The 144,179-nt window shown below is 38.3% G+C and overlaps 1 protein-coding gene across 3 annotated transcripts; it reads right to left on the bottom strand.

Annotated features, from left to right (window-relative positions):
* Positions 1–31,448: 31,448 nt before the first annotated feature.
* AHR (aryl hydrocarbon receptor) lies at positions 31,449–98,399 on the bottom strand. Of its 3 annotated transcripts, XM_065627473.1 has the most exons (11): positions 97,952–98,399; positions 89,942–90,129; positions 57,394–57,509; positions 54,109–54,198; positions 50,656–50,779; positions 45,471–45,601; positions 44,383–44,585; positions 42,566–42,675; positions 40,920–41,061; positions 38,845–40,111; positions 31,449–34,829 (listed from the first exon to the last, which is right to left on the bottom strand). In XM_065627473.1, the coding sequence occupies exons 1-11, from the start codon at positions 98,005–98,007 to the stop codon at positions 34,674–34,676; spliced, it is 2,583 nt and encodes an 860-aa protein (XP_065483545.1). In that variant the 5' UTR covers positions 98,008–98,399; the 3' UTR covers positions 31,449–34,673. The 3 variants fall into 3 exon arrangements, with proteins under 3 accessions (XP_065483545.1, XP_065483546.1, XP_065483547.1); XM_065627474.1 differs by lacking the exons at positions 89,942–90,129; positions 97,952–98,399 and adding an exon at positions 85,824–85,857; XM_065627475.1 differs by lacking the exons at positions 89,942–90,129; positions 97,952–98,399 and adding an exon at positions 84,480–84,549.
* Between the last annotated feature and the right edge of the window lie 45,780 nt (positions 98,400–144,179).

The raw sequence follows: 144,179 nt of genomic DNA, 5'->3' as shown, positions 1-144,179 counted from the left end.
CCTGGAACTTAAAAAGTTGATAACTGTACATCATCAGTGAATAAATCTAACGATGATTAATTCTCCTTAAATAAATTGTGTTTCTCTTCTATAGACAGATTTAACAATTTTGTTCATATAACCAAAAGATTAAGAGAGATTATTTATGCAAAAAAAGAGTAGTGTTTCATAAAGTACCAAACACAAATTAAACTAATGAACTTATAGAAGAACATGTGAAGAAAAAAACCCACAACACAAAAACAAAAAAACAAACCAAAAACCAATAAACATAACAACGCGAACCCCACACAAACCAACCAACTAAAAAACCCGCAAAAAAAAATCACAGATAAAACCTCAAAATCTGTTAAAATTTAAATACCTTGTTCAGGCCAAAATATATTTCCCACCCTATTCTGTAACAGCCTTGAAAAGGTATTGTCAACATTAAGCTTTCAGCTAGTGCACCTGAAATGCAGTAAATACATAGTGCTATTATCTGTACCTGTCTAAACTTGCTGTACTACTCCAGGGCTGCTCTGCACACTAGTATGCCTGATGTCTTTGCTTTGAAACAACTGGCCTGTATTGTGGGAAATAAACAAGTCTGTGGCACACCTACTTAATATTTTTTGTTATGCTTGTGTTATCAGAGAAGGAATGTACACATTGCAACCTCTCCTGTTTTCTGTTAATGTAGAGTGACTATAGAATTCTTTCTGGATTACTCTGCAATCTGCAAGAGCAAGTGAGTACAGTAGGTAAAAGGTATTACCTATCAAACCCAGTGTACTTACCATGTAAGCAGTGAGTGCTTACACTATAGCCATGCTCTGTAACTTAGTTATCTAAAACCCTGCTAAATGTTTTAAAGAGTCTCACAGTGTTCCCCACCAGTATAAAAAAAAAAATACAAAACAAAACCAGAAGCAAGCAAACAAACAAAACCAAAACCAAACCAAACAAAAAACAAAGCAAAAATCAAAAGAAAAACAAAAAAAAGATCAGCAGATGATATGTAGCAGCTGTATTCTTAGGTTCTTAGCAGGTCTGGGCACTGAAAAGCAACAAAGATAAAGGTTTATGAGACCAAACCGAATTCTTCAGTTAAAAGCAGTGTGGGCATTCTGTTACTCAGTGCAATTAAAATGAAAAATCTTACTTCAATAACATAATTGAAAACATCAGAAAAAATAAACAAGTTAGTCATCTAAAATCAGTGCAAGCCATTTTTGATGCTCAGTTTGACAGTTCCAGGAGTATGTTTCATTCTGGTCTAAATTACACTGCGCCATCTACGTTTTTACACTGTCGTGTTTTCTTCAGCTCATTAAAAATGGACATTAATAACCACTTCCCATGTTGAAAGCTGAAGCTATTTCTTCTTGCTTTCTAGCCAAATACTTACCCAGGATAGAACATTACCATATATGTTGCTGCCTCTTGGTTGAATTATTATTACCTCATTACCTTAATAATAAGAGTGTTTCTCAAAGGGCATTTAATTCATTGTAGGCTGTTCAAGGATTTCTATCAGCCACTTATTCAGCTGTCATATTTTTGCACATACACTGAGATAATTCTGATAAATTGAGCTTAATTTTCCATGTGTGGAAGACAGAAAAGAGTAGTTTAACCACAGTGGACAGACATCAGGTGTGCATGAGGGTTTGAGCTCTTGTAAAATTACTTTTTCGCTCTCCTAGGAGTTGTCAGAGCCTGTGCACTCACATTTGTAACCCTTTAGAGCCAGGACTAAATTCCTTTAGTAGTACTCAATTTCTCCATGTAAGCCAGCCTACAATTCCCCTGTGCCTGTGCAACGGTGTGCAATGAGTTCCCCCCAGGCCACCCTTTGCCCACAGAGTTCCCTGAAACATCCTTTCTTACCCTCTGTCAACCAGACAAGAAGACTTGCTCTCCCCTCTCCTAACTCCTACAGATGTGCTCTGGGACTGGCAGAAGGTTGTGTACAGGGAGCTGAAAGATGTTCAGAGAGAGGAAAAAAGAGAAAGGTTTATTATGTTGCTGGAAGCTGAAGGAGAGTTTGTTCTTTCCCAAGAAATTCCCTGTAAAGCACAGACATATTACTGAATATAATGAAAACATATATGTGTACCTTTGCAATGACATATGATGCACAAACCACCTACTATTGAACCTCCATTACAAAGAGTCTTAAGCTCAGCATCTTCCCTGAGATAACATCTGTCCTTCATTATCTTCACATTCAGGCTTCTTTCTGATGTGTTTGTGAATAGTTCTTTTTTTCTGCGATAAGCCTGACATTACAGGACTCTCACTTACATTAGAAAACAAGAGTTCTTTTTGTTGAATTACTAGGACTGAGTCTTTCAGAGTTATGTTTTTAATGAAAGTTTCCATACATAGTGGAATTTATTTGGATGGAATTATACTTCCATAAAAAACAGTAGGTCTTTATTGTTTCCATATATACCTCTTATAGTTGTTTTTTGAGCTGGTCACAGGAAAGCTGATGTCATGTAAAATTTCTATGAAGGGACCCTTCCAGATTTTTTTGGATCATTATCACAGAAACAGAAGAAAGAAAAGTGTCTGAAAGACCAGAGAAATTTTTACTAACCCACTTTTCTCATATTGAGGTACAAGGCCTAGATTAGCTGCTCCTGGCCATGCTTAGGCTCACATAAGCCACACAAAAAAATGTGAGTGTGGAGCTGTCTCTAGCCATGGTTAATTTTAGTGCTAGATTTTAATTTCACCTGTAATCTTTGCAGATGTCTACACATAAAACTTCCAGACACCTACATACTTTGAGTTCTAGGACAGTGTATAGCACTAGCAAAACAGTTACAAGTCCTATCGGCTTCCTATTCCCTTGATTAAACCAAGGATGAATTGTATCTGTAGTTTCAGTTCAGCAGTGTCAGGTACGTAGGAACACAAACTCCATGTATCTGGAGAAGATGTGAAGGTGTTAGTGTTTTTGTGATTTTCCAATGATATGAAAATAGCCGCATGAAATAATTTTGATGCTATTAAGCAAGAGTAAGAATTGTCCATAGTAACTTAGGGAGAGGGGCTGGATTAATCTCATATTACTTTAGGCATGTAATAGTTGCTGTGCATAAGCTGGCTGCCTAGGCTTCTACGTAGCTGCCACACTTCTGGGAATAAAATTGTCACAGGCACCCTTAAAAATGTACCCATACCAACTATGTTGCCACAAAGAAAGGGCGTCTGTGCTTAGGTGTATTTGAAAATCCATCCTTCCTATTGGCATCAGTGGATAGACAGCATGATTCACAACATGATGGAATAAGCGACATGAATAAGATAAGAACTGAAAGAAATTTTAAGCATCTCTTCCTCCCTATCCTTGAAACTATGCTACATATACTTCAGCAGGAGTGTGCATGGTACTTTAAAGGTATAAGAGAGCTCCCAGGGAATTTACCATCTAAGGTTATTTGTCAGTGCTGTACATGAAACCACTAAACTTGGCAGGATCCATATTCTTTTCTAATACCACAAGGGATAAAATAAGCAGCCAGGGATCCCACAGAGTGAGTAATGCTGAAGGAAGGTGTTTTATACTGTAAATCTGGCACCCTCCACTTCTGTATCTTGAAAGTCGAGATGCATCTGGGCTCAAGATGGCCTGGAGTGGAAGTGGACATCATGGTCATGTGTAAAATTCCTCTATCTCAGCTTGAGAACTTGGCTGCTCCTGAGCCGCAGGTGGTCCTCTGCTGGGGACACCCCCTCTTGCCAGGACCCCTCAGCCGAGATGGGAGAAAGGAAAGCTCCAGAATTTCCTGCTTTTTGAACTGAAGTGTCAATGACCATTATTTATTAACTGACAAAGGGGCCTTTTTTTCCCCTGTCTTTTAATTAGAAACTACAACAACTTGCTTTTCAAAGCTGAAAATACTTGAAACGATCCCAAGTAATATTCCAAAACCACTAGCCTAAAGCTGGCAGTTAGAAACCTAATGAAATCTGATTGACTGTCTGAGCCCTCCTTTCCCTACACACATACTCAGATGCACACACACGCTCCCCTTGCCCCAGCACCACAAAAGAAAAGACCCCAGACAAGGCGACCACATTCCTTTTGAACAGCCATCTACATTTGTTACGCAGCAGACAACTTGGGATCCATCCATGAGAGATTACACATACTGCTTTGAGAAGCAAAACCTCCTTCGTGAAACCTCCCAAAGCCGACTAAGAAAAGCACATTCGTTTCCCTGACTATTTTTAGTTTCATTCCAGGCTCATCACAGGGCTTTATAATTCTCTTCTGTGGGGAATATCTTCATGGTTTGAACCCCTCTTTAGCAGGGTAGATTTGCTGTGGGAAGGGGGGAAAAGCTAAACGAAGCTGGGCTGAGTTGCACCAGCTGCTCCATCACAGGCTCCCTCCTTCCCCATTTAGCATGATTGCTATTCTAGCACAGGCCTCTGCAGCACACACACACCAGCTCACAAGATGTGAGGGGGGTTTTTTTTAACGGCAGAGTTTGACAGACGGCTTGCTCCTGACGTTCAGCCAGATACAGCTGGTCAAAGCAAAGCTGCTCATTTACATCTGCCTCCCATGCACTGAATTCTGTCAGGTTTTATTTGTCATGGACAGAGTTAATTGTGAAATGCTTGATACTGAGAGAATGTGGAAGATACAACATAAAACAAGCATCTGTTCTATGAGAAAAATGAAATGCTGACACAATGCTGGCCTAAAGTTCAAGCAGTTTAAATGGCTGCACGAGCCCCATGTGTTTGAGTGCTCCAGGATTATTTAGTCTATCCGACCCAGTCATCCTCCTAGAGAGTTCCTCTGCCATAGTCCACCTACGGAAACAGCTCCTGAGCCTGTTCTTGCACCATGGTTTTGCAAGAGATGCTTGAAGATTGTGGTAGGACACAGATAAGTAAGACTATGCCAGAGGGGTATAAACAGTGATAAGGTTAGAGCTCGTGTATGGCTGAAAGGGTTTGAGGAAGAGGGACTTTTGGGTCTGGGGAGTGGACAAAAGTTGGGGATGCTGAAAATTAATCAGCTGCAAGATGGCATAGAAAAATACTTCCTAAATGTGAAGCAGAGACTTCTTGAATCTTGCTTAAGGCACGTCCCCATCACCTCAAGCCTATCTGGTATGGATGGCCTATGCTCCTTTTGCACAGGGATGCCTGTCTGCAATGTGCTTCCTTAAACCGGGATCAGATCATCTGTATGTCTTCCGGTTGTTCCTCTTCAGCAACAGCAGAATCACCGTCAACTGGTCACAGAGCCTTCCTGATATATTTGCCACCAAGCGGAATATATATATTTTAAGAGACTTTTCTGAAAGCCTTTATGGTGCTCAGAAGCCTTCACAAGGAAAATATTTCACCTCCAAAAGCAAGGAAAAAAATGTCTATAGACCTTCAGCCAATGACTGCCTCTAGGAAATGATGATTTGTAGGAATATACAAAACTGGCACTTCTCATACAGTATAAGGCCCTTTTCCAAAAGTACAATATTTATTAGAAATCATGTTTCATTTCCATTTGCACAGAGTGTTGTTATACATATGCTTTGTTATATTATGTTTGATGTCTCTGTCCATGAAAGCAAATCTCAAATGAGAAAGTTTCAAGGATAGCCATACTCTGTACAGTTGAAGTATAGTTTTTCCTATGCTAGCCTTTCTATAGGCACAGAACCATCAACATTTGCAAAATATTCACAAGACACCACACAATGCATATGCCAAGACATACACTCAAATTCTATTGATTCAAGTGAGACTTCAGCACTGCAAGTTAAACACATCCTTAAACTCTTTGAAAATGGTGCCTCAAATACTTGTTAAAGCCTACCTCTTTCATACTGAAGGGCCATAACAATTTGGAGTTAGTGATGACACCTCTGAGTACTTTGATATAAGTAGCAAACTCCTCCTTGTTGTCTGCTGCACATCTGTTTATCTCCTCACCCCAGTTGCACACCACAAGAGGCTGTGGGCTCTCTGAAGTCCTACTCATTTAGGCGGGATGCAGCAGAAATGCAGTTCTGACCCATCAGAAAGGCTAAAATCATTACGCTCTCGAGGTGGGAATTAGAAACTCTACCAGATGTGAAGAGGAAAAAATCACAGCTAATTGCAGAAAACTGCCAGCAATCCACAGCAAGATGCAGAACTATTACAGGAAGTCCCACAAATGTCAGGAACAGAAAAAATTCCTCTAGCCCATGGTGTCTTTACAGTCTTTCTCTAAACCCAACCTCTAGTCCTTTTAATGTCAAGTTAGCTACCCCTTAGCTTCTTTTCTGTGTATCCTTCTTTGCTACTTCTTTTTTTCACAATCCTTTTCCCATCATCCTCCTTACCACCAAAAATATACAAGTAAATAAATAAGCAGTGACTGTGACCTCTCTCTGACTTTGTTGTACTTTCAATAGAAACATGGTGCAGGTTGATGCTTGACCAGAATTCATTATAATTTTAATCCTCTTGAAACAAATGTTTCCCTGGTTTTGTCACCTGGAGCCTTAGGATAAATTTAGGAACAAGAATATGCTGTCTATATTTGTTCACACTGTTTGCAATATCTTTATGTCTATCTGGTGTTATTTGTATGTAGTATATTGTCCACTACTAAAAAGAGAAGGTGGAGTTTCTATGGAGTTGTAGCTATCTGTGGTAAATCATTAATTGTTCTGTGCTTCAGAAATTTGGAATTCTCTTCCATGTTCACGGAGCAAAACCTCTTCAGCAGATCAGCTTCTCTGTCTTCCTGAACAGAAAAGGCAATATTAAACCTGCCCAAAACACTAACTGATTTTTCCTTTGTCTTTGAAGTGTCATCATATGGAAGACTGTACAAACAATAAATTTCCCCATCTTTTAATGTCAGCAATTCTCCATCCTTTCTGTTCATATCAGTTCTCTCACATCAGCAGTTCCAGAATAAGAAAATCTGCTTACTCTGCCAAAAATACGTGAAATTCTGCGACATCCACAGCAGGGCAGCTTTTTCACATCAGTAAAGCACTTGACACATAGGAGGTAGAGCATGTGAAAGGTGTCACACACCAAAACTGTGTGACTGAGCACAGGGTCATGAATATTTCTATTCCATGGCATTCAGAACTCCATTCTAAATGGAACAGGTAACTAGTTTTGGACATTTTGTCAGTGTTTTCCCAAGGAACTTATGGATTTGTCTGGAAGAAGTGAACTGGATTGCCAGACTACATCAATTAGCACTTTCTGAGATCCTGTGTTGGGCTCCACATTGTGAGCGTATGCTTGTGAGTTCCTCTGAAAGATAATGGAAGGCCAGGTCTCCACTTGTCCATCTGGAAAATGTCAATATTTACACTTCCTTGTCTACACTAGAAAATCATAACACATTAATTTAGAGCACGTTAATGTAGGTGCCCAATGTGTACTGATTTCTTTGGACCCATAAATACAATTTCTTGTTTTTAAGAAATCAGAAGAAGAATTAAATAAATAAAAATGATTTAGCGTACTTTGAATTTTACCATGCTTTAATAGTAGAAGAAAGAGCTTTAAATATGTAGTTATTTATAGGACTTGAAATACCAAGTCTGAGATCAAGCAATTTAAAAGAACATAAAATTTATTTGAACCATGTTTAGCTTGTTCTTAAAAACCGAGATTTTGGCTTACAAGCTCAGATCATTTTCATGGGAAATTAATGCCTACTGCTAATAGCTGGATTCAATTTCTAAGAGATTACTCCAGAAGCAATCTTCCGATAAACAGTTATAGATCACTCGTGAATTTGACACATGGCTAAGATTTAAATTTTATGGGGTTCCCTAGTGTCTTCATTTGCATTAGTGAGAGCTAATTCCAGAATTAAGGGGCTTTGTTAGTTGCAAATTTTTGTAGGACAGAGATGATGATGATTGTTGCGTGAACAAAGTCTAGGCTTTTTGAAGAACTTAGGTGAATTAAAGACCCAGCTTGAGGTGGAATACAGACACTTAAATCTCCCAAAGCTTCTTTACATTATGGCTAAAAGGTGTTTTGTTACAGAGTTACTTCCTTCCAGAAATGTCATGCTACTACTTAAGTTTTGACCAGAGACCTCTGCTGTAGGCAGGAACATGGGAAGTGCATGACCCATAAGCAGCACTTCTTTCTGGGATGTCTAGCTGCAAACCTTTAAGAAAAATGCCAGAGTGGCAATATGAAGCATTAACCTGTACTGGGGAAAAGCTCCTTGTTTCACAACATGCTGTCTTCATAGATCATGGATATAAGCAAAACAGGCACAGCTGAGAAGATGCAGACACAAGGTAATGGTCAGTGGGTGCACATCAGCTTCTGCCATTCTAGTAACGGTGTAATTGTCTCAAACCTCAGAATATCTTACTGATGTTCTTCCCATCCACCAAGAACTGCCTCAACAAAACCTCCAAAAGAGAAAAACAGTAGTTTAAACATGAGGGAGAGTATAATAGAAAGGCCTTCAATTTTCCTTTTTCATTTGACATGCCCTTGCTGAATCCTCAAGCTTTCAGTTAAAAACATGGCACTGTGCAATCCTATATTTTGGGTATAGAGAAAAAAAAACCAAAATGTGTTCCTCATTGCTAATTTTAGCCATTTTTTAAAAATCAAGCTGTGATGTTTCTATCTTGGATGTTACTGTCTGCAACAGAGTTCTGCAGGCTAGTTTGTGATACCATTCACAGCTCTAAAACACCAATCTCCTCCAACTCTGCTGCCCGGGGCACTGGGACCTGTAAAGCCAATTAGGTATCAGTAGTTGGACTTGGTGATGGCTGGCAGTGCTCCTGGATGAACAAGATTAAAAGTACACCCTGGGTACTCAAGAAGAGCAACTGCCTGAAGTTCAAGGTAAGGCAACATTTCAATCAAACATGGTGATCTAAAGAGGAAAAATGTCTTCAGTGGGAGAGTAAGTTTGGGGATGGGAGGCAAGAGTGTGAGATGAGTCTTCCCACTGCTGCATAGTAAAATGATAATTTTTGAGGTGGACAAGCTGTGCAATGCGTTGTTTATGGCATTAGTTTTATTACTGAGGTTTAATAGGATGCTATATGCAATCTTATGGGATTATTCAGCTCACACTCCCCCATCAAAAGGGAACTTTTTTAGCTGTAACTGACAATTACAGAGCATTAACTTGGTGCTCTGGTACAGGTCACAAAGAAATTATTAATATAACATCCACCAGATGAGGGCAAGCTGAGCGCCCATCTCCACTCAGTCACAGGAGATGGTCAGAAATCCTCTGTCACATCAGTGTCATTATGGCCAAGGTGCAGATGTAGAAGTGGGAATAAATGTGACTATGAAGTTGATTCTGGTTACTTTATTTCGGCTCAGACCAGATTGCTGTACCAACCATCACAGTGTATTTTCTCTCAACAGAGATTACTAGCAGTAGCATCTTACAAACTGGTCTGTTCTATGTTACTGATTGAAAGAACTAATAGGCACCACCAATGTTTTAGACACATTTTTAGATCATGCTTGGCAAAACCGAAAATGCTTAACATACACAGTCTCACTTCAGATTATGTTTCAAATTGAACTGACACCTCTCTCTTTCCATTTACTTTAAAAACAAGTAATAAATCATTGACATGCCCCAAATGAGCAGCTGGCTAGCCCTATTATTTTTCTTGAGATGAAAAAACCCACAAAACAAAACCTAACAGTTGAAACAGAACTAGTTTAGTTGCAATACAATCGACTAAGATTTTGGCTGTAAACCCTACTTGTGGTGTACTATAGTGTTAGTAATTCTTCAACCCTGTGGATAACACAAAAATGAATATGGTTGTTATAAAGCATATACACACACACACAAAAGCCCCAAACTTTATTCATTTTGGAAGTGTTTGTGCTTATCTAACCATAATGGTTAAAACTATTTTGGCAGTGTAACAATGCATTATATAGTTTATTGCTTTTTGTTTTGGAAAATGAAAGCTGCTAAGATATTGTGGTTTGGAAGCCGTCTGCAGAATGCGTACAGTGTTTCTCATGGGCATACACTTTCACTGTATTTTTGTTTTGTCAATGCATAACAGACATCTCATGTAGTTAGACTCTTATGTACCTTTTTAAAGCCCCTTAAAAAGTGTAGATAGACTCTCAGCTGGTTTAATTTGAGTCATTCCTATGATAACAGGAGAGTTATGTATTATACCATAATAAACTTAATAAGAATGCATTACACGACCCCAGGAGCTGTTGATTTTTATGCATTATTATTACAATTTTTGATTCCTTACTTCATAGCTAAATCTGTATTCCTCTTTCCTTAAAGAGGGTTTCCTATCTATAAAAGTACATCCCTTTCTGAGATTTACTGAATAGATAATAATGAAATTCCACAATCTTTTATTAGTGTGTGTGGTCTTTGTTGCAAAGACACATACAGAAGCAGTAAATGTGGAGAGGTGAATAAAGCAAAGGAATTCATGGGGAAATGATGTGAATGGTGTGTGGTGGGGAGTGATTCTGATAGGACCGCAACAGCAACAAAACCCCTAGATTTTATAGTAATGAAGGATCACAATGTCCATGGTGCATGGGCTAGATTATTTTTTCAGGACACTGAATACACAGAGAGATATGATGAGGGATAGTGTCAGGATGGGGCTGGACCTTAACATTTATTTGGGGTTGGGAAGGCTTTTGAGTAGCTTTACACATATGGACACTGAGGCCGTCAGAGTTGTACCACAGTCCTGCTCTTCCTGGAGACCTGGAAGGTGGCCTGGGGTTACCGATGGGGTGCTGATGGATCATACACATTGTTCTCGCCACTACTTTCAGCCCTTACAGTTGTGTTCTAATTAGCTCTCATGTCTTTAAATCAAGATTTATCTTGCACTCAGTGTGCTGGGTGGTCATATGGAGACTCTTTGCCTATTTTGCTCAAAATGAATTCAAGTGTGGTGAGATTCCAGGGATTACTAGGGGGAAAATAGTGTGTTTCAATCCAAAGGTTATAGCGGAGGTGTGAACATTGTCAGGTCTTCATGACCCAGACCTCCTAATTTCCCAGCATAGTCCCAGTGATAATCCCTAACTTGGGATACATAAATTTAGTTTGAGGAAAGTTTCACTGATCCCTGTGTTTTCTCCCCTTTACAAATAAAATGATGAGCTGCCATTTAAGCCCATCTCAGTGCTTTTTTTCATTTTATCTTCTTCCAACTTGTTTATCACTATCAGTGGAACAGTAGCTTGAGCAAGAAATAACTGACAGCTTTTAAAAGGGATAAAAAAGGTCTTTGTTTGTTCACTTTGATCTCAGAAAAGAGACTGGTGAAAGTACAAGGAAATAAATTGCTAACTTATTAAAACACTTGTCAAAGAGAAGGGGCTCCCATTCTGCATAGTCTTGTGTGTGAATTGTGAGGAAGTGAGGAAATATTTTTCTAGTGGAAAAATACTATCTCCGAGATAGTCATGAGAATGAGCAGAGGCTGAGCGGTGCCCAGGTGCCAGCCTCCTCCTGCCACAGCCCTGTCTCGCAGGCAGCTTGCCTGGCTGTGCCTGGCAGCACGCTCACCCCCAAACATGCATGGGCAGGCACCCTGGATTATGTGCTGCAGGTATGTCTGGGGTCACGTCTGCAAGCACACAGTGCATGGAGAAGAGACTGGCCGTGAAGAAAGCCTGGTCCAAGTGCGGCAGAGACATGGCCAGAAATTCAGAGCTGGAGGTATTGACATTTTGAGTGAGGATACAGGTTTAAAAGACTACGACACATGGGGAATGCAGACGGATTTCAATATGTGGTTAAGTAAAGCATGTACTTAACATAATCAAGCAGCTATCACGATGACTGTACACACAGTGGTTGTTATAACACTATTCCTTTGTTATTGTCTTCTGTTACTGTAGCCATGCACTGACGTATGACAAAGATATGTGGGTGTAATAAATGTTAGGGTGTTCTCATCTATGGTATGCCTCTGAGGGGAGTAAAACAAATAAAGAAGAGATAAAAAAGGAAATGAGTCTTAGAGGGTGAAGCTATAAATCATCGTAGTGTAAAATGCCAGTCAGGTTTCTTTGGTGCTTTGACTGCAAAAATAAATAGCAATAGGAATTGGCTTGTGTGGAACACAATAGCAGGTAGGGATCACAATCGCACCTTTGCCTTCGCTGCCAAGTCTGCTCTTGCCAACACAGCTGTGCTCTGACACTACTATGAGTCTCCTTTTTTATGTTAATATAGCTCCCAGCACCCTGGCATCTGCACTGGGGCTCCCTGGCAGTGCAGGAGGGCCAGCAGATTCTTGGTGATGGGACCCAGCATGGCCAGCAGCCTGGAGAGGCACTGCCCTCGCAGCGGCACTTTCAGGCTGGTTCACCTCCTCTTTCACAAGAATGTCCTCCTTCCTGTCTTCGTCATGGTGCAGCCATGTGATTCCCCCAGATTTATACCAGACGCTGGTCTGGTATGGGGCCCACATACTCTTACAAATGGGGTGCAAACTCATTTCCAACACCTCTTCCAGAGACCACAGCCTGCCGGTCTGACTAGGAAAGATAAGCGTAGGTCTAGGCTTGGTTCCCAGATCCCAGAGATAGCCCTGGGGAAACAAAGGTGCTGCTCTTCTGCAACCCAGGCAAGCACTTTAACCCCGCGAGTGTTGCAAAAGGGTCCCTTTGCTCGTGGTAATGTTTTAAAGGAAAGTGGAAGCCATGAGTGTGTTCAGCATGCTTTGCAAATGCCTCTCTGATCATGCTCCTTCAGGGATTTAGGAGAGGAATGCCTGGTTCCCCAGCTCCCAGCTGCTCAGCCCTGTCAGAAATGGGACTGTTCTGGGAACGTGCTTGAGATGTGAACCCCACCACTGGGGAAACATTGAGGCGAAAGAGGAAAGCCTCTCTGGTGTTTAGGTGCCTGCAGGCTTCTGTGGGAACTGTGCGGTGGTATTTGGTGTTTCAGTTTTGCATTCACCACCCAAATTCTGCTCAAGACCCCTAGCTTGACTCCAGGGTTTGGTTGCATCTGACTCACTTAGAGCGCTTCAAGTGTTGCACAGAATCATCCCTCCGCTTTCCAAAATGGTCTTCACCTCTCCATTGGCTTATATTCCTTTATTTCACATGTTGCTGACTCGATTCCTTTATCTAGCCCCTAAACCTCTTCTGACTTACAGGTCTGGATCCACTGTGGCAGGTCCCAGTCCTCCCCAGCAGAACCTTGTCCAAATCTCCCTTTCCTCCCCATCTGCCTCCACAGGGCCTTTCCTAGCTCAAGCCACACACCACACCTGTGGCCGATCTGCCTCAAATTATTGCCCAAAAATCTCCCAATTTTCTCTAAGGTTGCAATCAAGATCTCTCCATGATTTCCCATTCCTGGTGGCAACTGCTGCTCTTTCCCAGAGCTGTGGAGCAAGCGCTAGTTTCCTGAGGAAAGGGTTGTTTTTACATAGCAACTGCAGATTTTTTTGGATTTTTTAAAAATTTTTATTTTTCTTATCAAGTGGTTCTTGCCTGAAAGTCTTCTCTGTGAAGGGACCGCAGGTAATGTGCAACAGTGTATTGCGTAACCTGGTGCAATCATATGTTTGTTCTGGTAAACAGTGTGCAGAACCCAGCCAGTTCCCAGATTTCATGTTTTGTCCAAATGTTTTTACAGGAAAGAATTCACATTTCACTTCCTCTGTTGTTGCAAAGGTTCAAAGCATTCATACTTGGGATATGGTTTTATTTTATTTTGAGTTTTATTTATTCTTGTTTTCCCTGAATATAGAAGCCACCATAACTAAGCTGTACCATAGTTCAAATACATGCTTAACTACAGAGTAAAACAATGAAAAGCAAATTTAAACAAAAAGTAAATGAACTCAGCACTAAACCGCAGCATATTTCCAAATGAAACCATTATTTCTCCACAGAATCATTACATTGCCTGGTTGGTGGGATAACATGAAAATTACCTCTGTGAATATTTTCCAGTAAAATGACAATGAAGACCGTATAAATATATTCATATATGTATATATGCATAACATAACATTGGCTAATATCACTTGAACTTTACTCCTCTCTATAATATCCTTGATTACACAGCTGTTACCTTTGATTTATGTCAATACAAGTGAGAGAAGGACCATGCCCTAGCACTCACAGGCAATCGTTATTAAATGTAATCTCTGTAGCAAGCATGTTTTCCATGACTTCTTTTTCTTCTCATATTGAGAGCTGTTCTTCACATTTATCTCTGTTGTGATGTTTTTTCTTCTTAAAAATGATCTCGTTGTGGGAAGGCAGATCAAACTGATTTAAACAGCTGTTGAAATTGTCGGAAGTAGAAAAAAACTTTTTTTTCTATAATTTCTAGTGTAGGCTTATACTAAACAGATAATTTTGTCCAAAAGTCATATTTCGGAATTGTTTGGAAAAAACTGTAAGCGGCACAAAAAAACCTGTAAGCAGCACAAAAAAACCCTAAACACAATTGGATAGATTTTTGGAATGCATTTTATTGCACCTGAGATTCTAAATAAAAAAGGACAATTTTCCTTCTGCGAAGAAAGGAATTCCATATAAGATAATACTTTTCTGGCTAAAATAGCATTAGACATGGGATTTATTAGTGCAGACAGATGTCAGTCATTCATCCTATTTGTTATTATTATTTTGAAACCAAATGCTCAATATAGGTTAATAGAATTCTCACAAGTCACCAAAAAAAAAAAAAAATTGTTCCAACTGGAAAAGAAAATGTTGGCAAAACATGGGACAGCTGTAGTTAACCTCACGAAGAACAATGAGTTCTTCGACAAAAAGAGGGAGTTTCAGCACTGCAGTAATTTGATATCCCCATTTAAAATGAAATAATGATCAAATAATTTGCTGTGCAGATGCATTCTCACTGCACTAATTGTGGCAGGCTGAACAAGTTCTAACAATACAAAGATTAAAAATTATCATATTTCAAGCCACAGCTAAAAAAGACTGGAAGGTTTCAGGAGATAAGTACTACAAGACAGTGTCTTTCATCTTTTCTATAGCTGGCTCGAAGAAGGCAGGTCAGCAGTAACCAAAAGTTTTTATTGTCCTCGATAAAGATCTTCTGAAGTCTGTTTTCTATGTGAAAAGAAGAAGCAGTTTCAGTTCCACAGAGCAGTAAATCTCTCACTGTCATCATGAGCTTTGCAGGCTGTCTCAGCACACTGAGAGGGAGTTCAGCATTTGGGAGTGTGCATTTACTTCTCACCCTTAGAAATATTCCCCTGGAGGACAGGTTTGGGAAAGCTTGCTCTGGGAACATCTGAAGGACAGACATTCATGTCACCCATGCTAAATTAAAATGTAAAATGGACAAATCATTTCACATAATAATTCTTTTTTATTTGACCTGTTGAGACCTGCTACAGAACTGTTGAGTATCTGTAGAGGCTGCAAGAAAACTACTGTAAGTCACGTGCTGAATGATCTTAACATGAAACTAGAGAGTGTAGGAAGACTCTTTGCTTTATCTTCACCTTCTGCACTATTTCTGTTGGTTGGTCTTCAATAAGTGAATTATATTAACACTTAGTGAGAACATTATACTACTTCTTTCTGAATTTGAACCAGTCAGGAAAAAGTTTGCATTAAATTTAGAAAGAAAGCTTTGCCTTCTTTCTTTATTAGTGTAAATGATTTTACTTTGAGTCAATATAAACCTCAGAGCTGCAGGACTTATGGTAAATGATAGGTACGTTTCTGCTTCACACGTAGGAGAAAATGGCGGAAGGGAAACCCCCTCTGAGTTATTTGTATGAATGATAGTATTTCTCTTTTACCACATTGTACAATGCTTGAGGCAGTCATGTTGAGGAGCTGATGTTCTAGTTGTAGAAGTGGCACCCTGTGTGGAATCTAAGCAGACCTACAGAAATGGTGAGAAAGAGAGGAATGGCTGGTGGCACTGCACATCACCATGCACATAAGCACAGGACTCTTGCCTGAATAAAATATAGCCTTCAACATGGTAGACTGGCTGTCTGAAACAATTTTTTTAACCTTTCCTTGAATCACTCAGCACTTTCCAGATGTTGTTCCTCCTACTGAGAGCTTCTCTGTGAGACCAGTCAGGCAATAACAGAGTTATGAGCTAAGTTTGTAAAACTGGAGCATATAGCTGATGTTGCAGACATACCTCAGGTCAGGCTCCTCCTGCCTCTTTGAGTAGTCTAGACAAATATGTAAAAGCAACTTGGGGTAAGAGAGCATTATTTTCTAACTGTCATGGAACTAATCAGTTAAATTTTTGGATGGCAGAATGGACTCAATGACTGATACTTATTTATTCACTTCTAGGTTCAGATTTTGTAAATATCTTCCCAATCAAAACCAGCCCATATTCCCTGAGATATCAGGATGCTTTCAAAGAACCACTGAAAACCCCACTGGTGGCAAGGATTGCTTATGACCCTCTGCCCTCCAATTACAGTTTGAATACGATCCTGCAGGAATTTCCCATGTGCTGAGAAAACTGAAATGTTCTAGAGCAAACTGGCAACTTGCACTCTTGCTTTTATGTCCCTGTCACATCATGTGCACTGAGGATCAAAACGAGGTGAGCATATGAAGTTAACTCTGTAACTTATACATCTCTTGCAGGTATCATGGGCAGGAGCCTTAGAGACAGATTTTTGCTTTTGCCTATGAACAGGAGGAAAAGAATATGTTGGGCAAGAGAATCTCCTTGGCTATTTTCAAAGTACATAAGATGTTTTTGGAGAGTTGGGGAAAGAATAATAATAATAATAATTCCAGATTCAGGAAATTTAATTTTTTAGAGTATGAGCAAAGCCCTAAAAGTGTTGAAAAACAAAGAGTTTTAAGAAAATAAGCCAAATGGATATATAAACATTTTTTGAAAGTTGCTACTCGTGCTACCAACAAAGATGAGAAAATCAGAGTCACTTTGCACACATGACAATGTTACTTTCTAGCCAGAAGCTGCAACTCTATGAAGACTTTTCACTCTCAGGACAAGAGCCTGAAGATGTGTTTCTATAGTGCTCAAAACAAGCTTAAGCTTGAGCAAGAATGAATAGATTATAACAAAGCTGACTAGAAGGTAATCAGAGAAATTAAAAGGTCACACATTAGAAGTGTTCATTCTGCAAATGAGCATTTTGAACTTTAATGGATTCTATTTTGGCTATAGTGTTGTGTGCAAGCTTGATTTGTAATGTTTTATGTACATGTAATGGTAGGTTAAAGTTACGTGTTTATTAAAAGAAAAGCTACAGGGCTTAGCCAATATATGATCATCCTAGATAAAAGCTGATTCATTTTGGCCCAAGGGCAGAATCACTGGAATAAATCCTACTAAGCACTAAAATCAGAGAGAATCAAAGCTACAAATCTGGCATGCAAGAGCTTTAATCTAGAAGCACTACATACATTGTATTATAGTTTGGATTTTAATGTACTCATTGCTTGAGGAAAAACCATCTGCTTTATATTATGCCTACAGTGCAGAGTACATTGATTTCATCGCATCTCTGTACAGAATAACAAAAAAATGGACTGTGAACCATTCTTCAAATAACTTCTTTAAGAATATAACAACTAGTGTAATGTTTCAAGGTATGAAAACTTAAACAAAATGAAATAGAATAACTGTAAAAATGCATTCTAGAGCATGTTTCAGAACTGTCCCAGTCATCTTCCATTTATTTTATTCTCCATCTTGACAGCTGGCTATCTTCGGCAGTCACCGAATAAATTGATTCAAAACTTTTAATTTGTTCCTATTTTAGAGATATTGTATTATATTCGGAAGACATATTGATCTTCTGCAACGTGAAAGTTACAAGCCATGTCCTGCATGTTTGGTTTTTTGTTTTTTGTTTGGGTGGTTTTTTTGTGTGTGTGTGGGTTTTTTTGTTTGTTTGGTTGGTTGGGTTTTTTTTACAATAAAGTTATTACTTAGAACATTAAGTAAAAACATAGCAGAACTTTTAGATTTTCAAGAGTAGATTAAGGCACAAAATATTTACTAGGCTTTACAAACAGCTGGATACATAAAATGTGGATTTTAGGTTCCTTTCTGGAATTTCCAGAGCAAAATTAAAAAACCAAAAGCACAGTGCTTGCAAGTGTTTTGCAAAAAAAAAAAAAGTAGATAACATGTTTTGACACAGAAGCAAATCTAATTATCTAGAACTTTCAGAAAAGACAGACTAGATGTGATGATGGGCACAATGTTACAAAAGTTACATCATTGGGCAAACATGATCTACAGCATAGAGCGACATACGTGGTTATTATGGTCACTGGCCAGCATAAATAAATTTCAAAGGATGAGGTAAAGTAGTGAAAGTAAATACAGTCAACAACACAATTTTCCACTACTTTGATGAAGAATGTGCAGTTGCTCCATGCAGTGCAAGGCAATGGTATTACAGCAGGCAACTCATCCAGAAAAATATGTCAGATTAAAGCCTGAAACTACCCTAGTAGTCAAAACAGTACTGAGCTGGGCCTAAGTGACCAGAGAGTTGCATGACATGAAGGAAAAGCCTTGAAGTCCTGTTGTTCTGTCACTGTGTGTCTGGATGATAAATACTCATTGACTGACCATGGTTAGGCCAGTAATTAGAAAATTTTCCCTAGCCGTCAGAAAAATCCGATGGTGCTTGATAACTCCGTGTGTGAGATGATATGACCAGATTCCTTTAACACTGTAGGACAAACTCTGGTAATCCAGAAGTACTCCTCGAGTGGTATTGGAGAGCCATTCTGTTTACACTAGACCAGACTGCAACATCTGAATCATCCTCCAGACTTCACTGACTGTAGGTCAAGACCTTTGCTGATTATAACAGTTGCAGTACTGACATCAAGTTCACATATAGATTTCTAAAATTAGGCGTCTTCAACTGGTGCTGACTCCCCACCCTTTCACTCTGCTGTTGTTTCTGTTGCACTTTTTCAATCGTATGAGTCAAGACAGTACTATGTTATGACCATGCAGATTAGTTGGCACAGATCATACTGATTCATCCATGAATCTGTAAATCAAAAGAAGTTTCAAACGCTCTGGAAAACGGTCTCAGATGCTGAGGTCAGCATACAAGGAATATGAAAACATTTTTTTTTTACTCAACCTTAATTAAAATAAAAGGCCTCATATTTAAGTGGGGAACTAGAGAGTAGTTACATTTTATCATAGTTTAATCTCCTGTGCTTACGTGACTCAGTGCTTCACAAGAGAGCAGCCAGGACTGCAGGTTCCTCGTTTCCATCAAGATTTAGTCATCATTATGGGGAGAGGTGAATGGCTCACTTTGGAATGAAACCTTCTCCTGCAATGGCAGTAAAAGAAAAGCAAGCAACATTTTCTGTGGGAGCCTGCTCATTCCCCCTGCTCTCACCAGAAAGATCCATGTCTAGCAGTTGTGTGGGGTTGTTCAGTGCTCAGTTCAGGGGCCATTTTTAGGTCGGTAGTACCTGCCCCTTCTCTTGCTGGATTTCATGAGGTGGCATCAACAACGTGTGCTTATACAGACTTGAAGACCAGAAATTTTAGATATAAACTTGAGCAGTTCTGACTTTAGCAATGATATGTCAGAGCTGCTCTGTGCTTACTTCTCTGCAAGAGATAAAAGAAGACAGGGGTAAGCAGCAATGAGGTGACGCCAGCAAACCTGAACACAGATAGGGCTTTTTTTTTTCCCTTTTTCCCAGTCCCTCTCACCACAACTACTCAAAATCTCCTCTTGCTCAAGTACCACAGCACTCCTGACTCAGTCCTGCTGTGCATGTCTTCATAACCACCATCTCAGGTGCCTGGCAACTCAATTTCCAGCTGGTTTTGGAAGTCCTGCTGCTGCTCCATGTGCCCTGACATTGCATGTGCTGGCCCATGACTGACTGTCTCTGGCTGAGCCTGGTTCTGTCAGAGCCTCTTCAGTCAGGAGGACCAGAGTACTTCTTGGGGTACAATAGAACGAGCTGCATTTCTCTGAATCTTACTTTGGCATATTTGCGAAGAGTTAAAAAGCAGGAAATGTCTAATAAAAAATGAACTATAGGGAACAGAACCCAAAACTAGTCTACGTTTACTTTTGCTGCTTTACAATTTATTTTTAGCGTGTGACTGAAAATGGGTTTGATGCGAAAGATGTTATACCCTACTCCTTAATTTTTTCATTTTGTGGACAATGCACACTTCTTCCCCTGCAGTAGGCAGAGGAAGTGACCATACATTTCTAGTTCCCTTTTTGGTACCTAAAAGAAGACTGCAAAACTAAATTAAACTATGCTAACACTTTGCCTAGTGTGATATTCTATATATTATTTTCTTCCTCAGCGTAAGTCAGTGGCACTCAGCAGACAGAAGAATCAAAAAAAAATAATAAATCGTGATAAACAGATTTAAATAGGACAGGGGGCTTCTGCAAAACTAATACCTGTGATGAGGAAAGACTGCTACGGTGAGTTGAGGGAATGAAAGCAAAATATTCTGCTATCATTACACTAAATATAAAGGAGGAGTCTGAGGACCTGAACCTATCTGGCATCTGTTGGGACCCAGATGTCAGAATACATTAGTGATGCTGAGAGTCTGGCACATGTGGTCAATGGCTGCATGTTTTCAAAGGACCATCATTCTGTGTGTAGGACCCCAAGGAATATTTATTGTACAAAAAAACCCTAAGTAAATTACTTTTCTGGCAACAATCATGTTGATATTTCAGGTAAATCAGACTATGTTTTAAAAAAAACCAAACCAAAACAGTAAAACCTTAATGAATGCCTCTGCATTTGGCATAAATCCAAAGAAAAATGCTATACCACTGCTTTTCAGAGAAAGTCAAGGTATTATTGATGGGTGTGGAATAATTATTATGTACTTCTTTCAAGCAAAACTTTTTCAAAGGCAATTTAAAGCATCAGGTAAATTGCATGTATTTTAAAAATAAAATACCTCTTTTATTGACAATATACACATTTGGCCAGGAGGAAATCTATAAAAGGAGCATGTTTATTGGATGAAGTGACAGGAAAGTTTTCTAAAAATCAGGACTCTACAAAATATAATATTTTTTTCTTAGTGACTCATACTGCATCTATTCCAGCAAGCTGATTTCAGTGGGAATTTGGTTTCTGTGTTTGTGTGTGTATTTATCTATTTATCTACATATATAGAGAGATGTAAGTCCAGATGTTGGTGAGGGGTAGGACTTCTCAGCCTCATTCACTTCATGGGGAACATGCAGATTCTTTGTCCACCTTCTGGAAGCTCTCTGTTCATATTTTAATTTTATTTAGAGTACAATCTTCTCTTGGATAGATAGTCTGAATGATTTAATCACTTACAACAGCTAATATGAGGACTTATATTGTGCATATGTCCCAGGCGAGCCTTTCTGTATGGTTCTCTGAGTCTTTGAGTCAGATCTGCCAGTTTGTAAAACAGTGCAGAACTGTCCACAGAATTTTTGGCCTGGTCAGCAAGCTTGTCTTTAGCCCATTACCTCATCTGCAAGCAGAAAGACTCTTCAGAATGAGAAACAGGAGATAAGAGGGGAGCAGTTATGGCAGAGCTTCTATTGGAGAATTGGATACATCATCTATGAAAAATATCTAGCACTGTTCCAGCTAGCTGATGCTACCCAGATACATGCAAAGCATATGCTTGAGGGATCACAATCAGCTTTAAAGGTCTCTGCTTCAAAAATATCTCTTCAGAAATGTTCTTCCTTCCTCTCCAGGCCAGAGACCTGGAGGAAGAAGAATTAGCATAGAAAACTGAGCTGAGTGCCAGCAGTTCCAGCAGAGCCAAAGTGCTGTGCTCACTGTATCTGGCTTTCGTGTCTGCCTACAGCAGCCTGGACCGATCGCTGCAACGCCCAGTGGTACTGGCAAACAGCCTGCACCGTGTCCCTGTAAAAGCTTTGTGGTCAAACTCCTTATCCCCTGTCACAGAGAGGGGAACAGGCAAGACGCCACCAGCAAATGATTCCAGACGTCTTTTGCGCACAGAACGCTTATAAGTAGAATGCAACCTAGCTGAGTGTGTTGGATAGTTTTATATTGAAGTCCAGACACCAGAGGCCAGAATTGATGTGCTATCATGCAGTCACATTCGGACAGAAGCACTGCATTTTCTTTGGTGAGATGAGATTGGCAGTTTTTTGCACATAAAAATGTAAGTTGCTTCTGCATTCCAGATGCTTTGGTGATATAATTAACTTTTTAAAATTACGATGTTAACCAGTTATGAGCACAAAAGGACTATGACCTGGTGATGGATTAGAAAAATAAGACGTTAATAAATTCAGTTTTGCCCTCCTAATTTCTAGGTCTGTGAGATGGTAGGTAATTCAAACTGTTTGCCTATTGATATACTAAACAAATCCACATGTTAATCATGTCAAAATGTAAAAGAGACGTAATTATTAATTATTTTTCCTCCTAGGTGTTGCTCAACAATGTGAGGATGTCCCAATGTGGCAGTGATTCCTATGTCTGGCGTAGGCACCAATCTGTTCTGGTCTACGGTCTACCAGCTGTTGCTCTGAAAGGATGTGGGATTGCATATGTAGATGCTTAGGATAGCCTATAGCTAAAATGGCACTAGATGCCTGTGTTTAGGTCCCTGGATATCTTCCAGTGTGTCAGTCATTGATGTGGGTAGGAAATTGAATTTATGAGTTCAGAATTTCAAGATTTATTTGTGTAACCAATAGCTATGTATACCCTGAATAATTAAATGGCTGATCTCGATCTATACCTTAGTCATGTTCTTGATATTCTGTAAAATACAGAATAAAGCTACATCTAGCATTACATCTGGTAACAGATCCTTCCCCTTTGCAACAGGGAAGTATTTAAAATAGTTCCTCTTCATTCCTCAGAGTTAGGAGTAAAATGGATGATGACATTATTGCTGAGCGAGAAGGAAAAGATGCATACCAGTAAGACTGTGTCAGATTGCTAATACAGCAAAGGTTTCAACTTCTCAGTGAAGGGCAGGGATTCCATTCTTCGAAACTACACAGATGCTGATGAGAGGCCGAGTGGCTGAGGAAAAAAAAAAACACAGAAAAAAAGAAAAACACAAAAGCTGATTTCTCCACCTGTAGAAAAGGTAATTTTCCAAAGGTTTTCAGAAGATGAAGTACAAAATTCTTTCTCTTGCTGCAACCTCTTCAAATAGTATTTCATCATTTACAAAAAGTATCTGCCTAATGGGTTAAGTAGTGGCAGGAATGAAATGTGGAAAGAGCCCTGATTACATTCTAATGTCATATTTTCTGTCTTCTCTGCTTTGGTGCCAAAAGAGTTGTAGCACAGATCAGAAAAGTAAGGTTAAAAAAACCCCCAACAGTCAGTGTTTTCCAAGCTTGATCCATATTCATTTTTAAAATGGGCATAAGAGCTTTTCTGTGTTTTATATGAATGACAATTGTCTCCAGCTTCAGAGGCAGTAACCATTACTGCCAGAGTGGGAGAAAAATTAGGAGAGCCAGCAGTGAAATGCAGCATCAGAGACAGCCGGACCTGGTTTAGGTGTATGAAGAGAATACAGTTATTTTCACAAATATGGTCTGTATTTTTCTGCACGGATAAGCAGAAGTGATCTCTTTCCTGAGGCATATAGTTACTAAGTATGGTAGGTCACTTCTAAACTCACCTGTCAGCTTGAAACAAGTTAGTTTTTTTACTATGTGGACTGAACTAAATCCACTGTGACTGGGCCTCCAGGTGAGGAAGAACAGTCAGGGTAAGGACACAGGCAGGAATGGAGGGGAAGACAGAAATTCAGTGGGTAAATCTATACTGTATGTCGGTTTGTTTTTCCCATGGGCCAAAAGGATTCCACAAAACATTGCAGAAATATTTAGCAGCAGCAAAAGCAGGATTTACAGGCAATTTTTTAAAGCATCTCAGGTAACTTATACTGCACTTTGTCAAGTTCCATGAGATAAAACAATACCATGAGCAAAGGAAGAGGTATGTTCAGTTGCTATGAGAACATCTTGATGATAGCTGCGAACACCCACTGCACGTGGAAATATGACACAAAGAGTCTGTCAGCTAATTTTTCTGGGTGGATTTCGAGACGAGTCACTTCCAAGGGTTTTATATGATTTTCAAAAATACATGAAACCAAAACCAAAAAGCAATTTGGCAGGCAAGCAAGAGCCCTTTAAAAACACACAGGCAAGCACCCACTCTTCGGCTGTGCACATATGTTTTTCCCATAGAATGAAAGGCCCCAGTCATGGACTAGGCAGAGTCATGAATAAAAGATGGAAGAACTCCATTAAGTCATATAGATTGTTCCCAGAGTACAAGCTAGCTCAGTGTAGGTCTGACTGCCCTACACAATGGCACCTTTAACCAACCCCCAAGGGACCATCACGGGATTTCCTATTATTTCCCCAACCTTCCTTAATATTTTGGTCTATCTTTCTTTCACAATTTTATCTAACAGCTCCCTGCTGCATCCTCTTCTGTCAGAACAGTCCTCCCTTTTGTTTTTGTCTTTATTGTTTGGGAAATGCAGACTATTACCTCTTTCAAAGTATGAAGAAAACAAATAATTCTTAGTGATGGAGAAAGAGACATTGGATAGGACATTTGACATGACTTGGCAACATAATGTTCAGCAAAACCAAACCAATATAAATCTGGCACGCATAAGGAATTTCCTCATATAAAGAAGGAGGCAACAGATTTCCCCATGTATGTATGTCTCTAATACAATGAACAATTAATTAAACTAATGTATCTTTGTCCAGCACCAACATAATGGACTGTATTCAGTTTCAGAAAAAAAGCAAAAAGCAAAACCCCAAAAGGATACCAGCTTGCTAAAATGAAAGGATTTCAGAAACACAATAATACAAATGGATTTGTGTTACGAGAGAAAAGGTTGAGGATTTTTATTGAAGAACTTGCTTTCTTTTCAAGAAAAAACAGTAGCTGCTCACCTCTGACTTTTGCTGGATCGGTCTATTTCTTTTAACTTGTTTCTTCACACCAATTGTTTTATTGCATGTTGTGTGGAAATACTAGTCCCTGAATACATAGTGTTCAACTACAAAATTATTAACGGTAACAGTCAAGAAATATTTTGTTGTCTGTCTGGGTGACCGTATCTTGAGATAACTACATAAAGAGACCAGTAGGAAGAAATGAAGAGCAGGAAAAGATTGAATGAATGAAAGGAAATCTTTCTCCCAGGAAGAGCTTGTACAGACTGACCACCCTCTTGAGCGAACAGGATTATTCACCATAGTTGCCCTAGTCAGGCAAACAAAGCTTTTATATAATGAGGAATCTTATTCTGTCAGTGAGAGGAGAGATGATGTAAGAAGTCTTTGCATCATTCTGTAATCCACTAGTAATACTTGTTTACTGATGCAGCTGATTACAGCTAATCAGGTGATGCACTTCTTCTAAAGGCTTTGCTGTGAAATAGCAATTTTGAAGGTTCCTGACTGATAAGCAGAGATTAAACAATCTGATCACAAGCTATAGAAAGCCATAGATCACAGCTTGCTTATGCAGCTCCCCAGGAAATGCTCCAGCAGAACGATGACAAGACTTTACATGAGCAGGATAATGAGCACAATATAGCTGCCATTCACAGCGCTTGACTATTTTTAGTTTCTACTGTGCCTAAAAAGCAAGCTCTGAGACATGAAAAATCAGAAGAATCAGAACAGGATACAAGGCTAAAAATGTAAGCCTAAAGATCTCTTTAACGTGATCTTAACGGCGTTGTACTGATATTCATCTGATATGAATGATTTTATTTAGGCAGACTAACAAAAAGAATCTTGAAAGCCACAGAGCCTGCACTGTGGTTACACATGAGTATGATCCCAAAAGCAGATAAGTAGCTGATTTGCTCCCAAACATGCAGGATCTCAAAACACCTTCATGGTGGGTGAGACTTTTTTAATCTCCAGCCAAGAGTTACTATTTTTTCTCCTTCTGCTACTAGGCAAAATGTGCCTGGACATTTTACCGTGCATCATAAATTAAATAACACCAAAGGGACCTTTTCTCTTTATTATAACAATCTACACCAAACCCACAGTCTGATTTTATATTGTAAATAAAAAACCATATCTGGTTTCTAATTCCAGCAAGCTGAGCAGCTAGTTGTTAATGTGGCTCTGAAAAAGCATTTCATGCACTATTTAAGAAGCTGAGTGTAGGTAATTGTAGCTGAAATTATACTACTAAAAATATAGTATGGTAAATGAAAGGTCAAATACTTGAGGGATGGAAGGAGGTCCTTCATCATTTGTTGCATGCTATTTTTGAAGTCGTGTTTCTCAAATTTTGGGTTACAACTAGAAAGTTATAAGCGGCTTCAAAGAGGTAATGGGTGGAAGAAGTACGCAGAACTTCCATTCCTTTAACGTGGGAAGTGATGAGGGAACATGAGTGGGCTGTAATACCTGGCTGGGTATGTTTATCTTAGCCAGGGAATTGCTACCTACCTCTCGCTGCTGGCAGCAGCTGTGTTCCTCCCAGGCAGAAGAACTGACTCAGGGCTGCACAAAGACTGACAGGCCAAAAAGTTGAGAAAGACTGCTCTGAGGACAGACATGAGTCAGAAGCGACCAGCAATGAGAGCACTGAACTATCGTTTTGAGTCTGGCACTGGGGCGAGGTCCCTGTTCCCGGCACGCGGGGGGCAGAGGAGGAATGGTGGTGACAAGGGGTGGCAGAGTGAGGCATGGAGAACAGAGATAATTTGCAAAGAACAGTAGCAAAGAAGCGTGGCAAAGCTACAAAGAGTGGGTAACACAAGCAACTTAGCAGACCTTCAAACTGGCTTGTGTTACCCAACAGGTTTTATCAACTGGGGGCTGCTACTTAAGTGATACTGCAAAGTGGACAAGTCTTGACCCAACAGTTGCCACATCAGAGAAGAACAAACTCTAAAATAGTTTGGTATTTGCTTTAGGCATTAGGTGTCATAAATCATCTTGTTTACCCAACTTGTTGGAGTTTTCTCCCCTCCTCCGCCAAATAACAACTGTTAAGCCATCTGTGTTTGCAAGCAGGGGAGTCAGCTCATTTTGAGCATCAAGTAATTCAGATTAGTCGTTCCAAGTTCCTGGGTGGGAGCTCGACTGGTATGTTTGTTGCGATGCTTAGCATTTGAATGCAGTCATTCCTGCTGCCAGTCAAGCCCTGGCAGAAGGGCTGTACTGGAACCATGAGGCTATTGCAAACAAGGGAGTCACCCATTTCTCCACAATTGTCTCAGACGGGTCTGGTCTGGGAGCTCACAGTCAGCTCTGGGCCCTGCAGCGTGAGCAGCACACAGCAATACAGCTCTCTCTGCAGTACTTATGAAGAGGTGAAGAGCCTTGGCAGCAATTTTTCCTCTGCATGTCCGTATAGCAACTTCAGCTGCTCCTCAGCATTGCAGCAGGAGTCTGGCTACTTGGTTCCCTGAAGAGACAAGCAACTTCTCCAGCCATGGAGTCACCATTCTTGCTATGTAGACTCCCACAGGCTATCTGAACTCCTTGTCTGCCTTTGCTGTGTGGGAGCAACCTGCCCAAGTGATCTGAACAGACATTCATGCTATACTTTGGCCCTTTCTGCAGAAGATACCCAGCTGTCATTGTTGGAAAGCAGCAGAGGCTACAAACAACATTGATAGCATCTAAATGAGAAGCTTAAATATGCCTTATTCTGTTAGTATCTGTTGGAGCAGATTCTATACAAGGTTTACATGACTCCTGAGAGTAGGTATGGAAGTGCGCCCATTAATATACAAATACCCTACTTTTAAAAGTGAGTAAAAGCACTGAAAAATGTTCCAGTGGCTCATCCACACAGATTTGAATCTTCTGCCACATATTTCACTTCTGTCCGAATTGTATCATTAGAGAGCAACTGTCATGCTGACGTCAAAGCTCTTTGAACTTCCACAAGTTTGAAGTCACAGCTGAATCAGAAATACCTGTCTCAATCTCATAGCAAGAAACATTTTAAATGCTCATTTTAGATGTTTGCAAAACGAGGAGGGAATGAAACCAACTTAATGAATGTGACTTCACACAGCTATATATGAGGCAAAAAGCATGACTTTAGAAGCATGAGGTTTATCTACAATCTTCCGAAATTCTGCTAATTAACAATAACATTCTTGTTCTGAAGTTCCCATAATTGTTGTTTTACCTAGCAATATTAAAATTGAAGTATTAAGTTAGCAAAACTTTTCTTTGCCCAAGAATTTCCTTTTATTTATTTTGTTAAGTCCTATTGATGGACTGAAAATAGACTTGAGCCATAAAGCTAAATACATAGAAGTTTCCGTGCTGATTGTAAGTCTAGGTCTGAAGTTTAACGCAGATCCTTCTTTATATTGAATGAGGTGTCACAGGCTTTTATTGCCTTTTCAAGGTTTGATTAGATGCCAGTGTAATCAAACCATCATTTGGCACACGATCATGTGCTTTCATGATCACAGGCTGCTCTGTGTGCATGCAGGTGCATGTTACACAGCAACGCTACCACCACCCACCATGGACTCACAAATGCTACACCACTTTGTGCAGTAATTTTAGGGACTTCTGCAAGCAAAAGCGTATTCTATTTTTTATAATGGTTGGCACTACTATGGAGCCCTGGCTAGCTCTTAGAGCTGTATTTAAAACTCTACTGGTAAAAAGTCATTCTCCTCTTCACTACAGTTCCATTTATAACTTGAAAGAACAATTTGCAGCTTTTGTAAAGACACGTCTCAGAGAAGCTGATGATTGTAATGATTATGCAAACTTGGAAAACATGTGCTTTAAAAACCATATATGGCAGCATGGACAGCTAAAATCAAAGGGAATAACCTCTCTGATAAGACCATCTGTAGCATATTTCAGCTACAGAGATCCTCCATCTACTGCAGATGTAAAACCAAGTAGGAAGGTCGGGCCAGGTTTGATTTTGGGTTTTCACCTTTAAACCTCCATCCAGAACTGATGACGCTTCTCCCCTCAGGAGAATGAAAAAGATGCTGGTGAAGAGCAGTGTGAGTGCCCTCATTGGTGGGCCACAGACTACGCTGTGCACCCAGTACCTCCTACTGAAGAGTCCAATTGTCTTTAGTGTGTGTCCTAGCTCTTAGACTAAAGGATACATCCCTTGCATTCTCACTCTGTTATTCAAGAACTGTTTGTTCCAAGTGGAACAGTTTAAGAGGAGAGTTTGTTTCATTTCAGGATATCCTATGAACCACTTGAGCGACTTGATTTCATTCACATCAAACTCCAAAGAAGGTAGAACATGGAGCTAACTTGTGTGTTTTGCTTGCCCATTAGTTCATTTGGACAGAAGACTTTCTGGCTGCTTTCTGTTAGACAAATTTGTTCTGTGTGTTCTGAAACCACTTACTGGTTTGGGCCTCACAGCAATGCAGGAAACACCTGGTGTGCAACTTCTCGAGGGCTTGGTAGCCAAGTAGCTCAGCATTTCCAGGATCTAAGTGGTTATGGGAGAACGAAGATGCTTGGTAGTTGAGACTCTGAAGATTTAAATTTTGCTCTTTAAAAAACTATGGATGATGATTCAGAAACTATAAAAGAATATAAATACCCACAGACATCTTCTAAGTATATAAAGGATGAGACCATCCTTTCTCTTTCTGCAGTTCCGTCTCAAAACTTCACTGATCAGTGTCACAAAGTTAACTCAATAGTTTCTAATTTAGCTCTTACTTTTATTAGCAAGGAGCAAAGTTCCTCTGGCTCATACCACCTACCAACAGATGCCCACTATTCCATGTTGAAGTCTTCATATCCAGTCAGTAAAATGCAAAAAATTTGATCAAAATTTTTTCTCTTTTCCCTTGTCATTCTGTAAATACAGGAGGAATTGTTACATTGAATATTATTATGCAGTATGAAGGCTTAGAATCTGCTGAAGTGATTAATTTCTGAATACTGCTTATACTATTAATTGCAGCCAGGCTGGATTCAAGAGGAGAGAAGAGCCTGTTGGCTTCAGCATAAATTATAAAAAAAACCACTGTAACTTTCATGTTGAGAAACCTCTCCCTTTCCCAAAGCCTGGCTACTTTGGAAATGAAACTGTATATAGCTTTGCCTAATGCTAATAACATTGCCTGCTGGACCTTGACTAGAAAGGTTGGGTTTTAAAGAAGAAGCCTCATTACCCATAGACTGAACACATATTCGATTTCACATCTTTGGTTGAATCTTTTAAAATTATGCACTTAGCTGCTAATGCATTACTGTTATGGTCCTTTTTGTCAGGAAGATCAGCTTCAAGAGATAAGAGGATTTGTAAAATGTAGGTTCACCACAAAAATCAATGCACCAGCATTTGCTTGAGAGGAATAATGGATGTTTTTCTGGACACCTGGGTCAGATTCCCTGGTAAGCAAAGAATATTGTTCAGTGGAGGTAACAGAAACGAAAGGGGGAAAAGTGAACAGCGGCCCATGCTGGAAATTATTAAATGTTCAGATTATGCAGAGCATACAATGGGTGGAATTTAATTCTTAGTTTTAGATGTCAGCTTGTATTCCAGATATCTAAAGCTGTTTGGGTCTAGTGTTAACTTATTTAGCACTAGAAGTGTCAGCTGGCAGGGAAGGATGCATAGGCAGAGGTGGAATGCAGGAAGCTAATTTTTCAACTTAATCAATGGGCAGAATAAAAATGTTCAAAGTGGAATCAGGCTCTTATTCTCAATAGTAACTTTAATCTAACTTAATAAGCCAGTTCTCAGGTGAACAAACAGTTCTCAGTTTAAGTGTGTGAGTGGGAAATGAAGTTCCTCACTAGCAAAATGCATCTCCAAAAGAGCTATTTGGGAAAGCCTCCTTCTGACAGTGTTAGGTACCACCATGGCTGTTAACTGCCATGTTGAATTAGAAGTGGAATTCCATAAATCAAAGAAAATGGCTTAGTCCAGAAGAAAGTATCTCCCTCCTTCAAACAAAACTGGACAGTGAGGTCTTACTTTTCTGGGTATAGGTCGATACATGGCTTGAAGGTATTCTTTTAACAAATGCAACAGACTACAAAAAAGGATGCCCTATGTTGCTTGTATTATTGCCTGAATATTTCCAGATGTTACTTAACAGATTTGCAGTCTTGTTGAATTACTCTTGTACCTTAGCTTGTCTTTTTCTGCTATGCAAGAAAAGTAAACAAGAGGACCTATTATACATAAAGAGTTCACAGCCTAGTGCTGAGTCTGGATAAGATGTGTGTCTTAATACATTACAAGACAATAGCGTAGTTGAAACCAATTAATTTCTTGTCCAGCAACATCACTAAACCAAAGAACTATTGTAAGTTTGGTAAACTGCACAGGGGCTTACAGTGAAATATTTGATGTAGCAGTACAACTGATTTTAAAATATTATCATGCAAAACCAATACAGCACACAGGAATCAGTCATTAGAAATAAACTAAAAATTGTTTTCTTAACTTAAAATCACTACTTATGAAATAGCAACAAACAGTAAATAGGTTACCAATGGCCAGCTACAAATCTCAAAACAGAAAATGCTTATTTTTAGCAGAATCTATGCAGAAATCTATTCCTGCCTCAGTACTGTTGAACTGTGAATTTACTATCACTAAGCAATGAATACAGAAGCCTTCCAACTGCTACTTGGGGCTTACTATTTACAAAGTTTATAAATAAATGCAGTTTCATGCAAGTATAAAATACGAATTCCACGGACAAACACACACAATTTTTCACCATTCTACATTATATACATTGTATTTGCATCTAATATTCAGAGAAGTGCAAAGTCCATAGTGACGTAAATAACAATAATTTTGTAAACTATCAGATGACGAGCTCTCAAAAGATATTAGTAACTATATGATAACGTATCTTTTTGTATACTGCTGAAATCAAACATTTTTGCAGTAAAAGAATATACATTTTAGCTACATTCAAGTGATTATTTTATTACCATATATTATGTCTTACAAACTTTACTGGAGATGAGCAAGAGCGCTACAAAACCATACCTGAACACAAGAGGTGTATTGCATGGTATGTACAGGCATAGCAAAGGAGAGATAAGAACTGGAAAGAAAAACAAGCTAAGAAAACTTGTACAAAAATGGATAGTAATACTGACTAACACTGGATTATAATCTTAATTATAACAGACCTGAAGGGCTAACAGCGATCCAATTTAGAAACACCTGTGCACTGTAGGTACAGTTTGGTGCAGATCAAGAATGCACTAATACAGTCAAAGTTGTATGCGTAATATAATGCACAAAATACGCTGATATGCATATAAACAACTAACTTGTTTACAGTAAGTAGGGCAGTACAACTGTAGTACTGCATCCTTGGCACTTAGTGATAGGACAACATGTATTTGGTTTAACTAAATTCATAAACAGGATATATACTGGTTTGTAAGATGTAAAACATACATTATCCCTTTGAACCTTCTGGTTTTACAGCATTTTTCTGTTTTTCAAGTTCAAATGCAAATACGATACACTAGCTGGATATGGAAGACGTTTCAGATATTGGCTTAAAACAAGACTTCAATTAAAAAAAAAAAAGACAGAATCACAAATTAATTCAAATGAAACTAATTAAACCTGTTACCGATATCTTGTGGTGAAAACAAAATCTGAAACGTTAAAAAAAAAAAAAAAAAAAAGCAACATCGTAATACAACCCACAATGTCTTTATGGGCTTTTCCTGAATTATAATTTATTCCTTAATGTCCCTTTCATATATGGTAATTTCACTTAAAAGAACTGTCAAAGTTATTAACCTGAAAAGCTGTAACTGAATTAGAAGTTTGGCCTAGCATATCATATCACACAGAATAGAAGAAAATACGATCTTGAAAGAAAGGATGTTTCAGCAACGAAAGGATTTAAATTTTAAGTGATTGTCCTTGTATTAAACAATATTAACAACCATCTGGAGGGAGCCAATTTACTTTTGCCTGTTTTAAACAAACTGGCTAAATTGCCATTTTATATTATATATAACAAATGTAATAAAATTGTTCTTAACATGTAACGATGTAACACTATAAAATTAACTTGTTTAAAATATTTTACAAAGACATTTTATTATATATGAACTATACAACACACAAGAGTATGAAATACTTTGAACATATACACATTTCTGTATTTTTCATGTAGATTATTATTTTGCAGCAAATATTGGTGTCTGCAATTCTAACAATCCTCTCAGATAAAAACAAAACAAAACCCCAGAATGTTTTTGTGGATGTGGGTTGTTTTTTGGTGTTTTTTTTTTCTTTTTTTCTTTTTGTATGTTTGTTTGTCTTTAGTTTTTTTTTTTTTTCCTGAAAATAAAACCTATTACAAGGAGAATTCCTCTAAATGACTGTTTTCTTTCCCCAATTTCATATTTTGCACAAGGCTTTTCAAATGGATCAACATGCATAAAAAGAATAACCTCTCTGTACTTTGCAGTGCAATTTGCTAGGGATAAAGTTTGAACCACAACTGACCCTTTCCCCACTATGAACATTGAAAACTGCAGTCAAGGTAAATGCTAATACCAATTGCTATTGAGACTCCTTTCCCCCTTATTTAAAATGTAATCCTTTTCAATATCCATTTTAATGAAAGTACTTGCATAGAGCAGCCTTGTATTATTTCTAAAGAACATTATGACCATTTTAACACAAGATAAGGCACAGGTTTTTAAACATTAATAATCAAAAACTAATCCTGAGGATCTGCTCCTTTCCCTCAGCAAAATCTGCTTTTTTAATATACCCTGTATTACCTGAAGAAAGCAGAAAACCAGCATAGAATAAACCAGAACTCTAAAACTGAACTAAATTCAGAACATTAATAACTCCTGATAACAAATCCGCAGATAAAGAATTAAGTCATACTTTAAACAGATTATCTTCAGGTGAACAAAAAAAGATACAGCCGGTAGCACTGTAGATGTTAGATAAAAGTTCGCATAATATGGATGACATTTATATAGTGAGTTTTGCTAAAATAAGCTCCCATCAGAAACAAGGTAGCTAAATTGTGAGGCACTTAAGGTTGACAAGAAAAGGAGGAATGCAAGGGGTCTGTTTCATAGAAAACCTGAAGTTGCATATCATATCCTTGTATTAAGCTTTCTATTAAAGTGCTAGAAATGGAGACTTAAAACAAAAGGATTTAAATATAAAATAAGTGATTAAAGAGCTTAGTATGCATTAAAATTAAGTGCTTTTGATTCTCATGAATTCAGAGCTTTTTACTAGATTTTTTAAAAATAAAGTCTGGAAATAATCCACGTGTGAAAACATCTTCCTTGTGCCATTGATGCTATTTGTAAAGTGCCCAATTATTTTCTAAATAACAAAACCATTTGCCTTATCTTATGTTGTATAGCATGACATAGTCCGTAGTGCATATGTAATCCATACTGCAATGACAGAGTCAATCTGATGGAAAACACCACATGCACACACTTTTAGTCAGAAGTTTTAGTTCCACCTGTCACTCTAAAAAGCCAGGTCTTGGATTACATATCTACCAGTATATAGTGCAACCAACCTCATATTCTCAAAATGTAATTTAGCTGTTAAAGTCCGATGCTCAAAGACAGTCTTAGCAAGCTTTTCCTCAGAGCAGCCTGACGCCCAGACAAAATCACAGATGGAGCTCTAGATCTGAATCACATAAATCCACTAGATGCCAAATCTGAGAAGGATCTGGGTTCTGTCGGATGATGCAGAGGCTGAAGATGTGTAGCAGTCTGTGCATTACTGATCACATCTAACTGAGAGGGATATGCTTCATTTACGTTTCCTCCATTGAAACCATTTTGGAACTGGGAGGAAAAAAGATAATAGAAATGGTTAGTATATGAAAACAAGTTATTTATAAGTTTTAAAAAATCCTCCTAAAGACACAGATTGGAAGAAATCGTCTTCAAATATAATGAATAGCTTTAAAACTTTTTTTTTTTAAATGATGAATGATGAGAAGTTAATTTGTATTAAAGTAGGGCCTGAATCAATATCGAAACTTCCCCACGTTGAAGTCGGCAGGAGTGCTACTTCTGGCTAAGTAAAGACACATCGCTATTATCTGAGGCGTAATATAGTTTCCATTCATAGAAAGTACAGTCTGACTGAGGGCTCCTGATTTCCACATCCAGCTGTTACATTTTAAAAGCAACCTATTTACATATTTTCATGTCTGCAATGCAATCCAGAATGTACAGCTCTTCCAGGAATGCACATGCGGTTCTACTCGTAAGCTGAAGAATCCTGCAATCAGTCCACAGGCCAAGCTGTCACAGGGTGGGCTTTTTTAACAAATCGTCTTCATATTGACAATGCCAAGTAAGAGCAATGAATGGCTTTCATCAGTCTCGACATAATTGTTCATAGGATTATTTTAACCATCTGATGTAATGCTTCCTGTCATGCTATGGAAAAGTCACTTTATCTACAAAATACTCCATTCAGTCATGCAAAGAAAATACAACAAAATATTTTTAAACATTTCCATCATCTCTTTGGGAGTAGCTTATGTCATAAGTACTCGCTCATTCAAAGTTTGTCCTAGAAAACATGTATTATACATTCATTCATCTATCAAAATACGCTGGGTTTTGGAAACTTTTCTTTTCCTTCTATGCAAACATTGAAATTTGACTACCTGTGCACAGTTCTTCTAAGTTTTTAACAAGTCTACAGCCATGTGAGTTATGCCTTTAATCAAAGCTGCCATACTTTCAAAGACAGCTATAACAACATAAGCTAGGATTACTTCTGACAGAAGTAGATAATTTCAGTATTCTCCCTGAACAAGAACAGCAAGCTCATTAAAATTTCTAAGAAAGTTCCCAACACAGAATCTAGTAATTAGCAAGGTCTCTCCTTACCGACTTTAAACAAGCAATCAAATTACTTGAGGCCTTTCTGCCCTTCTCCATCACTGAAAGTGTTTTTAGACTGCATTGGTTATGGTCCTACTGCAATTACAAGTTAGGCAGAAGGTCAAAGTGGGTGAACACAATAGACTCTTCTGGCTTTCTAATCCCCTAGTCTATTCACATAGAAATCAACCGGAGTTAGAATGCTGAGGAAAGGATAGCAATCGCGGCTTGTGCAGCAACATCTGCCCTCTCTCCAGACTCCAGCCCCAGATAGAGATGTCCCTGTGCTAAATCCAGCCACAAAGACTGCCCTGCTTTGGTTTGGCTGTGTGAACATGGGCTCAGACAGTAGTGTCCTATCTAATTAGTTGCGTCATTACTAAAGTTCGCAATTAGCAATAAAATCCAACCTTAAGTTTATTATCATAAGCAGTGATACATTCTCCCTATTTATAACAAGGAAATGCATATTATTTGCCATCATGGCTTTGGTACAGGTGATATTTTACAAGATTACTTCAAGTGCAGCAGATATATTGCTGACTTACTAGTTCCAATGGGTTCACATATTTTAAAGTTCTTATTTCCTCTGATACAAGACCAAATACAATCTCTGTAATACAAGCATACATAAATATTGGATTATCTTTCTCTGGAGCAATGACATTCCTAGGTCAAAAAAAAAAAAAAGTTTCTACATCAAAACATTTCCCAATATAACAACTTTGGTTTATAGAGCCTCACTTCGCTGTCGATCTATGAAAATGTTAATTGGTAGATGTAACTAGAGGTCAAAACTGAGTACAGTCTGACAAAAGAGATGTTGGTTCGTTTCATGTGAACACTATATAGCAATACAGGCTGCAAAAGTCAATGCTATTTGGCTCACGAACAAGAAGTCTCTTCCCATCCCCGCTGCAGCCAGTTGGCATACATAGTTTTGGACCCGCAAGGACTTGGAAACAGCTACTGGCTATCTACGATCACTCTTTTACGAAAGGGGTTGGGGGAATAATCCTTCCTTATCTCATCAAGAAGCGTGCTCCTCTTTTAAGCTCATTTGGACAAATGTTCAGCAGATCTCTCCAGAGGTAAGCAGGAGCCAACATGCACAAGGGTAACATCAGTTCCAGACCAGGCTTCCGCTTAACCAAATGCAGTCCAGATCCACACAGCATCAGTACACCATGGCAAGAAGGGCTGAATTTGCCTCTCGATGACTTAAGGATAACTTTTAACCAAGTGGCCTTTGTTCATTTTTTATGACAAACAAGCTAAAGGCAATATTTTTATTGCAGCACAGTGTTCTAGTAAATATCGAGCAATAGACTTATTCATTTATTGCATTCAGAGATGCTTAGTCATTAGAATTTCACAGGTAGATAAGAAAAAGTGACCAAGAAAATAACAGAAAAGGGGCATAACAAAAATGACTAAGGCAGCATAACAACAAAATAATCTACAAAATAAATGTATTTGAAACCAATAATTCAAAAGGATGGGAATTGCTTATGCGCTAGGTTTTCAAAACTGATGTACCACACCAGTATAGCTTTTGTGAAAAGAACAATTTTATGTTGCTATAGGGATGAACTTGGATGACCCAGGAACTGTTTTGCAAACCTGTTATCAAGTACTACAAAGGACCCGTAACACTGAGCATAGCCAGGCAACATGCAGCCAAGCACTGTGCCAACTTGCACACTGCAGGTTGCCTAAGTCACTTCGTGCTACTTCGCCCCTTGGGCACTCGGGCAAAAGCTATTTATCTTGCTGGACTGGGCTATATTTTAGCTAAATTTCTGTAATTCTGCAATTATATTTTTTCCATTAGTGAAATAGTTTTAAAAATGATATGTTTTGTACTTGTATTAAGCATACTGAAAAACGGGGTATGTTCTACTTGCATTCCTCACCTCTGCCTTGTGTAGTTTAAATGCCAATTAATACTTTAATTCTGTAAATGCTTATGCATGTGCATAAGCATTTGTAGGATCAGTACTTTAGAGCATTGAGGTAAAAGAAAAATAAAAAGAATTGTGGCTCTGTACTTGAGCAGCATTAGCAGAAATAAATGTTACAATTTAAAGTATTTCAACAGAGGTTATTCAGAATCAGGAACTGCTGTAGTAGTTGAATTGCTTTATTTCTAAGTTAATTTTACCTAGGAAGAACTGTGCTTAAAACTGTAGTCTGTGCTACAACCAGGCTCCTCTCTTCTATGGTTTTTATTGTGCATTCTCCTTAGCACAATGTGAAAAAGGTTCACCTTATCTACTATTGATACATTTTTTCCTGCTCTTTTGTCTTCAGCAGTGTCCACGACAAGCAGACAATTTAGACATCAGCTTGAAGAGCAAGCTGTCTTTCTCTTATGGTAATATATAAAAATACTTTTGAAAGTATCATCATGTGTAGAAATGCAATAGTTCAAAAGATTTCATGCTATTTATGTGATATTATAATCTGACACTTTAAGTAATCCTAAAATCATTGACGAATCTGAGTAGCCAGAGAACACTAACGTTTTAAAAAGAAGATATTTTTCTGGATCCTTACAACATATTACATGAAAATGAACATGCCAGACAATATTACTGACATCATTCCACACCTCTAAAAAAGGTATATAGGCAAATTCCAAGCTTCTGACTGATCTCCTTCTCCTTTGCTCCTACTGGGAAAATTACTGGTTGGTACAACAGACTAGTTTCAGTCATTCATTCTTGCTTTATTACTACCAAAGAGAGCTACCAGGGTGTGGATACGTTTACATAAAAACTCGACCAAATGCAACTCTATTCTAACGAACAAAGAAAACAAGGACATTCACACTCTGCTAACCCATCAGTTCCAAACTCAGTGATTCAATTATGAAAAACTCTGCATCCCTGTAGCCATCCAAAACAATAAAAACATGGTTCAAAATGCAACAATACAACAATGCTGTTTACCTTACCTTGTTCAACAACGTTTGTTGACTTGCTGTCATAGGATCATACTGCATTTGATCCACGCAGCTGGGCTGTGCTTCTTGCATGCACTGGTACATAGAGACAGCGCCCGCGTAGCATGTTTGAGGGGTCAGCATAACTGACTCAGAGTTCATCTCACACTCATGATTTTCAGGGACTTGCTGCAAACAACTGAGAAAATCCTCCAAGTTGGAAGGAGCAGAATAGGTTGATCTGTCAAAACCTGCTACAGGGAAATCCATTTGAGCAAAATTAGAAAGCTGGGGCACCATCGCTGTGGGCTGCTTGTAAGGAAGAAACTCTTGCCTACACGCATAAGGGGAAGTGTTTACTTCTGATTTGTAAGAGAACTCGGAGGTAGTGCCATGCATGCCAGGGAATACATATTGCTGGGGCTGCTGCTGCGAGCAGCTAAGAGGCATGCTGGTGCCAGAGCTCCAGTTTGTGAACATCCCATTGACTTGCATGTGTTTCATCTTTTGGCAGAGCTGCTGCTGCTGTTGCTGTTGCTGCTCCACGAGGTGTTTCTGGTGCTGATGAAGTTGATGTGGATCCAACTCTTGCTGTACCAAGCAACCTTCATTCTGGACCAGGGGCTGCTGCTGGTTACAGCCTGAATATAGGAAGTCAGATTTATTTAAGGAATCCTGAACATAAGTCAGGATTTCATCAGTTATGTCAATGTCCCCAATATCATCCATACCAGACAATTCAGTTTTAAAAAACTCCTCATCCTGTTGAATACACTTTAGATCTTCAAAGTCAATGCCCAGACTTTTCATGATGCTGTACAAATCACTAGTTTTGTTATCTTGAAAGAGTGCTGCACTGTCTTCAGGAAGTGGAATAGTACTGTCCTGAGAACACTGCATTAGCTCCTGTTTGAGAACATTGTGATTTCCAGCAGGGAGGAGATTACCCGTCCAGCCGCTGCTGACACCACCACCCAGTTCATCCCTGCTGTCTGCAAAGAAATTCCGCTCAAATGAAAGTTTCTGTGATGCAGGAGGGCAGAGGTATACAGACTCGTCTTGCCTTAACATGGCACCTAGGAGGGAGTTTGGATCCACAGAATCATTGTGTAGCGTTGCTTTGGTTCCTTTTCCCGTCGTGCTTTTATTCTTCATCTGAGAGGGATCCGTAAGGCTTGACACAGGGAAAGACACCTCATACAACACAGCCTCACCAGTGGCAAACATGAAAGGCAACTTCATGTTACGCTTCCGTAGATGTTCTGCCCCTTCTTCATCTCTGAAAATAAACCAGATACATAGCATAACACTGCAGGGCGAAACAGTTTCTGCAATCTTTTGTTTCCCTGGAATTAATATTTTTAAAAAAAGAACTATTCCATTTGTAGGCATTTTTCAAATTCCTAGCTATTCTAGCTCAACTTGGCTGAGTTAAACCAAGAGGCAGATTATGAAATAAGGAGCTTATGACCATAATACCACCTTACATATTATATTTGTAATTAAATCTAGATAGCATACACCATTTTCTGTGCATTAGGAGCTAAAATGAAAATAAGTGGGCTTTGTTCCATGCATTATGTTTTTCTTGCCACAGCAAATAAATGAATACTTCAATAATGAAGTACCTCTTTTTCTCCATTTTACAGACTCTTTAGCAGAAATTATTTAATCAGTATAATAATGCTGAATTCCATATTACATAGCATTTGGTTCAGCACATTAAAGGACTTAATTTCTTTATGTTATCTGTTGTTTCTTCTGCACAACTGCAGTTGGATTTCTTATTTTTTTCTAACATGGATACTGAATTAAAAAGAAGTTGGGTGGAATAACTTGGTGCTTATACCACTGCTCTTAATTTTATAGGAAATCAAAATGTCTAAAGTTTTACACATAAAGGACTATGCCACGTAAGTATTGAAATATCAAAATTATTTTCAATGTTTGTTAGCAAATTGAAAGAGGTTTTCTTTTTGGAGTTCAGGATTTAAAGGGGGCTCATTTAAAGAATTCCTTTATGACTACAGACAAGGTCAAAAGTTTTTGGTTTTTGAAGTAGACTGCTTTATGCAATGATGACTTACGTAAGAGGTCTTTGTGTGGCAATGATGTAATCTGGTCTTCCATTTTTGTAGACAAGACGCGCGTTTGCCTGTACCCAGGCCCATCGATTTTCTTTGGTTAGAAGCCTAAATACAGTCATTCCACTCTCACCTGTCTTCATCACTAGAGTAAAAGCATAAGCATACCGTTTACTGTCCAGCGAGTAAAAATAGGAAAAATCTTGCATGTCATGAAAATAATCCCATTTGTAAAGCAATTTTATAAATCTCGTGTCCTCAGCCACTCATTTCTGTGTGGCACTAATGTATTCCTAGTGAAACAGGATGATCAATCACTTTAAGATGTCTGCTTTAATTTACTGGCAAAATAAAAGCCAAAGCTGCAAGCAATTGTAAGATATCCACTACAGATTTGCAACATCCTGTATGGATCTTCAACCATTATTTCTGCAATAATGGAAAATGGAAATTAATAAATACTAGAACATGAAAATGACAAAATCCTAAGTCCTTTTTACAAGTGAAAAGTGACTGTTATTTAAAAAAATCAGAAAACACATTAGCTCTGAATCCAATTCTTTCACAGTTTGACTGGCTAATGCAGAGGTACTTCAAAATCAACTAGTTTTCACTCCCACTATCACTTCACTAGCAATGCTTGTTAAACAAAATGCATTTTCATTGTACATTACTGAAAACACTGCATTACTAGACAGAAAAATTAAATTAAAAAAAAAAATTTTAGGAAAGTTTAAGAAATCTAACCAAAAATAATCTTTGCTAAAAGACTTATTTTTTTATCTTGGCATCAGAAATGGGACAAAACCAGTTTTAAGACTAAGTTCCAAACCACATTTCACCCATTCTATTCTGGAAATATTTTCTTTTTTATACCTTACCAAACAAACGAAACCACTGATAGGCAACAGTGACTGAGCTATACCTGAAACGGAAAATCTCTGTAATATAGGTTGAGAACTAACCTACCACGGGGCGTTATTTAACTGTACATAAGGGGACAAATGAAAAAAACCAGTTTTTCAGGAGAAGTCAGCAGAAAACAAGTGCCAAAATATCATGAAGATGTTCTTCTAACTTCCAAAGACAAGCACTATAGCTAACAAAAAATTAAAGTCATCCACTAAGTAGTTACATATCAGATAGCTGATACTTACTTCCATAGCTTTAAATGTTATGCTTCTCTCCTTAAGTTGTTACTTAAACCAAATCAAGCTGCCAAGAATTAAAACCAGAAATGTGTAGGACACTCACATCCTAAATCAGAGTTTAATTTCTGTTAAATATCTTACACTGATATCAAAAGAAATTGCTTTATTTAATTTCCTATCTTTGAAATAGTCCCTTAACCCAAAGGAAGTTGTTGAAATAGCAGAAGTTGGGTTGAGTACAGAAGGAAATGAAAAGAGCAAGAAGTGACAGAAATTGGAATATATAACCTAAAAGGGTCTAGATAGGAATATTAATTTTTCTTCATCCAGTATAAGTTCCTCTATGGAGGGAAAGATCACATGAAATTGTGTTATTTTTGTTAATGACCACCTTTTTTATTTAAAAATTTTAAAAAGAGTACTTCACAGTATTTTTTTTCAGTATTCTTATAATCCATGCTTTGATTTTACAGCCTTTCTTAGGGAAAAAAAGCTTACTTCGGACATGATTTTCGGCACAATAAAGCATATCAGCTGCATGAATGAACTGGTATCCTGTTCCTCTCATACACAGCTCTGCTTCAGTGTATCCCAGGACAATCTTTCCTCTGGAAGGTAAAACCAAAGAATTGCAACACTGCTGATGAATCAACTCACAGAACAAATGCCAAGCAAGTTAATTATGGCTAGAACATTTCAGACGTCAATGCTAACTATATTTCATTGCAATATCAATTGTATGCAGCAGCCTGACACACAGTTAATAAATCAAAGTTTTTACTAGTCCCCCAAGTTGCCTTCAGTGACTAGGAACAGGTTCACAAAATTATTAGATGGTTAAAACAAGAGTATGTCTACAGTTCAGCTGGACTCTTAATTCCATACTTTTGAACGTACCCACTTATAGCAGGCAGCTCCCGTTTGTTGCCATGAAAGACATTTTGCTTAGCCCTGTTTCACAGCATTTACCTATAGGTGCTTACATGTAAAATTCAGTAGGGGCTTAACTTTAGTTATCTAGAACTTCTTGCCCAAATTAGTATTTTTAGTAGCTTGAACTTCAAAACAGGGCGTATCTCAGAACTACATCACTTTTGCTGTTGAGTTGTTTGGGACAGCTGCGTTTGCATTTAAGCTTTCTAAGAAACACTTCAGAGGAGTACAGGCAACAGAGTCATGTTCAAGCCTGGAAGCTAACATTAGAGTACTTTACTAGAGGTCAGGTAGATTAAGAACTTAACACATTTGTGTAGGCACTCTGAGACACATGACAGAATGAAGCAGTCAAAAAAAGAGACTGAAAAATGGATTTGGAACAAAGAAATGGAGATCCAAAGATGAGGGGTAGGGGTGAGAGGGTAGGGGAAGAGGAAAAAGTAGGGATGGGGAACAATACATGCAAAAGTGTAAAATGTGACAAAAATTGAAGACTTCAAGTGAAGCACAATGAAAAAAATCACAGTGAGGAAAAAAAGCCTGCATTAACATTCTGTTAACTTTTAGTTCCATCAGTTCATAGCAAAACATTTTGATTTATCAGTAGGCAGAATACTAAGTAATTTGACTCTACATTATTCTGTAAGCAGGCATGGAAATCCATATGAGAGATTCTACTGAAAATTAGTCTGAAAGCTGAACGCATTATCAGTCAAAAATAGGATGGAGTAGAGAAGGAAAGAAGGAGGCCAAAAGCTTTTAATTTAATAAAGAAGCATCTTTATGGGCTTCTTGCCATGTTGATGCATAGTTATGTTATGTTGATATAGTAATGCAATAATGTTTCCAGTTTTTATATAGAAAAAAGAAGTTTGGAAATGGGTAAAAGTTATTCTATAAAAAAGGATCTCATTTGTTTATTTTGAAGTAAATAACATTTTGATTACATTTTATATCTACTTGAACTCAAGGAGAAAATAAGCATGTAGAACAAAATGAAACACTTGTTCTATCAGTTCAGAAACCAAATTCCAAACAGATTGAAATACCAAACTTTTCTTCTTCCCTAATTCATTAGTATTCTGTCTTCTGGAACTTCTGTTTTGTGTGATTCTGGTGAGTTTTGTTTGTTTGTGTTTTTAATGATTGAGACTCAGAAAGCAATATGCTCTTTCAAGGAAGTATTAATAATAAATACATTAATAATTATGACAATTTCATTTCTCTTTCCTTACTAGCAGGGCTGAAGAGAAAAATCTTAACAGTTTCTACACGATCATGGGTGTTGATTGAAATGACAACCAGCTTCATATTTCAAAGTCATACTTGAAACCTATCTCAACAGTAAATGAGTATTATGCAAAAGAATTTACACCTACTTTGCATCACAGCCAGTAGGTGTGAAATCCAGTTTGTGTTTAGTTCTGAAGATGAAGTTTTTGGTTCGTATCTCAAGGATAGATGGTGGCTGCAAGGGAGTTGCTACGGCAAATAGAGCGAGCTGAGGAGACAAAGTAGCACCATCCTTCCCTTTCTTGTTTTGTCCATGGAGAAACTTTAATCGTCCTTGAAAATTCATAGCCTTAGGATAAGGAAAAAAGGAAATGGTTTATGTTGGAAATATTTAAGAGTCACATACTTCTGTTAGGATGTAAAACATCTTTTAAACTTTAAGACCCATCAGACTCAAGCTTTGTACTATGGAATACATGGAAGTTAGCTAACAAGTACAGAATACTGTTACTGCACCCCCGAGCATGCCATTTAGAGCTCTACTAATAAACTCACTAGAAAAATAACTGGAAAGTTGTTTTGTCAAAAAAACCCCAAACATATAATAGCAAATGCCAACTGGATCTTCTAGTATTCCAATGAACATGGTATTCTACATACGAGTACAATAACATTATTTCTCTCGCATTTCTCTCAGTCATTTGTATAAAGTATGTAAATGTGTACCACTGCAAAATCTCTTATAAACAATTCTATTTGTGAGAAGTCAGAGAGCAATAAACTCATATTATTTCTTTTAAAATCTACAGTGTTGACAAACAAAACGTTTATTAAAAAGAACAAGTACAGACTTTCCCAAGTAAGGGAAAACCATAGTTCTGTTAGTTATTATAACTTATTGCATTTCAAGATATCCAACAGGAAATAATATTTGTACAGCTTTTTTATCTACAAATCACACAGTACTTTGCAAAAGCAGATGCTTATTCATATTTCACAGAGGAAACTAAGCCATGAGAAAGGAGGGAACTTGCACCTGGTTGTAACAACATGTTGTAGGGGAACCCAGCAATACAATCTTTACTCGTCATTTAGCATCACTAACTGAAACATGCTGGTTCAAGCAGCTCAAATATATACAGAGACTTGACAAATAAAGTAAATTGCTGTATGTATAATACAGATTTCCAATTTGCAAGCATGTGCGGAATTTTTCACATAACTCCATACTCACCAGGAACCCAGATGAATTATCCAGGAGGCATCGCAACCTGCAGACAAAATTCCTTTCCATAAAGGAAGAATTCTCTGGAGGAAGTTGGTCTGGGTTATAATAGGTATCTGGCTGTGAAAAGCCATTATCTCCTACAGGAAAAGATTATTTATAAGGATTATTTTTAGAAGAACACCTATTTGAAGGCTATCTATAACAAATCACCTTCCGTCTCATAAACAAAGCGTTAGGTCATGACCTGAGCAAGAACAATGTAAACTGGAAACATCCTCGGAACCTATACTGATTACAATGCGAGGTTAAGTATCAGTTCTTCTGATAGAATTTTGTCTTACAGGCTATGGTACTTGAAAACTGCATGCTTTTTTTTTTTTTGCTAAATTCATTCATTATGTTTGTCATCAACCTAAATTTTGAATCAGTTGCAGAGAACAGAGCTCTCAGCAGAGAGCACATCCACATTTCAGCAAGGGCAGGATCTGCAAAAGTGAAGTAGGCACTCAGGCAGAGTAACTATAGGAGCTGAGTATACAGAAGATCAGTTGATGGTCTCAAACTGTGAAACTTTTACTTTCCAGACAGCCAGGTGAAAGGTGTTGGTAGCAATAAATAAAACTAAGCATCTTTAGAGAACCACCACAATGCGAGCACTTTCTCTAACAGATGCAAAAAAAGCTACTCAATAGCAAAAGTATCCCCGTGCTGATCAAGAAAACACTATAGTTACCTCTTCAAAGGAACACAAAGCACTTATTTAAAATTGAAAAAAGACTCAAAACCATGGCTGACAACTAAGACAACAACATGATACTCTTCTCCCACTTCAGGACAAGCATTTGCTGCTAAGTGGCATTCAGAAAATAGACTTAATAGACTTAAACATTTGGAATATAAAGTAAAAACAGAGGGTAAATCAATAAACTTCTGATAGAATACATATGTTCTGCATGAGGCTACATATACAGACATACCAGAGCATGGCTACTCTCAACAAATTTAGCAAAGTGATCTTCTTTGTAATACATATAAAAAACCACAAACTGGTCATTCTCTAGGAATTCATACATGCAGAAAATTAAGAAAAACAATTAAAAATGCTATTTTGGAGTGCTAAATACTCTGTAATTTAAAAACCAGTCCATGTACTCCGAGAGAACTGATTGCCATGTATGGACAAAAGAAGAATACAGATTTTAAGAAAGAATCCATATTGACCTTCCAGGCTTGGAGATGAAGTCAGGGAGAGCATGTCACTTAATCACATACCACATTATATTCTCTGGAACATAATCCTGTCTCTTGGACAGCTGGAAAAACTTAGAGATAGCCTAGGTGGTTTGTACAATGGCGAATCAAACCCAAAGGAAAACAAATCATGACCAAAACTCAGCTCTGTTAATTCAAGAGACTGAACTGGAATCAAATAAGATTGCTGATGGCTCGCCAAGAGACCTTGTGACCTAAGGCCATACAAATGCAACAAGAATGCTGAATTATCCAGCTTTTCAGATAAAATCAGGAGACCCCCTTTTTTTTTTTTAAAAAAAAAAGAACTATGCAAGGTTAAATTTTGCTGAACAAACTTCAAGGTATAGAGAAAAAGGGCCCTATCTGACAGTATGTAATAAAAGGGATAATCTGAAATTACAGCCCTCTGCAGAACTGTGTATTGGCCCAACTTACCATTACAAGCTGATCTCACAGGTACAGAAACTCAGACACTTGTAGTCCAAGATAGCTACCACCTAACACTGATATTAGAAAATAACAAATTCCCACACTTGTCATGTGGATGGTTCTCAGACAAAAGCAAATTTACTTCCTTACTTCCTACTACTGCAGATTATTGGTTTTTAATTGCCTAGTTGCTGGTGAGAATTTTCAACACTTCTGAGGCAGTGCTTCTCCAAGAGGTGCTGAAACAGACTAGACACTCTCTGAAGAAGCAATGACTATGAAGAAAGAAACAGCTTATAAATCCCAACTCATCTTTCAAAAATGCCAACTCTGACATCCTTGAGAATCCCTGCAGACAAATTACTCGAGGTCTCCTCAAAATGGTTAATACACTACATATATCAACATCCATGTTTCACAAGCATCAGCACCAAGAAAGCCACTAAAATACTAGTTTTTTTCTCTCCGAGCAATTGCAATATTTATGTTCCTTTACTATTACTGCAGCTTCATTCCTGCAAGACCAACTACTACTGAGAAAGGTGCCAGCTAGTGAGGCTGAAAGAAAGTTGGTATCAACAGTCAGCTACTGTTAGAAGAGCTGACTGGAAGAGCTGCTGGCCAGGCAGGAGCATACTAAGAGCACTGAGTAGTTTAGGGTGTCTTGAAGGCCCTGTGTATGTTCAGCCAATTCTTTCATGGAGATAAATGAGATTATGGGCAATCTTCTTGGACAGGATGTAGGGAAAGACTTTAATCATCAGTAGCAGGCTCCTCGAAGGGCTCTGATTAAGTCCTCCAATTCAGATAAATATTCTGGCTGAGGAGCGTCTACTGAGTGTAGCTCTAGTATCCACTAAGGCAGGGGTGTCAAACTCGTTTTCATCCGGAGTAGTTACATTTATACAGTCCTAAAATTACATTCAGCCCTTCGATGGCAATCGCAAGGCTGATGTGTCCCGCAGTGAAAATGAGTTTGACACCCCTGCATTAAACAGTGCAAGACTTTCTGCTGGTATCCTTGGCACTGGCGGGCATGTCCTTCAACATTTCTGCCACAGGAGCACCTCAGTGTTATTTCCTTTGGTAAATACAGAGCTGTAATTTAAATGCAGGTATCTTACCTGGGTTCTCTCAAGTGTCTGACAACTTCCCTAGTAAAACGCGCAGTTCACAAGAGTGAACAGGGCTGTGGTGGAAGAAGCAACACAGTCTGTAGCTCATGAGACGAGCAGAATAGACCTCAGAACAAGAGGGAATAGGCTTCAAGCCCAAGCCTTCTACATTTGTGAAATGAATACTGTTGTACTTTCCCAGGCAGACAGGACGCAGAGAGGTTTTAGAGCCAGGATCTTGGAGGAGTGACTCACTGTGAGAAGGCAGAGTCTTACAGAGCATCTGCAATCCCTCGAGTAAAATCACCAGTTAACACTACAGGGGGTATAACACAAATCCCTGATGAAGTTCACGCTGGAGATCATCGACATCATGCAGTAATGTGCAGAACATGCTGTGCATTGTTTTTTTTCCTCTTTAAGCTCAAGACCATATATGGCTGTGTAGCAAGCAAACTTTAAAAGACAACCCAAAGTTGAGGGTGCAAAACAGACTGAAAAATCAGAATTTTGCCGATTTCTCTGGGAACATGGCAGGGCTGGGAGGAGTGTTGGGGATGCACAGTAAACAGCTGAGGAGACCAGTGGTCCAGAAGCATACCAGAGTATTGAGTTAGAAACAACCAGTCCAGGCAGAGGCAGAATTAGTTCCCAGATCAGGTTGGAATCTGTGCTTAAGCCTGAGAACAATTATAATATATCTATAAATATCTACATAATGCTAGCTGGATGTATTAAAAAGGAAATGGATTAAATTAGCAAAAATGTGGAGAATCCTTAGGATCATATCATTATCCTTTGTTATAAAGCTGAATTCAGTTTAAAAAGCCTCAACATCCAAACATTTTATGCTACTTGAGGCCCCAAAATAATTAGCAGTTTCTAGTAAGCTAGGAACACAAGGTACAAAAAAACCCCAAGTGTTAGTAATCCTGCTCAGTACTTCCATTACTCAGTCAAATCTGATGCCAAATCAACCTGGCATCGTACTTTTCAAACACAACCTTTTGTAAATTCAGATGCACTTGCTTGAGCACTACGGAATGCCATGTCACTCTGAAGCAAACACTAAGCCACCACATAAAAACCTGGTTTCTGAGTGCCAGCAGCTGTTTGCTATACCAAATTGTAATATTAACTAGTTCTGTAGCATGTTTTCAACTGGACTGTGTAGATCAGGGACGTCAAACTCATTTTCTCTGGGGGCCACATCAGCCTCACAGTTGCCTTCAAAGGGCTGAATGTAGTTTTAAGACTGTATAAATGTCAAAGTAGTTACAATTTGAGTTTTAAATCAAATTCCTTTATGAATGATAATTAAAAAATAATATGGACTTTTTCTGGGTTAAAAAATTATCTATAACCAAGTAACTTTGAGTAACATAGAGCTTTACCTACATATTTAAATTACTGTTGTGCAAAACGGAGCACTACAGTTGTCTCAACAGGTTTATCATTATTATCGGGCAGGCATTCACTTCCCATATTACACATAACTATCTGTACCAACATATCCCTCTTCCGATACGTAAGCAGTGTGTTTCTCAATATAGCAGGTCACTTGAATATCAGTCAGTAACATGTGACAATCTGATGCTCTAACAAGCATACCATTTGGTCTTAAAGGCTCGTCTATTTAATCTTTTATTCCTCTTCCCCTTTTATTCCCAAGAGAAGTACTGGTCTATGTGGAAGCTTTAACACAACAGTAACAGATGCGGAAGACATCATGGATCTCAACAGCCATAACATCTTCTACAACCAGGAATGCAACTGTAACTAACGTATTCTTAATCATCGAATGGATCTACCAGCCTGAAGAGTTTAAAGAAGCTGTCACACGCAATTACCTGCTGGCCCTCCTAAGCTAATAAATTTGGTGTCATGATTTGTAGCCAGGAGTAGCAGATGTAAAAGAGATCATTACTTCAGCAGAGAAATCACTTTCTCACTCAAACAGTGATTAAAGACAAGCTGTACAACTGAGGGCAAACACAGAAAAATCAAACTTCCTTGTTTCTTACGTCCCCAAAAGCAATTGTCTACTTTTCACTGCCCTGTTCACAACACAAACATGCAGGATTACCTGCTTTGCTACTTGCCGCAGGACTAGTTATCAGACATGCAAGACTCTACATTAAAATCTCACAATTTAAAGCAAAATTAGTATTTTAATGGTGCTGGGATATGAATATCAGCGCTTATTTAAAGTGAAGAAAACCCCAGTAATTCCCACTGTTAACCAAACATATCCATAAAATTCAATTAAGTTTAAGAGATATTATTCTTTCCTTTTTTTCATGCAAAATAATCTAAACTTTTTTACATACACAAATTAAAAAACCCCCTTAACTAATCAGACAGGCAAACACATAAATTGGCTGCATTCTCACCCTGTATGCTTGGTCCAGAATCTGCAGACTGGGCAGGATTTAATGCCCAGTGTAGCTGTCGTTGGAACTCAGGTCTGTCTTCGGTGTGAATCAATTCAAATACACTCTGGTGTATAATATCAGACTACGTACAAAAAGGAAAAAGGCAGGAAAGAAAGAGAATAAGAAACTTATATGATAATGTAAGTTATCTGGTTGACAACACTGCTACGGACATAGCAAAATCCGTTTTGCTCAAGGATAAAAACATACATTTGCATGCATGTGGGAAAGCTTCATGAAACAATTTTTAATAACACAGAGCAGAATTCAGACACACCCATGACTGCAAACATGAGAAATAATAATTAAAAAATATTACCTTAGAAAAAAAAAAATAACATTATGTCAAGTATTTCTTTACCTGCTTTTAGTTAAGCCACCTTTAAACTGTTATGCTTAGGTTTTGTTTAAATAATTCAATTTTACATACTGGTAAATTAAGTACTAGCCAGCTGGTACTTGGGCCTGACCCATTCTAGGTCTAGAGCTGAGCCTGACTACTGCTGTAAAAGGGAACAAAAATTGTTTCTATAAATATATCAGTGACAAAAGGAGGGCTAAGGAGAATCTCCACCCTCTGGTGGATGTTGGGGGAAACATAGTGACAAAGGATGAGAAAAAGGCTGAGGTACTAAATGCCTCTTTGCCTCAGTCTTTGACAGTAAGACCAGTTTTGCTTCAGGTACCCAGCCCCTTGAGCTGGAAGACAGGGATGGGGAGCAGAATGAAGCCCCAGTAATCCAAGGGGAAATGGTCAGCAACTTGCTACACCACTTACACACACCTAGGTCTTAGGGCCAGATGGGATCCACCCAGTGGTACTGAGGGAGCTGATGGAGGTGATCACCAAGCCACTTTCAATTATTTATCGGCAATCACGGCTAACCTGGGAGGTCCCAGCTGACTGATAGATGGGCATTACATTTGCCAACTACAAGAAGGGTTGGAAGGAGGATCCGGGGAACTACAGACCTGTCAGTCTGACTTTGGTGCCGGGGAACGTCATGGAACAGATCATCCTGAATGCCATCATGCAGCACATACAAGACAACCAAGCGATCAGTCCCAGTCAGCATGGCTTTATGAAAGGCAGGTCCTACTTGACCAACCTGATCTTCTTCTATGACAAGGTGACCCACTTAGTGGATGAGGGAAAGGCTGTGGATGTTATGTACTTGGACTTTAGTAGAGCCTTTGACACTGTTTTCGACAGCATTCTCCTGGAGAGGCTGGCAGCTCATGGCCTGACTCTGCGATAGATAAAAAACTGGCTGGATGGCTGAGCCCAAAGAGTTGTGGTGAATGAATAGAAATTCAGTTGGTGGCCAGACAAGAATGGTTTTCCCCAGGGCCTAGTATTGGGGCCAGTTCTGTTTAATCTCTTTATCAATGATCTGGACGAGGGGACCAAGTGCACTCTCAGTAGTTTTGCAAACGACACCAAGTCTAGTGGGAGTGTTGATCTGCTGGAGGGTAGGAAGGCTCTACAGAAGGATGTGGACTGGCTGGATTGATGGCTGAAGCCAACTGTATGAGGTTCAACAAGGCCAAGTGACAGGTCCTGCACTTGGGTCACAACAACCCCAGGCAGCGCTACAGGCTCAGGGAAGAGTGGCTGGAAAGCTGCCTGTCAGAAAAGGACCTGGGGGTTTTGGTTGACAGGTGACTGGACATGAGCCAGCAGTGTGCCCAGGTGGCCAAAAAAGCCAACAGCATCCTAGCGTGGCTCAATGATAGTGTGGCCAGCAGGACCAGGGAAGTAAGGGGACTGGGATTGTTTAGCCTGGAGAAAAGGAGGCTGAGGGGAGACCTTATCACTGTCTACAACTACCTGAAAGGAGGTTGTAGCATGGAGGGTGTTGGTCTCTTCTTCCAAGTAGTAAGTGATAGGACAAGAGGAAATGGCCTCAAGTTGTGCCAGAGAAGGTTTAGATTGGATATTAGGAAATATTCCTTCACGGAAAGGGTTGTGAAGCACTGGAACGGGCTGCTCAGGGAAGTGGTTGAGTCACCATCCCTGGAGATGTTTAAAAGATGTATAAATGAGGTTCTTAGGGACATGATTTAGTGCTAGATTTAAGCTACGGTTGGACTCGATGATCTTAAGGGTCTCTTTCAACCTAAATGATTCTATGATGATTCTCTTATATCACCACCAATTGCATGGCTAGGAATGTGATCTAAATCGCAAAGCTACAACAGCCAGGATCAGTGGCTGAAAGAAATTAAGGGGAAAAAGCCAACCCAAGATATTCAAGAAAAGCCCCAGTCAATGGAGAGGAAGTAAATTGTGTGTTTTCTACATGGATTGAAAACTCGGCCATTACAGAAATAGAAAATATTTGAAATAAAATATAGATCTACAGTAATTAAGAGGAGCTGGCAAGAGCAGAAGCCTGGCTCAGATTTTAGTTTGGTGAACTTCATAAAAGAATCAGTATTTTCCAAAATAAATTGTAGAAATGCTAATTTTTGGAACTTCAAGACTTTAAGTCACTATCATGCACTCAATTTATTGGTATTACTATACAAATTGTATGCCAAATTTGTTTTCCAATCTTTTTTTTTTTTTTTTTTTCCCCAACACTGAAAGAATCTGTGACCCCAGGAATAATTATATTTTGTTTGGAACATTTTCTTTTATGCGAACATTCCCCAATCTCTTATCAGTTAGCTAAAATTGCAGACCAAGCAGAGTTTCTCCGTGTTTTTAGACAGCAACTGAATCTATCATCGTCCAGTACACAAACATACAAACTGATAACAATCACTCAGCTTCTATCATCTTAACTAATCCCAGGAGTTCTCTAAGGAAGGGCAACATGTGCTCACTGGGTCTTGGTCTTTACTACCTTGGTACCTGGCTTGCAAGCCCAAGGAAGTTAGCCATACATGATCTGCTCCATAAACTGTAAATAGCAAATGCTGGTTTTGAAATAAATAAGTAAATAAAGTAAATACAAGCAAGAGAACAGTAAAATTCTAAAAATATTAAAATCATCCAGTTGATACTTAAAACTTCAAGGCATATGGAGTTAGTTTTGTATGAAAGGTTTCTATTAAAAGAATTACCTTCCCCTTGAATTATGTCTCACTCAGCATCATAAACTGGGTAACACCACAGTATAAATTTCAAACAGTTGTTCCAGTAAAGACTAATTAAGTGTGAAAATTTCCTATCTTGCCTAACTCAACTTTGGAAATTATATTCCTGTTGTGCTTGGCCTGAGGACCCGTTTCATCCATGTAAGCTGACAGAAAAAGTAACATGGTTTCAAAATAATCCAACCCAAAATACCCAACCGAGATTTTTATTTCACAAACTATCAGATTCTAAATATGTACACGGATGCCCTCCAAAATTAAGTAAAACCGCTGAAAGAAAAATAGAAGAAAAAAAAATAGACTTACTTGTTGGAACCCCAAGTAGTCTTGGATAGTGGAAGAGACGTAAAAAACCAGAGCATCGGCTGTAACAACTAATACAAAACCATTTAATGCCTGGGGAGGAAATACACCAATCTGTCAGCTTCAGAGACAAAATTCCAGATAATTATTGTGGCTGTAAGTCTACCTATACCCTATTTTCCCAATAAAATGTGAAGTATGCAAAAACATATTATCTAACAGCACAAACAGAAAGATTCTTCACTGCCTCTTTCTACAGTACACATGACGCAACAGAAAAAACTGCATCTAATGAAAAAAAAAGTTCTTTTTGAAAATTCAGGGGAGAAGACAAAGCCTACTGACGGCTTTTAATTACTCTTGATTGTAGGAGATGAGGGACAGCAGTATGAACAACTATAGTTTCATCTAAAATCAACCATAGTTCACAATGCTCATGTGGTTCGAGCCTTCGGTCCAGCCAGGTGCCCACAGCATGAATGGGAGCCATGTCACAAACCCATTCCCAAAATCTGTTCTATTCATAGTGCAGATGGGCCCAAGTGGACAGGAAATCAAGCGATCGAGATCCCCCACATAGTCCAAGAAAACATTTTATAGCTTACTTAAAATAGAAAACCTCTGCACAAGCAGACTGTTGCAAGTAAACAATGTTTTTGAAGAGATTTCCCCCTTCGTGAAGCAGCAGACTAAGCGGCTCCTTACTCCAAGTCACGCAAAGGGCATTTATCTGAACTCCAAATCAATATGGTTCACGGCAATTGTTGTGATAGCAAACAGTACATTTGTGACTTGGCAGCTCATCTGAAAGGTGCTGATTTACTTCTATGGATACCAGTCAAGATTTAACAAAAGGTTGTCTCAAGGGACTGGATTAAGTATATTGTGCCACTTAATTTCCTCAGCTGCATTCAAAGTCAAATTTGGCCAGCATACTCAAAACACATTTTTTAAAACTCTTTATTATGCAAAATTATTGTAACATAGAAAATGTAAAGTAAGTGAAGGATAACCTATATCTTACTGTATCAACATACGAATATATTTTTATTATAAACTAGCATAATTCTTCCACAAACATTAACTCCCATATCCCCACACTATGGTAACCACCATAACTGCTTTTCCATATTTTGCAGAGAAATGGTTTTACTATTTCTTGTTCTTTTACATGGTCTAATTAAATCAAGTTAAATATCTGATTAAATGGCTTGTCTTTAAATGGTGTGAACTACTCCTTTTGAATGCATAGACATTTAATCTGTTCTCACAAACAGTTGTGAGATCTGTAAAAATTCTTTATATAAGCTGAATACAGTATGAGCTGAAAAAAATGTAATAATAATCTGAAATTAAGTAGCTCAGGCTATCCAAGAGAGTAGTTACATAGAATCCTTGGTTTTGATGAAGTTCAAAGTAATTCCAAGCGAGCAGAACACCACAACAGCAGGTGCTTGTGTCCTCTGCTGACCTGTTCTGCAGGGCATTTCACCTCAAGTGGTTGATATAAAAAAATCTGCAAGCAGCACAGTATCTAATTCTGGCCCACACATTAAAATTGGTTATTCTGCTCTGTTTCATACAAAGCTATGTACAGCTCCTGTACCTGGAATTCAATCACATTTTACAGTGGCTGCAATATGTAGTTCATCTTGAAACAGGATTGTTACTGCTGATACCAGATGCCTTCTGTAAGCCAAAAATTCTGTAAAATGTAAGTTGTTTGCCCCAAAATCTAATGCAACGAATTACTAGAAGTTCCTTAAAACATGCAGGTATCCAGGATATATGAATAAATGGGAGATCGGTTCTGATGGGGGTTTCGGCAAAATGCAACCCTTATCTTTAAAAGCATAATGAAATTTCTCAGTGCGCTTATTATTCTGGTACATTGGAGATAATATTTGTCCCACAAAAATACTGTCAATACTCCTAATACAAGGCAATTACAAAACTGTTCATTACTGGTGAGAATGAAGATGTTTTAAAAATTTCTAAGACCTCATAATTTGACTTGCACTTTGTATCAAAGTCATAATAAAATCTATTTTGTTAAACTAATTAAAACAGTGGAATACTTATGTTAGTCATTCCTTGAGTTTAATGTGGACCTAGTATATCGTTATATTTCATATGCTTTGACACTCTGGGACATCAAAACAGACTATAAAAAAGACTATATGATTTTAAAAAGCTCTGTTTTTCATTACTTTCCTTTAGTTCACGTTGCTAAAATTATTGAAAGTATTTTAAAATTTTTTCTGAACCTACACTATGAACTCTGAGTTCTTTCAAACCACTGAGAAAGCAAGATATTCCAGAAAGCCCAAGGCCTTTTAAAGAGAATTTTTTTTTTTTAGGTGACTACTCACCAAATTTACAATTGATGACTAACCTATCTGACCTTTATGAAGATAATTTCTTTATATTAATTTCTTTATTAACACTAGATGCAAAGAGACAGGAAAAAAACAACTCTAAAAAATGACTCAGAAAAAGTGAAGAGGACCCTGTAGTCTAACACCTGCTCTTTCAAATCACTACCACCACTGGAGAAAATTGCAGGAGCTGTATAATATTAACCTAAAGCAAATAAGAACACAACTTGACAATAAGAAAACTTACTTTTTCAATCTCACCAGTGAATAACTGGTATGTTAAATACAATAGAATCCCTTTTTCTTTTTTAAATGTAAATCTTTGTATAATACATTGTCCTGGTTTCAGCTGGGATAAAGTTAATTTTATTTCTAGTAGCTAGTATAGTGCTGCATTATGGATTTAGTATGAGAATAATATTGATAACACACTGATGTTTTAGTGGTTGTTATGCAGTGCTTCCCATGCTCTGGCAGTGAGGAGGTGCACAAGAAGCTGGGAGGGGGCACAGCTGACCCAAACTGGCCAAAGGCATATTCCACACCATATGACATCATGCTCAGTATATAAAGCTGGGGGAAGAAGCAGCGACAGGGGGATGTTCAGAGCGATGGCGTTTGTCTTCTCAAGTAACCGTTACATGTGATGGAGCCCTGGTCTCCTGGAGGTGGCTGAACACCTGCCTGCCCATGGAATGTAGTGAAGGAATTCCTTGTTTTGCTTTGCTTGCATATGTGGCTTTTGCTTTACTTATTAAAATGCCTTTTTCTCAACATGTGAGTTTTCTCACTTTTACCCTTCCAGTTCTCTCCCCCATCCCACCAGGAGTCAAGGGGTGGGCAGGTGGCTGTGTGGTGCTTGGTTGCTGGCTGGGGTTAAACCACAACATATATCCACTGCAAAACACACCTGCAATAAGAGTTCTCCTTCCAGGATCTGCATCCCTTCTCCACATTTTGCTGTTCTACAGTTTTCCTGAACGCCGTTTCTTTCTGGTCTTGTCGAGTTAGAAGATTTTAATGCAACTAGAAAAAAAAAAAAAAAAAAAGAAAAAAGTTGAGTGATCTTTGAATCTTTGAAAGGATCACTAGAAATTTATGCGATGCACTATTTTTTGTGAGAAAAAAATATATTTTAAAAACGTTTATAAAGTCAATCTAACGAAAGATTTCTGTTTCAGTGTCGGACTTTTTCCTTACCTTTAGATATAACCCCTCAAACCTGTCATTCATCTCCTTTCTAAACTATAATACTTCAACAACAGAATAAGTATTATTGAAATCAATCCAAATCTCATTAGTTTATTGCTTTTTTTTTTCTTCTCTTTCTTTTTATTATAAGGCTCAATTTTAGTGAGGACTTAAAGGACTTTTTATTTTCTTTCATTCAATTACCTCCTTAACCTGATAACAACTCTGTTTTAAGGTATGACAACACTTGTACTTACTCTTATCCCATTTTATTTCAGGCATCAAACTATGGTACTTCAGATATAAGCCTGCTCTAGACCTAAAGTGCCCTTCAGAGAAAGGAAGGAAAGAAACAGGAACCCTAAACACATATTACGCATTAAAGAAAAACGAAAAAAAGCATTTCAAACAAAAAAGCTTTTCTTTCTGCCATAGTTAAATTTTAACCATTTCGACAATTAAGCAAACTTGCCAAATTCAGATAAAATACTATAACAATGAATCATCATTATTCAGTTCACAAATACATCCAATTGAAATTAAAAAAATACTCAGTGAAAAAGGGATGAAGAATCAGACCAAATTGCTACAAAGTACCTGAAAGACATACAACCTCCCATCTCTGCACCATGTCTTCCTATAAATAGGATGCTATCAAGTAAAACTAGATACTCAAAGATTGTCCATAACTCAGAATTTATCTACTTTCCACATAGTTCTAAAAAGAAAAAATCTCAAAATCTGAAATTAGTCCGAGTACATCTGTAGTGTCTAAATAGCCTAAAATTACTTGATTAATTTTACCTTAAACCTTTACAATAAAGCTAAACAACACTCCCACCCCCATCCAACCCCAAACTTTCTAAACTGCAAAGCAAGGGAAATTTATAAAAGCAACTGCACTTCTGTAAAATGCAAACAACAAAAGTTTATGTCATGAGATATTCACCCTAAATTCCCAAGGATTTTTCAACCTGCTGAAAACCTTCATTTCTCATCTGCTCAGAACTTTAGCCAGCAGTCCTGAAGAACTCCTGTTCACTTACTTTTCAACTACTTTAAATGATATTTTACACTAAGTGTATTAACTGAAAGATAAATCAGGCTTTTCAGGTTTTTTTAGGCTATCACTGTAGCTAACAACTTTCAAGCCAGACAGTTTTCATTAAAATATCCCCTCAAAGGCACCGCAGAGGAAAAACATGTTCTAGAAAGACACTAACTGGTTAATCAGTCAGGAATTTATCTGAGGGTTTGCTTTGAAATTAAAACCTTAATGCTCTTCTTCCTACCAGATAGCCAAAAAGTCCTGTTGTATTCCACACACAGTTGCAATAGCAAATTAATTTTAAATTCAAGTGAGTGGAAGATGTAGCAATATTTTTTTCCTCAGCATTATTTTAAAAGGAGAACTAGAATATTCACTAAAACCCTCTGAAGTCCACTGGCAGTAGAAGAAAACTTATTATCCTTTTAAATTATATTGTATGATTATTGAGAAAGTCCATAGTCAGCTTCAGAAGTTGCAAGTGAAGATACCTAATCACACTTTTTAAAAAAAATTTTCTTTTATAATGTGCAAATAATAAATGAGGGGGGGGAATTACAGGTGGTTGACTAGTAAATGATGTTCTGCTCTACATATTAACAGATTAACAGATCTCCAGAGCTCAAACACAGCCTATACACTGGTATGGTTATATTCCTCCTAACTTTCAAAGCGTGCGTATAGGTACATGTGAAGTTACATATTTTGCTGAGCCTACTCATTTCGCAGAAATCAGAACATGGATGAAATCAAGTTGTTGTAACCTGAGACAGATGGAAAACTGCAGACAATCTGGGGTAAAAAAAAATGGAAGATACACTGGAAATTATTGAGGGTGTAAAACTCCGGAGGGGTGTGTGTGGGGAACCACAACACACCACACACACAAAAAATAGATTTACCTTGTTCTGACAGACAAATTAGAGGCCTTCTACAAGCCACCCAGTCACTGGACTTTTTCCTTCACCACCCACAGGCAAGGCAAAGAGGTTGCAATACAGGAGACTTCACATTCTGAGAGTTTGGAGATGCATCACTAAGCGACAGCTCTAAAACACCCACGCACTTTTAAAGACTAAGTAAGAAAAAGGTTAACTGTTCCATCTACAGAAAGGAAATTTTTTATCATCCCTCTTTTCAGCTAATAAAGTGGCATCAAATCTGAAGTGCAGGATGTTGCTTAGGTAGGTGTGGTCTTCCCTTGATTTCATAAAATCTGAATTCCATGCATTAAATAAAAACTAGATTCTGTTTAACTGGTACTAGAAAAACACAATTTCGCAAAAATCAAAAGTCAAATCAGTTAGAAGCACATAAATGCAACAACAAAATGGGTTTCTTCTTAGGTGGAAGTGATAAAAATATAAATGATAATGTGGAAAAACAACAGGAAAGATGATCAAATATTTCTATTTAATACTTCTGAGAATAACAAGTGAAATATTCAAAGTTCACAATGAAGGTCTTTTCAGTACAACAGAGCTAAGCAGAAGTGACTGAATATGGATTGTTTAGATGAACAAGACTTGATAAATTTTAGTCAAGATTTTAAAAACATCTTGTTGAATTCCCTACTGGGGAAACAACAAAACTGATGAAAAAGAACTTTGAATATTAAATATTTAAAAGACGACAGTATTAAAAATAAAAATAAAAACCAGTATTCAAACTAGGTATAAACTTCTATTAAAAAAAATATAAATACAACTTGTAAAGTTTACGATGCTAATATAATTAAGGTATGGTAATTACCAGCCCTGTGTGATTAAACTTCTTTATCAATACTCTTCAAGCAAACTTTGATAAAAACATTGACAAAAATTGCTAGTAAGATTTTAGGTTGACACAAACACACTGAGAGTAACAAACAGAGACAACACAGGTCCCTGACACTGAGCAACCCCGGCTAGCTGGATGCAAACTTGCAACGTGTGATTCAGCACAGTCGAATTGAAAGGTACCAGATCCCAGAAAATGCTGGCCTTCCAGTATGGGAGGGCCTTCTTGTAAAGCAGTAATTCTGAAGAGACTTAGTCACAGTGCACAATGCCATAGCTTCAGAAATACCAGCTAGAGATATAGTAACAGATGATGATAAAGAGAACTAAAGCTCATAAGGGTAATTCATCCAAAGGTAATATTACAGTAAACTTAAAATCACAGAATCATTTTGGTTGAAAAGACCTTTAAGATCATAGAGTCCAACCATTAACCTAGCACTGCCAAGTCCATCTCTAAAACAGGAGCCTAAGCACCTCATCTACACGTCTTTTAAACACCTCCAGGGATGGTGACTCAACCACTTCCCTGGGCAGCCTGTTCCAATGCCTGACAACCACTTCGGTGAACAGATTTTTTCCTAATACCCAATCTAAACCTTCCCAGCACAACTTGAGGCCATTTCCTCTTGTCCTATCATTTGCTACTTGGCAGAAGAGACCAACACCCTCCATACAACAAACTCCTTTCAGGTAGTTGCAGACAGCGATCAGGTCTCCCCTCAGCCTCCTTTTCTCCAGGCTGAACAGCCCCAGTTCCCTCAACCGCTCCTCATCAGACTTGTGCTCCAGGCCCCTCGCCAGCTTCACCTAGTTTAAAATCAGCCAGGTATTCTGCTACATCTCATAGTCTGTGTTACGTATGTAGTCAGATCAAATAATCCCAATAGTCCATTGCTTTACAATCTTTGAATCTCTGAATTAAGTACGACATGTTTCATCCTAGCCTCTCTTAATTTTTAGCCACAGGAAATTGAAACATGAATACTACCGTAAAAAGAAAAAAGATCTCTATATTTACTCTAAAAGGCATGAAAGATACAATCAAAGTACTTCTCAGAATTTTCCATAATGTTAACCCAATAACAAATAAAGCACAATTGTTTATACCTGCAATAAAAAAAAAAAAAAAAATCTGCTACACAATTTTAGCAAGAGGGCTAAATTGTAAGCACATGCTTTCTAAGTAGGTTAATGATTGTCACTTAATCCTGTGTTCAGCAAGAAGCATCATTTCTATTTCCCAGACTTTCCTGATTTGAAGTAAAAGCTAAATCCCAAAGACAACAAAACTAGATAGTGACCTTTAATAGATTGTCTAAACACAGAACAACATTATATTTTCTCGTACATTTGTTTTACAGTTGTGAAATGCTTTAGCACCCAAACCAGGAAATGTAAAAGATAATCAGTTTTACATTACATCTACAAAGACAAATTAAATAACAACAGTAACATCAGAGTTTACCAGCTCCTCATCTCTGCTTCCAGCTGTTACAGTCAGGTGATGAGACATTCGCACAGAGATGCAGTGTACTTTATTAGACTAACAATATATCTGAGAAACAAAAAGTGTTTGACATAAAACTACTTCTTCAGGTTTGGAACAGAATTCAAACAACTGAGTTCTGCCAAAAGCCATCTTTTACTTCAAAACCACTTAAGTATTCATTGAAAAATTGTTTTCAATACCTAAGGAGAGCAGGTACTAAGCAGTCTTTCTTCTTTCCAGGGCATAGCATTCAGTATGAAAAAGTACTTAGGGATATATCCTAAACTGCATGAGTTATAAGCAGCATGCTGAATCAACTGACAATACATGACAGACGAATTTCGTGAACTATTTGTTGAGATATTCAGAAATCATTCTCTTTGTTATGGTGCAGAAAATTAGTATGCTTTGCAGTTGCTGGAGTTGTAGGAATAACAACTGGCCTCAATATTAGACCTATCACTTTCCACATTTAATGGGAGAAAATTCTCTGATTCTTCCTTTCTTCAAAGGAACTAAGACACATTCAACAACTATGATTACTCAGTGGATCCAGTCAGAAACAAAACCCTCAAGTCTCTCCCTCAGTACCTGTAAGCTTATAGATTTTATGTAATGCAATAATCTTAACTCCTAACAATAGGATCATAGCAAAGAATATGAGCAAAATTATTTCTTAAAAGTTAAAGATTCTATCCACCATCTCATTTAATCTCCATGTTGTCCTCCAAGAGAGGCCCTAGACCTGGATGGAAAAGGCCTCGCCCTCAAACACTTTCTATTTGGTAGATATGCTCCTCCAAACTGCAATCCACAACAACTGGTGTCCCCTTTCCTTCCAGGCTGTCACTCCTGTTCTCAGCAAGAACCTTTGCCATCGCTTCCTCACTTGAGAGCCAGCAGCTTTGAAGTCCCAGCCCCACTATTTCATTCAGTTCAGACTGCAAAATCAATGACCTGTAGCTACAGAGGACCTTCAGCAGAAGTCCTGTAAACAGTGATTCCTTACTCTGCTTACCAGAAGTTACAACACGAGAGAACAACAAAATTGTCACAGAGCAAGTGAAAATACCCTCTAGTGACATACTTGAGAGGGCACTACGTGTACTACATGTTGCAGAGTTAATAAAGTAACTGGAGATGCAGAGAATTCAGCATAAGGTGAATGTCAGAAAATGTTTAGCCAACTTTGTGATGGGCATTCATATAGAACCCTGATTTAACACACAAATACTTGTCTACTATTACTTTAAGAAAATAATATTGGCAATTAAACTTCTTAAAGTAATATAAAGAGGCATTCAAAAACCGTTCTAGTTCTCCTTTCCATGAAAGGAGTGACACACCTACAATGTTTGGACAAATCTTCAAAAGGAATATCAGTAAAAATGAAATATAATAAAACTGCCTTTAGTCTCTACGTGACTACCATCTTATGGAATATTTGGTTGCCTGGCCATAGAACAAGAGATGAGTATCCCTAACAGTGTATATCAGGACACTGACAATACTCAGCCGAACCAAGTTCTACTATAGCATTTTCTGCAAATCTAGGAACTACTTAATTTGAAAAAAGTGCATTTTTGCAAAGCATCAGAGTGAACAATATAAAGAAGAAGAAGAAAAAAAAAAGGGTAGTATTTTCTGTGTTGAGGGAACAAAGAACTCTTTCTAACACAGAAGAAGAAAATATACCATATTTGTTGGTGCTCAGCTGTGGAGGCTAGAGAGACTATTCTCAACTGAAACCTGAGCATTTCCACACCAAATGTCTCTTATTATTACTAAATGAGTGAAGAAATGTATGATTAAAGACTTTCCATATCAAAATTCACCTAAATCAGCCATATGTTATAAGAGTGCTGAACACAAACCGATGCAGTGATTGCTGGCTGAAAAGCTTCATGGAAACCACACCTAGATACTCTGCAGTTAAAACCTTTTCTCCTTCTTACCTTTTCTTCCCCAGATAAAAAGCATAGCAAAAAGTTTTTGAGAAGCCAGGATAGCCCACCACAGGGAGGTGCAGATAAAGGAATATCAAGATACTAAATTTTAACTGAGCCTTTTAAAATCATATTGAGATGCAACACAGTACTTAAATCAAGCTAGAGATAAATTCTGCTTTTAGGTGAATGATCTGTTCAAGTCTAAAACTGTATTGAAGTAAAACTTGTCTAATACCACAAGTTTATCATTAGCACATCAGTCATGCAGCCCTGGAATTTAATCTTAAAGAGCTTCCCAGAACTGCTTTATATCCAATTTTGGCACAGTTCCCACAATTCAGCCAAACAGGTCAAAGTTTGCAGTCAGAGCCAATTTAGACTGTTTCATAACCTCTTCAGTAGAATTGTAAATTCAACTAGTCTGTTCTAGATTACTTTAAAAAACAACTGTTCTCATGAGGGGGGTGGTCTTACTCACTTCAGCAACAAATGCCAACCTCCAACATGAGGTTTACCAGCCAAAACAAGACAAGAAGGGCATTACTGAAAAAACAGAGTTTAATATTAAACTCTTGCCTAAATCATTAACATACGCTAAACTGTTTACACTGGCAAAAGATCCACTTTAAGTGGGAGAAAATACTATATGTGTCCATGCACCTATGTGCAACTGTAGCTATCTCAATTACTTAAGAGCATATGGAAAATTTTTTATCCACTATCTCTTAGACTGTAAAGGGAAAAGTGTTTATGAAAGTTAAATAACACAAATAAAAAAATGCAATCAATTTTTTTAGAAAGAAAAAACATTCATCGATTGCATATTTTGTACATAGCCGCACTTCTACTAGATAGCAGAAACTGTACATTTCATTAATAAAACTAATCTAAGGATTGCTCTGTACTTAGAGCCACAGGAGAAAACAAATTGAGAATTATGATATTTATGTCACTAATGTTTTAGTTATGTTACACAAAGAGATAAGATAGACTTCCATGTATGCTGCATGTGCAAGTAAAATATGTTATATGCAGGGGAAAAGAGAGTTGTCGCTATATCTTGCATGCTTAAGTTTTGCATTTCCTATCCTTTCATTTATGAATTCTGAATATTTTTTGAGATAGCTTAATATTGTTTATTTATATCCTATAAACAGCTGAGAAGATGTTTACACCCAATTACTAAAACAAAGAAAAGGCAATGTAGGGGGGTCACAATTTAGCTTTGTTTACAGAAATTCTGATAACAGACAAATTTATAATTATTCCACTTATTCAGCAAAATTTTGTCATTTATTTGGTCAGCTGGCTCTTGCTCTCATGCACCGTTTCCACATTATCAGATTTTTGACACATACTTGGTTTTTAATATTCAAGAGTTATGCATTTTCATTTTCTAATGCCAGTATACTGACCTCCAATTTTTCTGCCACCTAGTGACAATTAAATCGGAAAGTTGTGATATGCATCGGCATTTTTATTTCTTACATGTCTGAAGAGGAAACGCTTTAAGGGCAGTCTTCCTTGTAAGCTGTATTACAATTCACAACACAGCTTGTAAATTACAGTAAACTTTGGATGGATGGATGCATAACAACATGCAATTTCCATTAGTATAAAAACACCAACGTAAAAAATATATCACTATTCTGATACAGTCCAGAGTAATATATGCAGAAAACAATTTACGAAGCCGGTCATGGAAGCTGAATAACTGAATTTTGTTATTATAAGCAGAGAGAGCACAAGATTGTCCAGCTGTGACATGTTTGAGGCACAAGAAATTTTCTTTATGAGAGGAAGAAACGTAGGATTTGCCCTCCAGTGCTTGGGCTAGAGAGAAAAATGAAAAAGGAAATTTTCAGCTCTAAAAGTGGATGATTCTGAGGATTAAAAGTGCCTGAACACAAAATGTTTTAATAGAAACCTATCTGGAACCTTTAGAGCCTGCCACCAAAGCAGCTACTAAAATAAAGCCATATTCATTTGCAAGACTAAAGAGAACCATTTGTACTTTTGACATAATCAAGCTAGAGAACTTCTAATGTTAAGAACCATCCTTGAATGTTTCACAGACCATGGATGAAAACAGACTTACAAACCAAAAATAAACCAGTAAATATTTTGTCAGCATTGGACTGAAATTACTCAAGGTACAGCTCCAGAGCCTCCCAAGGGCCCGCTGTACTTACACTTCAGACATGTCTTCATACATATTTTACACTCAACAACAGAAAAGCGCAGAAGCAGTACAGCTTACTTGAACTGCTGCAGGAGACTAAAATATTCTCTTCATTACAATCAATATATAACCAACACACATGAAGAATAAAAACAGTACACAACATTTTTTTCAGCGCCAAGTACCAGAGTTTTTGAATGTGTGGTATTTCAGATTCACCTAACAAAACCCATCTAATTTTAAAATGACCCTGGGTTTCCCCTACTATACAAAAAAGGTCGAAAGTGCAAAATATTATTTTCCATTTATCTATGATCAAATACTAAGCTTGAATAATTTAGCACAAAAGCTATTTTTGGCATAAGGAAGTCTGTTGCTTGCCCTTTCAAAACTGACACATCTGTGAGCTCAGACCAGTGCTACTTGGTTTCCAGCTCTATGGCAAGGATACATTTCCAATGTTCAGAGTTATAAATCATAAGATGGACAAAAACTTGGCAGGAGTACCACCTTTTCTTTCTCCTATCTAAACTTCAATCAAATTTCACTGTCCAAGGCTCAAAGGGAGCCATGAATTTTCCAGAAATTACATTTCTGGATCACAAGATTATTTACAAGAGAATAAATGAGCTTACTGTTCTACTGTTAAAAAAAAAAAAAAAAATCTAATATTGCTGCCTGGTAAAATTTATCAACACTAACAACAAACAAAATCAGAAAAACCTTTCAAAATGTTTCAAAACCCTTCTGTACACCTTTTGTTGATAAACCAGTTTAGCCTGGAATATTGTAACACATTTTCATTTCCCTTTCTTCAGTCTGGTTGTGATATGATATACTTTGACCCAGTATGCATTTGAATATGTATCTTCCATAGAAGATTTTTATTTAAATTTGTCATTTTTGTCATTTAAATATTTTTACTAAATGATGTATCTGCAAAAATTCACACAAATGCATATCAGGAACTTTTAAAAGTGTCTTAAAGTTAGACAAAGGTGAACCAACAAGTCAGTAATTTACTTGTTTTACTGCATGTGAAGTTATGTGTTTACTGAACTGCAATTTCAATAATAAAACTAGGAGATGTACTTTAATAGTTTGTCCTACTGACAATCCATTGTTCTGCTAAGTGCATAACTACATGGGTAAATACTAAACAGGACGAACAAAACCATAAACCCTTACTTTCTAGCACCTGAAATATGGGAAAGCCTCTATGAAAAAGCTCCAGCTCTCCCTGGAATTATTTTTATACCAGCAGAAAGCCTCTTAGAAGAAATGAACCTTAACCCCGCTCTCCTACGGAAAGCTGAATAGGTAACGGCAGGTAACCAGGACAGGAATTAGATCTTGCCTAATGAGTTTATTTATGATGGGCTAAATGTATAGCAACTTCCTGAGCCAGAATTTGGAGAAGACACTAGTTTTCCACTGTTACTTTGGAAAAATGTCATAACCATCAGAGTTAAATATCCTAAAAGAGTGATGGTTTAACTGCAACGGTCTCCAAAACTGACAGTTGTCTTTCTGCAGGGCTTCACTCATGGCAGCATTTTAAGACAGCAGAACTACGTATGCCAAAATGAGAAAGGCAACAGTACAGCACCTGTGGCCTAGGTATATCTTTCACATGGTAACAGACACTTATATTTTTTAAATGAATATAGGTTATAAACTACACTACAGCATATACTAGGGCAGCGTGTGGGAAGAAAGAGGCTGAAGACAAGGAGGAAATTAGCCAAAATATGCACAAAAGTTGAGAGGATGGATGGTTTTGTGGTTCTGACACCGTCTTCCTGTGCAATGCGGTGGAAATCATAGAGGCACCAAACACTTCATTTCCTTAACTGTGAAACCGGAATAGGAACCTTTAACTCCAGCAGCATGGCAAGGATAAACCCAGTAAAGGTTTTAAAAGGTCAGATACTCTAATTGGGAGATATTTTAGTGCCTTGTATGAAAATCATATTAGATAACACATAGTTTGAAGCTTTGCATGGTATTTCAATATCATCTTTCCTGACAACTTTGGGTTGTTACACTGAATCGGTACAGTTCGTGAATTAAAGATCTCAGAATTGTTATAGCCTAAATACAATAAAGTAAAAATGTCAGTAGCTTTCTACACAGAGTGTAGAAAAAGGAGGAAAAAGGTCAGACTGGACTTCATCCACATTGTGGTCAGGAGCTCGCGCAGGACAGAAGCCTGTCTTCTTCATCAAGCATCAGAAAGCAGAAGAATTAGATACCTTAGGTGGTTAGGGGTTAGACTGTGACACAGTGGAAAACTATTTTATTCATTACGATCCTATGGAGAAGGAAAGGAGAAAGAGGTCAGGAAGGCTGTGAAGAAGGGGAACTGCAGCAAACCTGCTAAACTCTGGAGGGAGAGAACTCCTGTCACCTGCTGCATTTTCACAGAAGGCCTGTCCATCCATGAGTTCTCATAGCAGCTTTTTGCCTTAAAAATATTTGAACACATTTTATGTTTTCAAGAGTCAAAATTTAATCTAGAATTTTGCATATTATTTAAATAATCAGTCTAGTTAAGGCTTTACTCCCAACAGTTCTAAACACAGAAATGACACATCCCTTTCATAGCATGTTTTTCAGTAAACAAAAATTACATACATTCTCTCAGTATTTTCAATACTTCCATTCCAAATGTAAACAATACTTAACTTCGTAACAACAAATTATTACTAATAAATTGACTCATGAATCAAGATAGAAATTACTGTTAATAAACTGCCTCAGAAATCAAGATAGGTAGTCAAACGGTATTCATTAAGCATCACCACTTAATTCACTCACTGATATGCATAAACAAAGCAAGCTCCTGCCTTGAGAAGATTGCCCTGGAGGGCAACCACACCAAAACAAAAGATAAGCAATAGTATCCCAGACTTCTAATACCAGATTTCAGTTTCTTGTTGTAGTTTCACTCTTCATAAGAACTATGTGACTTGTGTGGACATGCTGAGGTTTTGGTTTTTTTTTGGTTGGGGAGAGGAGAGGATAGAGTGTTTTGAGCGTTTGGGTTTGTTTGTTGTTTTGTTTTTATTGTGGGGTGTGTGTTTGTTTGTTTTCAAACTACTTAGAAATACGAGTTCTTGTGAGAATCTGACAAAGGGACCTCTTGAGTTGTGACACTGTTTGGCCATGGACCTGATAAGGTACCCAGTGATGTATTGCTACTGTATTTTTATCTCCAGAGCTGCAAATTCTATGTCACAATGTATGATAAAAGGGATTTGCATCTATTTCCACATAACTTTGTTCCACAGTTTTACAGAAAATACGAGACTTTGTTAGATGCACAGAAAGAACACACAGTTTCCCTGACTCTTCATTTCACACGCATTCCTTTCTTGTTTGGAAATTCCATATATTTTTATTTCTAAAGAAACTTCAACATTTCAAAGTGTGTACAAAATTAATTACCATTTTCTCCCAAAATTCTTTTTGAAGCATATTCAACCTTCACTGCCACTGAAATGCCATTAGAAAGTTAAGGTGGAAGGTGCAATGTCTTAAAGGAGACAAAGCAGCATTGTCAGCCAGTAACTGCTGTAGGAATTCCATACCATGAAGGACCTCCTAGCAATCATGTCTCCACAGTAAATATCAAGCTGAATCTTAAGAACACTTAGCCTCTCCTCTTTTTGTATGAGATTCTAATAGGGCTTATTTTGCTATTAGAAACCTTCAAATCTCCCATGTGCAATTTTTCATGTCCATTCCTACATGTTCCTGTGACAACACTGCCCATTAACTTCAGCAGCTCTTCTCCCTTCTCAGTGCTACCCTGTCTAATATATTCATAGACAGCAATCCTAACTCCTAGCCTTCATTTTTGCCACACTAAACATGACAAACACAGAGTCATCTGCTGTAACAGACACCCTCCAGGCCTTCTCTGTGCCTGCTCCAATTATATCCATAAGACTCTAACTTGATTTTACAAACTGAACATCTCTCCTTCTCAGATCTTCTAGAGAATCTCAGTTGTTTTAAACTGATTTTGATAAATGGAGTAACCATACGGTATGGGAAAAGACCATCCAGTACTGTCTCCAAGACTGCTTCAGGAGCCTCCACCTAAATCTTCAGAAGGAAGAAATAAAAAGACTAGTCCAACTCGATGAGCAATCCTCTCCCATCGCTGCACTTAAGCCCCACCAGAAAAGCTGAAACAAGAACAACTACAAGTTATAAAATTACTTTTCGTCCGTATTTATTAACTGTAACTACTGAAGTGAGAAAACATTTTAACATTTTAGTAGGCAGTTTGAAAATGGTTATTGTCTGGCTCTCAGACTCCTGAAAACAGTTACACAATAGGAAATACTGTTTTAACATGAACAATTGCAATAGAGGTTCATGTGACTATAGGTCAGAGTACTGTACAACTCCAGAGGACCAGATCCATATAAAGAACCTGATACCTGAAATTTGGATTTCTATACCCAATATACTATTTAGAAACTTCACAATCTAAGTAACAGTTACTTCAGTTTCCTGAGTTTCACTGTAAATGCCACCATGTATAGCCAACATACTTCCCTTGGGATGGGAAAGAATGGCTTGGTACCCATTTTTATGGCACCAGGGTATGATAAACCCAGGTTCCAACCCCTGTTCTGCTACAGGTGCTTCCCATCCATTCCTTTCACTGCAGAAGTCAGTTATAAAGCTAGAGTACAGGCAATACCCACTCATCCGCTTGAAAAGTTTCTATCACATAGAAAAGAATTTAAAAGTTCCCCAAACCTAGAAGTTAAAATCAGAAAGCAGTTTCCCAGCTGGGGCACTGACCACAGAGAACAAGGTATCAGTTCCTGATCCACTCCACACTAAAAGGGCCATTCAGCTCTTCCATGGGATGGCTGCTTCATGGGTGATGCACAACCTAGTCCAGAAAACTCAGTTTTGAAAGGACTTCAGATCAAGTAGGTTAATTAAGAGAAATCAGAAGTAATTTAAAAGGGAGCATACTGAATTAATCTTGACAGCACATTTAATACAATGTAAAAAGTTTTATTTATAGATAACACTACAACATCGGTAAGGATATCTGCCCACAGAGTGGACATTGTAATGGAGAATTGGCATTCACTGATTTTGGCCGCCACATAGAAAAGAAAAACAGAAACATAGAGCCAACATTTGATGGCAGCTTGCTTTATAATGAATGTAAAAACATGCCTCCATTTGCTTGTGAACACCTGCATGATATTAAACTTGTTTTTACAATTACATAGATTGTTCAGGATCTTACCAAGATAAACGTTCTTGGTTTCTTTACTTCAAAATTTCAGTTAGAAGTTTGTGCCATGCCTTTATCAAGTATATTCAGCCTCATATTAGAGTAAGCACAAATCAACTCATATTTTAATGGTGCCATCTGTCATATACTTTTTGTAATCTTCTGCCAATATAGCAGAAGATCAAATGAAATAAAAATCTAAACATGAGGTTTCACTTACCCTGCCACAAGAAATAATGTTCAAGGTGGCAAAGACAGATCTGTTTGATAATGATGTATTTTCTGCTAAATTGTTCCATATGCTTAGAATGTTTGGGATTTAGTCAGGGAGAAAAGCAAAAGCACTTCTGGTAGTTGCATAGTTCCTCCCCAAAATGTGTGTCAAGTCACCTTTGCACAACTGATTCTTAAGTAAAAAGACTTACATTAACTATGATTCTCAGGTAAAAAGATTTATATTAACTATTTCTGTTCACTATGTTCACAAAAAAAAAATCCAGAAATATAATTCCAGAAATACATGCACTTAGCTTAACTTAAAATATGAGAGAAACTTGTGCAAAAATGCTTTGAAGTACTCTATTACCAATCTCACTGAAATTACTCCATCCGCTTTGCTAGGCCTTTGGAATTAGTAACATTTATAAATATATTCCTTTGACAACTGTCATAAATGACAAGATATATTTACATAGAAAAAAAACCAGCACAGTTGCAACTATTCACCATCTGTGTTTATAGGTTTTGCTCCCATAGGCATAATTTAAGACATTTGCTTGAGTTCTAAAATTAATCCATCTAATTAAAGATTAGCTTTGATAAAACAGAGTAACTATGATTAGTTTTAATATGTTAGTGAGGGAAACACATAAAGGACAGATGAGACAACACTGAGCTCTCCCCAGGATTCAGACATTGACTTATTGGTAGGAATCCCCCTTCCTTCCCACAACCCAGGCCTTTGTGTGGGAGGATTCCGAACTCATCAAGGCTGTTTTAATCAGCAGTTTTAAGAGTTTGATAGCACTTACATACAAACAAATTTTGCATATAGTTTATTAATTCTGCAGTTCAGTTTCAGATATCTGCATTCCAAATCAGTTTTAAGTTTAATGATTCTTATTCTTATAGAAAAACACAAGTAATAACATAGAAACAAATGTGACGGCTAAAAGAATGGAAGGGTTTGATTTGTGAAGGTAAGACAGCCAAACAGCTCCCAGCTTGCTTTCCCACCTGGAAGTGGCCATTACTAGTTCTCCAACTTGGGTAGCTTTAGCAGGGGACATATTTGCCTTTAAGCTATGACAGTTCACAGTGCATGGTGATCAAGTAAAACAAAACCAACAGCACTTCCTCAAGATGGTGAGTAGTAGACCGCTATGACTTAACACTCACAGCCACCCAGCTTCAGCCATTGCTACAGAGCTCAACTGCTAATGCGAGCCAGAAGCCTGAATACAGTTAATAGAACATATTTAGTAACATCAGCTGCAGCTTCCCAATTTCGTAAGCCCCGTTTGCATGCATTTAATAATAGTTGCAAATGTGATGGCCAAATATTAAATGTCACTGAATCTAACATTACATTTATCAAAGAGAACAGAAGACAACCACCACTCTCTTCCCCTTACAAATGTTAATAGTCCATAAACAGCTCTTTTAACTCTCTCCAACCCAAACATACTCAATTAAAACAACTAGGCTGTTAGTAATTTATGTTATTTTACCAATTTAGGAAAAGGGAAGTGAGCTTTTACTGTCTCCAGTTTTGTGGCACATACGTCTATCAACTACTCAGAAAAAAAAAAAAAATAAAATCACTCTGCTAAAAGCATAACTTCTGACTGGTCTCACAGGTATGTTTATACACAAAAGTTCATGTGCAAAAGGGAATTAAAAAGGCACATTACTGGTGACGACTATACTAATGTGTGAGCAATTTGTACAAAGCTAAAGCAGCAGGTGGGAAGAACCCCCAAGATGGAACCAATCTTGGTCAGTCTCATAGAAGACAGGCATGAAATTGCCAGGCATTCCTTCTTCAGGACAGCCTGGCTTTCTAGGGCAGGCAAAAAGTTATATTGCTATGAACCTTCCTAGCCTACTTCTAGCTTTAGCAACAAAAGAAGTTATTAAAAAAGCAGTGCCTATAGTATCAGATTTGTTTTCCTCCTCTTCATGCATAGAAGGTTGTGAAAACTACCAATACTGCCCTCCTCAAACATGACTAGCATAATTTAAGGGTGAATTATAAATAAACTATATGGAGCTCAGCTAATTATTTCTTAAGAAAGGAACTATGGGTGTCTAGTCTAGTTAGTACTGTAGTAATTTACAACTTTCTACTTTTATGTACCAAATGGCATTTCCATTCTTAGATCCTAGTGCCAAAAAAAAAAAATCTACTATTTCATTCAAAACATTTAGCAGTATTACACTGACTAAGTATACATAAATATATAGCTGCCAGCTTTGCAGAATAAATTCAAGTGACAAAATACTTGACATCCAACCTGTTCCCTGGAAGCAACTTACTCTGCAAGCAAAACAGCAAACGATTCCACTATAAATGATTACTCCTGCTTAGAATACTAAAAAACAAATTTGGGTATCACAGCTGATCACAACTTTCACTGCTGCATGACATAAAAATACAAAAATAATCAGCTTTTATAAAATTATTTATTATTTGCATCTCTTAGCTCCTTTTATCTTATGTATGAATACAGAGCCTTTAAGTGGGGTGACAATTCATCTTTAAATTCAATCTGAGAAACACGTGGTCCATTACCACATTCAGAAATAACACAGCAACATTTATCTTCAGAGAAGTACATAGAAAAGATGAAGCTGTAGCAATGTTATATTCGAACTTACTGTATTTGCTAACAATATACCAGGTTGAGATTAGTTTTTGAGTTACCAGAAATTACACAAATGTAAATCTGTTAAGGCTATTATCAACGTCTTGAGAGGAAAAGAGTTCTGTTTGTGGTCTTAATATCAATCTATATTTAGTAAATAACCCATAATAACAGTTCATTATTTCCTTAGTTGATTTTTGACATAAAGTAGCTTTTAGTGATTATTTTTAGTGCTTTGGTTCCTACTGTTTGTAATGGTGCAATCACAAATAAAAATATAAAGATATTAAAATACAGAACTGATTCCTCACATTTCTCAGAGATGCTGCCAAATGAGCTACACCCTCTGTTAAGCATTAAGTTTCTAACTAAGGGAGATTTAATCCTCAGAAGTATGCCTATGAGCATTTAGTGGTATGATTTGCATTTTAAAAGTCCCTCGAATGTGGAGTTCAAATTCTTGATGCTAAGAAGGGTCCTAATAGCACCTACTACGTTCTTCCATCAGAAGAGGTGTAAAGTCAGATAAACACCTATATAAAGGCAAGAATTCCCTCCAGGGAAAGATCGTGAAGCCCTAGGAAGATGCCTGTAAGAATTATGTAGCTGTACAGACAGTGCCAACATGAAACCTTGAGTCAGAAAATCTGAAAGTCTCTGAAATATAGCTGTGCTGTACCTTCCTAAAAAAAAAAAAAAACACCAAAAACACCACCCCCCCTAAAAAAAAAAAAAAACAAACCAAAAAAACCACCCCCCCCAAAAAAAAAAACCACCAAACCAAAAAAAACCCAACCAACCAACAAAAATTCCTCCAAAAGTTTCTTATACCTTCCATTTAATTTAATATGGCTCTAATATGGCTGTGGGTATGGGGTTGGCTAATGCAGCCAAAGAATCTTCAGAATACTTGGAAGATACGTTAAGTATGGAAATATTTATATACAGCGTAAATTCCTAGGTTTTATTTTCATCCTGAAAGGAATGCAAACCACTTTACAAAAGAGGGCAACTGTAGGCTTGGGGGCCATTACCAAATGAGAAGGGAGACAGATATTTTCCCATCCAATTTCACACAGATAAGATCCCACAAAGTTTCAAGCAGCACATGACTTCGAACAGCACTGAAAGATTCTGCAAAGGCCATTTTCTCTGATGCAGGTTTGAAGCTGAAGTGTTTTCTCAACAGTTATAGCCATCTAGTAGCATATTATTTGAACCTGCCCCCTTCCACCTGATAACGCCTTCCCTGCTTGTTCATTTGTCTCTTAATCAGACAAGTCTTCTCCAAGAGATTATAACTTACATATTGGCTTCCTGGAAGAGAAGAGGCAAAAATGAACACGGCTATATTCCTTCCTAGGACACTTAGGAGCTTAACCTGGGAAAATAAGGTGAAGGGCTAAAAATGAGGGAGAGTCTTAGCTGCGTATCACCACGTTAGTCACTCACAGTCAGGTATAAGATCTCAGTCAGAGAAAGGCACAAAAAGACATCGGATCACCCCTCCCCACTCCTGCACTTCAGATAGCATCTCTCTCCATTAAATGACAGAATCAAAACTATATGTAAAATGGAATAGCCCTCCCAAAAACATGTCTTTGTATATAGAGGTAGCGACTTGTTTGAGCCATGCTGTTCCAGAGGTGAGATGCATTTCGCAATGCGAGCTGCTCCTCAGCACAGCTACTTGAACTGATGAACAGAAACGTAAGTACATGGTAGGACCAGAAACACATCTCCTTTGCACTAGACAAACAAACTGCAAGGGATGTTGCAGGTGACATAAAATGACAGCAAAGTAATTTGAAGTTAGGAAGTGTGGAATAGGAACACTTGCTAAGGTTCCTCTCAAACACAGCCATGTTTCCCCATTTTGAAACCATTCCCCAAGGTTTTTATCACATTCCTCTTAAGGTCCAATTCAGACAGTCAAATCCTGCAAGAAAAAAAGCTTATAATATTCATCCAGTGTTCTTGCACGCATAGCAGGTAGAGGCTGATATCACATTATTTTTAAATGTTTGCTTGCTCAGGCACGTCCGCTTCTGTCATTAGTACCTTCCAATACTTTCTCAAGTTAGAGGAGGCAGTGTAAGGCTCAGTACATTTGTTATATTATTAGTAATCCAACTTTTTGCTCAAATTATCGTTTCCTATACAGCTTATAATAGTTATTACAATATTCCACCATTTCAACTTTTTCCAGGCTTCCTTATTGCTTAGTGTAAAATGTTGTTCTTTATTAGTCTAACTATGCTTTTAAACTTCTCATTTGTATACACAGATTTTATAGCTTTCTCTCTTTTACCAGGTGTCTGTTTTATTTAATTATTTGGCCAAGCATCCTAATGATTTTGTAGAAGTGTCCCCTGCTTTTATCCAGTCTTGGCTCCATTTTTTTTTTTTTTCAGTATACATTTTACTAGAAAAGCATTTGCTGAAGAGGTCAGAAATTCAATAACTGATCCATTTCATGCATTCAACACTTCTTGAAATTTTGTCCTAACTTTTGATTCTGAGCATACCCTAAATGACATTCTGTGATCAGGCAGCTCAAATTCATTTGGTGAAGGGTGACCTGCTTGCACACACAGGCCCACTCTCACAAATATTAGTTTTTTTCTTTACAATCAAGGTCTTTTACTGTTTACAACAGTTAACCTTTATTTAGCCTGTACAGCAAAATGAGATCAGGGAGTCTTTTTAAGCCTATTTCCCACTACTGTGACCACTTTCAATTAAGCAAGCAGAAGTTATGTCTGAGCAGAAAACCACCTTGCACAACATAGTACTCAAAAGTCCAGCCAATTAGCTACATTTAAAAAAAAATCATTTTCTCAGTGTTTCTTTCTGCATCACTAATGCAAAAATATTACAACAACAACAGAAACACCATAACTTGTAATGAACTGAAACTGCATAGTAACCTTTTCTTCTGGTATGGCTTGATAGAAAAAAATGCCTATTTTGCTCTTGGATTCTGAAGTGAGTTAAATATTTAAGTGCTGGTTTAAAAACATTTTCAAAATATATGAATGCAGTCAGAAAGTCTGTTGATAGTGTTCTGCTGAACTTTATCTAATTCAGCTCAAATATACAAATCGCATAATGTCAGAGGCTTATCCTCAAAAATTTATTGATAGATTTTTGAGGTACCAGAAATGTTACGGGTCTGAAAAAATGAAAACATTCTAGTGCTAGATCCATTACAATGGATAGCTAGCATAAACATCAACAGTTTAATACGTGAGCTCTTACTGCCTATTTTCTCCTCCCACACCAACAAATCCACAAACTGTTGGCTAAATCCCGCTCCTGAAATCACAGCTGCTACCGTCTATAAAATTTACTGCTACCTAACAGTAAAGTTGTATTAGCAGCTAAAGAAAAATCATGACCAGAAGTTATTAATTTTTTTCCACATCTGTAGTACTAATTCCATTTTCAATACCTTGCATAATATTCTAGTCCTCCATGCAAGACGCCAGAACAGTTTATCACAGCAGATGATGTTAATCAACCCTGCTAGCTTATATCAAAAATGTCTGCTGCATGCTTAGAGCAAAATGCTTTGTGGAATGTAAGTTGCAGAGTAACTGAATTTTCTCTACAATATCAGACCCATGTAGAGCTATGACATGCTTAAACATGGCTTAAGTTATGACATTGGAAAAACACACTTCCTGATTTTAAAAGCAATTTAAAGAATAAATACATTATATTTTACAAGATTCACCTAACTTATATAAGAAAAATGTATTAAAACAGTTTTAAAACATTCACATAACCCAAGAACTTGAAGTTTAATCAGATTGTGTATGAAATTTTCCTCAACTTTCATAGGATACCTTCTTTTTACCCATTGCCAAAATGCAGCTCAGCAAGCCCTGAACTGTTTGTTGAAGCAGACTGGTGTTTCTCTTAAGACCGTTAAAAGACTAAAATAAATAAAATTTAAAAATCTCCTCTTAAAGATGTGGAAAGATGTTATACACCATCGAATCGCTTGCAACATGGATTAAAAACAACTTCTTCTACAAAGGACAGCTGAACTCTGTATTTTTATATGTTCTTATCCTTTTTAATGTTGCTTTTTAAATAAAAAAGAGTAACAGCATTATCAAGTGTTAAATGTTAAGTGTTTATGCAGTAGTCTCCCTTAAATGGGGGACATATCTTCAGTTGCCACAAAGTGGTACTTAACACAGTGCTATGTTTTCTTAAGTAGAAGGAAAAACCAACAAGCAAGTTGTATATTTTTTTCTTAAGTGACTGAGTGATGCTGAACTTGTTTCACAGCACGCTAATAAATCACTCCAGAAACACCATACTAAGTAAACATGTGCCTACCTCCAAAAATGAGAGTTCAGTCATTGTATTTGAAAGACTTAAATCTTTGTGTGAACAAAGACTTGCACTACCTAACATAGATATTCCCAAATTGTGCTATGTAGGACACTTCAAAGCTATTTTATGTGTAGGCTTCAGGAGCCACTGCTCCTGAGTTGAGGGGAAAAAGCAAAGAAGGAAGAGAGGAAGAAGAGGAAATAAAGAAAAAAAATTAAAGAATCAGAAGCTGTTGCAACCACTAAGCAATAAAAGCTCATTCCCTTAAACCCTACAAGCATCTCTGTGCTTCTTGCTCAGAATATCTCCATCAGTCTCTCAGAATGGAAGAACTTAAAAGGGAGATAGAACGAGAGTTATACAGGAGCTGAAAGGCAAGCAGCCATTTTTGAGGAGCAGGAAGAATACAGAAGTTTACAGTACCATGAAGTGCAGGATCAGGAAGAACTTATTATTCCTGGTCTGAGAAGGGTCAATGGTATCTATTAATATATGCTTTTTGGGAATTTCTGAGCTTCTAATACATCAGTGGTAATTCTCCTCAACTTAGAGAATCACAGAATTGTTGGGTTGGAAGGGACCTATGGAGATCATCTAGTCCAACTCCCCTGCTAAAGCACGTTCACCTAGAACAGGTTGCACAGGATCACAGCCTGGCAGGTTTTGAACGTCTCCAGAGAAGGAGACTCCACAATCTCTCTGTGCAGCCTGTTCCAGTGCTCTGTCACCCTCGAAGTAAAAAAGTTTCTCTTATATTCAGATGGAACTTTGTTTCAGTCTGTGCCCTTTAACCTGCTGTTGGGCACCACTGAAAAGGGTCTGGCCCCATCCTCTTGACACCTACCCTTAAGATGTTTATAAGCATTGATAAGATCCCCTCTCAATCTTCTCCATGTCCCCTTGTCATCTTTGTTGCTCTCCACTGGACTCTCACCAATTGTTCCTTGTCTTTACTGAACTGGAGAGCCCAGAACTGGACACAGTACTCCAGAAGTGGCCTCACCAAGGCAGAACAGAAGGTGAAGATAACCTCCTGGCTGGTCACACCCTTCCTAATGCACCCCAGGATACCATTGACCTTCTTGGCCACAAGGGCACAGTGCTGACTCATGGTTAACTCGTCCACCAGAACTCCCAAGTCCTCCTCTGCAGTGCTGCTTTCCAGCAGGTCAATCCCCAACCTGTACAGGTGCCTGGGGTTATTTCTCCCCAGGTGCAGGACCCTACACTTGCCTTTGTTGAACTTCATTAGGTTCCACTCCACCCAACTCTCCAGCCTGTCCAGGTCTCACTGGATGGCAGCACAGCCTTCTGGCATATCAGCCACTCCTCCCAGTTTTGTGTCATCAGCAAACTTGCTGGAGTTCAGAAAAAACAACCCTGAAGAATGACTGTACATGACATAACTATAACCCAGCAGAAGAGGAATTAGTGTACAGTGCTTTTATAGCTAGCCAGTTGTACCTAGTCACCTTATGCCAGAAGCTTAGTAATAGTTCAGGACTTCATTATTTGTTTTTTTAAAAACACACATACAGAATAAAACTTGACTTTTGCTTCTATTATTTACTTTAAAACAGAAAAGTAAATATCAGGAAACATGCAGTTGTTCAAATTTATCAACTCTCACTTGGGTTTTGAAGCTTAACAACCACATACCAAACCATATACTGCTTGTGGTTTCATTTCAAGGCTTAGAGGCAATGAACTCTTGTTCCATAACTATCACAGAGATGACAGTCACCTGCTGAACCACCAAAACCATACCCTGGCACACCCACCTCTCTTCCAAGGTATCTCCCATTCAGTTGCTTGTCTGGGTACCTCTTGTCTGCTTCTACAGAAAAAGTCAGCGAGAGGTGCACACTTGTAAGTTGTAACTTACCTATATCATACTGCTTCAGGCATAAAAAGGAGAGAAAAAAAGCATGCTACTTTTTTTGAGGTGAGAGATGAAAAGTCAAAAAAGAACATGAAGAGATTGACCTCCTTGCGGAATGAGGCCTATGGGAAGCTGAGTCTAGATGCACAGAGGCACTTACCTATCATATTTTTGGTTTTTTGAACCTTTGGTTCCTAAAACAGAGTTTTCTTTTCTTATAACTTATCAGAAATTACATATTGTTTAAAAATCATCATCCATTTGTTATGCTTTCAATTTGTAGAAACAACAAGTTAATATCAAGTACCACAGGAATTGAACCACTGATTAAGTGACAATGGAGCCTGATGGAGGAGCCAGAATATTTGACCAGCCAGGCCACAGACTTGCTCCAGTAAATTCATACTTTATGTAATCAGTCAGAATTTGTCTTGAGGGGCCAAATATATCTGTCTTTTGGTGCATTAGAACATTATATGATGCCATGCATAAAGTGTGCAGTACTAAGCAATTAAAAGGCACATGGGTTGAATTTCAAGAAGCACTTATTCAGTGGAAAAAAAATGAGCATCTCTTTGTTCAATTAAAAACAGAGTTTAGTACGCATCACTGAAGGCGACTAATTCCTATTTCTGTTTCCCCTTTAATGTTAACAGCTGGCAAACAGCAAACCTACATTTTCTTAAGGCAGTTTCAGATCGCTCTGTTCTGGCTCTTACAGTTCACTTCAATCAAGTTTCTAGAATAACCATGGTAAGTTTTATTATTAACGTAATGCCTTGTTAAAACATAGAGCTTGGACAGTCCATCACTGCACTGAGGTGAAGGAACATCTGGGAAGCTTTTCCCAGGAAGCATCAATACATAGAATCACAGAATCATTTAGGGTGGAAAAGACCTTTAAGATCATCAACTCCAACTGTCAACCTAGCACTGCCAGGTTCACCACTAAACCATGTCATCAAGCCCCACATCTACACATCTTTTAAACACCTCCAGGGATGGTGACTCAACCACTTCCCTGGGCAGCCTGTTCCAATGCCTGACAACCCTTTCAGTGAATAATTTTTTCCTAATATCCAACCTAAACCTCCCCTGGCACAACTTGAGGCCATTTCCTCTTGTCCTTGGAAGAAGAGACCAACAGCCTCCATGCTCTAACCTCCTTTCAGGTAGTTGTAGACAGCGATAAGGTCTCCCCTCAGCCTCCTTTTCTCCAGTTCCCTCAGCTGCTCCTCATAGAACTTGTCCTTTTTGCCAGGTAGTTTTCCCAGTCACTCTTTCTGAAGTCTGACGTGTTGCATGGGGTTGTCATGACTCAAGGGCAGGACCCGGCACTTGGCGTTGTTGAACCTCGTACGATTGGCCTCAGCCCATCAATCTAGCTGGTCTAGATGCTTTTGTATGGCCGTCCTACCCTCCAGCAGATCAACACTCCCACCCAACTTGGTCTCATCTACAAACTTGCTGAGGATGCACTCAATCCCCTCATCTACATCATTGATAAAGGTATTAACCAATTTCAGAAGTGCTCTTCAGAGTTTCACATGATGTTTATTTCTTTTACTTTTTTTCAGATTCTCTTAAAAAGAAATTATAAATTAATCCATTACAGCAACCGAGCTCTGGTAAGTAGAATTAACTTCTGGCTACCTAGCCAGTTTTCCAAATGATTCACAAAGCAATCATTCTTTAACTACTTAGTGCTCTACCAAAGCATGTATGGAGCAGAAACTGTTTTAACAGAGCTAAAAGTTTTTGTTTACTCAGTAAAAATAAACAGTGTTATAACCTAGAACTGTAAACATCTACGGAGCTTAGTCATACAGGCAAGTCTTACTTCCTTATCAGAAAACAGATAAAGTTAAACAGGAAAAGTCAAGGTATTTCTCCCATCAACAAGCACACACAGGAGGAAAACTGCTGAGTCATGAAGGCAGACACAGCATTAAAAGCTACTCCAGTATTAATACATTATTTGTACACATTTTTAAAGTATATTCATACTGAAGTCTTAAATTACCAGGACATTTTTAAGGTCATAGTCAAGCAAACTCTGGTTGTACAAATTCAAATGGATGAATCACAAAGCCCATGGAAGACAGATGTTAAGATCCTGGTGCTACCTCTAATTATATTTCTCCAGTCAAATCGTCTTTGGAGGAGGGATCAACAGTTGATGTGGTTTGTACAGCAAAAACAAAGTCCCAAATTTCATTATCTTTAGATGCTACAGTATAGTATGAAAAACTTAAACAAATACTACAAGATTCGGAACACACAGTGTCACAGAACCAGCAGTACTTTCCAAAGCCAGGCTTTTTATCTTGTTGCCTGTTGTGGGTTTGAATTTCATACTAACCCTAACAATGTAAAACTCTAGCACACTTACATGGTTAGCATACAATAAATTATATTTTAGGCTCTGTTTTTGCAAACAAGAGACTATTTACTACAACAGGTATCCAGAGCAAAGCCCAGAACAGTATGCTTAAAACTAATCTTGCTAGTAACAAGGGCTATAGAGCAAAGACAAATGCTCTGCATACTGGGACAGGGCTTTCAAGAAATTTTACAACAGCTTTGTGGAACATAAGAGGCTCCTACACTGACGTTCCATATGCCTTTGATTAAATAATACATATAGGGGAGACAAGAAGAGATAACCTTTTATTTCTCTTCCTTGCAAATGTAGTTCTAACAATGATTAACATTAATCACTGAAATATTAATACTAGTGCAACAGGAAAAGATAATATGAAGAATACATTAATTATCCATATTTGTACCTGGTTTCTCTTCTTTATCCTGCAAATATATTGACATATTAAGCTTTTACTTTGTGATATAAACAGAATTTTCAAGTTTAGAATGTTCAGTTTGAGGTATATTAAATGTCAATTGTATCAGTCCATGGGGTACAGGGTTGCTTAGCTGCATGATGTACCTAGAAACACAGCACTCCTAGAAATAAAATGTTTCTGAGCATGCTAAGAATGAGCATCTGACAATGAAAACATACACAATTTGAGATTGAGGATGATGTCACAGCTACATGGCTCTAATTACCATTTTTGAGGATCAGAATTTAGAACTTCAAAGCCTAAATCCCTACTTACATTCTGTAATGTAAAAATATAGGCTAAAATAGCCTGTAGCAGAACAGCCGCAAATGCTCAGTACGATTCTCAGGGGATTAGGGGTGGAGGGGAAAACGTTTAGGGAAAAAAAATAATAAAGACAAGCACAGCAGTGTGGAAGAGCAAGCAAGGATTAGGAAATAACTTGAACAGCACAATAGTCTGATATTGAAATAACATGCAATTCCAAGGTTCATATTTTGTAATAATTTTGAATTGGGGCCAGTGAGGAAGACAGTACAAAAGGAGACAGTTAATTTGTTGGGGTTTTCTTTTTCATTTTTTTTCCCCCTCCCGTTCTCAGATAATATTCAAGGCAGCTCATTCAAAAATGTTAAAAAGAGAGATGTGGAGTATGCTACATTTAACTTCTTCCCATGAAATTCAGATGTTGTTCTACAAAAGCCACAAATAATCTCCTTCAAACTATGGGGTGTTTTCCACCTTAGGAAAACAAAAATGGCTCAGCACAGAGTAATGAATCAAACAAGGCCAGCCAAGCCTACCAGAAGCTGCTGGCAACAGTAAACTCCGACATGGCATCAACATAAACACCTGAAAAGTGGTAAGCGCAGCCCAACTCCGCAGCTCTAACCAGGAGGGCTTCGGCTTTTCCTGAGGTGGCAGCAAGAGGAGCAGTGAAAGAGGGTGACATGAAAGGGAAGTCCCACTTCCAAAAAAATACATGAGGAAAGCTGCATGAGACAAGGAAGGCAGATAAATATAGCAACAGCCTGAAATTAAAGCAAGTCAGGCCAGATCTGCAGTATTATCCTGGCCTTAATGGGTTGAGTTTTGTACTTTGTTTCAGACCAGCACCCAACACTCAGCAGAAAGGCTACCTATGTCCACTGGACCGTAGATACGTTGCAGCCCTTCTCAATGTGACAGAATATACTCCCCAGAGCAGGAACCACGCGCAGTCTGTTCTCTGTAATACACAGTACGATAGAACATCGGGCATCACAAGAAAAATACACTATATCAAAGAACATATTTATGTGATGACAATGGGTGCATTGCAAATTTAAGCTATGTTATGCCAAAGAATGCGTGTTAATTATATTACAAAGCAAAATTAGGCAATACAAACTCACTGGAAAAAATTCTTAATTATTTTGTTATTGCTGTGCTTGCCAGAATCACTTGCATACAACATAAGAAACCAATTCTAAAGTAATTTTGAGCAGAAACTTTCCTCTGTGATTGAAGAATACTGTCTAATAAGCAAGAGGGAAAAAAACACATACTTTAAACCACAGGAATTCTTAGTGAAATGGATGAAAGGATAATTAATAAGCAACATGCTAAATTTTGTTTCTAATGTATTGATACACACACAGCACAGCTACTTCATTCTAGATTCTGCAAACCTCTCCTTAATTCTCATTATACCTTTAAAAAGAAAAATCATGCACCCAACACTGAAAAAAGTGATCAATCACATGAACTCTACTTTAATCCCTTTTAATCTAACCGCTTCAACAAAGCCCTGAAGACTCATTATAAATATTCTTCCTTACAGCAAAGTATTTAAATTACTATCAATTCATCATATAAGGACCAAAGCTAGAGGCAAAAGAGCTTTTTCTTTTTAGCAGGCACAGGGAGCACAGGCTATGCCTAAATGATTGTCCAGTTGTGCTCCAGATGCTGAACTCACACTAACCTGCACCCAAACAAAGAACTGTTGTCCCATACTCCACTTCACATTTTTCACCGCTGAACGCACACATGCATGGGCACTCAGCATCAAAACGGAGTAAAATAATACTAGGACAACATATAAAGTCTTTCTTTACTGTTAGCAGCCAGTTGCCTGATTTATTCTAGTCTATCAAAAACACAAAGTTTGCCTTAAGCCACCTTCAGAAAGTATCTTACACCCACAAATTAAATACTCCAGCAGTGATTTAAGTAAACCTGCTTGACTTTGAGGACTGCTAAGCCACTTCAGTACAGGCAGGTAGCACCGCACAGCTGAGAAGCAACTTCACCTTTGAGTCGCCATGCAAGAACTTTGACTTTTTATAAAGAAACAGACTTGAGAGACATTATTTTAAGCCACTACTGAAATTTCTTGATTACAGAACTGTAAGGTCAAATTCACACACACAACAGCATGCTGGTCTGCTTGACATGGGGATACAGAAAGCCTTTTAACACCATGTGGACTTGAGACTAACCTGACCACAGAGACAGCTACAGCGTCATTGAACTGGTGTGTCTAAAGGGGTGAAAATACAGAAGGATCACTTAGCAGTAGCCATCAAATAACTTCACTAACAACAGACTACAACAACTGCTTAACAAAATACAATGAGTTTCCAACAGAGGAAAGGAAGATGGTTAAATGTTCTGGAAGAAAAGAAAGCATACCATATTTCAGGTTGTAGGAAATAGGTAAGCGTGCAGAAGTCTACTGCATTTTAGCCAACACTATGGAAAAACTCATCTGGCTTTAGCTCTGAAGAGAATCCTGTACCATTTTAATGTCTGGGAGCAGGAGAGGTGTCTTTTATTTATATACACTTTGCTTTTAAACCTTGTAGACATCTAAGTGATGTATGCTTATTCAAATTGATGTAACTTCTTGAGATGTCTTTCACAAAACAGTTCTTTTTTCTCCAGACTTCCCGCCTTCAAAAACCAGACATCCACTCTGGATTATTTAAACTTGGAAAAATGCAAGTGTTTTCTTTGAAAAAATATCCATTGTTACAGCAAAAACTCGGGCTTCCTTTCAAGCAAGATCATATGATTACACGTTTATATTTTACTTTCCGCAGGAATTTACACACCCCCCATTTGCATCCTGTTATTCATTTAGCGTTTCCCTTTACTTCGGCATGCTGCGTTAATAAAGTGGACCTGTTGGCTCAGCCTAGGCACCCAAGGTGACAATCAGTGCTCACTCTTGCATTTGTCAGACTTATTCTATAGGGCTTTCCTCATATATTTAACCACATAAAACATTCCTTCAAAAACGAGGAGCACTTTATAGAGGAGCACTTTATGTGAGGAGCACTGTATAGACAGACCATGAAAACTCTAACCTAGTGGGGGCTTTTTGTGTTTTTGTTTGTTTGTTTTGTTGTTGTTAATTCTGTACTTGAAAGCAGTTATTTCTCTTTTGGAAGCTAATTTTTAACTGAAATATACCATGTTATTTAAGTACATTAAAAGAGTATAAAAGATCTTATTTTCAATAGTGGATCTGTCACAGTCACAGACTGGTTATTCTTGTTTATCTTCACTTTAGATGATAGCCTTTAAAGACCTTCAGATAGATACTGATTACTAACCTGATTTGTAGTCCTACAGTTCAAAGGCCTGTAAAGAAGTAGCAAGAAGCCTTTCTTCTGCTAATAAAGGTTGAGATGGCCTATATTTACATGGTTCAAAATGCCTCCAGTTATTTATCTTTTAACATTTACCAGGCTTTTAAATTTTACTTTATGGAGACCACAGGAAAAATATTCTGCTGTAACACACCTAGTATACGCACTCGCTTGTTGTTTTGAAAGTCCTTTGCTACTAAGCAAATCAAAATTCTGCTACTTAATTCATTATAACACAATTAAATACACTGTATTCTACAGCTGTGGTCCAGTACAGTAACATTAGCTGCATACATCTGGCTGATGTGGATACCATCCTAATTGTATGGTACTGAGTCAAAAACACAGGTTAAGTTCGCTTCAACTCTGGATCCACGATAGTTAAACTGCAGCCTAAAATGCACGTACAACTTCTCTGCCATTAACACACATCTAATTCATCACTGCTGTAAATGGTTGAAAGCTACCTTCATGTTCAATTTAGAAACAAGCTATTCTGGCTGTTGCATGGTCTTTATAGGAAAAAAAATTCATGGCTTTAGCTAGAGAGAAATCATAGGCTTAAACCCCTTTATTCCAGGACCTTTGAGTGCAAATTGTCAGCGGGGGTGGGGGCGGGAATAAATAAATCACAACCCACCCCACAACAAAAATCAAGCATGTCCATTGCATAAGAAACCAAGATTTGATATTAATACTCCATACATCATTTATTTTAAAAAAATATTTTTAAAAAAATTAAAAAAAATCATTGAGACTGGAACTTCCTTTTCAATTCACAAAAACAGCACAGACAAGCCAAACCATTTGTTTTACGGTAATCAACCCGAGATAACATGTCACAAAGACTCTGATGAAACTGATATGCCAAGAGAACACTTTCAAATGAAAATATTTGCTCCCGTGAAATGAAAAAACTATGCTAAAAATATTTGACCAAACTCCAGCCTTCAGTAGGTCCCATACTAAGAATTGTCCTGAACAGGACAATCAGAAATCAAGACACTTGCACAGAAATCAAGACACTTGCATATGTTCTTCAAGTAATAAAACATGGGTGTGCTGGTTTGACTGAAAATTAGTTAATTTACTTCATGCAGTTAGAAATCTTTCTTTTTCACAGCTAGCACGGTCATTATTTGGACTTAGTTTGAGAACAAGAGATAACACAGAGTTAATGTTTTTAATTGCCCTGGTCTGAGAGCCAAGGACACTCTGAGTGCTCTGCCCACAGGTGTGAGGCATCCAGGAAGGGGGGCATGGATGGGGCAGAGCTTGACTGACATCCAGACTGATCAATAAGAGGATTCCATCCCACTAGTATCATGCTTCATATTTAAGGGGGGTCGGGATCTTTCGCTCTTGCTTGCTCTCTCTGGGGCGTTATCATTCTTGCTTGCTCTCGAGCGTTGCTTGCTCTTGCATTTTTTTTGCTTTTTTTTTTTTTTTTTTTTTCTTTTTCACTCTTTTTGTTGGAGCCGGGAGAGTTTGGATTGGGATGTTTAGTTCAGCCTTTTGCCGCTTTGCAGAGGCCTCTGGGCCTTTCTGCCTTTTTCCTCTGTTTTCTCTCTCTGGGACCAGCTTTGGGACCAGGTGCTGTTTCCTGGGACTGGCTGTTCAGTGTGTTCGTGAGGAATTGCCTTAAGTATCTTTTATTTCTATTTGTATATATATATTTATTAGTGATATTAGTATTTTGTTATTCTATTAAACTGTGTTTACCTCAATCCAAGTTTCTCCCTTCCATTTTTATTCTCTCCCCTATTGGGGTGGGAGGGGGAAGGGATGAATGAGCGGCTATTGTGGTTGTATTGCTAGCTTGGCTTAAACCACAACAATGGGATATAGATTTATGAGCATTACTCAACTGAAGCCACTAGACACAATAAATGAGAAGAAATATTCTGTATTCCTGCAGGAAAATGCAACACTATCTTAGGCAGTTAAGTTTCTTCAGTCCTTTCATCCATGGTATGGAGCCACCATCAAGAGGCTGAAACACTAAATCTTAAATTAATGAGGACAGGGGTTATTTTTTTGTCCAAAAAACTTAGTAAAAATAACCCAACTTGCAATTTAAGATCAACTCCATTGTAAGCAACATTCCTTATCTGCAGCTGATCAGTGTAATTCCACCTTTAGTATAATATTGTAAAACAGGCTCCCTGTTTTATTCCGGCAATTAAAAGGACTAGACACTTTCTGCCTTTGATGGCATCAAGCCAGCCATGGCACCTCACCCTACAGAACAGCTCAGATAGGGAAGGAGAGGAGTAGGACTCCTTAGCCAGCTCCGAGGTGGTGTAAGAGAACACGTGCCGCTGGCCCGATGCTGAGCGCTGCTGTATCACCGTTGCCAGGGCTGCAGTCAGTGAAAACCTGTCCACGCAACTGGAGAACCTTAGCTGTCGTCTTAATGCCTCATGCCCTGCATTAATCAGGGCTTGAACACAGGAAAGACTTTGCCTCTTTTTTTTTTTTTTTTTTTATAAGTCACCTTTGCAATAAACCATAGGTAGGGGCACAAGCAATTACTTTATATCAAAGTCAGTTTTGATGCATCATTAAGCAAAACATACAGCTAATGGGAACTCATATTACATTATTTGAACAATAATGGTTTTATGAAAGTGATTTTCAGAGGGGAAAAAAAAAAAAAAAAAAATCTCCAGTATCTTCAAAAGTCTAAGCAAAAGGCCTGGAAGACTCATTAAGGGCAATACTACTTCCAAATGTAAAATTTTGAAAGACTGGTGATTTAAGTGAAATATAAGTAGTTATATGTGGTTTTCAAGACAGGGGAAAGCTTACTTTACAGAGTCACATTGTATATACCCACACAACTGGATGCTCCATTAAAATACAGATAAATGTAACAGTTCTAAGTACTTAAACAGCTGAAATCAACATACAGCATGAAGAGAATTTTACAAGCAGTCTAAAAACAAATTCCTAGCCCTTACCATCAAAAAAACTTTTGGCTCTCAGGTAACTGACGCTCAGCCTAAGCACTGACAGCTTATCCAATTTGGCGATAACATCTTGAGGGAAGGGCAGAAGGCTCGCCAAGCGGTCCAGCTCTGCATTCAAGCGATCCCTGTGTCTCTTGGATGGATTAGACTTGACTCCTTCAGCCGGGGATGGCTTTACTCTGTGGAGAAAAACCAAAATAACAATAGAAATGTAAGTTCCTTCCCAAAATGAAGGTCAATATTTGCCAAACCTAATGTTACAAATTGTCTTTTAAACTTTAACAAGCAAAATGTTTTTTCCCAAGTGACTTTTGTTTCCCATTGGAAAAAAAATTAATCTAAAATAGTTTACATCTCCCCATCCCTAACACACACACTGTTAAATGAAGCAGTTAGAGCCACGATGGTTACTTGTTCAAGTAATGAACATTTGAAACCTTTGAGATTTAGCATTTTTTATAAAAAGCTTCCCACACTTTCAGTCAAATGTCACTTGAATTCTTCCAAACGTTCGTATTACAAAAAATTCAACAGCTTTTAGTAATTTTTGTGTACAAATGCATTTGACAGTACACTTCTCCGCTTCAGTTGCAGTTTTTCACAGGTGTCCTTAATTTTTGTCAGTGTTTGGAAGAGGCTATTGTCAACTGAATATAACAAAAGTTTCAGTAACATGCTAGACAACGAGGCATCCAAAACTGCCCTGGAAACCAAGAGATACAGCTCGATCAGTCAGTAAAGTCTTTGTAGCAAACACTATTGAGCTCATCCTCTAAGTCGCCTCTCGGCGGAAGGCATTCAATTGGAGTATGGCATGATGAAGGCATGCCTTCATACCTTACAAAGTACCATTTAAAAAGCTTTCTGTTATGAACTACTTAATAAAATTTTTATAAACTTGCTATTTTCCACTCACATTCACCCTAAGGTCCAATCCCTGATACTTGGATACTCACACCTTCCCATATATGCAGAAGTCTAGGAACAGGTTTAAGCCCCTACTCGTTTGAATTACAATTAGTCATCACCAGCCAATACTGAAACCAAATAATCTATCTGCACAAGCCATAGTAGATTTTATGATATTAAACAGTTTTGTAATTAGAGTGATTCATTCTCACTTTTCCAGTATTGCAGTTCTACTTGAGATCTGCCACAGTTATCAATTTGTGTTGCTCTCAGAGGAATGTTGATTCTGCAAGATGTATCACTCGCAAAAACATTGAGAATAAATACTTTCAGCAGTTAATTTCTTCAATGTTTCCCCAAGCTTCATCCTGAGATCAACTTTACAATGAGAAACTGCAAAAGCTCCAATAGTTATTTTTGCTACTGCTGAAAGTAAAACATACTGGAAAATAATTTCATCGTGTATTTCCAGTCAAATAAGTAGTGATAGAATGGACATTTTCACTCTCAGCTTATTTTTCCTTTGTTTCAATTACACTTCTTGTTAGTTCAAGTTCAAGACCTTCTTCTTTACAGGTATTATTTACTGAAGTGCCACTTGTCAAAAACTTGCACTTAAGTCTGGTTGCCTGTTCCCTGACACTAAAGCTCCTTACGCAGAGCCTGGAAACTTGAAGGTGCTATCATGCCAAATGTTGTTAACATATAGAAATAACAACATAGCAGCAGTAACTACTTAACCCCCGGATGGATAAAGTTAAGCTTGCTACAGGGTAAAGATTGTCTAGGATACAGTTCTAGTAGCACTTTATTCTGAAAACATTGGAAAAGTGAGGAAAACGGATGAGTTAAGAAAAATGAAAATTTTCTCTCTTGAAAAAAACATAGTTTCATCATCAACTGCAATAGATGACAAACTATTTGTTTAGATGCGTGCTTCAGTCACAAGCTCTGCAGGTCACCATACCCCCAAGTGAATATTAAACTCAAAGTAATTTAGTAAAGCTTCCTTCACATTCTCGTTATTCTGGCAGAATATTTACCTGTACAAGCCCTATGGTTAACACAACTTAACAAAATAAATTACAGTTGTATTTAAGTTCAAAAATCAGCAAACATGACAATTTACTTCATAAATATTTACTATTAAACTGCCATAAATGCAGAGATGGAATAATGAATTCCAAATTTTAATTTATAACAATCAGTGAATAGCTCACTACTATCAAATCAAACAGGTCTGCTTCTGAAAAGTAGAGGTCCCCATGAAAACCATTCAAAAACACACACATTTTTCTAACTAAATCAGCACCAAATACCAGGCTTTTCCATGTTCTCAACTGCCCTCTGCTTTGTTTAAAACTTCTATAGTCAATTTGACAAGTTAGTTGAAACAATATGCAACTGTGCAGTTATCATGTTGTTAGTTAGATCTAACTGGGTTGCTGTACTTTCTAATGATTTTTCTTTGTTACTTGTAACTAGTTTGAAGCATAAGGATTTCTAAATGTAGCAAACAACATTTCTGAATAGTCAGTCAGTGGTATTTGCAGAAAAAAAAAAATCTTACCATGTTCTCTCCCTCCAAACCAAACATTGATTTTCCCTAATTTCCCCCTTTGTCACCCAACTAAAGTCTGTTATATAAAAATGGATCCTTCAGTGATGAAGGGAATAAGGGCGGAAATGCCAGGGGCATAAGTAGCAAGCTAAACCATTTTCCATCCACTTACGTAAACCCTTGATGCTAAAGACAGCCCTAGCTGCGTTGCAGAAAATTATCTTCAAGGAAAGTTCCAAGCTATGTCAAGATTAAACCTGTGCTTGCATTTTATTTAAAAGAAAAAACAATCAAACAAAAAAACCCAACAGCTAAGGGAGGGACTGGATTTTAAGCTGATCTTTCAATTCTTGATCTTTTACCTTTCACAGGAAATTTGAATTCCCTAATCAAAGGCCAGAGGTCTCTGTACACGCAGCAACTCTGAACTGAGCTACAGTCCTTATCGTCCAACAGCTGCAAGACAAGCAAGAACTCATAATTCTTCTTTTAACAGTTCTAAAGGATTTGCCATAATAACATTACCTGACTACTATTTTCACAGGTCTGCTACAATAGACTACTTCATCAGAAGTTTTCAGTACACATGCTTCCCATGTGTGCCTTCATAGACATTAGCAACACTGAATTATTATAAGGGAAGTGGACAAGTACCTGAGTCTTAATTATGATCAAAAGGCCAAAACAAGTTTCAATATTTGCACACTAATTTGTATTTTTTAAAGATAAATTGAGCAATTGAGGAAATAAAAACAAAGCACAAATTTATTTTGTTCGTAATATGACAACAAAAACTCTGAAAAGAAGGAAAAAAATCTCAACCGAGCACTGAGAGGCATGATACCTATCGACAAGACCAAAGTGTGAAATGACGTTAGGAAATAAAAGAATGTGCAAAAAGAACACTAAAGATACAGTGACATGTTAAAAAATGAATTTTGTAAAAAAACCAAACCACTAAATAGAAGTTCATCAGAACTGTTTTATTGCTTAGAAAAAAGGACACAAGGAAGAACATACATTTCACCTAGCTAATGGATTTAATCTTTTCAGCTACCTATATTTTTCATTCCATATTTAATAGTCCATGCAATAAAATACGTTATCCTTATGGATATTATTTAATTCAATGTAGATCAGGTATATGAAATGTATCAGTTACCAGTAAGCAAGTTTTACAATAGTTGACATCCTCCAAAATTCTGTATTTGTTAGCAACCAAAAAATACTCCTAAGCATTTACTCTTTAATTTCCCACACCAAATATACAATTACTGAAAATTCAGCCAGCGATTTCTTTAGAAGCAACAGACATGACACAGACTATTGACCTCTTGGATCAAAAGTTGTTGTCAACTTATCTTGAAGGAGCAAGAGACCCTTTCCAGTGGCTCCTTCAGCAGGCAATAAAACCAGCAAAGATTTAGGCTGCTGAAGGAATAAAGTTGGTTTTACTAAAAAACCTCAATCGGCAACATGCTGCTGGTCTGATGCCGGGCAACTGTTTGTCCTCCAGTAGTAAAGAGAGTTTTAGTTTGCTCAGGTTGTTTTGGTGTATGAAGGAGAGCAGAGTGACAGAGAGAGCCAGAACAGAAACCAAAAATTAAAGTTTCACACTCAGTTTTAATATATTTCCTTACTGTTTAAGATGAAAAGTCAAGGCTATTTGGGCAAAGGGGAAAAAAAACACCAAACACCTTCCTATCTACATTTGCCTATCTGCATTTGCTGCCGATTCTTTTTCTTTTTTCTTTTGCAAGAAGCGGTGACCAAAAACCAACCAAAAAAGGCAAAAAACTTAAAAACCAGTGAATTTTAAGTAGCAGTCTACAAGTAACATACAGGTACCCCAAGACTAACAAGGTTATCATTTATACATAATACTTCTATATATGATAACAACTGCGTCTCGATTTCAAACAAGAGGTGCAAACTGCTGTTTGTAGCAGCTACTGCTTTACACAAAGGAATCTTTTAATGATTATTTTTCTTTTCTGATGAACTTCCATTCTGAAAGCTTGTTCTGGCACTTCTTGTTTGTTTGCCTTGAAAGACTATGTAAATAGTTTCATTTTTTAACTTAAAAATATCTCTGCACTGCTTTCTGAAATTACTGTCTACTTATAATTACATATCAACCAGGCAAACATTTTTCTCTGGATTACTTAATATGATAAACACACTTAAGCTAACACAGACCAAAACCGTATCATAATTTCTTATTTACTCTGCTAAAGAAACATGCCATTACATTATTTGTACCTGCATAGCATGAAACATTTAGACCTCACCACCCCGTTCCTTGTCTATTACGATTACCTAGTTATACAAAACAATTCCTATCCAATCACCTAAAAAAGCAAAACAAAGCCAATCAGAGCTAGTAGGCAGAAAAACACAAAACCTACAAGGTGGATCTACATTTACAGAATACCCTTCACCTGATGTTAGTCTACCTACAGTAAACCTCACTTCCATATAACTTGCATTTTATCCTTCCTACCACCAGTATTCAGCAGGTCACTTAATAATCACTAGAGAAAAGGAATTCAAAACTTTAAAAGAAAAAGAAGAAAGAGCAGGAGCCACTCTCTGCTCCCCCGGTTTCGGTGGGGAGTGAAACACCCCACGGACGTGCTGCCACCAGGGGGACTCGCAGCGCTCGAACGCTCAATGAGGAGGAAATTTAAAGGCTCCAAGGTTTTAAGAAAGTGATTTCTGTAGCATATTACAAGCAATTGGAGTGCACATGGTTTAGAGGGCTTTTTGGGTTTTTTTTGACAGATGACAAGATAACAAGATTAACTGCAGGAACAGTTGCCTATTAAGTTTCCCCATGATTGCTTTTCTTTTTCAGCTGTGATACTGTAATTCCTTATTGAATCAAAAAATAAAAAACAAACAAACAAACAAACAAAGTACATTTCAACACTCAGCCCTGTCAGGCAATAGCCTGAGATTCCCTCTCAAGTTTAGTCTTTTACATAGAACATAACAAAAACAGGGAGTTGCAGGGGGGAGTTTCCTAAACTGGCTTTGAGTTACCACCATGGCTTTAATGCGTTATTTGGTTTGCACCTGAAGCAAGAAGTTTTGGGTTTTGGGGGTTTTTTTGGTTTTTTTTACACTTAGTTTTATTCCATGGCAACTATGGCACTATATGAATAGCTTATTCCATTTCTATAAACCAGCTGCCTATTGCCACAGGTTACCAATTATCATGTTCCATTCAGAGTTACATACATAGCAAATAAAATATCAGAAGACCTGTCTACAGAAACATTCTATAGAACTCTACTGGGGGAGGAAATTCCAAAATAATGGTAGTGTCAAACTACAGGACAAAAACCACAACACTGGAATTGTTTACAAAGTTTAAAATCTTTATTAATGAGCAGCAAGAACATCTTCCCTCCCCCAATCAGTTACAAAAGCTTCTTGCTTCTCTCACTTTTTTTTTTGGCCTAAAGGTATGGTCTGTAATTAGTTACGTGAGAGATTGGAGCCCTCTGACCCAGTAGCAATGTTCTGTAAGGTGGGTCTAACAGAAGAAACAACCAATGAGTGCAACCAGTATGAGCAGAAAATAAACAAATACGTTCTACGTGAAAGATAAATTAATCTTACATTAAAATAATTTCTAGTAACCCAAGCAAGGTTGGTTAATAACCAGTGCCCACTTCCACTGGGTGAGCAAACTATCTAAATACAAGTATTTTTATTTTAAGAAGAAACATTTAGTTCGCCCTTTGATCCAAAAGGACAAGGTCCCTCAATAAATAAATGACTTCCATTAGTAATAAAAAAAAGCTTCGAGTTCAACTAATCAGAGAAGCTCAGCCAACTTAAATAAAAAGGAGATACATGGAGGATTACTTACGTAGATACTAAAGTAACATAAAAGAGAAAGTTTCACATCCCCTAATCAAGACTAACCAGAATTTAATAAGCCAGACATGAAGTGATCTTACCAGCAGGACAGAACACCTCACTCTTTCAGAGTCAGAACTTAAGATTTGTCTTCAGCAACTAATAGTCTACAAACACCACCAATCCATTTTTGTCTCTTCACAAAAAATCCCACTCATTTCATTCTTAAAAGACAGGTTGTACAGTGTGAATTTAATGTGGTACCTGTACATTTTTGTTTGGAAATGAATGGTCAAAAAAGCAAACACTACTGTTTTCATAATGAATGTATCTTCTAGCAAGGGATTTTTTTAAAAACTGCATTTCTAGACTTTCTGTGTTAGTTTGCAGGGTAAAAACCCAGCTACGTACATGCACTCGTTCTAACAACTCCAACTATAAAGAAAAAAGCAGTCAAGCTAATTCCCTTGCCACCAAGACAGTTGACTGCTGTAAATCTAAAGCCATAACATTCACAATAAAATTTCATTAAATATTTGTCATTCTCTCCTTTAATGGTTTTACAGTCTTGGCAGTTATTTTACATTAATAGAAACATCCCACAGAAATACAGGGGGATTTTTTGAGATTTGCATCATGGTTAGCTTATTTTTCTTGCAACTCAGTAGTTTAACTTTGCTACTTTTCATGACCTATAGATTATTGCCTTTCAGTTGAAAGTGCAAGTTCAGCATCTTCTCTAGCCTAACCAAAAAAAAAAAAAAAAAAAAAAAATCACTCTCGCGAGTGCACTCTTTCAGCAAAACATGCAAAGTCTAGGAGTCAAACCTACAGCAGGTGCGTAATGTGAAATTACTCAGGCACTAAGCTGTTCCCAGAGTTTCACAAAGATAAATTAATGAAGAAAAAGCCACCTCACGGCCAGACCCCCCCCTCCCCCCCCAAGCCTTTTGACTCCTCTACAGCACTTCGGTTTGTTTGGAGCTGAACAAATAAAAACATCTAATGTAATACTGGAGGGTTAAAGCTGGTTCACTCCTCCCGGATAGGCTAAAAATAGCCCTAAACGGTGGGAATCGGACGAGCCTTTCCCGGCTCCAGCCTCCGGCAGAGACACCCGAGCGCCCAGCAGCCGCGCGGAGCGGTGCAGCGGAGCGGTGCGGAGCGGTGCGGTGCAGCAGAGCGGAGCGGTGCAGCGCGGTGCAGCGGAGCGGTGCGGAGCGGTGCGGAGCGGTGCGGAGCGGTGCGGAGCGCAGGCGGGAGCGCGGCGGCCACCGCGGGGGGCCCGCCCGGGACGGCGCTGCACCCACCCGCGGGACACGCTCCGGTGGGGTGAGCGCAGCCACCGCTCGGGAGCCGTCACCTCAGATGCCTCCCAATCTAGGTCAGCCGGCTGCGCCGCCGGCACCGCTCCCTCCTTCCACCGCCACGACCCTCCGCGCCTCGATACTCCTTTTTTTTTAAGAAAAAAAAAAAAAAAAAAAATGGAAAAAAGCTAACACCAATAAAAATCCCGCCGGCACCTCAAGGCACCACCTCTCCCGGCTACCCCCGCCGGGCCTGCACGGCGCGGTGCGCGCAGGACGGCGAGCCGCCGGGAGCCGGTCCCCTCCCGCAGTCCCCGCCGGCCTCTCTCCCTCCCGCCCCGCGGGGCCGCTTACATTTTCTGCACAGGTTTCCGCCGCTTGCGACTGGCGTAGGTGACATTGGGGTTCATCCTGCCGCGACTTCAGCGCCCCGCGCCGCAGGCTCCGCCGTCCGGCGGCCGCTGCCCTCCTGCCCACCTCACCCCGGCTGCCGAGAGGGGTCGAGCCCCAGGCGGCCCCGCAGCGCTCGCCTCGCTCCGCCCGCGGGCCCCGGCGCTGCTGCCTGCGGCCGCCCGGAGCGCGCTCGCTCGCAGCAGCAGCGGCGGCGCCTTCCCCAGCCGGCGAGGACGGGAGGCGGAGGCGCTACGGGGCGGGGATCCCAGGTGATCGGCGGCGGGTACACCCACTCGCCGCCCCCGGAGGGCACAGGTGTGGGGGCGGTCGGGGCTTTCCGCAGCGCCGCTCGCCCCGCGTCTCCCCGCCGAGGCGACGCCGTCTCCCGGCCGGCTCTCTCTGCGGCGGCGGGCGGGTGCGCGGCGGCCTCTGCACCCCGGCGCGGCCGCCGTCTGCTGGCCGAGCGCCTGTCAGTGTGCGCGGCGCCGGGCCGCCCCGCCCCGGCCCAGCCCCGCGCCCGCTCCTCCCGCCGCCGCCGCGCTCCCCCGGCCGCGTCCCGCCCCGCCCGGCTGACAGCCGCCGCCGCCCCATCGCCGGGGAGGCCCCGCGGGGCGGAGGGAGGAGGGGGCGGCCGTGCCGCCATGTTGGGAAGGTCACGCGAGGAGAGCGAGGACCGGTGCGACAGCGGGGGGGGCGCCCGCCCGGCGTCCCGGGGGGACCGCGACAGAACGGCCCGGGATGGGGATGGGGCCGGCGGGGGAAAAGCCCCGAGCGTGGGGTGGCTGGGGAGGGGTGCGCAGGGGCCTCCCGCAGCAAAGTGAGAAGGAAGGTCAGCTCCAAGCGCCCATGTAGCCCTAGTAATAAAAAATAACCCGCGGGCGGGGGGGCGAAAAGTCTCAGCGTTCAGTCTGGAAAGAAAAATAACACTCCCTCAGTGGCACGATGACGCTACCTCTGTGTCTGACACCCCCCCACCCCAGCGCTGCCGCCTCCTCTGCTTCCTGCGTCCCCCGGGCTGAAACCGTCACGGCCGCAGATCGCCCAGCAGAGAAACCAGAAATAATAACGCGATTGCCAAAAATAGGGGTGGGAGGGAGCCCCGGGTAGGAGTGCCCGCGGCGGCAGAGGTGGAAAGGCACCACCAAGGACAAGAACAGCAGGACACCTGGGGAAGGAAAGAACTCCACTGGAGGCAAGGTTGCACTCGCTAAGCACTGAGAGGACCGACGAGGCTTACTGGACGTGGACGTGGTTCATATCTCATTGGGGGATAAATCCGTGAGTTATTACACTGACATTTTAAGCTAAACACTTATTTTAAAGGAAAGGAGCAGCCTCGCAAAAAGTAAGAGGTGCTGCCAAACAGCTGACAAATAAAACCATCCAAGAAGAGCCCCGGTGCCTTTCCGACCCGCCGCTACTTCTCCCGCCCATTTTCTTCTTCTGTTTCCCTTCTCAGCAGCAGAGCTCTTCCCCCGGAATAACCGCAATAAATTTTGTCTCAACACTCAGCTTGGGAGCCTGGGAGTCGCCCTGTGTAAACACAAGTTGTACGCGGTCAGGGCCGAGACGAGAGCCGGGAAGAGCTCTCTTCTCTCCCCTTCAAGCGCACCCGCGTCCCGGGGGATGGCCGAGCCCAGCCGCCCGAGAGCGGCCGCAGCTGCGGGCTCAGCCCCGGCCGCCGCGGTTCTGTCCCCCCGCAGCCGCCCCCCCCGGCTGCCGGCAGGCCGAGCAGTGTCCGTGGTGCTGGTGTCCGCCCGCCCGGGCTGTCAGCGCCGCGCCAGCCCGCACCTTCCCTCGCTGCTTGCTGGAGCCCCGGTTATGCAACCGCTGCTGTCCCGCTGTGCTGACGGAGGCGATAAGCGGTGGCCCAGGTATCACCGTGCGGTAACAACGCGGGATTGCGCAAAGCCCGGCCACGGCCAACCGGGGGGGCTGGAGCCGCGCCCGCCCCGCAGCACAGCGGCTTCTCCCAGAGCCGGCAGCTGCGGCGCCCTGCGGTACCGGGCGTCCCGCCGCCCGGGCCCCCTCCGCGGGCGCTCGCAGCTGGGATTAGGCAGCATAACGCGCGCTTGTTTACCAGCTTAATTGCTGGGCTTTAATTGCGTGCCAAGCTATCCCAGATTCAAGGTACGCTGAAACCACAATACGCAGATAAAATTAATTTGCCTAAACATTAACGATGCTAGTATTCCAGGAGCTGATCAAATGATATTTTGAAAAATATGTCTTCAGCAAACAAAATTTTTGAGAAAATACAGTAAAAGAACCGTGCGCCTCAGGAGGTTAGTGCCTTGCAGTCACACTCCTGCCACACTCCTGGACAAATACCTTTGCAGAGGATGTCAACTGTTCACTAACATCTGTCTCTCCTCCATCCCTTTCCCCTTCACTCTCTCTCCTCCCTTTACAAGATCTTGCCAGCACCCTGGAAAAAAGGTGAGCAGTACTGTACACTATGCCTTACTACTACCTTGCCTTCTCCAGCCCTTTTCTTCTTTTGATTTTATGATTGAAACTAGAAATCATAGAATCAGAGGATACCAAGTTTGTAGGAACCACAAGGATCGTCTGGTCCAACCTTTCTTGGCAAAGCACAGTCTAGACAAGATGGTCCAGCACAAGCATAAAAGTATCCAGTGTTGGTGAATCCACCACTTTCCTGGGGAGATTGTTCCATTGGCTGATAGAATGCATTTTCTTCGCTCCAAACCCACCCACCTGTCCAAGCAGGCACTTTCCTCCAGCCTAAACTTCCCAGTCTCTTTCAGTACCCTCCTCACCCCTAGACTCTCCCTGTTCACTGGTTTCTTCCTCCGTCAACACAAGTGTGCTGTGATCACTTCATACACAACATAAATTGCTGCTCTGCTTTCATTCTTCTCTTTACCTACACTATCTTTTAGTTGAAAACTTATATGCGTTATTTAAGGTTCCTTTTATTCTAATTTTTAGTTTGCTTCCAACTCTGTCTCTTACTTCTTTACTGAGATTGAACAAAGTCTTTAGCAACCTTTTATGCTTCACTGGACCTCAGTATCTCAACTTTTTCTTGAGCTTTTGTGCTACTTGGATCCAGTCAGAGACACCCATATCTATGCTGTCTCATCTGCCAGCTCCAAATCTACTGGCAACTACATGAAGAAGGAAGTAGACTTTAGCCTCCCATGATGGACTTCATCTCCCAGTTCCCTTCTGGGGCCATGGCAATGTTCATGGCACCCGTGAGGTACTTGGTAACTATTCAACTCCCTAATTTGGAAAACAGAGTAAGGAAAACCCCTGTTGCTGGGCAGAAACCACATCTGTACAGTTGCCTCCACTGCCTGCTATTGGAAATCCACTCCTATGGCTCAGGCACCTATTTAAGAACAAATACGAGATTTCAGATCTTCAGCACAGTTACCTTAAAATTTCTATATCACATTATCCACACCTTTTGCAAGTCTGTCTTTTCCTGATGTTCTTGCTGTCTCTTTGCCTAATCCATTGGCTCGGTATTTTCTTTTTTATTTGATAATTTGGGTACGGTAGAGATCTTGCTCATATTCAGTGTAAAACAAGCAAAAACTATACAACCATGATTCAGCAATCTTAGAGCCTTCTTTACAGCATAAGTTTTTTGTTGAGCTTTTCTTTTTATTATTATTTTTTAAAGTAATACTTTGTCAGGTTTAACAACATGTTTGGTCTTGCAAAAAATGACTGTGGCTGATGTCATGTGGACAATCAAAAGGATTTAATTCCTATGCAGGTCACTTTCAAGTGTATTGTACAGCTCTAACTAGTCTCTTCTCATTTATCTCTAGGCTACTACCCAAGTGACTTACTAGGTCTACACTAAAGTTCACTTCTTCCCTTAATAAATACTTTTGAACCATTAGTGATCACTTTTCTCCTCCTTGCTCAAATCCAGTATTTTTGCCTTTAGAGTCATGAATCATGATGCCATCCAATGATGAGATTTTAAGAAAAATGTGTTTGTGCATATAGTGAACTGTGCCTTTCCCTGTCCCTGACATGTATGAGGTGCCATATTAATGAACACATTCTGTTCTATCCAGTATACTTTGTGGTTATCATCCTCTAAAGCTTTCAGAGCTCTCACTTGTCAGCAGTCACATCTGCTGCCCTGACTCCAAAATGAACAATATTATTTTGCTCCACATATCCATTCTGCCTCATTTCTTCTTCTCCTGCCCCGCACAGTCCCCTCCTCAGCTCTGTCTCCTGCCCCCACACTCATTTCACAAGGTGGGGTCTGTTTGGAAGAGGGGACTTCTACTAAATAGACAAATTCCTGAGCAGGCTGGAGTTTCACAGGATCACAAGAAGACCAACAAAATCTTGTCGTTTGGAGGAATTTGTAAGAATTATAAACACTACTTGTTATCTTAGGGTCATCTCTGACTCATTTCTAGCCTTTATCCTACTATTTCTGTCCATGACCAAAATTTTACTTCCCTCAGCTTAATTCTGTGTGCTGACTTGTTCTAGCTGCCTCCAGTGCAAATAACGCAGAAGAAATCTGATTTGGTTATCTGTGATCTCCATTCTGCCTCTCTGGAGATGAGGAAAGAGGATTGTGATTTTAAAATTGTGACTTATGCAGCTCAGATTTGGGGGAATATACAGAACTATCACTGATGTGGGTGTTAATCTCTGCAGAGCATTTGTTCTGCTAAGAAAGAATATCTACGGTAACTCAGATGACTTTCTTTTCACTCAATTCAGGGAATCAATCATTTAGGGAAGTTGAGTTAGAGTCAGTGAATAGCCGATACACTGATTCTTTAGTGACTGGGAAGGTCGCACAAACATTTTACTGTGAGGAACCAGGAATATGGAGGGAAATTCTGCACCACATTTTTAAAACTTAAGCAGAAATAATTATATCTAGGAAAAAAAGAAACTCAGTAAAGGGTCTAATAATATGCCCATTTATGATGACTTTTCTTACAGAAGCTTCATTTGCAGGTACCAGTTGAACTATGTACAGTTTTAATGAGAATTATATTGACAAGAAATTTATTTTTTTCCCTGATTTTTGTATTTTTGTCAATATAGGACAGAACCAGCACACTCCTTTTTTCTTCTTCTGTCCCCACACGTGGTTCCCCACTCCCACTACCCTTGCAGGAGCTTCTGATATGCCAATGTTCAAAAATGCACCCCTTTTTTATTGAGTATTTAACTGGGGAGCATTTCCAGAAGTTGAAGCACCATATAAAGGATGAAAAATATGAAACCTACTTAATATTTGGGCAAGTAGACTATGATTCTCACACAATGGTTAGTGCTAAAAGGCCTTTGTTAATAATGGTGTTTAAAATACTTTAAATTAATTGAATTGCACTAATCCAATGAAATCTACAGTCTTCATTGTTCCAACAGGGGCCAGAAAAAAAAAAAAAAAGCCTGAGTAGGCAAAAACCACATTTAGAGTCAGTATTCAAGATTTTTCCACTTCAAGAAAATTTGAGAAATTAGTAACAATCATTTGTGAGGCAGAATCATGATTCTGCTCAGATCCTATGAGATGTGAAATGAAAAGCATGTTTCACCTGTAAGCACAGGAATAAAGGAACAATATCATTATAGAGTAAGTATAAAAATCACCACATTGCTTACTATACCCAGGTTTTCTCTCATGTACAGAAATGAGCAGAAGAGAAATTTATACAGAAACTGCCTCTGAATTCAAGAGAACTCTCTTTTTTAATCTAAAACAAAAAAATTCTGAAGAGTTACACAGGTATAGCAAGCAACTTAATTAACCTTGCCTGCTCAAAACATTCAGCAGCCCTCCCCCCACAAACTTTAAAAGTAAATTCTATTGAATGGCTGAAACAGTCTTTACATGATCATTCCCAGTGAGCTTCATGTTTTTGTCATGAGAAGTAAGGAGCCGGTCATTATTTTAATCCAATATAATCCACTCCCAATCAAGTACTGAGAGTCATAAAGTAATCAGTGGTAACAAATCATCTTTTCCCCAGGGCAAATCAGGAGGACCTGGTAGAGTCTCTTAACCAGGACACTATCAGTCAGACACCCAACCACCACTTCTTCTTTCTCCTCTCCCTCCTTGTTGAGGCAGTAAGTTTATGTTTGTTATGTCAATATGCAAAGAGTCTGCAACTACAAATCCATTTAAATAAAAATACTGTTTCTGCATACATTGTGTGGTGTTTGTTTTTCTGACAGTCAAACTATTGGGCTCAACAAATACCTTCTGTTCCCAGGATCCTTCCCTGCCACCAAAGCTCACTGGCACACAACAAATCAGACCCATACTATTATATTTTCTTAGTTTCCAAACTAAGCAGGCTGCATGCAAACTGCAAATTGCAAATGGCCACTGGCCTGAGCTAACCCCTGAACTGCACCTGGGAATGATGGGGGAACATGCCAAAATTGTGTAAAGGATGGTTCTAACCATTTAAAACTACCAATGATTGAGTTTTAATGTCCAGGAAGTTCCATGGCACTCATTCAATTTACTAGTACACATGTAACCTTAGAGTATATTTCCAATGCTTTTGGCTATGAATGAAACAAATTGCCTACAATTATTAGTATGCAGAAGCAGGAAAGTTTTGGTCACAACAGTAAATCATCATGACAATGAGTAAATGTGGGAAGCATATGATCCAGCTGTACCAACATATGATCTTGCTGCACCAAGACATTCTGTGGTGCTCTACACAGAACAAGTACAAAAAAAGCTGATCATTTTACTTCTACTTTAAAACTTTACCAAACTATATGTATTAACAGGTCTTTGTTGCTATTGGCTTATGATTGACTTACAATATTAACTAAATCTGTGCTTTGAGAGGGCCTGAAACAAGCTTAGAGTTCTGATGGCTAAGCCAGTAGGTTGCAGATTCTCTTTCTGCTCTCATTAATAAGAAATAGTATACAAAAAGTAAGACTAATGAGCAAAAAAATTATCTAAATTAGAGGTGACAATGCAGTTGCCATGCCAGAGTTTAAGTTCTGTACCAACAAACCTGAGCTAATTTTAATAAATATAGCTAGTTTCATTTAGCCTTATAAAACCTTGCCATGACTAAGACAAGCTACAGTTATTGTATCAATGGCAATGGTGTTTTCTCTCTTTTTAATGGGACTTCCTGTCAAATCCAGTAGGCATACTTAGAGAATATGAAAAAATAGCAAACAGATACACAGATGTCTGAATGCCAAAGGCCAAGGCTAAAACACAAAATCAATATAATTACACAGAGAGATTTCCATGACCATGTGTAATTCATTATAAGCAAGAGCAAACAACAAACAAGAACACCCAAACACAGTTATTTTAATACCTTCTCAAGAAATAGCCTGCTTGAGAACAAAAATGTGGTATGTGTTAGTTCCATTCAAACTATTTTCATTGACATGATAGAAAATGCAGTCGTTCATTGAGTCCAGAGTTCTCAAAAGCAGAGTGAGCTGTACCTGTGTCACATGTGACAGCTAATTGCCCTGCCCATGGTTTATGGCCTCTGTCACAAGGACACGACGGCCTCCCCAGGTAACCTGTGCAGGACTTACTCGTAGAGACTGTTTCTCAATGAGCAGCTGTAATTTTTGTAGGTTTTATGATTTAAACCTGTGACATCTTTTCCTCCCCAGAGTGACTACAACTTTCTGTCATTCCCACAACAAATTTTCTTTTATTGCAGCTGTGACTGAGAGACCTGAGGAAGTGAAGAGAGGAGAGAGGACAGTGAGTCTGGTAGGGCAGGAAAGCGGGGAAACAGCTGTCTCTGGAGAATTAAAGCCAGCAGGAATCCAGAGCGCTACCACATTGCAGAGAGCAAACAATAACACTGGATGAACGGTAACAGGAGCAGATATCTTTGCTATGAGAAACACTTGAACGCTTATTCTTCTCAGCATTCCGGGAGAACATGCGTGTATTGAAAACTTTTGATATATTGTTTGCTTTATCCTTTCTTTTTTTCCACATTTATCCTGCTAAGTGTCCTAACCAGAGTGTGTTTACATGTATCCCTAAGCAAGCCACAACTGTTGCTAGCTACATATCATCTTTATAGTCCCATTATCTCCGGTTCTCTGAATTCAGTCTGGCCCACAGAGTTACTTGTAGTATTTAACACTTGCTGGTAATGAGTCTTCTGAAAACCTTCTAATCGATGTGCCCTGCATGCAAGATAAATGTTTAGCTCCTCAGTTATAGTGACTTACCTGTTAGTTTTCACAACTAGCGATGTAGTGTCATCTTTAATGTAGGGCCTCAGATGCTGTCTGAAAAGCAAAGCTTTAACAATCTTAGCTATACAGAAGCTGTCTCTTAAATGCTTGTATATTATAGATGTACACAAAAAAACAGACCAATGTCTAGTGTGTTCTTTTTCAGTTCAGAATGTTCTTTAAATATTTTTCTGTTTACATGAATACTATCAAAGATACTGAATTAAAAACCTGTCTGGTGAAAAAGACCTGTTCTTCTGTTTCTTGTAAAGGAATTTGCCTTATTTATGATTTGTAATCTATATTATATATGTAACTTTGTAATGTCCATGGCAAATAAAATATTGAAGTGGAAAAACAGATATCATGGACATTCTTTGTAAAAAAAGATCTTTTAAAAATAAGTGTTAATTTTTAGTGTGTCTTTAATCTTCTAGAAAACAGTAGATAAAAGCAACTTCAAAACCTGCACAGAACCAGTTTCTATGACTATCAATGCTCTTAGCAATTCCAGTGATCTCAGCACTCAGAAGAGTTTTTTTCAGTGTTTCACACAAGTATTCTCACTGCATCCCTATAGCTACAATAGATTGCATCACCAAGATACCACGAAACTTTAGAAGTTTATCATTTCTCCTAAATGGTCAATGAAGCTGCTATCTAATCTATCTGCCATAAATTAAAAGCAGCTCATTTCAGAGGTATAAAATATTGCTGGGTTATTTCTGAGGGTGTATATCTGGAGCCAGTTTGCAGCTTCTTTGGTAAGCAAGGCTTACTAAAAGAGATATCCTAGAAACAGTAAGACTCCAGCAAGCATGATTTTTTTTCATCCAGGATTTCTCTTATAAGAATCCCCTGACTCTGCACTTGGTAAGTTTGGATCTGGGCTCTTTCAGGCTACAAAATTAAGAGTGAAGTTTCTCTAGTAATGAGCAGCATGACAGATGGTCCTTCAAAAATAGATGATAATCCTTTCAAGCAACATATGACAATATTTTGAAGTAGAGAGGAATTTGAAAAGAAACTAAACAATAAGCACAGAAATTGGGTGAGGTGGTCTCATACATGTTAAGGAAGAAACAAAGAGCTGCAAGTTGGTCTATCTGAGCCTTTCAGCAGACCTTCAGGCTTGGCTTGAGGTGGTCTGTGGTCTACCTAATGGCCCAAGACCAGTGTGATTTGTTTTTAAGCATGTTTCTAAAGACAGAAGAAATAATACCTGATCTTGTTGCTACCTTGACCCTGACAGAATCAGGAGTTACAGCTAAAGGTTTCTTCAGTTATTGAAGTGTCTTACTGAATGAAATGCAACTCAGTTACATTTTTTAAAATTTTTTTCTAGTAAACATTCCTATTGTCCTTACTGAAAATATAAATAGTTATAACAATATGCAGTGAATTGAGTCTATGTTTCATCCAGTTCCCTAATTCCATCATATCAGAAAATCTGGCAAATGGTCTTGTGCACGACAAGCAGTAAGATAACATCATGTTGTTCTTGGTGCAATTATGCATTTGTTATCTGCTGAAAGTAATTAAGCATCTCTATACAATCTTGAGATGTTTAATAACAAAAAAGTCTTGTGGTATTTTATTGGAGTCACAGACCTTTTAAAGTATAACTCTCTAAAACTGGTATTCATACAGTACATTCCTAGAAATGCAACCAGAATTGAACAGAAGATAAAACTGAACAAAAGAGAATAAACACAGCAGACAAGGAAATTCAGAAATAACAATAAGCCAATATTTAAAAGAGGTGGTTATTGAAGAGAAAACTGGCAATGGCTAAGGAGAAACTTGCGACCAAAAAGAAGACATTTAAAAAAATCAGAAGAGACAAAAGAGAAAATCAGAATTCCACTTGTAGCTCACAGAAGCATGGAAACTATAATTTCCTAATATTTCATTTAGGAAAGTCAAAGTAGGATCTAGTGATCAACATGTTGCTACATTGAAAATACTTTTCTTAGGGTTTTTCAAGGCAGTAGTTATGGTGGCAGAGAGCCATACAAAGAATTCTACAAATTTAACAGTGCATGTATGTCTGAGCTGCAGTATCTGTGTCATTGCCAACATCTAGGCTCTTGTAATTTCCTAGGTAGATGTTGCCTTTTATGCCCATGTTCTAGAATTAGCCAGACCAAAAAGTAAAGAAAGGGAAAGATATGGGAATAATCTTCAACTTGTTCCCATAGGGTTTTCTGGTGGCCTTTTTGTTCCACAGAACGTCTTGTGAATGTACAATAATTCTTCCTCAGTGAAGCCCTCAGGGAAGGGCATACACAGGGAAACCTCCGCCTCCCCCACTACGTAGTCCTTCTGCAGTAAACTGAAAAAGGAAAGCCTTTCTAAAAATGGAGACCTGAAAACAAATTTACTTTGAGATATTAGTCTTCCTGTAAGAACCTCTCCCCAGCCACAATTGTTTCAGCAGTCCATGTTCCAGAATGTTATGGCTAGATAATGTTTGTTCAAGATATATTGCTACCCTTGTATAAAATATTTAGGTCATTCCCATAACATTCTCAATATGTAGCAAATATGCATTTAATGGTGTCCATTGTTTAAGGCCAAAATTTGAACTATGGTCATGACAACATTTATAATGGACACAATGAGGTAGTTATCTTGATCAGGGCAGAATCTGTTAGTTACCTTGTGTGTGTTTCCCCCTTGTTTTCCTTCCCTTTGTAGCTACACAGATGGAAGAAACATAGCTCAGTGGGTTTTTTGCCCTTCATCTCAAATTTTTCTATTATAGGCAGAGCAGAATAAGGAAAACTGCCAGTTTGGGATTTTGGGCCTAAAATGTTACCATTCCTGATGGCTGAAAATGTGGTTATCTTAAAATCATGACTGCAGGTCACCTGAACTACTTTTATTAGTTGAAAATAATGTGAAGTGTAAGAATTTGTGGTATGCTTGTGCCATTCTATTCCTGCTATGGTTATTGATGCTCTGAGTTTGCTGAGTTTGTTCCTTCAGCATCTGTGCGCAGCCTACCCATAAGCAGCTGAATAGTTACTACCATAACATAATTTCACACAGATATGATTACCAACATTAAACTTGATGATGATGCTGTAGATATCTTAGGCTTGTGGTGGCTAGAAAAACCTATTGTGATCCTCTCCAAGTTTATTAAAACTGCAGTCCACAAACAGTGCAAGCTGCATGGTGTGTACATACACATATGTGTGTGTGTGTGTGTGTGTGTCTGTGTAAGTGAATGCATCAAGCTACTCTACAAAGATTTATACATTCCTAACATGCAGTCAGAAAAACAATAATTTCTAACATTAAACTGTATGCAGACGTAGAGCAGAATTTTCTACAAATGAACAAGCAGTTCTAGTTTAAGTGAAAATGTGTTGTGGGGAAGGGAAAAAGAAAGAATACAATTTTCTTTTTTTTGCCATTGAATTACAATTATTAACACTAGACATTTAATGGAGTTTCTTGGTGTTCACATGATGTAAGAACAGCCAATATTAGTAATATTTGATATACTGTACTCATTTAGTTGAGCCTTTTTCACACTGGTAATATATTTGCAGGTATCCAAACAGCAGAGATACTACATTTTCAGAAATACTTGATGAGAATGACATAATTTACATAATAAGCTTTGAACAGTATTCTAACTCACCTGTGTCTTCTTTATAAAATAAAACATTATTTTTGAGTAGCTAGGTCATTTCCATCTATAAAAAGCACAGAAATCACAGTGTTTGGTCTGGTAGTATTTCCCAATCCCTTCAATCTGTTTAGCTTAACAGATGTACAGAAGCACACAGATGGAAACAAATCAGTCCTTTTCAAGCTTGTTGTTTAAGAAAATAATCAGGACAGCAAGCCGGTGACACTATTCCTGTCTTCTCTTGTAACTGAAACTATTGCAATGGTGGTATAGGGAAAACAAACAAACAAACAAAAACAAAGAAACAGCAACAAAAAACCCCACCACAACCCCCCACCTATTAATTTCTAGAACACTGTGGCTTCCATGTGGGTTATCTAATATCCTGCCTAACTTATTCCCAGAGATCACTTCAATTTAAGAGAAGAAGTGGGTCTCCTTATCAACTCTGAGCACCATGCTGGTGGAAGCACGAGCTTCTGTTGAAATTAATGCTTCATCCAAACTGCAGGTGCTATTAGTCCCTGAGCCTGGGTGCAGGTGCTGGCTGCATCCTATGGCGGGACGAGGTGAGCTGCAATTTAATATAATTTTCTCTCTTCCTCTTCCCTCATTTCCTATACTCCAGTTTCCACTGGAAGAAGAAACACCAGTAGGAAGGAAAGTCACTGCATGCTGTGCATCAGGGTAGCTGAACTGCTGTTACAGACTGCTCCAGCCCAGTAGTCTAAATGCAATCCGGGAAGAAGTGTTACTGAATATCAAGTTAACAAAAGTGAACCAATGCTGAGTACTTTCACGATTTCATCATACTTTTCTAAGGAGTTATAGGATTAAAAACAAACACACAAACAAACAAAAAAAACCCACCAACAAACAACCCAGTGGTGCTCTTGGGTTTGCTGAGCAGCCACCTGTACTGCCAGATGTACAGAACCTCAGGCTTTTGCACCTTTCAAGTCGATATTCTGCAATGCAGTTGCTCCAACCAGCCATCAGGTAAGAGTCTCAAACATTCAGTGTGTCTCACTGAGGAATTTCAGCTGGGATTTGGACCCTGCAGGACTTTCCTTGAGGGAATTTGTCATGGCATGTTTGCACTGACAGAGGGCTTTAGAAACAGAGTAATTTATATTACTTTTTGCAAGGAAAAAAATCTTTAGGAAAAGTAATAAATAAATAAATCCTCTTTGTGACAAACAGAAGCACTGAAAATAAAACAAACAAAAAAATCACCTTATCGTTTTGAACAGATAGATATCAATGGCACATTTTTGATAGCTTCTCATTTCTTTTCACATTTCCTCCAATTTGAATGATCATTGAGATTTTTGTTTTCCTCGATCCCAGGATTACTGACTTATCTGTGTTGTATTCCTCCCAAACACTCCTATCCCAATATACACAATGCACAATCACTTTTCCCTGTAGCTTTGAAGAGGTATGGGGAGGTTGTACCAGTAGCATTATTTTACCTTTCTTTCTCAGTTTTTTACCTCTTCCTTTATTACTTTTTCTGACTCTTAGCTGTTGAACGGGCAAGCAACAATACAAAGCTGAACACACCAGTCGTTGAAAGTACCTCCATCACCCTTAATCAGAATGTGTTTTGTTTCTTCTGCAGCTGTGCATTGCACAAAGACACAGTCATGAAACCACACACAACTCTGGTTATTTTGAAGGCATGGGGAAAATAAGCAACAAGAGCAAAACAAGCAAAAAATCCAGGAGTAGAAATATACTCTTTAATTTCTTTCTTACTGAAAATAAACTGTCTTCTTCAAGAATGAATGCTCAAGGTGTCTAAATTAAATACATGGAAAGTGATATTAGATGTAATTAAAATAAATACTTTTATTTTTTAATAGTTCTTATGGCAGTTCTTACATGCAGTTTTACCTTACGTGACACTCTTTGTTTTAGTAAACAAATACAGAGGCTGAAATGAGAAGATATCAATAATACTGATTTGTAAATATGATGGAAAATTACAGGTGTGGTGTGTAAGTTAAGACCTATTCTTATAATGTAGGCTAATTTTTTATACTAGAGAGGAAAAGTAAAGTGGGAGAGAATCAGAAAATGATTGATTTGGGTTGAACTGGAAGAGCAATAATTCAGACTTGCTGGAAAAATGAACACTTCCTTGTCTCCAAGTTTCTTTTCCAAAAGAAAATTCCTTCATTTAGGCATGCGTTAAATTTTCCAAGTTTTGGAGTAAACACTTTAAAAAGCACTGCAATCTTTTTTTTTTTTTTTTTCCGATGTCATAGACTCATAGACTCATAGAACAGTTTGAGTTGGAAGGGACCTTCAAAGGTCATCTGGTCCAAACCCCCTGCAACGAGCAGGGACATCTTCAACTAGGTCAGTTTAAATAGAGTCAGGATTAGTGCTCACTGGATTTGCTGAAGTAAGTGTATCTCATACACATAGTAAATAAACTGCTTGGTTCCAGCTCTACTCAAAATGGATGCAAATTTGCTTTTTGCTACGGGTTTATACAGTACCATGCAATGGATCCAGCACAATTCAGGCTCAGATTTTGAATGGACTCTCAGGCGCACCCTCCATTTGTCACCTGTATCATTTGAAGCTATCAAGCTGAAATAAACATGCATCAGTTTATATTCTGCATAAGAATTAATAAATAATTTTGAATTAACCTGAGAAGTTGAGTCTTGAAAAGTCAGAATTAAACTGAACATCCTGTCTGAAATCTAAGAAATATTGAATACCTTGCATTCCTTAACATACCATATTACAAATGAAAATAACACAACACACAATACTGGTAATAACAAAACGAAAACCAAAACCCAGTAGCAATATATTGATGCCCAATTGCCAAATTGGTCCTGTAGAGCTATTGTAACTGGGTAGAAACCAGTAAAAAGCAGGAGAAGAGTTCCCAGATAAACATTGCTTTTAAGGAATCATTGTTCTTAAGGGCTTACGCCACAAGCAAGCGTATGGATAATAATATGAACACTAATTTAAATAACTAATAAATAGTTCCTGAACTATAAACATACTGCACAAACTCTGTCTAGACAAAGCACTAAGTCGTGCCTGTTTGCTTTCACTCCATATTTTCACCTTTGAGGGAAAAAAAAGTCAGCATTCTCTCTCAGTTCTCCCCATAGGACCTCCAGGAATCAGGTGGCAGTGACAAAGCATGGGATTTTAGGGGATGTTGCAAGGAACTTCATGGGGCAACCACAGTATGAAATCCACGTCTAACCTATCAACCACCGTAGCAAGCATTAAAAAACTTCTGTAGGAGTGAGCTAAAATTTATAAATCCATATAGCCTTAGTCTTCAGGTGAAGTTCTGACAGCTCTGAGATTTCTGCATAAATACTGCAAACAGCTCTATTATTAACAGATGTTTGTTCACCTCAGTTTATGAAGAAGGAGATTATTATTAACATCAGTGTGAATCCATGTTATACATATAGTAAAACTAGCTAGTGACAAAAAAAGTTACAAAAATGAAGAGATAGGAAGTTCCTAAAATATAGTGCTGGTATGTAATCCTCATGGAATCACAGGATGGTAGGAATGGGACAAAAAAAATTAATGTATAATAAATAAATAAAGTAATAGATATTAATAAATAAATATAGTATCATGGCAATAAAATGGAAAGAGTAGCCTGAAAACAGCACACAAACTGTTGTCAAAATCAAGTAGAACTGATCTAAAGCTTGGAGGCAATGAAGTAGAAGACAGGTTAATCTGATCATGCAGCAATCCTTATGACCCCTTTACGTTGATAGGATCACTCCTCTTAAGAGGAATTAAAACTTACGAAGGAATAAATACTCTAAATTGTGCCGAGATGAAAATGCTTATCAAATTATATTTTGCTGAAAATAGCTGTGCTGGGAAGACTGCCCATGAGACATCATCTGCCATCAGTGCATCACTACTTGCTTCTGAAGGCAAGGTGCTGATTTTGAATAACCTGCCTCTGGAGGTATCTATTGGTTAGCCCAGTGTGTTGCCTCACAGCTTCAGTAGTCCTCTCTTCTTTGGCATTTAGCAGACCACCAGGAGGAACTTAGGTTTTCCATTGGCTTCAAGTAAATATAGTGTTAACAAAATATTAACCAGCTTCCATTCATGACTGGTCTAAGTTTCCAAACCAAAATGAGTAGGCATTATTGAATTTCATATCACAATTCATACACAGACCTGGATGTTCCAAGAAAATTTTAATTAAGATGCCTATAATTTAACATTTTGAAAGAAATCCAACAAATCCAGAATTTCTGATACAGATTGTGAACACAAGATTGTGTGTTGTGTGTATAAACACTGAAATGAGGTTGGAAAGCTCTATCCATGCTTTGAATCATCTGGAAGTCAAATGACATTTTTACAAGAACAGCAAATGGACTAAACAAGAGGGAAAATAGATTTAATGAGAATAGTTAAGCAAATATTTTTTCTTTAATTACAATGTATTACAGCTAGCAATGTTCCCTTCAACCTTTTAGCTCATTACAATTGTGTCTTCCTTTGGACACAACTAATCAAATTGCCTCAGCATAATTTAATTCTTTTGGGTGTAATAAGCTTAATGCTTTATATAGCAGTGCTAAACCTAACAACCGTACAGAGTCCTGTACATGCGAAGAGTAATTTGTCATTGTATAAATCATCATGTGCAAATACCACAATTTAGACAAAGCTATAAACTACTTCAAGCAAGATTTCAAAGGTGTCAGCACATGGCATGATGCAGAACTATTTGTGCAAGAGAACTTTCCAGGCACTAAAAATATATTTACAAAGCATAGATGCATTTTCTGTCCTGTTGCAAGACTCCATAGTGGAGCACAGTATGTACTGCACTCTACACACACTAAACGCTCAGATGCTGTTTCAGAAATGTTTTACTTATAATAAGTTATCAATGACTCGAAAATAACCCCCCTCAAACTGTTCCTTATTCTCTTTCCACCTGTGAAAATTTCTCAGTAATGTTACTTTCCAAGGGGGAGATGGGAGAGGAAAGACAGCTCATAGATGCTTTTTATCGTAGTGCTGAAGGCTATGTAGCTGGCAAGCAGTATATAAAAAGACAAAGTATCAGTAGGTCTGTTTATCTTTTTTTACACCGAAGATGACTTATAAGTATATTGATAAATCTCCTGTGAAAAATCAGCCAGCCTTTAATTTAAAAGCTAGAAATATCTTACATATATAAATATATTTTTAAAAGCTTCTTTAACCATAAGGATCAATATTTGCATTAATATTGTATGGTTAAATTAGCCTTTTTATTTTGGAGTATAGCTATTATTTTTAAGATACATTCAGAATATCTCTCAAACCTGGATTTCTTTTCCTGAAAGATTTTCTTATATTTCTTTAAAATGAGAGTCCCATCTCCTAGTAAAAAAGTTCAATTCCAGTAGGACTATTTAAATTATCAATAACAAAATTTGCTGTCTGCGTTATGCTAGGTAGCCATGGTACTTCAGATTATTAGAAATGAAGGTATATTTTGTATTCCAGTGGACCTTCTGCAGGATTTGCTTTTAAAACAAACAAACAAACAAATCAACACTGCTTTCTTTGTCTTATACAATAGAAAACACCAGAGTTGTGAACAGACCTGAAAATCCTGTGTCATGATGTAATTGTATAGTTGTGTGTGTGTGTGTGAATTATTCTACAGAAAAGTGAAACCCATTTGTATGGTTTTCATGGTTATGCAACTTGCTGAACTGACATTTAAAAATACATTTGACTCATACTGCCTCTTATTTTGGGAAAAACTCCGGGAGCCTCACAGTTCACAAGGGAAGAAACCTTTGCAGACCTTTTGAGTTGACTAGACAGTGTGACCAAGTTCAACCACTTCCCATCTCCAAACAAGACACTAGTTGTCTCTCCTTTTACTGTCTTTATGGCAACTTGACACTAAATCTAACATACATGGGGAAATATTGAGCTTAAAGTTTGTTCCAGACAGAGCAGCAGAGAAATGGATCCCTCTTTGCATGAGACAGCTGGGAAGATGTTGTATGAAGGCATGAAGCAGAATCTAGTCCTAAGGCCAACGAGAAGGTGTGAGTATAATGTCATGCGTAAGGGTGTCAGCTCTCTTGAGGATTAAAGCGAAAGAAGTGAAGGCTTCCACCTCTTCTTCACAGGGAAAATTTTGCCTGTCTCACTTTAGTATCCATCATAATACTGCTGTATTTCATCTAAAGAGACTGTACTGTCAAACAAATGCTGCTCATTGTTGTAAGACTTCAGTCCTCTCAACTGTTTTTACTTCGCAAGGGAGAGCTGAAAAGAAAAAAAGAGTGGGACTATAAATAGTCATTCCTTCATTCAAGTTGATGCTTTTGCTCATTTTATTGTTTTTACCAAAACAAGGGAAACCAAGTGAAGATAGATAGATAGATAGATAGATAGATAGATAGATAGATAGATAGATAGATAGATAGATAAATGGGGAAGACTAGTGAGGTAAAGTGTTTCCTGGACTAAGTAAAACTTCTTTATTCTCAGAATTTCTTTGTCTTTTTTTTCACATAGAATCCACACACTGGCAGTGCTGACAAGTTCACTCAGTTTAGATTTACTTCCCTTTTCTCTTTAACATGATAAAAATGGTAACAACAATAACAAAGATGTTCCAGTCCATTAATTTCACGAGAAATTTAACAAATATCTATGGCTGGTGTATACAAAATAAAAAGTGAGCAATGCACTTTTACATTATATTCACAGTCTTTTCCTGACTTTGAAAATATTTCTACTATAGCTAAAGTGGTTCAAGAAGGCTTTTTTTTTTTTTCTTGGTATAGCAATATGAAACAGCTATTTAGAAAGATGGGAAAAGCTGGAAGACTGAGATCCAAACACTCTCAGGACCTATACACATTCAAATCCAGATATGAAAATCACTGTATGTCTACTGGCCCTAACCTAAACACTTGCACCGAAGAAACTGGTATAGAAAAGGAAAATTGATGACTAAGGCCTATCTGTATTTAATATTCTTTATTACAGTTTTGAGAATCTAAAATATTAACCTTTTTGCTTTTCAGGACACCCTTCTAAAGCTCTGAATGAGGAGAGTACCTCCACTCAGGAATACTGGTCAGATGTGCATTTACCTTTGGGAAAAAATTAAAGTATAAAAAACCTGAACACTCACATTTGGACTGATACTCCTTAAACAGGGATGGATTTCAGAAGACTCTCAGGAGTTTCTCCAGCAGATGCAATGTCTTTATTAATGTGTCATTTAACTTGTCTCTTTTTCCTCATTTGTGTCCAAAACAATTGTGTGTCATTAATCTCACAGGAGTGGCAGTGGGAAGACTGGACAGCTGTAACTATCCCCCTAGCATGGAGGAAGCCAGGCTCTAAAGCAGAATAGCTTTATTTGATCATGGCAGTTCGAAACAGGAAGGATTGATTACAGATTAGAGAATCCAACCCTATGCTAATGTATGGTATAGTCACCAGACAGAGGTTGTAGCAGATTAAAAAAAAAAAAAAGATATCTGAGATATTCTAAAATATATTTAGTACAGGAAGAGTATCTCCTGTAAAATTAGTTAAAATGCAGAAAGGAAAATAAATAATGTTTGTATTTGACAACATGTACTTTGATTCCTTATTTTAGGGATTATTCAACGATTTACCCGACACAGGTGTGTATATAAATCACCTATGGGGCTTTTGTGTGTGCTTTTCACTACGTAATAATTCTGGCCTTTATTTTGCGCTTCTTTGTTGTTCCTGGAACAGCGGGAGGGACAACAGGCTCCCCAGTGTCTCACTGTAATCATCACTTCTCCAGAGAAAGCATCTCCCTATAAATCAGAACTATTCACTCCACTCAGGTGCTTTCCCACAAAATCCTTCAGACGGGAGGCTTAAAGTAAGCCCTTAAAGGGATCAGATTGTGCTCCTGGGGAGTAGTTGCTTTTATGTTGTCTTCTTTCTCTGAGAAAAGGATCAGCAAAACATCTGCTGTAGGGTATGAGGTAGTTAGAAAAAGAGGCTTTTGCTAGGCCTAAAGAAGAATGAGGGAGAAGAAGAATCTTAGAAAATGGATAATCAGTATTAACATGCTGCTTGAATGCAGTTTTGTAAACTACCAAAGATACTTCTGTTGTGCCTACCATTATTGCATACAAAAAAATAATAAAATTTATCTTACAGTAAAGCAAGAAAGTCCAAATTCTAGGATTTACAGTAGTCTGAGAAACCTTAAATCTTCCTCCTTATATAATTCTTGAGAGGTCAGAATAAAAATAGAATGCTATATGACAGCATATGCTAATTTACTTGAAGGCAGTATTGTAATAAATATAGATAAATGTGGCGTAACATTACTGGTGTCTCTTCCTGCACTATAAAGCTTGTCTTCTAAACTCTTTAGTGTGTAGCATTTTACAGTGAGCCGTCCTATCTTTATACATTTATGCTCTACACGTCATAAAACTTGGGGCAGCTGTCAAACTGTCAGCCTTAAGACACCTCAGCTATGGAGAAACTCTGCAACTGTGATGTAGTTTTATGCATGTTTTCATCTTCTGAGAAAAAAATGACAAGAGGTCTAATAGGGTAGGCAAGCAAAATTAATTTCTAAGGAATATACCTACATAGTCATGTATATTTAAATAACGTCTGAAAAAATGCTAAAAGAACGTTACTTAGGATGTAAAGGCAGCTGTTGAAATGTAGCTCTCATAGAATATGAAAGTGATGCTTCAGCTCTGCAGCAAGTTCTGGCTTCCACAATGACCTGCTTCTACTCAGGTTTGGTTGGTCACCCTGGGATGTTCCATGAAAAATACATGAGAAAGAGAATATACCGAGACTTTTTCAAAAACTTTGTGACAGTGGACACTGACATCTGGGACTGTTTCCAGTAACAACTGCCCTGAGGAAAGAGCACAATCAGCTGCTATGAAGTCCAAAAATTAGAAATTAGTTTGGCATAGAAGTCAGTAATTTTGAGGAAAGGCGCCAACTGAAGAGCACTTTATGCATCTGGCATCTGGTGAATAGCTGCTCTATATGGCATGGAATGATATTGTGGGCAAAGATTTGAAACAAACTGGAAACAAGTACCTTAAAACCAAGCCTTCTGGGGACTGAGAAAGATTCTGTGTTGATAACAAAAAGGAAAATCTAAGATACAAGGTTCTTGGGGAAAGGGTGAACCACAAAAGAGGCATTGCTAGGAATGTGACTGAACACAATTAAGTATCATTTTTCAAAGCCTTAATGTGCAGATAAGCTAAAACATATCTTTGTCAGTAAAGACAACAACTGATATTAATACAGTATCAATTATATAATACGTAGAAAAAAGTATTTTTAATTTTCTAGAAATATGAATCTTAACCTGACAGTACTTAAAATGAACCATTTTTAGTGCAAGTAAGAAACATGGAACTGAGGTCTACAATATTAAAGAAGCGATAAATAATTATTTAATATAGGGATTTGTATAGTGTTAGATGAAAGAAGGCTGTGAATAAATTAATGTTCTTAAAGTCCTAATGGTATTAAGGCAGCAACATGATGCAATTTGATTAATCATTCTAATAAGAAGTTGAACATATTTTGTTTTCACTGCCATAAAAGAATCACTCTTTTCTAAATGTTTTTTATTTTGATGGAGTATCTAGTATAACGTGATGTGGACCAGCTTAAAGGCAGTCGTGTTTGTTTATTTTCCTTTCTTTGTTTATTGTGTTCCTACTGTTATTTTAAATATAAGGATCCCTGTGATGCTAAGGAGAACAGATTCAAAAGCTGTAATTAACAAACTCTAGGCACGGGCGACTCTAAATGTATACAAATACAAAAGAAGTCTTGAGCCAAATCTGAGCATGATGAGTAAATTATTCTAAGAACCATTACTTAAGTATCATCAGCAATGCCAGACTGCAAGGAACAAATTGTAAATTGAAAACATGACCTTATGTTTTCCCTAATTGCAGGCACTGAAAATGTACAGAGCCTGACCTGCTATTCATTGTGAGCTCCTGAATCTCTGTTAGAAAACCTCTGATGTGGGACACAAGCCGAGGTCCATGATTCCCTTTTGTAAATCCTGTGGCCACATTGGTCTTGGGTTTCTTCCTCCAACACACAGTACAGGCTGATGCTTGTGCAACTATGGCCCACCAAAAAAGTCTGCAAAGCTCTTTTGGCCTTTAGCAAGATCAAGTTCTCAACTCTCTTGCCTTCTAGTTCTTTATTTTAGCCTCTGATTTTAGCATTAGCCTTTTAACCAAACGATCAGTCATGTTTTCTTCATCTGGCCAGCTTCTCATGGAAAAGCCTACTACATTTGTCAGCAGGCACTGAACACTGGCACATTCTCCTGCATTTTTGTACTGAATAGGCATTAATATTAATCTCAAAAGTCCACCTATCTGGCAAAAAGAGAAGGTGGTATTTCTATTTTGTTAGACTACAAGTCAGTGGCTTCACATATACAAGAAACATAAAAATCAAAACAAAAGGCAAGTGTGGGGAGGCAGTCTTCTTCGGCCATTCTCCAAATTCACAACTTCTGCACAGGTTGAAGGGCCTCCAAGCTACCTTTGAATTGTGAACATTTACTAGTGGCAAAGAAATAAGGAATTTTGCCTCAAGACATCGCAGTGTAAAAGACAGGTCAAAGGATTCCGAGAGCAGAGCTTTTAATTCCTTTCCAGTTGTCAGATTTAGCTGGCACCAAAAACCACTGTGGTCCCTGGTGAAAGTTAAGAGGCTGTTTACACCTCACAGAGAGGAGAAACTACCCTTAGTTGATGCTTGTGAGATGTTTTCTGCAGCCAGAGTCCTTCACAGCCCAGAAATCTGGTTTATGTCCCCCAGCACCCAGGCAAGCTCCCTCTGCTGGGGACTTCATTGGTGTCTGGAGCAAGAGGTTTAGACCTCGTAGACTACAAGGTTACCTCGGTATTGAGGGAGTTCTTCTCTTGTCTCTTGACAGAGCCAGGAATCAGGAATAGCTCCCATTACTCCCAGTTTAGCCAGGACTGGCAAGAGAGAGCAGCAGAGCTCTACAATTTCCTTCTTTAAAGCTATGTTTTAAAAAAACAATGTGTTGCCAGTGTTCATAGGGAGGGCAGGGTGGTTATTATTGTTAATTTAAAATTTATACCCGAGTGGAGATATAGTGAGCAGAAAACTTTAGTCTTTTAAGGCAGATTTGTATTTGGTGCTGCCATGTTGACACTGGGGTCTGCTATACTGCAGCAAACCATTTTTGTTTTGGTGTCGGCATTTCAATTTGTCATTCTAGGTAGGCTCTAAAATGTCTCTAAAAGTGTGGCTGACACCCCTCCCACACCTTTCCCTTTTATACAACCCCTGCCATTGCACAGTGTGCATTTGCCTGGACATATTTCAAACCAAAGAAGCCTAGTAATGCTTTTAAGGGTTACTCTCCTGATCCATTCATCCACCTAATTTAGGCAGGGGTTGTACCCTTACTGTTTTGGGCAGAGTTAAATTCTCAGGCATACGAGCTCAGAAGTGAAAATTTCTGCCATTTCTTGACATTTATACCACAGAGCTGTTAAACCACTTGACAGACAAGACATTATTACGTTTGTTTATCAGATAAAACGATGGAAATCTGACCACGACTGAAAAATCGTATTTTCATTCTAATACAGAGTTCTCACTGATACAGCCACATAGAGAAACTACATCTGTTGCTTCTGAAGCTGACAAAATCTTCAATGCAATTTCTCCTCCCACCGTATCGTTCTATATTCCTGTGGTTTTTAAATCCATAGGCTCACACACCCACACAGAGCAACTAAATGAATCATTTTCTTCCACGACTTCCCCCATGTCTACCAAAAAAAAAAAATTAGCCAGACCGTTAGCAGTCATGTTTATAAAAATGAGAGACAATCAAGGAAACATGACTTCTCAAAATGTCACCAATGCCATAAGTTCCATAAAGGGCTTTGAACGAGGTCACAGTTGCATATAGGGACAGTGTAAGTTCTGCTGATCAAACTGTCAGTTCCCAATCTGAGAGAGGCTCCCGGTTAAGAGCATCTGATCACTTCCATGCAAGAGCAATCCCATTGAGGTAACAGGCACATAAGATTGTAAAGTTGAGCTCAGCCTATTAAAATGTCAGAGAGCAGGGGAAACACCCACTTCACTCCATGACTGCTTTCTTCAAGCATCTCAAACCAAAAGCATTTTTTAGTGCTGGCTAATATCAAGAAAACATATATGCTACTCCTGCAAACTGTGACAGTGTGTTCCATTTCAAGCTGTGAAAAAGAAAGAAATCCGAAGAAAAATAATTAGAGAAAATCATGGCACAACACCACTGGGGAAAGTTGTAACCAATGATGAAATAATGTCTCTTATGCTCATAGCTGAATGCATCAGTCTTTGAATACCACACTGCTTACCAAACATAATACACTTTTCTGCTTTTCAGTAGTAGGAAGCAGCCAAAGAAAAAGTCAGTCTAGGAGGAGATCAGACATCTGTTATATTAACTAACTAGCTGCGGGAATATGTTTTCACATCAGCGTTTTAAACAACCAGCAAGGATATATGAGCACTTATTTTATTCCCTGTATTCTCTAAAACCTAGAATGCAGTCTGCAGTTTAATTTTAATGATTAAGAAATGAAGTTGAGTTTTCCTGTGTGCCAGCAAGCATACTGTATGTTACCAGTATGTGTAACGTTCATTAAAAAAACTTATTTAAATATGAGTAAAATGCTATTTTCAGGCACTCTATTTTCCTCTATTCTTGTGAAAGAAGTGTGTTTTTTTCCTGTCTTGCAAACCATTAACAAGACATTGGGGAAAAAATGTATTTTATATGGTATGTGGAGGATATGCATCTGAGGTTTTGGGGGGGTGGTGTGAAGAGGAGTTGTGAAGTTTCTGTTAAACGAGTGAGGCTGCAGAAACAGGAAAAAGAGGTAGCTAAGTATGAAATTATCTAGAGTGAAGTGTATCACAAACATCGCAGCATTATCCCTCTGTACTTGACAATTGCAGTGGAGTTGCTTGGGATACCTAACAAAGTAGATGAAACGCCAGCCTTAGTGACTACTGAGGAATACTTATAAACAGTGAAATTTGTAACTGTGCTTGGAGCTAGCACACTATTTATTTTCTTCTGAGAATTCACTCGGACTAGATCATGTGAAGAATTTGAAGGGGGCCATTTAAATACAGAGATCTGCCTTTGTCTTGTTTAATCCTAGAAAATGCATAGACACTGCAGAAAGGGCTGTTTTATACAGTACTTGCTGTTATTGACTGGAACTACCACAATCTCCTGTAAATAACTCGACTCGTTATTGTCTGTGTTCAAGGCAGCAGAGAGGTATTTTACATTTAGACATGGTTAGGAAATGGTTAACCATTTGTTAGCTGGTTTTCTAATGAAGAATTTGTGGCAGAAAGGTAATTGTCTTTAAATACAAATTTTCACTTCTCCTGTCTTTCTTTTCACTTTCACTATGCAAGAAGCACATTTCTTCCTTGTTATATGCCATTTGATTAAATAATTAAACTAAATAGCTTAATAGCTATTTAACAGCTTTAATAAATACAGCCAGTAAAGGTATATAATACCAGAGAACTCTGACAGATTTTCATAAACTGTAACCACTTCAGAGAAGCAAACCTCCCACTCCCTTTACTATGACTGTCTGTACGTGGTGCTTTCCCTAATGCAGTTGAACATATCAACAAAACCACAACACTCAGTTTTCATTGGAACAAATGATAAATGATTCATTATGCTTTCTACCCTCCAATGTAATAGCCAGGTGATCCATTTATATCTGTGCCATTAAAATAAAATACCAATAATTTAGAGGAAGTCATGTGTATTCTCAAAGACTGTATATGTAGCTGGAAGAGGAAATCTATTGGTAAGAAGTATTATAGTCACACTGATAACCTGTAACAAGTTTCTAGTTTTCTCTTTGCCTGAGTAACAACCCTCTTCAGCACCACTGCAAACACGTTTCTAGCAGGATGGGTGCACTCCAGCAGTACCTCTTGACCATGGTGAAAGCTGGAGGCTCATATCTCTCTGTAAAACAGGTGTTACACAAAAAACAGAGGTACAAGCTCCTGTGTGCTGCTGGCACATTTGGTGGGTGGAAAGATAACTCATTCTTCCCTGTTCACACTTGCCTGCAGACATGACAGCTAAAAAAAAGCATTGGAGGGCTAGTTTTATCTGCAGGTCTGTCAATGGTATACTGCACCGTTTATGCACTGAAAACAGGAATGAAATGTAACCTCTTTTTTATGTGATAGCAATTGTTGGGCAAAATTTTTCTGGTAAGTCAAAATTAGGACTAAAGTAGAGAATAAAAACATTTTGAAGCTACTTCTGATCCGTCTTGCAAAGCCCTTAACTGAGAAAGTAATAGAAGCTGTTTGAGCAGCTGATGATATCAAATTCCTTGGCACACAAAAAAAGCCACAAGTTTTGTCTTTTCAAAATTCATCCTCACACAACTGCTAAAAAATGCTAGACAACAGTGTATTAATGATTTCATTATTTGTGTTTGCACTAAACACAAACATTTCGAAGTTGCTGAAGATATGCAAATATACATTGATCCAATTAAGGCAGCCTGAATTTCAAAATCCTCACAAGTTGCCTCGAAAAATACTCATTCTTTTCAGAGACACGGTTCAGTGGTGGACTTGGCAGTGTTAGGTTTACAGTTGGATTTGATGATCTTGAAGGTCTTTCCCAACCTACGTGATTCTATGATTCTATGAAAATTCTCACACCAAAACTTTGCAGACTTCCAGTTCCCTTCCACATTATGATACGCAATGGCACGGTTGTCTTGGCCACAGAGGGATTTGAGGAAACCCATCTGCATTCACCACAGTAGTGTGAACTGTAATACCGTTTCTCCAGGAAGAGAGTGTTGAGCTGTGGTACTAATTCTACTGGTTGCAAATGAAACAATTCATTTTTATGTATGTACAGAGCAAGAAAGACCTGTTTCTTTCTCTCTCTGGGTGGCACGGGTGCACTTCTAGGCATTCCGCAAGTGGTGCAAGCCTGGCCTGCTTTGAGATTGGAAATATGAGGTGGGGCTTCAATTTGGTAAGAAAGAGGCTGCATTTATTTTCTAAGAGAGCTGCCCGAGCCATCCAGTATTGAAGAGAGTAAGGTGGCTACTTGGTAGACATCATGGACCATATAACAGAAAGGCTGGGCATCTTCTGCTTCTGGAAGTTGTCATCTGTTGAGAGAGGAGGTAGAGAAGCATAGGGACACAGAAGCATGGATTTCTGGTCTAGACATATGAATTTTATTTGGAACCCTGAGAGATGCCACTAGCAATACGTAGCTCCTGTCAATGAATACTCATGTTGTAACATGTTAGACAGTTCCCACTACAGCCCAATAAGCTGCAACTGAATAAGAAAAACTCTCTTTTCTTGGGACTTAAAGCCAGATTTCCAGTTGAACAAGTGTTTCTTGGTGTTTAAGGAGCCTTTACTCCATGTGATAGAAATGATTATATTTTACAGTAGTATAATTTTGATTATATCATTTTAAGTGATAGATATAGTCTGTCCTACAACAAGAGTAATGTGTACATCTACAACCTGGAAATTATGCAAAACACACAGGTGCAAATGGAACATTAAATCTTTCTTTCTAAATAGAAAAAATGTTTGATCATACAATTAGTGGGTGATGTGCCAACTCAACTGCAACTGTATGAACAGTGTTGTCACATGTCTTGTGATGAGTCTATTCTTACTGGAGGAGGTTATAAAGAATACATATTTCATCAACAGACCACAAACTATCTACACTTCAGCAGACGTTTTCTCACAGCAGAAATCCTGGAAACAAAAGCCAGTCTTTTTAACCACAAGATATGAATCACACTGCAGTAGCATAGAAACCAAGGTTTTAATATGATGCACATTCAGAAATAACAAATAAAGAACAAAGATAGCCGTGTATCATAATAACTATAATTCTTTAGAATTTCTACAGGAAATCTTGTTTGCTCTATGAACAAATTAAATTTTGCTGTTTACTTATGAATGAGACTGATTAAATTCTCCCATCTCTGAGTAAAAGGGTTTTGAATCATTAATTATCCTTCTTCTTGCAGGTAGTTCTAGTTTATATTTAGTCTCATATTTTAAATGTCTCACTGAGTTTTATGGAAGTGAGATTCTACTTGCATTTAAATTTTAAAATAAAATACTTTGGATTTTAAAGATTTTAAAATAAAGTTCATTTTCACTTCTCGAATGTTCCATCACTTTTTGCCGTACTTTTTTTAAGATTCTTATTATTTTCTTCTTGCAGCACTACAGTTTCATCATTCCAGGACTGGGAAGTCACAATCAGTTTCTATTCTGACCATCTGGTATCTGTAGATTGAAAAATAATAATTAAAAAATTTGAGTTTCTGGGTATCTTTCCTTTCAAATAAGATTTGTTATATCCAAGCCACTAATTCTGCAAATGAATGTAACCTTGCAGGGAGGTCTCTAACCCAGAACAGCTGCATCTGCTCTGCAATACAACACAGAAAGTGACAGCAGCACCAGCATCAGCCCAGCATGGTGTGCTGGAGGGATGCTGGATGGGCCAGTGCTGTGCTGGGATGCACTGCTTTCCCAGTGTGCCCAGAGCTGGCTCCAGAGCTTTGCTATGCTGGGAATACAGCACCTCACTCCAACATTTCTCCTCTTTCTTTGCACTTGCATTGTGTTCAACAATTCCCTTTTTTTGCCTTTGCTGAAATGCTCATCCTGCTGTCCTCCAACACACAATACTTTTCTCAGTGCTAGTAGTAGTTACTCAGTATTAGCATTTTTCATTTAATCATACAGTCTGTGCTGTAATTGCGGTGTAGATGGGTGATAAGAAAGAGGAGAGAGACGCAGCACTCAAGGGAGAAGGTGCACACCCCATAGCTACAAAAGTTCACCGTGCCTTGCCTTCATGAAGGAGCTGTAACCCTGACCCACTTGTGGGTTATCATTTTACCTCCCACAGGCAGCTAAAGCCCAGCATGTCTGAACATCCTACAGATCTTGGTTTAAGGTCTGAAAAGGCAAATCAACATGTTGCAGAAAAAAAATCCAGGGAAGTAAAAAAATCCAAGTGTTGACAAATACATATTTTTTGTTCGCAATCAGGAGAGATGCATGCAAACAGTATTAATCCACCCCATCAGAATTATTAGAATAAGCTCTTTTCTGGATCTAGAGTTCAGCGTTATCACAAGTTTTGAGATTTTTGCTTGTGGAATAGAGAACAAATATTATGTTTACCCTCCTTTCCCCAGTTCTTGTTAAGTACATGTAACAATTAGGAACGACAAAATAAACATGTATGTTTTTAACAAAATCCTAATTAATATTAAAAACATTAAGTAAATACTTATATCCTTTATTGTTCTTATACCTTCAGTGCAGAAACCAAGCACATAAATAAAACTGAATGCAACAGACCTCTGCCTTCAGCTGAAGATGGGATTATAAATGTATGCAGACAGGTCAAATACGGTTGTGTTTTCACATCAGTTTCTTCTGTTTTACTTCCATATTTTTGAGAGCTTCCCTTAGGTAAGGAACACATCTGTTTATGTCTGAAAACAATAGATATGCTTAAGCTGGAATGTGGAGGAGGTTACTCTTCACAAAACAAGCACAGCACTCTCCTGGTAGGCTTGCCAGAGGGCACAACATAGCTAAGAATATGAACTGCTCCACTTACCGTCTCTATACAAACAGAACATTTTTCTCCAGACATGCTCTTGACGATACCAGGAGAATATATCTGAAGCTAACACTGGAATATTCCCATTTACTTCCTGGCACTGGGATACCCTATCCATCAAATTTACAAAAGCAGGTTACTTCTGGTGTAGTATTATTCAGATCATTACAGCGCAAACAACAACAATGATGAAAAACCCAGTGTGCCATATCAGCAATAAACTTATGCATGAACAGAGCAAAATGCTGGCCGCCCTACAGTCAGAGAGGTTTTGTGCTCATTTTAAATGAAATTAACATTTAACTTTAAATGTCTACAGTTATTCGTACAATTAAAGATGTAGTCTATTGAAATGAAATCAGGTCTGCATTAACGTGAAAAAAATGCCATTTGGCTAGGCTTTAAAGAATTGATTATGAAAAGGTTACATGTACACTACTAGTACGAGATCAGTGTTAGAGATAGTACCTTGGCAATGATATTTCCTTCAAGCTATGGTAAGAAGAGAAAAACACATTTTTAGTGCAGTCATTAAGTTAACATCTTTCATAATTAATAAAGAATCATGAGTCACTTTCTGGGAACAGCATGAAAGGAACCTCAGGACATAGTATTTAAAGAAAGAGAATTTGGGAAGTTGTGTGATATTGTGGAACTGCGTTTCTGAATAATTCAGGCAAGAGATTTCAAGCAGCTTTGGAGAGGGGATGATGACTTCTTTTAGTAAAAATGAGTCACAGAAGAAGGGATGCTGGAATCTGACAGTCAAAATGAGGCATTGTCAAATAATACAAGTAACTAGCAATGTAGTTCTGAGATATAAGCCAACCACGGGTTTCCGGCAAGTGTTTTATCAAGAAAACTTGGACTAGTTACAGCACTATAAAGCACTGAGCATTTATATTGTCTCCTGTTTTAACCAATGAAGACTTAGTGTTTTATCAGGTGATACTGGTTAGGAAATTACTACTTTAAAATTCATGTATGTTTAGATGTATATTTACATATGTTTACAGTGTTTGTTGGAGATTTCAAATAACACAGTTGTTAAGAAACCAACAGTGATGAAAATCATTCTGTTTAATTCATATGCTTATTTCAGCCGTAGCTTCAGCAAAAGGTCAGAGTTGTAGACCCCACTTCCAGGAATAGTTTTGATTTTATTCAGTGATGATCTAATACAAATGCATTCATAATTCTGGCCATGGCATTTTAGCTGTGTCCCTTAGCAGGATACTCCACCTTCTAGAGTAGGCTCTGTTCTACCTGCTTTCCTTTTTGCCCCATGACATCTCCATTCTTGGCAGCATAGATGAATCAGCTTCAACCACCAGAGAAGCATCTCACTCGGGCTACTGCTCAGCCTTGTAGTTAGGACCCAGATACGGGACCTCAGGTTCAATTCTCTCCAGTCGGAAGCATCCAGTACTACCCATTTCCTACGGCAGCATCAACCTCCGTCAGACATAACTGCACACTTGAGCATATCAAACTTCCCAGATTTTCCTGAAAGACTTTGACAGCAGCTTTCCACCCACAGGAATGCCAAAGAGGAGATCAGACTCTCTCACTCTCCAGGACAGTCACTGTGAACAAATGCTCTGAAATGCTGAAAATGTTGGGGGGTGGGAGGGGGAGAAAACCTGAAAATTCTGAAATGTTCTGCAACTTGTAGTTTAAGAATGTCTTATTCAAGGTCTGGTGGTCCCTGAAGTGGATGAAGCAAAATGAAAATTCCCAGCTCTTCTTTTGGCATCATTCAGGCAGGTTCTGCTCTGCTTTATTAAGAAATTCCTTATACAATCATGTCTGATAAGAAGACTTGTCCTGTTTGTAGCAAGGAAGAGGAACTAGATCCTATGCCATATTTTCATGCTTCTCTATTTTACTCGAGCATTACTTCCTAACATTGCTTCAAAAGAACATTGCTGCTTCTCTGGCCAAATTAGAATTCTTCCCTAAGACTTGTTCAGCCATCAGAAGGTTCATAGTAACAACAACACATTTAATAAATGGTACATTTTATTAAATAAAAACTAAGTAATTTTATAAAATAGGGGAGAAAGTTAAAGGTAAATGTAAAAGCAGACATAACTTATCATCTCATCTTCCTTTCCCATTCTGCTCTTTTAAAAGTCTTTCTTCCTGAAATTGTTATCTTTGTCTCACATTCCAACTCTGTTACACAAACATTCTTACTAAGGCTTTTTTTTTTCCTCTAGTAATCTTTTTCTACCCCTCTAGCAGAAAGACGAAAGGCAGGTAACTTCTCTTCAGAGTCTCCAGAATGATGAGAAGCAGGAGATTCTGAGCACAGAGGAAGTTCTGTGCAGACATGACTAAAGAAAACATCACAGAAATGTGTTTCTCTGTGACACAAATACTACTTGGAACAAGTCATCGATTAGGTCATATATTTAAGGTATTGTGATGAGAAAGTAACAGTCTGTATTTCATGTTAAATAGAATGTTTCCATCGAAGATAAAGAAATAGTAAAATGCTTTGTTTTACTCGGGAATAAAAACCCCAAAATAATGATCACATCTTTACAATCTTCTATAATAAAAATAACCAGTCCTCAAGGAAGCTTTGTGAGTTATTTTGTTTGAATTACCTATTTTGTAAATATAATATTCCTAATTTAGGAAGAAAATTTGAGACATTTGTCCTCAAAGAGAGAACCATTTCCTTTTGAAAGGTGAGCACAACCGCACACTGCTTTATTGAGCCTGTTAAAAAGTTTGAGGTGCAAGTTGTAGTAGACACACCTGTGCTTTTGTCTTTTGATGGAATTTCAGACCAAAGCGTGGAAATAACTGGTCAGATTACTCCTGCAGGTGAAGTAAATAGGTCCTGACATGAGCAACAGAGACAGACAAACCCAATTACTTTCAAGAATATATCGTTTTCTCTAAAATAAGTAGTCCACTTGCTTTACGTTGCTGTTGTTTTAAGACTGACTTTTCACTTGAAGAGAAGTTTTTTTCCCTGAAGGGGAAATATAAAGAATGGGAACTGATAACAAAAGACAACAAGCTTTACGAAGGTATCCAAGGGACAGAAGTGCACACTGCCTCAGGGAGGAAATGAAAAAGAGGATAAATTATTTCCAGATATTTCTTAATTGTCATCAATGACAGTTTCTCAGTAAGAGGTGACATTGTTTAAACTTAATCGCCCCCCCCAACAAACCCTCAAACCCCTCTGACTTAAGAAAAATGTTTCCAGTTCCCCTGTTGCCTTTCACATCTCAGAAGGGAACCTGAGGTATAACTCAACAGGTAGTTAAAGAGAAAATTAGCAGAAGCTAAAATTTACCATTTCACTATACAAACCAGCTTGAGACGTTCAGCCAAGCTCCTGATGAAGCCCAGGATGTTCCCTCCCACAGCTCAGCGCAGGCACTGGCCAGGCCCGTCTGCTGCCCACCTTTTTTTTTTGCCGCTGTGCTATTTCACTGCAGAGACAACCAGTCAATGCGTGTAATCCTGTTCACATTGAAGTAACTCAGATTAAAGCATGGTCTAAATAACTCTGCTTATTCTGTTTCACAGGATTGAAGGAAATGCCATTCCTTCTCTGTTTTTTTCTCTCTTTTTTTTTTTTTTTCTTAATTTTAGCGTGCCAGGCAACATAACATCTGCACAGTATAATCAGCAGGCGACTTCTCAGAGATCATCTCCACCCCTTTCTGCAGCTATTCTTCCAGCCACTTCTCCTTCTCCAGTCTCTCTTCTTACACTTTACCCTCCCACTGCTGCCAGCATGCCCTACAGTTTTTCGAAGGTTCAGTGGAGTATTGCAGTGTCGTTCAAGGGCTATATTTACTATATAAAACTAACCCTTATTAGTTATTTCCCTGATATACCCTGTGGCAGGTATGTGAAATATAGTTGCTTCAGACATCAGGGTTGATTTACTACATTCGCAGCTCTTCAAAATATAAGCACACTTCAAAAAGTGTTGGCTAAACATATTTATCTTCTTTCTTCAGTGAATAATGTTAAAAAATGAAGATAAGGCGGATGATCTCTGCTTTGTTTTATTACATAAGTCATCTCAAACAGCCTTCACCTCCCAAAAAATCAGAATCTGCTGTCATCAAACATTTAAAAGATGAGAGTGTATACTTACGAGTACGATATAATATTGACAGAACTACACCAGGTTTCTTTCCTTTATGCATGTCACAGGCTAAATGCTCTCCTACGAAGACCAGATTTGCTTCTGCTGCTGTGCTTTATTGGCATGCTGGTATAATTACACCATGTGCCTGATTCTCATCTGGTCATTAACTGGACAAAGTAAAACAGCTTCAAAATGAGGGTTTAAGGATCAGCCTGTGAAACATGTAACTCCATGGTTTCAGATGAAGAATCTTAGTTTAAAAGTTAACGTGTTGATCTGCAAGGAAAGCACAAAGCCAAAAGAAGAAAGAAATTCTTCTGCAGGTGAGTTTCTCTGTCTTATAATAATTTAAGAACATCTATTATGATACTATTCAGTAGTGCCTGAGGACCAATAAAGAATGAAGTTGTGCATCATTCTGTCTAGCAACTATACAAATAGAGACATAGGTTTCCTGTAAAGCTTATCAAGCAAATAGAAAGGGGAGACCCAAGGCAGAGGAAGTGGTAAAATAATTATATATTTTGAGCTGTGTGAAGGCAGCACTTTCATGTCAGTTTCTTTACTGACTAGAAAGGACTAAAGTAAATAAACAAAAAGAGTACGAAAGAATGTTGAAGGAAAGAGGGTAAGAATCAGTGTAAAATAAAGCTGAGGAAAAAACAGGATGGTGAAGATCCAGCCACCATGGGACAGAAGTAGTGTAGCCAAATCCAGGAATATTATAATATCTGAATGGTAAAGTAACTGATTTGGTTTTCTTGGTTATGTCTGAAATTTGGGAACTCTGCTACACATTCCTCTGTAATTCTTGCTAAAATTTCAAGTATGGAGAGGAAGGGCACCTCATACATCTCAATGGCTCCTGAGCTGAAGCCTTTTCTGTACTGAATTGCTCACTGGTGAAGCTGGGCATGGGGAATGTGCTTGCCTCCGTGGGACCCTTCTGAGTACAGGCGGTTCCAGGTATCAAAAATGTTTTTAAAAGTGATGGAGATATCAAGAACATTAAAACCAAACCAAACAAAAAAACAATCAACAAACCAACCAACCAACCAACAAATGCAAACACAGCAGACATGCTTGCTATATCTACAAACAAATTTAGAAGGTAAAGATATGACAGAACCTGAGTAAAATGAATTGCACTATTTCCTGCTGTACATAAAAGCTGTTATTTTGTTTTCTCATGCTATTTTATTTATGTTATTGTTTCAACCCAGAAGGATTCTCTGAATAAAATACTTCAATAAGAAATAGATAGCACATAGCAAACAAGCTAACACCCTGTGTATGGTTGCCTGAAAATTCATGCAGTGAGATGATCCCATACATCATAACATGCTGCTGACTCATTTCTAGTACAAGAGAAAATAATTTCCCCTCAGGGACAATAATAGCTTATCTGTTACCTCTCATCTGCAAAGAGAAAGAATAATAGCCTTGACGTTTTAGCAAATGATCTCCACCTGTGACACTGATGAAATATTGGGGCGAAGCTGGCCAGGTGAAACTGTAGAGGTTGCAAATGTAAAATAAAAACATCTGTCTGGAAAAAGCTGTATATTCAGAATTAGGACTTTGTTTGAAGAAGATAAACAAAAGGACAATGTTCAGTTATGATTTCTGTAGTGGAATATAATAAGTGAAATAACCAGAGTGTATGTTGTAGCTGAAAAAAAAAAAAAAAAAAAGAAGAGACGTCTTCTGTCTGAGTATGGTATCTATGAGAAACAAGAAGTTCCTCTTCTGAATAAGTTTCTCTTCTTAATAACTTCCTAAACTCTCAAGGTATACTTTTTATTTTGCTCCTTAACTAAGGAAGTAGAAGCCAAAAAATAAGAAAATATATTGCACAATATCACAAAGGAAGGACTATGTCTGTTTTAGACATGGATCAGATTAGCCTGTAAAAGCAGAAACTGTGTACTTGTGAAATGTAAATGTCAGTATAAGCACTTACTATATTTGAAAGCATATAAATGCTGAATATATGTATTTGGGTTTGTTCATCAGAACTTACAGAATTTTTCTCACCATTGATCCAGAGTCAGTAAAACTTTACTTTGGTACAGACTTGGGCAACTATGTGCTCCCCAACTTTGTTCAGATGGGCTACCAGCATACTGAGGTAGATGGTGCTAATCACTTCCACTAACCTGGTGCAACTTCAGCAAAAATCTTTATGGTAAATCAGCCTCGTAACTCAGAGTCTCATTTTGGTGCAGCTTTGCCATAGTTTTATTTACCTTCTCCCAGGAAAGGGGAGTCCACCACCGATGGCACTTAATTTCCTGTACAATCAATAAACAGAGGGCGACGTCTTTGGAGATCAGGAGAGGAAAACCATCCCTTTGGATGCACAGGCTATTTATGAAATCTTCTTCAGTTAATCTTAGATACGTATCTAGCTCTTCTAGTGAGGATATAAGGAACTACTGAAAAGCACCTAATGAAGCTCCAGGGTGGCTGAAGCTCATGATGTACATAATGCCATGCTGAGTAGCTGGTGGTGTACATCAGGAACCAGTAAAAGCATAGCCAGCTGGCCATAGCCACCCTTCCTTGCTCAACCTTTGAGTCAACACAACTGTGCTTATATCCAGTCATTTCAAGCACAGAGGTGTCTGGGCCTTTACCAATAGAGAATTATGAACTTCAGTTTTCCTTATGGTTATGCGGGCTTTATTCTGAAGTCTGACACTACAAAAATCAGAGTGGACAAGAACTTTGTATCAAGCCAAGCTCAGAGTGAATCTTTCTCTAATTGGACCACTAATTTCTTATGTTGTCATGTTAAGATTCGATAATTGCTACAGACAACAGGATGAACTGACGTGATGTGGATTAAATTGTGCTTTTGATTGTTCTACCTCCACATTCAGGTACTCATTTACAGGTGGGAGAAATTTTTGAAAGTTTTTGGCTTCAATTTTCAACTCTGGATCTGAAAAGAGACTTATTCACCACCATTAATGTAATAGGTATGGAAGAAAGTACTTAGTTTCAGTAAAGGTATCAAAAACCTTAAAAACATTGATTTCCAAGTTGGCAGGTTGTATGTATGATTTCATAAGACACAAAGAGAGTAATAGTTAAGAACACTGTGTCCTTGCTTTGAAAGCTTTTGCTGGAAGCAAACTTTTATGATTGAATTCAACTTAGAAAGAAAAAGAAAAAGAAAAGGAATGACCCAACAAGATCTTTCACAGATGAATGTGTTTCCGTAATTTAAAACATGCACCAGAAAAGTCAAAAGTCAAGAAAAGTAGTGGTGGTGTTGTTCCCAAGACAACAGCCTATACACTAGTGTAAACCTACTATTTATCATGCCCTGGGATGGTAGCCAGAACCAGTTTCAAATTTGTTAATTTTCTTTTAACCAGAGGTAAACATTTCACAAAGGGGTTATTGGAGCTTCAATGATAAAAAAGTTAATCAGTCTGACATGCAGCATGGTGCTTCTCTTCTAAGGAAATTTCTGTCAGTAGAAAAGCAAGCTTTAGTACGGAACATATAATGTTGTGAGTCTATAAGGCACGCTTCATTTTCATCTTAGTCATTACACTGTCACTATGTCATAGCCCTAGATAGTCCTAAAGTATTTTTCTATCAGCATCATTTGCTTATTTTAACTCAACTATTCTACAAGCTCAGGAGTGTTGGAATGTACATGAAACCCATCACAGAGGCCTGAATAGGTTATATTACTGCAATCACTTTAAATGCAATCACTTTCTCAATCATTTAAATGCAATCACTTTAAAACAGAAAATAAAACTGGAGTCAACACAGTCGGCAATAAATATCTAAATGCTGCTGTAAATATTCACAACTAGAAATGTTCAGATGGAAAACATGCAGAATAAATTTCTTCATTTGCTGTACTAAAACTTTCCCAGGCTCTTTCTGGTCCTACCTACTGAATGAGTGTAGTTTATCATACAGTACTGAACGGACAAAACCAGTGGAAGGTAAAGCTTCTGACAGGATGGATGTGGTTGCTGTCCAGTTCCAGCTGGTTTGTCAAGGCACCAGAGCCTAGACCTTCAGCTGGTCCAGGTCCTATTGAATGAACTCCCACAGGAATTAAGAATCAATGCAGAATAAAATTTATGTGTATCTTTATAGTAAATATTTTAATTTATGTAATTAAACCCATTCAAAAGTGACAGTCTGAGCTCTGGTATTGCTATTGCAACTTCTGTTTAAAACAATTTCAATGCTAATACTGTTGATAATGACTATATATGCACATCGCTAAAGCATGTGCATGTATATGCACAAACACATACACATACATACTCTAAGTAGATAATCTTGTTCCCTTTAACAGCCTGCTATTTCTTACTTTCACTTGTGGCATCATGTCTTAAGTTTAAGAGAAGTCCCAGTTGCTCAAATTAGCATATATTATCACTTTATTTTGATTGGTTATCAAAATCCACATATTTATTCACAGTAAGAGATACATTAGTTCATTTTCCAGCTCAGTGTGTTTTACAGTGTGTGCTTACAGGGTTGAGTTCTTGGAAACTTTGTTAGTGAAATCCAAACATCCCTCAACTGCGTTGAACTTAGTGGTTCTGTTGCTGGCCACTGAACATTCATACTTCTACCTTTATCCTCTCTGTTGTTCTACAAAGAACCTGGACACCTTTCAACTCTAAATGACATCAGCTGAAAGAAACAGTAAATACTAGTTGTTAAAGCTTCCTGTTTTCACAGTGTTAGGAGGTCTATTAACAGTCTAACCCTTACCACACATTTGTGAATACTATGAAGTGTTCACCTTTAGCCGTCATCTTAAAACTGTCATAATTTTAGAGTATGGAAATAAAAGCAAAAAATCAGAAGCAGAACTCTGTTAATGATTCATTGGTGATTCAGAGTGTGTCGTTTATCCTCTATTTGTTACCAAGGGAACTTGACACCCACTTCCTACCACATCATTGCTACAATCAAAACAGTGTCAAGCCACAGTATTGCTTTCCTGCTGTTCATGACTGCTAAATGCCAACTTCTTGTGAAAAAATAACTGTGTAAAATAGGTTTTCTTAATATCATCATTAAGTTCTATGGCTTAGAACTACTAGTGGCCAGCTAGAAATCACACCGGAAAAGAACGATATGATCTGCAGCTTCCAATCTGTCTTCTGCAAAAATTTTTAAACTCGTTCTGCTACGTGATTTGAACTATAGTACACTCTGAATCTTGAATTGTGTAAGGAGGTTGGTGGGTTTTTACTGAAATATTTTCTTGACTTCTGAAACCATTTCAACAAGAAATAAGCTAAAATTGGAGGTACTTGCAAGTGGTTTTCTGGTTTGTAAAAAATGTTCTGTGCCTTTTGGTTTTGTATTTTTAATGTGGGTTACCTCCAAAACAGATTAAATAATATTTTTCAATATTTTCAATGAACTTCAAACTTCCTTTACCTTATTCACTGCCAGTAAGACTGGCATTTTTGTTACCAGATGTGTCTGCTCTGAGGATAGGGAGCTGCAGTGGCACCCAATACACTTTAACGGAAATTTTTTAGTGTCAAACAGGCGATCTCCAAAGAAAGCATCTTGCTGAGGATTTTATGGCCTGATATGACAAAGGTATTTCAGACCGGCCCTTTACTTTTTGACTTCAAAATCAGTTTAGCTGAAATATTTCAACATTCTTTATAGAGTCTCCCATATACTTTAGGTTGACCTGTGGAATCACTTGGTGATCTCTTTTGCCTTCTTTAGACAGGTCTCTGTCTATCACTGCAAAAGAGAAAGAAAGGTTGAAGAAAAGCAGTTTATTAATAAACAATAAAATAAGTTTATTTTATGTACTGTAGTAACAACTTTATCATAGTTATTGCAAGGTTTCTTTTGTGGTGTGCCTATTAGAGATCCTGTTTTCACTTAGGGCTGAGCTTTGCAAATTGCTGGATAGATCTGCATTGGGAGCATTTCCTTGTCACATGCAGAAAATTGGTCTTGAAATCTCTTTTTGTATCAGCACAGAATGAATTTGAGAAAAGCACAGAAGGGGGAGAAAGCGCTACACACCCTACTGGGAAGGACACATATCCCAAACTTGGAACTCAGAAATTCTATACTGAAAATCCTAGTTTTTTAAATTCAGGGTGACCCAGAACAAAATCTTTGCTTCAAGCCAATCAGAAAAGTAATTTAAATGTGTATCTTCTACCAACAGAGTAAAACCTGCTCCCCAGCCTAGTCTATGCTCTGTGGCGTACTTTCCCTAGAAATTCTTCTTCTTCTCAGCCGTTTTTTAATTTCTCTTTGCCAAACCAAAGTGGTTTGGTTTTTACTAAGTTGTGTTTTGGCAGAAAGAAGTCTTGGCAAACCTGATTCAGTGTTAAACATAGTGGCTTTGGTCCAGCAAAGCACTTACATTCTTAACTCTAAGCAGAGACTTAGGTCTCATTGTTCCAGCTACTTGAAGTTATGTAGAGTGCTCCTTTAACATCAGGGCTGTAATAAGATAGGAACTTAATAAGAATATATTCTGAGGCAAACACTCTGCTATGGTTCAAAATACCCATGAGTAACATGTTCTAGAAATTCATTATTGTTACAGTGTTTTGGTTTAATTTGTCAAAAACAATTAGAAAATAACTGGAATAAGATTTTTTTGAACTTTCTGTTTATAGCTTGTCTTATTCCTCAAGAATGAAAAATTAAAAGTTCCTTAAGTTTCTATCAAAGCCTAGTACCTGTGGAAAGAATAATTCAGTAGAACAAGAAGTATGGAGATGGAGTATAATCCCATTTTAGGTATGTTTTCTTTTTAATACCGCATTGTACAATACCTTTTTGCAATATGGAAAGTAAATATATCTAAACATACAGGTATTTAGAAAAGGTAATTGCATTTTAATAAGAAGCTACAAACATTTGTAACTGTTAAATATATGAAAATGCGAACATGAGGGCCCTGTGAAAACCAGGGATATTTATTTCTGTTTTCCCATAACTATGTGAATAAAACTTGCTTTTAATCATATCTATATTTATACTTATGTATACACGTAAATGACTAGAAAGGGATTTCAACAAATGGTTTAAATGCCTACTTTTCTATTCAGTTTTTCATCTGAGAAAATATGAATCTCCTCTCTTTTTAGGAATTTAAATGCCCTGGAGATAAATATCATAATAAACCAGAATAATAAATAGTGATAGGTATATAGATGAGATAATAAGGAAGATTAGCTAGATAATAAACAAAAAAAATTCTTTTAAGCTTAACATTTGTTGTTAGACTCTCTGCAGTGTGAGAAAGAGTTTCAAGAAGATCAGGTTATATTCTTCAGGGCACAATATAGTCTCTTTCTGAGGCCAGAAAATACTTTTTTACTGGCTTTTTCACTTTAATGCATAGTTGGCTAGGTAAGGGCCAAGGACTGAAGCTGGAGTCCACTTCCAAGGTGCTGATGCAGAACTTACCCCCTCAACAACTCATCTTTCCATGGTCTACTGCACACACCAGTATAACCCTTTAACTTGTCAGGAAAATGAGGCAAAGAGAGGTTATTTGCCCAACCTCAGAGTAGATTAAAATAACCCGTCAGAAGAATGGAGAGCCAGCGGCTCTCAGCCAGCTTTTGGCTGCCACGTTGAGGACCCTGGGCCCTCTGCTAGCTGGGTGATGATAACCAGAGGAGAGCGTGTGGCACGCCAGCAACAGCCTTACGTGAAAGACCTGGAGGCAAGGTTGGAGCAGAGTCCTGTGTCTTTAGTGACTTGGAGAGAAATGCAGGGAGGAAATATAGACTTCAAAGAAGCATTACATTGCCTAACAAGCAAAAAGGAACCTAATTATAATTGCGAATGTGGCCAGCAGGGTCAGTGGTCCAGCTGGAAGCAAAGCCCTGCTTGCTTCAAGTTCCCTTGAAGCTCCCCTGTGTCAAATGTTAAGCATATTTTATACGGTAATGGTTTTTTAACACAATTTTAAGTTTGAACTAGTTGACTTGAAATAAACAATAAAACTTCTGTTGACTTCAGTGAGAACAGGACTTGACTGTAATCCAGGACCTGAGAACATTTCTTACATTAGATAAGGAATCCATTTGATCTCAGATTACTTGTGAGTTTTTCTCATTGAGTTCTTCTGAAAGGATTTGCACCCATGAAAAAAAAATATTGGGTCCAGTACTTCTAGAGGAATAAACAACACTCTTCTGAGCTGTCTCAATAATATTTTTATGCCCAGAAGGGAGGCTGAATAGCACACCCCAATTGTGAAACTTTCCTTCTGTTACCACTTGAAAGAAAGCCTTGTTGGTTTTGTTTGGGGTTTTTTTGTTTGTTTGTTTGTTTTTCTTCTTCCAATTTCCAAGCATTAAATTTTGTAAACTCAACTTAAAAATGCAAAAGAATGTATTTTTTGTAGTAAGAGCTAAGGAAAATTTTCTGAGTTAGGGACAATTTATAGATACAACATTAATGATGTGACATTTGTCTCAATGCTGTGAGCTGCTCATATTTTTAAAAGATGTTAAGCACATGAATGCTAATAAGGTGCCATCATTATCATGTAATACCCTCCTCTATAGCTAACTTTTTTTGGTGGTCGGGCTGGGTAAAGAATATTAAAATTTTGGAACATATTATTTTCTTTTCTGTAGAAATACCTGGTGCCTGCCGTCAGATGTAGCAGCCCTTCATCTGACTTTTTCCTTGAAAGAAGGGGTCTATGCTTGGGCTCTTGGCATCTTCTCAAATCCTCGTTGCCAGGAACAGTTATGTATAGGTTTTACTTATGCAGCCTTGTAAACTCAACAGCCATCTGCACCACCACTGAAAACAAAAGGGCTGAGGCCCTTCTCCATGCCAGCTTAAGTCTTCAGATGTTTGCTCCAGGAACCAGGTCAGGGATTCTGTCTGCCTGAAAAATGGTCCAGTGAAAGCAAAGACAAAACAAATCCAGCAACCTGCACTGTGGTTGGGTGAAAGTAGCTGTAGAGCTGCCGTTGTATCAGGGATTGTGTTGACTGAAATGTAGGCCAGCTTTGAAACTTTCCTAATATACTCTGGGATCTAACCTGCCACCCAGCCAGAAAACATCTCTGGCTTCAGCCTTGCACGGAGCACTGCTACAGGGACCCAAATGAAATGGATGGCTGTTCGTCTGGACTGCTGGGTGGATAGCCATCTATCTCAGCATGGAAACTTGTAATATTGTTGTTAAAGGCATTCACGTTGCTACCTGCTACTGATCTCCTATTTACAAATATCAGAAATGTTTGTCAACTTTGAAACGTTTCAGATGATTTTGAATAAACCCTTCCCCTCACCCTGCTCCATTTTCAGCCTGAGAGAAAAATAAAATAACAGCCAGGCATTTTCAAGTTTTCCCAAGCAAAAGTTATGTTGTATTGTGCATTGTTATGTAATCACAGTTGAAATTAATGTTGGGGTTTTTTTCCATGGGTTACTAAATCCATGCTTTGAACTCCAAGTGTTGGTATGCATTAAAGTCAGAAAAATATCAAAAGTTCAATGCCTGAAGGCATGTCTCCCTTTTTAGGTACTGTTCAGGTCTTGAACTTCGGAAGAAAAAAAATCTCTATTTTTTTAATACTGCTGTGATGACATCTGCAGCTGTCAGGAGATATACATCCAATAGCCCAAAAGGCATTTTGAGACGAGCTAGATTCAATTTTTAATGTGAAAAAAATAGCATTTTGTTAATTCCATTAATTCCATTTAACCTTAATACACATTCTTCTCTTCTCTTATGTTACCAAAACGACTGTCAGCACTATCTCCACCATCATTTCTGACACAGCATATGGAATCTCCTTACAGAACTGTATGGCCAGGTTGGATGTGGCTTTGGTCTAGTCTAGTGGAAGGTGTCCCTGCCCATGGCAGGGGTGTTGGAACAAACTGATCTGTAAGGTCCGTTTCAACCCAAACCCCAAACCATTCCATGATTCTATGATTCTATAATATTTATGGGCTGCTTTACTCAATGTTAGATAATAGAAAAATGTAAAAAGAAAAAAAAATCAGTAGCTATAAAACACTTAATGTTTTGATCCAATAATTCTTTTTTTTTTTCTAGAAGTGGTTGAAATCACTGCTTTTACAAAATGTACCATGTGTTGCGTACATAACCACGTATACTTTTTTCTGTATTCTGCATCTAGTCATTCTAGAAGACAGCTATACGTAGCTACTGTTTTGTTTTCAAACAATATTTTCCAAGGAAGCTTTTTTTAAAACATATTAGCCTATTTCAAGAAGAAATCTGTTGGGATTTTCTCTATTTTTTCTGCCTTTTCAATTCAAAAAAATGTTATCAGTGAATCTTCAGTTAGCACAAATGATGAGTACATGTGTTTTATACCTTATCTGAAAAAGCGGTCCTCTGAGAATGTAAAGATTCTTGCCACTGTAATACTGAGGGAGGGGGTTAAGTCACTCTTGGAGCAAAGTGCTGTTCACAGAGGGTCACTGATGAATACTTTGCAACAATTTGTTTTTTTCCTGATGTCACCCTTCTTTCCACTAAACTAATAAAATGTTTATTTGGTGGTGATACATGGTGTTCAGCATAACATAGCTAGATACTGATCAGCTGCTTTGATTGCTAACAGAATTGTCATGTGAACGTGGCTTGGCCACGTGCAGTCTCTGGTTGAATGGTTGAATGATCGGATCACGTGGCCACTAGATCTGATCAGTTCTTTCTGACTGAAACCTTTAGTTGAAAAAATGAGGCCTTGCCAGTAGTGAGATTTTTCACCAGAGAGATTTTTATATTTCCAGAAATATTTAGATTTTCTAACCTCACATTTTATTTTTTATATATTTTTAAGTACAATGTAAACTTTTATTTAGCTTTTACCAATAGGTGAAACTATGCTTTGAGTTGCAATTTACATTTCAATCATCTTTGCAAAACCCAAACATTCTTCTAATAGAGATAAAATTTATAAGTGAAATGTGCAAATAATCTTTATTTCTTAAAGTCTCAAGTAAGAATTTTATTTGGGTTAAGACAACTAGAAGTAGAGCTGTAGTCCAGCTTGAGTTGCAATAAAAGACAAAAGGGAATTTTATCACCAGCCAAGCCCAAAGAGTGACAACACTGTTTTTCTTAAATTAATGGGGCTGTATTGAATCACAAGGCGAGAACAGGGAAGGCTGTTAAGGCCTGATGCTGCTGAAGGGCTGCAAGAAAAGGTACTGTCAAATGAAAGCTTTAAGTCACCCCTTGTACAAGAAAACTTAACTAATTAGATATTTCAGCTAACTCTGTAGTCCAAATAGGTTTTCAAAGTAGTTGGTCAGAGCTCTAAAGAAATCTCACAGAAATGAGCAGGAATTTCCTTTTGACCATGGGTGTTGTTTTTGACCATCAGTGTTAGAGTTGGTTTGAACAGCACTTTACTCAAAAAATGACTTTACCCTGTCCATCATGAAGCTACAGCCACTGGGCAGCTCAGCAGCCCTAGAAATCATAACCCATTGCAGCTTCCTGATACTTTGTGTGATGTTTTCAAGAACAAGTTGAAGGCATGGAACTGCAATTGCAGTGAAATCTTTGACGCACAGTTCATTCCCAACTGACAGACCTTTTTCACTGGTGCATCCATATTATGAATGTATTCTTTTTTTCTCTTCTCATAAAACTGGCTTCCTAAAAAAAAGGTGACTGAACAAATTGTGTTGCAACGACTGACCTACATCAGGAAATATAAATAAGATCTTTTAACTTCAAAGACCTGAAGTCTTTTAAAATTGCTATGCTGAAGAAATTAGATTTATGTGTATATCATGTTCCTCAGGCTCCTAATTAAATTAGTCAATGAGAACAATATTCCTATTTCATCCAAGTGAAACTAACTTGGGTAACATTGCCCTAGTGTATAGCTGCATTTAGGTTAGGTAGTGGCTGAATATTTTTTCATGGTAACTAAATCCTTTAGCCAGCAGACATTACTGTGGGATTTAAGAAAGATTAAACTTCTAGGATCCTGCCAAAAGCAATAATTAAAGTAACTAGGATCTGCTTACATAAACAACTGTCATTTTATTTTAACTGGGACTTTTACTGGCCTTTTACTAGTGTCAAATAGAAAAGCTTCCAAGAGACTCAACTTTCCAGAGGTTCCCTTTAGTAACTATCTTTTCCGAAATGTTATTATAGAACAATACGTCATTTGCATATTCTGCTCCTGTTAAGACAAAACTATCAACTCCATAGAAATAATTACTCAATGATAAACCAAGTTTTGAACAGAAAAATCCTGACATTTCCATGGAGTAAAAGATTTTCAATGTAATAAAAAGATCAGAAACACGAGAAGGAAAACGAATAGTTATAATGACAAAGAAAATAGTCAGCTGGGGAAGAGCAAGGAAAAGCAGG

Source organism: Caloenas nicobarica, chromosome 2 (genome assembly GCF_036013445.1).
Source record: "Caloenas nicobarica isolate bCalNic1 chromosome 2, bCalNic1.hap1, whole genome shotgun sequence".
Classification (NCBI taxonomy): domain Eukaryota; kingdom Metazoa; phylum Chordata; class Aves; order Columbiformes; family Columbidae; genus Caloenas; species Caloenas nicobarica.
The sequence above is the reverse complement of the archived record's forward strand: the minus strand, read 5'-3'. Positions and strand labels throughout refer to the sequence as shown.

Excerpts from the sequence above, each read along its gene's own strand:
- AHR (XM_065627473.1), bottom strand. The coding sequence starts at position 98,007 with ATGAACCCCAATGTCACCTACGCCAGTCGCAAGCGGCGGAAACCTGTG. Across the intron at positions 57,510-89,941 it reads AGCCAAAAGTTTTTTTGATG|TTGCATTAAAATCTTCTAAC; the intron begins GTAAGGGCTAGG and ends TTTTTTTTCTAG. Across the intron at positions 40,112-40,919 it reads GCCACACAAAGACCTCTTAC|AGATGAAGAAGGGGCAGAAC; the intron begins GTAAGTCATCAT and ends GTTTATTTTCAG.